The sequence below is a fragment of the Phyllostomus discolor genome, chromosome 10, assembly GCF_004126475.2.
Source record: "Phyllostomus discolor isolate MPI-MPIP mPhyDis1 chromosome 10, mPhyDis1.pri.v3, whole genome shotgun sequence".
Lineage (NCBI taxonomy): Eukaryota > Metazoa > Chordata > Mammalia > Chiroptera > Phyllostomidae > Phyllostomus > Phyllostomus discolor.
Window position 1 is genome coordinate 35240146 of NC_040912.2, and position 144179 is coordinate 35384324.

The 144179-nt window shown below is 39.4% G+C and overlaps 2 protein-coding genes and 2 long non-coding RNA genes across 7 annotated transcripts; 3 read left to right on the plus strand and 1 right to left on the minus strand.

Annotated features, from left to right (window-relative positions):
• The first annotated feature begins 8738 nt into the window (after window positions 1–8738).
• Window positions 8739–30384, plus strand: TMEM243 (transmembrane protein 243). 3 transcript variants are annotated; one of them, XM_028526169.2, is made up of 5 exons: window positions 8739–8958; window positions 9498–9785; window positions 27180–27230; window positions 28265–28369; window positions 29763–30384. In XM_028526169.2, exons 2-5 carry the CDS (start codon window positions 9708–9710, stop codon window positions 29883–29885), a joined length of 357 nt encoding a protein of 118 aa, XP_028381970.1. In that variant the 5' UTR covers window positions 8739–8958; window positions 9498–9707; the 3' UTR covers window positions 29886–30384. The 3 variants fall into 3 exon arrangements, with proteins under 3 accessions (XP_028381970.1, XP_035866562.1, XP_028381969.1); XM_036010669.1 differs by having other exon boundaries at window positions 8791–8870; XM_028526168.2 differs by lacking the exon at window positions 8739–8958 and having other exon boundaries at window positions 9345–9785.
• DMTF1 (cyclin D binding myb like transcription factor 1) lies at window positions 30318–61370 on the minus strand. The gene is given in 21 exon segments (XM_028526167.2): window positions 30318–31516; window positions 31743–31835; window positions 31838–31886; window positions 32420–32758; window positions 32760–32786; window positions 33460–33521; window positions 33524–33570; window positions 33572–33615; window positions 36515–36600; window positions 38130–38339; window positions 39878–40029; window positions 41240–41468; window positions 43442–43551; window positions 44458–44490; window positions 45540–45697; window positions 50085–50161; window positions 51402–51516; window positions 53193–53287; window positions 58076–58198; window positions 59989–60105; window positions 61250–61370. Coding segments are annotated over 20 exon segments (2268 nt in total). The 5' UTR covers window positions 60098–60105; window positions 61250–61370; the 3' UTR covers window positions 30318–31406.
• LOC118497077 lies at window positions 47936–50359 on the plus strand. The gene is made up of 2 exons (XR_004899631.1): window positions 47936–48319; window positions 50297–50359. It is a non-coding gene; the product is annotated as an uncharacterized LOC118497077 (long non-coding RNA).
• On the plus strand, window positions 59989–85518 carry LOC118497076. 2 transcript variants are annotated; one of them, XR_004899629.1, is made up of 3 exons: window positions 59989–60109; window positions 61254–63778; window positions 84530–85518. It is a non-coding gene; the product is annotated as an uncharacterized LOC118497076 (long non-coding RNA). The 2 variants fall into 2 exon arrangements; XR_004899630.1 differs by lacking the exon at window positions 84530–85518 and having other exon boundaries at window positions 61254–62389; window positions 63688–64892.
• The last annotated feature ends 58661 nt before the right edge of the window (window positions 85519–144179 follow it).

Below are 144179 nucleotides of genomic sequence, written 5' to 3' on the forward strand. Positions count from 1 at the left end.
AAGAAAACACAATACAACAACAAAACAACTTCCCCAAGACCCATTCTGTCATGTTATGTTTGTTTATTTAAAAAGTCACAAGTAAGAATGACAAATGTTAACTTTCTCATTCCTCGTGTGTGTGTGTGTATGTGTGTTTACTTTTCTGTATTTTCACAGCTGAAAGGGTAACTTGATAGATTTTCATAATTAACAACAGACATCATAGGTATATTGTTAAGCAATACTATTTGCTTCTTCAGATGTTTATTTTTCACTATGAGCCTCGATTTCCTGTCTAGTCTCCCTTAGAAACAATTAAAGTGACATTCTAAGAACAGAAGTGTGATTACCCCATTGTTATGTCTATTTAGAGAGCATCTTAAGTAGTATGGAAAGAGCAACCAGAGCCTGGCTCACAGGTTTGGGCTTGAGTGTGCATGGTCCTGGGCTTACAGAACTGAAAATATCTTATCACAGAGAAAACACCTTCGTGAAAAAGATCTTACCCCCTCCCCAAGGCCAAAATAGCCAATGTTTCTATATCAAAAGCTAATATAACTACACTGTTTCTATGAACTACATTTGCATTTATATTTTTCTTTTTCCCCTTTAACTTTAGGCCTCCCTCTCTTATGGCCGAAGAGTCACATTATTTTAGGGCCAGGGATCTTTAAAAAGCTATCTACCTATTCTTTCATTCTCATCCACAATGTGACAATGGAAACTCTTAGTGCTGAATGAGTACCTGAATGTGACACAGTAAGTGACAGGCCAAGGCTTAGTACATACCCCTCCTCAAGCTAAATGCCTGGATTTTAAACAATTTACTCAAAACCGTTCTCAGGAATATCCTACATCTTGAACAAAATGGTAACAACAACAACAACAACAAATAACAGATGTCATTTCCATCACTTTTTCCTAAGCTTGCTTAAGAAATGTATTGTGGTTTAAAACCTAAAAAATTTTCTACCTTGTCCTTGAATCTTTATTTTCATATTTAGAATTCAAGAAATTAATTAGATAAAAAGAATATGAACACACAAGATTTAAAACCCATAAGTTGCCCCGGCTGGTGTGGCTCAGTTGGTTGGAGTGTTGTCCCATAAACAGAAAGTCTGCAGGTTTCTCCCAGTTGGGGCACATGCCTGGGATGCAGGTTTGTCCTGGGCTGGGGCGTGTACGAGGGGCAGCTGATTGATATTTCTCTTTCACATTGATGTTTCCCTCCCTCTCTCTAAAAATTAGTAAGTATGTCCTCAGGTGAGGATTAAAAACAAAAACAATCAGAGTTTATTTCAGGAACTTCAGTAAATTGTTTACCTGCTCAAAAATCTCTTTGCTTCTATTTGAGAGGATTAGCTTAAATTGGTATCTATGTTTATCTGTGCAAATTTTGAACTTTCAAATTGAAAACAGCGTTTCAGCTGTGTGCAACAGACCATTGGTTCAGATTTTATTCATTTTAGTATCAATACTAAGTCTATTATTAAAACACCTAAAAATTACTGCTTATCAGTTGTGCCTCATTCTAATGCTTAACACTTCAGAATATAAAAATCAATTTCACCCGCCAGATCTCATTTAATTCTCACAACTCCGAGGAGGAATTTTTTTCCCTATTTTTTTTGTGCATATAAAACTGAGCCTCTGAGATTTGCTCAAGGTCACAGTTCTGTATTACATGTCAGCCTTATTTAAAATAAAGTATGCAGTTTAGTTAATAGTATAACAATGTTCATTCCTAAGGTTTGATAAATGTCCCATAGCTGTGCAGATGTTAACATTAGGAACATCTGGGTGAACGGTATATATATTGACTCTCTGTACTGTCTCTACAACTTTTCTATAAATCTGAAAGCATTTCAAAATAAAAAAGATTTAAAAAGAGATCCTCTATTTGTTCTCACAGTTTATATGCATTTTAGAACTGGCAGGATAGAATATAGTCTTTCCTTTCACAGCTGAGGATACTGGTGCCACGCTGACTTTCCTAAGCTCAGACCAGACCAGAGAGCCTCAATTACTTAGCTGTTTCTTTTGTAACACCTGCTCCAATTTGCAGGGAGTGTGCAGAAATCTCATCCTTCTATTAAAAAAAAATTGTCAGGAAGCCCACAGATCATATCTACTCTTGGGAGAACATTCAGACTGTATCCAATCTGTTTCAAGGCCTAAATTTCTTGCATTTGTGAACCAATTTTCCCATCTGGCCCATCTTGTAGGAAAATACCTTCTTCTTCCTTCTTCCTTTTCTTCCTCTTCCCCGCTCTTCCCCTCTCCCCGCTCCTTTCCTCTCTCCCCTCCTCTCCCGTCCTCCCCCCTCCTCCCCCCTCCTGCCCCACCTCCTTCTTTTTCTATCCTTACCTAAGGACATTTTTTTTTCATTGCTTTTAGAGAGAGATAGGAAGGGCAGGAGGAAGGGATAGACACAAACATTGATGGGAGAGAGAAACACGAGTTTGTTGCCTCCTGTATGCACCTGGACCTGGGATTGAACCTGCAACCCAGGTATGTGCCCTTCGGTTACAGGACAATGCTCCAACCAACTGACCAAACTGGCCCGGGCTCCCTTCTTGTTCTTCGGTTGCTTTTCTTTGGTACTGCCCCCTTCATTCCATCTTGCCTTGCTTCCCCCTGCCCCCGACTTTTTTCTTGAGTCTGCTGCATGAGGCTGTGAGGGTCATGCTCAAAACAGAATTGTGAGACGTGTGCTTCTCCCACCCCCATCCTTTGAGAGACATCGCAGTTCCTTAAGACTCGGGCACAGATTACCTGGTATGCTCACTTCTCATCCTTGTGTGCTGGCACCAGGGAGAAGCACATTTCTTCAAAATTCTGCTCTGTGACCCTTCCTAAATCCAGCTACTTGATATAATTCTGTATACCAGTGAAGGCTGCACGTGGATAATTACTTCATTCCTACTGTAATCTACCTCAGTGATGGGTATTGGATTGATTTTTCCCTTGTTCCCACTCCCTGGGGTGCCTTTGCATGCTGGCTCTCTCCCCACCCACTCCTGCCCTCTAGTTTCAGTCCCTTGGCTATTGAAGTATCACATGATGCCACTGTTGCTACTGAGCATATAGTAAGGGAAAAAAGGAAAAGAAAGAGGCACAAATGCATTATTATTGTCAGTTTTCCTAACTCCTTGCAAAGGCCTGGAACTTTGAGACCATTCAGGAAAAGAAAGATTGATTTTAAAAATCCTATTCTTAGATTTTACATGTTCCCTTCCAGTTTGGGCTTTATATTTAGTTTTTCCTTTTAACATTAAATCATGTTTTCTTTTTCCATTTTGCTACAGTCTTCATTTTAGTAGATTCACAATGTGCAGGATTTACAGTGTTAACTATGTGTCAGGTGTTTAACATATTTTATTTAATTCCCATGAAACACTATAGGCCAAGTATTGTTTTGCTCATTTCACAAGTGAAAACTGGGGCTCAGGAGGGCAAAGTAAGTTGCTCAAAACCATGCATCCTAGTGAGGGCTAAGCCAGGATTCAAACCAGGTTCTGCCCATTCCAAAGTCTTTGGTATTCACTCATCAGAGTATGGACTGAGGATCCACAAACCCTGGGCCCAGATTTATAGCTTAGTACCCTCCCCTGAACCAGGGTTCTCTGCTTGGCTGAGCACCAGAATCATGTGAGGAGCTTTAAAAAAAAATACTGCTCCCTGAGTCTCATCTCAGAGATTTTGATATAATTGTTCTGGGTTGTGGCCCCAGGCATCAGGATATTAAAAAATCTCCCCAAGTATTTTAATATCCAGCCAGAACTGAGAGTACTGTTCTCTATGATGGCTTTACTACAGAGATGACAAAAGAGGAGAAAAACAGTTAAATCCTACTGAAAATGAATGAGTTATTTAACTTCTAAGCAGCTTCTTCATAAGTTACAGGCCTCATGCCAGCTTGTAGACATCTATTCACATAGGTTTGGGAGTCATTAGCAGAGAGCAGTGATTTTCAACCACTGTGCCACAGAATATTTAAAACATGCAATACCCAGTTATTTAATCAGGGGCACTGACCTCTTTTCCCTTTGATTGTCATATTAAAAAATGACAACAGCCAGCCAACAGTAGCCATCTGGTGTGAATGAATTAAAACTATACCTATCTTTTTGGTCAGATCAGCAAAAATAACATATTTTTTGGTGTGCACAGAATTTCTGTGTGCCATGAGATGTAGGAGGTTGAAAATCACAGGCAGAGAGGTATAGATGGAAGTCACGGAGGCAGAGGAGCTGGCTCTGGCCGAGCATGCAGTGAGGAGGGAAAAAGGCTAAGGACAGAGCCCAGGGAGGTAACAGTGAAGACATGTGCAGAGGGAGAGCAGCGGAGCTCCAGCAAAGCTTTTCCCTGGATTTTAAAATACTGAGTACTACCGAGAGGCCATGCAGGAGGAAGTCTGAATAAACGTCCAATGGATTCAGCTATAAATCCTCACCGACCCTCATGGGAGAACATGGTAGAGCTGTGTGGTGTGGGCAAACCAGATTTCAGTGATTGAAAACACGTCTGATAGGAAAGAAAGTCGATAGAATCTATATGGACCTTTTAACACAAGGAGCAGCCCAGGTGGGTGGTTCACAGGTTTAGACTCTAGTTGGCTTCTCTGGGGATACCACCGGCCACCCCTTTGTGGTCATAAGACAGTAAAAACATCTCCAAATATCCTGTCCTCCTGTCCTCACAAGAACAAGGTCAAGAGGGATAGCTCTCCTCATGTGCTTCTCTCCTTTTTATTAGGGAGCAAACCTCCCTGAAAACTCCCAGCAGACACGCCCTGATGACGCCTTGGCTTTAACACTTACAGCTCTCTCCACCAGCTACAAGAGAGTTTCAGCAAGTGAACATCTGGCATTATTTCCCTTTATATTGGGAGGTAGGCTCTGCTTTCAAGGAAGAAGGGGAGGAGAAAGATGGTTATTTAGACAACCAAGAGTTCCACAGAGGGCATGGAGAAGGACAGTGTGGTAGCCAGAGGAAGACATGAGCTTAATCAAAGTTTTTTACTTTTTAAAAAAACATGGTTGAAACTGAGCATGTTTAAATGCTTTTTATAGAAAAAGTATCATCATAATAATGAGACCCCTGTGATTATGCGATGCAATGGGATATAAGATGTGAGAGATGGACTGGCATTTTTCCCATTCTAATTGAAGGGAAGGAGAGATGGAAGAGGGTGGTATAGATGAATGTGTAGGTTTGCCGGGGGGTGGGCAGCGGCAAGCGGTGAGGGAATTCTCATCTGATGGCTTCGGTTTCTTCCCTGTGAAGTAGGTGACTGAGTCACCTGCTGAGGGTAAGGGAGTGTTGCCCAGGCAACACAGGATTTCCAACTGGTTTTAAGGGCACAGTTGAGGTTGGCTGCCCTGAATTTAAAATTACTCTAATCAGGAGCCTTAATGATTTTTTCCCTCCATCTGCCCTAGACACCTGGTCACAGATGTTGAGAAGGCAGGCAGATTAATATCTCAGGGGACTTTCTGCACAGGTGTGATAAAATAAATAAAATGAGGAAACAGGATATGGAGATATATATACATACTCTTTTTTTTTAAGCAACTGCAGCCTTGCCTGATGTGGTTCAGTGATCGCAGCGTCGTCCCGTGACTGAAAAGTTGTGGGTTCCATTCCTGGTCAGGCCACATACCTAGGTTGCAGGTTTGATCCCCGGTCTGAGTGCTTGTGGGAGGCAACCAGTTGATTCTTCTCTCTCACATTAATGTATCTCTCTCTTCCTTCTTCTTTCTCTTAAATCAATGAGAAAATGTCATTAGGTGATGATTAAAAAAAAAAAAGCAATTGCTGTGATGGGACACAGAATCTAGGTTGGAAGAAAGCGAAAACAGGAGAGTAGATCCATAGAGAGAAAATCGAGCTACCAAAGGATCAGAGACACTGAAGTTGCCAAAGGACTGATGAGAGTGAGAATGAGAGTGGAAGGGGAGAGTGAGTGTGTGTGTGTGTGTATGTGGGAGGGAGGGGGAGAGAGAGAGAGAGAGAGAGAGAGAGAGAGAGAGAGAGAGAGAGAGAGAATGAAGATTGGAAGGATTGGAGGACAAAGCAAACCAAATGGTCTCCCTGGATTTATTTGCAACATGGTACAATTCTGGACGATGACAAAGTCCAGAATGTTGCATTGTAATGTGTGGCTGAAGCACAATAAGGGGAAAAAAGAGGAGCTATAGTATTTAGGAGACTCATCTGTATGGACTGTGGCTCAATTTTTAAAAACTGAGATGTATAAAAGAAGTGCTTTTCAAACTTCAAGGTGCTCACAAATCTCCTGGGGATCTTACTAAAATTCAAGTTTTGACTCAGCAGATATGGGGTGAGGACTGAAGCTCTGCATTTCTAACAAATTACTGGGCGATGACAATTCAGTGGTCTGGGAACCACACTTTGAGTGGCAACACACTGGATAACTCTATCATTGACTTCTATCCATACTCTGTTCTTTATTGAAATGTCCTCTACCATATTCTGGTGAAGGGGGTGAACCTTAAAAGAGATATGTTCTATCTGCTCCAATTTGGACAGGTTGGGGGAGGAGACACTGATACAAGTGGAAACCAATCCATAATCTGGGCTTAGCCAATCAAAATTTTTCATGAGAATCTGAACTAAAAAATTGCGATGGAACCTCTAAAGCAGTGGTGGACAGTAGAGCTACAAGACCCATTTTCCCTGAGTTTATCACCCCAAACAAGCTAAACCCTTATGTAAGTTGAAGTTTTAGGGAGCAGTAAATCATGATGAAGTTGGTTCTTAGGAAAAAGAATGGAGCAGAGGCACAACATTGATATGAGACAAGAGACTAGGCAGCTTTAGAGTGAGAAGGTCATTATCCCTGACACAACCTTTCAGATTAAATACGCCTGACACTAACATCTGGCCTCTCTGGCCAGCCTTCTTGATGCTCCTCCTCACCTTGACTAAATCACAGTCTTTTGTGTGTGTGTGTGTGTGTGTGTGTGTGTGTGTTGCGGGGTGGTTCTTGATTTACAAGGATCCTCCAGGAAGCGTCTCCTGCCACCTGAGGACATGGGTGCCCTCCCAAATACACCTATAGCATCCCATAGTGTCCAAATTGTAGCACTCACTCATCACCATTTATGACAACCACCATTTGGATGCTTATTTGCCAGGTGCCATATATTCCCTATTAAATACATACATATTTATTTAAAACCAGTTAAAGTTAGATATTCTAGTTACATTTATCGTTATCAATCTTCACTTTTTACATAAGAAGCTCAAAAGAGTTTAGATAACTCACCCAAGTTCACATAGCTTGTGGCACTGAGGTTTGAGGACACATGCATTTTGCTGTGTATAATGCGCACCCACCTTTTTGGCCCAAACTTTCAGGAAAAAAGTCTTTTAATTTTTAAATTCAATCATTTATTTATATTTAAAAACAAAACAGATTATTGTATTTGAGGGTATTATTTTGCATATGGATATCATTATTGCTTTTCTAGAGTTACACTTTTAATGCATAAACATAAATAAAAGAATTAAAAACATTTATATATAGAATTAGTTAACACCCATGTATAATGCGCATCCTTATTTTTCCCTCAAAAATTGGGGCAAAAAGTGCACATTATACACAGCAAAATATGGTACACAGTCAGCTTCACAGCTTGTGCTCTTAGATGTTGTGCCTGCTCCTTTCTCCAGACTGTAATCAGTTGCCTCCTCCAGCCTCCACACTATTACCTCGCCTATGTCTTGATCGCTGTATTACCCTGTCTGGTGATTGTTTGATACAGGTTTTTAAAGGTATTCATTCTCAAAAGTATTTGTTCAATGAATATGGCTGAACATGAGTAAGAAAAGCTATTTGTTGAGCCAATCAACTTTCTAGTAGAAATGGGTAAATGATTCTGGGTGAAAATTCCTTACGTATCAAAAAGTCCCGAACAAAGAGATCATTTATAAAATATATCTGGTAGATCAGATATGCACCATACCTGATTCTAATCAGTTTTACCAATTCCAAATCTATAGTTATGTGGTTTTTAGTCCATCCCTTATCCTAAACTGTTAAGGGGTCACTGGAATCTTTACTTGGACTCTTAAGAGTTCTGTAGCTACACGTGCGAAACACGGGCTCTCCCTGCATACAAATGTTGTTAGAGTCCTCCTCAATCTAGGAGCAGACGTGTCCAGGGAAACTAGCCTGGCTGTGTTTGTTTCGTATACTTATAAATAGCCCCAAATGCAGAGTAACGCTGTATTGCCTGTGAGGCCTGTCCACCTTCAGTTATCTGGGCTCTGAGATGCATAGATTGACAAGCGTTCCATGGGGCTGTAAATATGCTTGGTCAACACCAGCACTAGCAGGATTGAATGGACAAGTCGAAGAAGCACCTAGCACTCATTACCTCCTGACTGTTTCTGTAAACGACATAGGATCCCAATCACAGGCGTACTAAGAAAACCATATCCTCAATCAAATTGATCAATGACCCCATTCTGTCCAATTATGCAAAGACGGAGGTGGTTAACACAGGCTGCATGTTTATAAGATGCTTTCAACCAAACGCGAAGCTATCTTCAGAAATGTTCTGTGCTCACGTGGCTCTTGCAGACGCTAATTACTAAGAGGCTGAGAAACATGCAGCCGGGGAGCCAGTTCCACTGGGAATAAGCTGGCACCTCTAGAAATAAAGCACCGCAGCCAATGCGTCGCCTCGGCAGGTGGGATTGGCAGCCTCGGCCCTGACGTGGTCTGGGCGGGCCGAGTAGGTTTGCGACAGTGGCCACGGGTCCGGGCTAGAGCATCTGAGCGGCTGGGAGCCTGGACCTGCGCCCGCTCCCTGCCAGCGGAAAGATCTCTTTCTTGCTGGTACCCCCAAGCCTCAGTACCGATTTCGGCGCGGGTGTGGACCCGGGACCCGCGGTCCCCAGCGCAGCCAGGACTCCTTAGCGCAGGCGGCGGGGGACACCGAGGTTTGGCCTGTGGGCGTGGGGTTTCCCCGTGGGGTGGCCAGTTTGTGCCGGGCTCAGTGGGATGGTCTCTTCTGCCCGCTCGGGCAGCGGCTCGTGCAGAGAACGCAGGACGGCGTTGCCGAAGGCCCGCCGGCCCGCGGGTAGATGCAACAAATGAGGGGGGATCCAAGTTGCTGGGTTTACAGCCGCAGCGCTGCGGGAGGCGTCGTCCGCGGAGCTGTAGGGTCTGCTCCCGCTAGTAACTTCTCTTCTCCCGCCACTGGGGCATTGGGGGTGGGGTGGTGAAGAGGGGCTCACAGTGAGTTCTTCCTTGAAAACTTTTCCCCCCTGAGCCTGGCGGTCTGCGTGCCCGCCGGGGCTGGGGGGTAGGGTGGGGTGGGGATCACGTGTGGCCCGGGCCGAAGGGAAGCTGACTCGCTCCGCGAGCTTCTGTGCCCTGCGGACCGTGCGGCAGCGAGCCGCGGGCGGAGGCCGAGATTTGGGGAAGTGGGAGCTGCAGAGAGTTGGCCAAAGCTGTTTCCTTTCACTTCCTTCGGCAGCTACTCAAGATGAGGAGAAGAGTGGGGCTTGGGCGGAGCCGTCTGTTCCCCCGGGTCTGAGCGCCAGCCACCGCCGGGACGTCCGGGACGTACCTGGGGTTCGGCTATGTGTGCCCGGTGACCGGCGCGTGGGGAGCCCTGGACCTGGCACTTCGGGAGGGAATGCTGGCTTGTTTTGAGTGACTTTGGGGAGTGTGAAGAAGCCCCAAAATGGAGGACTTTTCTACCAGGACCTACGGCACCAGTGGGCTGGACAACAGACCGCTGTTCGGAGAGACGTCGGCCAAGGTGAGTGCGGACCGGGACTTCAGGCCTACGGGTGTGTGTGTGTGTCTGTCTGCCTTTTTGTCTGCTCTGCCGCCCAGAGTCCCGGCAGGTTCCTTCCGCGCGGCCCCTAAAGGCACTTGTAGGAAGAAAGAGCCGGTTCTTCAATCCTGCTTCACTCTCAAAATGTTTTGCCCTGCCCGTCCGCTCCTTGTTTGGGGCAGGGTTGGCCAAGAAGAGTCTTGAAGGCTGGGGATGGAGAAAAGTTCAGAAAATTCTGGGCCGTTGGAGTGCCCAGTGGAGTGCGGAAGCCCCTCTTCTGGAGGAAGAGAGGGTGTTTGCACACCCGTGTGAGTGCTAACCCTTGAGAGGCCTCATGTGCGCAAGAGGCTTCCTGTAAGAAAGGTGTTCTGATTACTGTTTATCGAGAGCCCATTAACGGTTTACTGCTGAGGCAGCCAAGCAAGAAGAGTAAAGACGAGAAATGAGAGTTTCTTGTTGGCATCCATTCCAGGAAATGAACAAAGTGTCTCTGGACCTAAACAAGCTGTGGTATGTTATTTTAGGCTTTTAAAAAGCAAGGTTTTTTTTTTGTTGTTTGTTTGTTTGTTTTTTTACAAGCCTAGCGTGTGATGTCCTGGGCCTGTAATTGACTAGAGCTTCTTTTCCTGTCTTCAGCATTTTTGAGTTGCCTAGCCAAGATTAGCCGGTGTTTTGATTCTTTTTTTTTTTTTCACCTAGAAAGTGGCATGGGTGATTTTTGACCCCCTGCCTGACAGATTGTTTTCAGCCTCAAGAAGTAGGGCACATGTACACGTCCAGAGCTCTTTGGATTTCTCAGCTTTGGCAGGGACCTGTGGCAGAAAGGACAGGGAACTTGGACACCTTGCAGTCTGGGGCAGAGCCCTGAGAAGCTGCCTGCCTGCGACAACACTACTACTTTATTTCACTAAAATTCCCTGTTGATTTTACTTTCTCTTACAATGTCTTAATAAGAAAATGTTTTAAGCTTAAACTCTAGGAAGATGCATCTTGTTTTCTCCTGGCTTTGCACTATATCTCTGCGCACAATGCTCCTAGTTTGAGAAGTATGCCTGCAGTCCAGTAGCCAACATTGGGCATTATGCAATAGGCCCTGGAGGGTGCAAGGAACCCAGAGGTGGAGGAAATATATAAACTAATGTGATGCAGTTGGATCTGTGCTATGATAGGGCATCCAGGGGGTACTCTGGGGTCAGAGGAGAAGCTGGTCACTTTTGTTTGGGAAGCATAGGGAAGACCCTGTGATAGTTTCTTCATTCAGTCTCTGGGCTCTTAGATCCTAATGCCTGTAAATTGGGGTTTCACTAGAAGAGGATTTGGGGCCTGGAGAGTAGTGGCAACTTGTTGCCTGAAGGGGTCCGACCCAGGGCATCTGGCTGCCCAGCTGTTTAGGGAGCTAAGAGGTTCAGTATCTCCCCCAGTGTGCTTTAGGGCACAGATTGGGAATCTGGGGGATGCAGACTTCTGACCTCATTGAGCCCGATAGCCCCTGAGTACTGAGGTAGATGACTTAGTAATAGATTTGTTCATTTATATAGACACTTAGAAATAATGATGTTTTCTGACTTGCTTGGGCCTAAAGAGTCAATGACTGTAGGTTTCCTATTGCCTGTGATCCATTTGAAGTCCACCCAAAAACTTTGGTATTCCAAATATGTCTGTTTATTGCATATTTATTTAGTCCAAGAGTATATAGCCCCAACCCTACTTTGGCAGCTTTAGGCATTTTTAACAGTAGTTTCAGCTACTCAGAGCTCCCTTGAGCCCCTCTGTGGGGCTGGCAGAATGATCGGATATAAAGACTTTGTACAGAATGGAGAAAAGAGAGAGACCTCTAGTCTGAGGATGTAGAAGACATCACGTTTCCTGTAGGTTGAGGTGCCGGATCTGAAGGAGAGGAATCCATTTTTAAAGGTAGCAGATGCTTTTATTTGAGGACCTGAAGTGGGCGAGGCACAGGAATGGGGCCTCAATAATGAAAGGCTAGGATACATCACAGTGGTGCCATTCCCACGGAGGACAGTCACTGCCAGAGCAGGAGGGATTCCTGGGGACCTTGGGAAAGCCTTCAGTGGCACTCACGTGCCGGTGTTCCCAATTTGCTGTCTTTCTGATGCCAGGAAGTTGGATACAACAGCCCCTTTAAGCGGAAACAATATTACTGAACTGCTACTTCTAAGGAGAAAAATCCATAAAAGGGAAAACTCACTTCTTATCATGGGGTGACAGATCTTCTGAGCACTTATATTTGCTGTATAACAACTGCCCATACAGATAGCCTCTTAATGTGATTATTTTTTATTTTTTAAATTTATTTTTCAACTATAGTTTACATTTAATATTGTTCTGTATTAGTTTCAGATGTACAGCAAAGTGGTTGGTAAATCATATACTTTATCATAAAGTTTACAGAGTGGTCCCTCTCACTGCTTCGAGTACCTGCCTGGCCCCATACCTATCTCGATGTTATTGACTGTATTCTCTATGTTGTGATCTACATCTCTGTGGCTATTCCACAACTACCAATTTGTACTGCTTAATCCCTCAGTTTTAAATTGAGAAAGGACTAGAGGCAAAGATGACTGAAGCCCACAGAGCAGAGAGGAGTCTGAGGGAAATTGTGTTTGCTTAGTGTCAGCCACATGCTAGGCATTCAGCTTTCCTTTGTTTGATCCTCAGATTCCTTTGTAAGATGAGCATTGTTATTCCTATTTTAGAACTGAGGAAGCTAAATGCAAAGCAGGTTACTTGTTCAGTCACACAACTAGTTCTCTCGTAAGGTTTCACCAACTTTTTTTCATGAGTTGACAGGGGTAGTATATTCTGCACCTGTGCTGCATACTTCTGAAAGCACTCGAGACATTCCATACCTATTGCCCCTCCACAGGAGATGGGTGAAGTGGTCACCCAAAGTCACAGTGCGAGTGAAAGAGAGTGGAATCTACTATAGAACAATACGTATGTAACCCAGTGGGCCTTCAGCAGCACCCTCCTGGGCAGTCCCTGAGAGAACTTGTCTCCTTCTGTACACGCTGCACAGAATGATTGCAGTCACTGAACTCCAGATGTATTCAACCTTTAGCGTGGTATTTAGGAAAAACTTGACAGCTAGAGTCATGGAACAAAAGGCAAAGGGCACCAGTTCTCTATCGTTATGTAAAGATCTAAGGCATAGTAGACGAAAAGGGAAACATGTTCAGTTTATCTAAGAAATATATTCTTCATTCCTTGATACCTTTGGGTTAACATATTGCTAGGTGGACTGTCTTATATATACATCCTGGTCAGAATGTCTAGATGCTTTTTTCACCTGTTTTTATCTGTCCCAAGTACCTCTCTTTCAGGAGAAAAACAAATGTGGCGCCAATACCACAATAACAAAATGTATCTGAGGTTTTTAAGCTTGTGCTTTAGCCTAGCATTTTCTAAAGAAGCACTATCCAGTAGAAATATAATGTGAGTCACATACGTGATTTTAAATATCCTAGTAGCCATGATGAACAGATGAAATTAATTTTAATTCCATACATCCAGAATATTGTCATTTTAGTATATAATCAAAATCCAGTCATTTCATTATGTCATCCATATAAAAAGTGGAGGTATTTTTACAGTTTTTTTTTTCACACTAAGCCTTTGAAATCCAGAATGTGTTTTTCACTTACAGCCTTTCTCAGTTTAGACTAGCCCCATTTCAGCTGCTCAGTAACCACGGGTAGCTAGAGTACTATCCTGTTGGGCAGCGCAGTTGTAAAGCAAGTGAATTATTAGTTGTGGTGGTTCCATAGCCCATGTTCTTTATCTTACCATGAGACTCCTCAGAGCATTTAATATGCTAATTTTCATTGGCACTCTAGTTGCAGAGGGTGGGAAAGTTGTGCTTTTTGTACTGTTTTGGTGACAAAGTCGTTTAGCACTGGCACGATGTCCTGCCCAGTTCTTTTACTCCCCCTCCCTACCAGGAACATTCATGAGACAAGTTTCTACACTACACTTGGTGGAAGGTAGTATAAACTGGTTGGTTTCCTGACCATTGTACTGATTTTCACTGATCACCAAATAAGTGAGTCATCCTTTAAGAAGGGAGGTAACAGTTTTTGTCCCTTTATTTCTTACTTGGATATGATGTAATAACAGTGAGTGACTTTGGAGGAAGGCACATAGATTGCACTCAGGATATTAGGGTGGGAGAAGCTCTGTGTAAGGGGTAAGGTTGTGGGCCCCGAGGCTCAGATCTTTGGTTCCAAGGCAAAAGTTCTACTACTGAAGGACTTCTCTTGCACTCTCCTTTTCCTGTGAAAAACAAAGGTGTAAAACAAGATCTTTTTCTGACCTGTAGTTCAATTCAGGCAATTCAAACTTGGGCATTTGCCTTCTGCTACTGCAAGAGTACTACTACTTGTTGTCTTTTGGAAAGCGGGGAGGGTATGGGGGTTACTGCTTTATAAGAACAAAGCCGTGGTTCCAGTTGTTGTGTCTGCCAGCCGCATATCCCAAAACCCCCAAAGGCTGTCCTCCCAGGAGTACGGGTTTCTAGCTTCTTTCCTTTGACAGCGCTTCTGGTGATCCCCAGAGAAGAGCTAGTCACCCAGAGGACCAGATCAGTTGTCCCCTTGCCTCTCATCCAGCCTGCCAAACCACTTTAGTGGTTGTTGTTCCTTGTGCTGGAGAAACAGTTCAGGCTGATAAGATGCCATGATTTTTTTTTTTCCTACTCTAGTAAATGCTTTGTCCTCACCCGCAGACCAAAGGACTAGGGAGGAGCTCTGGGAGTTGGGCGCAGGTATTTGTATTGTGTTGGCCACAAAAACTGTATGGCTTTTTCCATAAAATAAAAGATACATTTTTCATCTTCACCAATAACTTTATTGATTTGAATATTTTGAGTATGCCGGCTATCTCCTGTGTAGTATAACATTGATTGTTCTCAATTAATGTCTTGATTGGATCGCTGTCAACTTCAACTACCGGACTGTGGAGCATCATCCAATGAGAAATCTCTAGCATGAAACTTGACAAACCACTTTTGACACGTTTGATCAGTCACAATCACAGCATCTTCTCCATACACTATACAAATCTTTCTTTTGTGTCGAAGTTGTATTTTTACCTTCCTTGAAATAATAAAGCATAAAATGCTGAGAAAGTTGTGTTTTTCTGCCATCTTCAGTATTAAAATACAAACATTCATCAATTTTGATAAATTTTTTAAATTTTTAAAATTTTTATTGGTTGTTCTTAATTCTATCAGAATTATATTTCTTTTTAAAAATTGATTATGCTATTACAGTTGTCCCAATTTTTCCCCTTTTGCCCTCCTCCACCCAGCACCTACTACTCCCTCAGGCAGTCCCCCCACCATTGTTCACGTGCATGGGTCAGGCCTATAAGTTTTGTGGCTATTCCATTTCCTATACTGTAGGGTACATCCCCGTGGCTATTTTAAAACCACATATTTGCACTTCTTAATCCTCTTACCTCTCACCCAGTCCCCTATACCCCCTTCCCATCTGGCAACCATTAAAACACTATCCATATCCATGATTCCGTCTCTGTTCTTCTTGTTTGCTTACTTGTTTTTTAGATTTGATTGTTGATAGATATATATTTGTTGCCACTTTGTTGTTCATAGTTTTAATCTTTTTCTTAAATAAGTCCCTGTAACATTTCATATAATAATGGTTTGTTGATGATGAACTCCTTTAGTTTCTTCTTGTCTGGGAAGCTCTTTATCTGCCCTTTGATTCTAAATGACATGTTTACTGGGTAGAACAATCTTGGCTTTAGGTCCCTACTTTTCATGACTTTCAATGTTTCTTGCCAGTCCCTTTTAGCCTGCAAAGTTTCTTTTGAGAAAGAAAAAGCTGATAGTCTTATGGGAACTCCCCTGTAGGTAACTAATTGTTTTTCTCTGGCCACTTTTAGGATTCTCTGTCTTTAACCTTTGGCATTTTAACTATGATGTGTCTTGGAGTGGGCCTTTTTGTGTCCATCTTGTTTGGGACTCCTGTGCTTCCAGGATTTGAATGTTTGTTTCCTTCACCAAATTAGGGGAGTTTTCTTTCATTATTTTTTTCAAATAGATTTCCAGTTTCTTGCACCTTCTCTTCTTTTGGCACACCCTGTGGTGTGAATGTTGGACTTCTTGACATTATCCCAGAGGCTGCTTATATTTTCCTCATTTTTTTGGATTCTTTTTTCCTCTTATTGTTTTGCATGGCAGTTTTTTGCTTCCTTATGTTCCAAATCATTGATTTGATTCTTGGCTTCATCCACTCTTCTTTTGTTTACCTGTAAACTGTTCTTTGTTTCATTAATGTATCCTTTGTTTCTGACTGGATCTTTTTTATGCTGTTTGAGGTCCTCAGTAATTTCCTTAAGTATCCCAGTAGTCAGTGATTTGAAATCTAGATCTGAGAGATCACTTATCTCCATTTTGTTTAGTTCTTTCTCTGAAGTTTTGATCTGTTCTTTCATTTGGGCCACATTCCTTTGTCTCCTCATTTTGGCAGCCTCCCTGTGTTTGGCTCTATGTGCTAGGTAGAGCTGCTCTGACGCCCATGTCTCAGTGGTGTGGCCTAATGTAGTAGGTGTCCTGTAGTGTCCAGTGGCACAGCCTCCCCTATCACTGAAGCTGGGTACTCAAGGTGTACCTTTCATGTGGTCTGAGTACTCCCTCCTTGTGTAGTTGAGCCTTGGTTACTGTTGGCAGGTCAATGGGAGGCCAGGCCCATCAGCTGCAAGGACTGCCTGTGACCATTGACCCCCCAACCTCCACCCTCCATGGAGGATCAGCTGTGCAGGGGCAGGGTGGTCGTGCTCTGACATGGTCTGTAGCTGTCCACTGGGTGCACAGGCTCTGGGGTTTCCCTGGTAGTGCAGGCCAAGGTCACCCACCTGTGTTCTGCCTGGGGCCACCCTGCTTGAGCTATAAAGTAAATTGAGATGGCTGCTGCTTGTAGTGGCCTTGGAGATTCCCAGGGGAAGCCAAGTTGTGGGTCTAGGCTGGCTGCTGCTATTGCTGGGCTTGGGGTTCACTTAGCAAGAAGTACAAGGGCTGGGGGCTTACTGAGGCTGGCTGTTGCTTGTTTGGTAGGATTTGGGAAGTTGTGAAACCTGAGCCAAGACCAGCCATTCATATGGAAAAGTCACTTTTAACAGCTTGGGTGGTTCCATAAGTTGGGTGGGACAGAGTCTCAGGGGATCTCCAGGGCTGGGCAAACAATGTTAGCCAGGTTGATGGAGTCTCCGGTATGGCACCTGCCTGTCAGCTCTGTGGTTCTGTGAGGGGAGAGCTCAGAAAAGAACAGTGACCTCTGCCCACCTTTCTGTCTGGGAGAAAGCTGTCCCCCAGCTCTTGCCTTGATGCCAGACACTTCGTTTCTTCCCTCTATGTCACTGGTGCCTTTCAAGCTGCTACTCTGGTGCTGGAGCTCAGAGGGAATGAGTCTGATTATGTCCATGTGTGGGTTCTTTAAGGGGAACTGCTTGGGACTCTAGAAGTTTCTTCCTCCAAATTAATCCTCACTGTTTTTTTGCAGCCAGAAATTATGGGGACTTATTTTCTTGGCATTGGAACCCTGGGCTGGGGGGCCTGGTGTGGGGCTGGTGCTCCTTGCTCCTGAGATATCCCTCTGGAATTTGTATCTACCACACTCAGATAGGGGCCAGCCCATGTCGGCCCCTCCTAACAGTCTGGATGGATGTGGTTTCTTTAATTCCCTAGTTGTCGGACTTCTGTTCAAGTTAATTTCTGATGGTTCTGTATTTTAGTTGTAATTTTGATGTGGTTGCCTGCATTCTTTGGAGATCCTGAACCAGCAGTGACAGATGGGGGCCTGGTGTTCAGAAGCCTGGAATGCTGATACTGAAACAGGAGGTGGTGCTTCAGGCTCTCCTGCAGTTGAAGTCCTCACCCCCACTGCTGAGCTTCAGCATAAAGGCCAGGAGTAAATGCAATACAGTATTGTATAAAAACATTTAATCTGAGGCCTGCCTTTTCCTAAGTGGCTGGACTGCTGAGTTTTCTCTGTAGGCAGGGTTTTTGCAGGTCTGTGGTAATAGGCTGGGTCTAATGAATTGAGTCATTTTTTTCTTAGGGTCTCTCCATTGGCCATACATAGGTACAGTGACCATATTTTCTGAACTACCATAGGGACATGTGGGTTGACAAACTTGAGTGTTTTGTGGGAATATGGAATGCATATGAAATGAGGGCTGCCCTAGAAATTGGGGCCAGGGTACTCAGCTCCCACTCATCTCTGAGGAGCCTAATCTGTCATTGGTAAGATGCCCATTATATGTGGTAGAAGTAACACTAATACCATATTAGTAACTACTTACAGTCCTCTATTAAATGTCAAGTTAACTCTGTTCTGGGCACTTGATGTGTATTATCTCCTAATCCTTAACAGCAACCCTGCACATTCGACCGCTGTACAAATAGGGAAATTTAGGCTTAACAGTTAAGTGACTTTTGCAAAGTAGGCATGTGGTAGGAGGAACTTGACGTTAGGTTTGTCATACTCCTGACGCACGGCCCTTTAATGTACCTCTCATCTGAAGGTCAGCACATAGAAGTCTCCATTTGCTACGGGTACCACCTCCAGGGATCCTTTCCCCCTTCAACATTGGAGTAGGTGTGTTTTCTGTTTTTACTGTGATTTGATTTCCCTAAGTGGTGCTTCAGTGAAAAGGATATATTTCAAGTGCATGTATCTGTGAGAAGGAGAATCTGACAGAATGGATTTACAAAAACATTCACAACTGACAGCACTTCGAAATGTGAATCTGTGCTATAAGGGAAGCATTTAAAAATGTCCATGCACTACCTTTGTTTAGGTAGAAATGAGGGAAAACTTGGAGTTCAGGGCTCCAGGCGGCAGTGAAGGTCACGGTGCCCTCAGAGTTTGGGCGTGTGTGCCTGCATTCTTGTAAATCCTTTCTCAAGTGTCCTCTGGCACCACTCAGTCTGGTGTTTCTTTGGCAAGTCTTGGAACAGTCGCACCTGCGATCAGAGAAAAGGTGTCCTCTCACTGTCCACAAGGGATGTCCTGGTGACAGTGTGAGGGGAAGCTGCGGCTTAGGCAGAGCCGTGTATGTCTGGAGGAACTAGGTCCAACCCACTGGCAAGGCCTGAGGTTTCTGGCTGCAGCTGGGCCCAAACCTTCTCCTGCATTTCACATCCTCTCAGTAGGTTTCTTCCGAGAGGGCTGCCTATGAGCCATCTGACAAGTTTCCCCCTGTGATTTGGAAGGAGAAAAGGAAAGCCATTTCTGAGAATTGTCCTTTTATTCATGGTATGTGGGACCTGAGTTTGAGCGAGAAATACAGTATGTGTGATGCAAAATCGCAAACTTGTTGGATGTGGCTCAAGGGTCTGAGTCACTCTTTCCAGGTTAAGGGAAGGTTGTGCCCTTTGGACAGTCACACACGCTGAATAGATTACCCTGCCTCTCCCTCACAAGGGAAGACAGTCACTGTCTTCAAAGACCTGAAGAAGCATGGGTTAAGGATAATAAGTACTGAACATAAAAGTCCTTTCATGAGTCCTTTCATGAGAGGATGAGCCAAGTGCCTGGGGGTCTGAGAAAGGAAGTGAGTCTCTTGGAGACATCAGGATCAGAGGCCTTTTGAATCTTAAACCTAGAAGTAGGAGTAAGATTTTTGACAGGAGGAGGTGACGGGAACCCCAAGCAGGAGGTCCAGCTTGTGTCAAAGTGGTGGGAGCAGGAGAGTACAGGAAGTGGCGAGGGAATGCTAGTGTTCCATTGTGATTGGAGTCAGGAACTTGGGCAGCACTGTCCCAGGAGAGGCGGGGCTGGGTGAAGAGCTTTGAGTGCTGTGCTGAGCAGTATGATTCTCTTCTGGAGGCTGTAGGTTGTGGAGTGTGCATGTATTTTTTTAAATTCAATTATTAATCATGTGCATACTGTATCCCAGAAAAGGTGCCCTGTGCTGGATAGTGTATCTTCTCTCATGGAGCATATATGTACTGCAGGAAAGATAGAAGGGCATTAAACAGATCCCTGTTCTTCTTCCTTCTTTCCTTATTAAGCTTCAGCTACCCTGGCCACCGTTTTTTTCCTTCTAATTCCCAAGCTCACTTCTGCATCAGGGCCTTTGCCCTCGCTGTACTGGCTTGTTTGCAATACCCTTATCCTAGATCCTTGCATGTCTCATTTCTTTTTCTTATGAAGGCCCCTGCTCAAATGTTGCATTCCCAGAGGGGATTCTTTTGACTAAAACTAAGCCCCCCATCCCCACCCTGGTTACTCTTCTTTTACCTTGTTTTTTTTTTCTTCCTAACACTTAGCATGTAAAAGAGTAGAGAATGAACGCTTAACATCAAAGTTGGAAGCAGGATGAGTGGAAGAAGACTCTTCTAATGTTGGAGGGACTTGAGATTTTTGGTTCATAAAAACTCCATGGGGGAGAAATGCAACAGAGATGAGGATGGAAACAATTATCATATTTTTAGGACTATAAGATGCACTGGACCATAAGATACACCCAGGTTTTAGAGGAGAAAAATAGGAAAAAACTTTTTGAAGCAAAAACTGTGGTAAAATATTTAATAACCTGTGACCCCACTCCATTGCTGCCCTCCCCCCTGCCCATGAGCCAGGTAAGTTACATTCAGACTTTAAGATGCACCCCCATTTCCTCCCAGATTTGGTCGGAAAGTGTGTCTTATAGTCCAAGAAATATGGTAATCGAGCCAGGGAAAGGGTGCAACATTGGCAGAGAAGCTAGTCACCTTTTGATCCTCTTCAAGGTATAAGGAATGAAAATGTGGGAGGAGTTTTTTTCTTTTTTGTGCCCCCCCCCCCCCCCCCCCCCCCCCCCCCCAGCTAAGAATTCCTGCTAGTGCACAGTCTTCAGGAGTGGGGTTGGGAACCTGAGTTGAGGTGGAGCTTCTAACCGCTTTCTGGGGAGAAATGGGAACAGTCAACCCAAAATAATAGGCCATGGAAATATAGTGAAAGCCCAGCCAAAAACAGGAATTTATTGTAAACTCAGTTTGTTCTTTTGGCTAATATTTGAGCATCTGATCCATGTTGGGCACAGTGATAGGTAGAGGGAAGGAGCCACTGCCACTCCCCACCAATACAGTGATACCTTCATACAATCTCCACTCCAGGTAGTGGCAGCTCTCTCTGTCACATGGCTTGGTTTTGTCTGGATTAAAAAAATGTGCTCCAGCCCTGGCTGGTGTGGCTCTGAATTGAGCGCCAGCCTGTGAACTGAAAAATGTGTCTGCCTGTGGGTGGGTGCAGGCCCGTGCCGGGGTGCACAGCCTGGAGAGTGCAGCATTGAGCTGGATTCTAGCCACACAGCCATGTGCAGGGGCCCAGAATCCAACAGTGAACAAGGCAGACATGGCCTTTAGCCTCCTAGATGTCATAGTGCACAGGAGGAGACAGACAAGTAGATTGGCAATTAAGTGAGGACAGTTTAAACGGCTTCACAGTGAAACTTAGCACCAAACCAAACCAAAGAGCAGATGAACACATCCACCAGGAAGACTTCTGTGTGTTGCTGAAACTGCTGACTCCACCGTTGGAGACTGGTAGGGAGGCCCTCAGGTCAGAGATTGGGGTGATGTCAGTGGTTGCAGGCGAAGACCAGACTTGGGCGGTAGAGGAGAGGGTTGGAGGAAGAGGGATTTGGCAAAGCAGGTGTTGAGATAATCGAGGTAACTGAGAAGAGGAAGGGAAGAAGTTGACATGAGACAGCCTGGGGACATATGTTTCAGAATTTGAAGACAATCCTATTCCATCCCGGCTGTGCTAACAAAGTACAACAGACTGGCTGACTTAAACAATAAGCATCTCTTCCTAATGGTGCTGGAAGCCTGAGGTCGAGGTGCCAGTGTGATTGGGTGAGGTTCCTCTCCTGGGTTGAAAGTGGTTAGGGAACTCTCTCGAGCCTTTTTTATATGGGCACTAATCCCATTTATGTGGTCTCCTCCCTGATAGCCTAAGCACCTCCCGACACCCCACCTCCTAATACTGTCACATGGAGCTTTAGGATCTCAACATTCGAATTTAGGAGCGGGTACACAAACATTCACACCACAGCAGAGGATGTTACTGAAGTTGCCCTCTCAGGCTGGCCTGGGGAGCAGCAGGGAGTGCCTTGCCCCTGACTCCAGGCCCAGTGAATGTGGAATGAGACGTGGGCAGGAGGGGCTCTTCTGGGGAGAGTGTTCCGGGACCGAGGTCACACAGGTAGTGTGGTCCAGGAAGCAGTGCGCCGGCAGGGGGCAGGTTTCCAGCGTGGTGGCGAGGGGGGTTTGGCTGATGGGGCTTGCAGGTGTGGCGTGTGAAGATGACCCGATAGGACTGAGAGCGCCTGGGGAAGGGATGTGGGTTTATAGGGCTACCCGTGATGTTGCAGAGAAAGTTAGAAGTAAAACTAAAAGTGGGATTTTCGTTGTTAACCCAACCCCTGCCCTTACCTTCTCTCCAGAGTATGGAAGGGAACGTCTTTGTGGCTTTGACCATGCAAGGCTTTTCTTCTCTGCGAGGAGCTTTTTCAGTTTTGCTTTGCTTCTCCTTGGGAGTTCTTTAGCAGGAGTTGCTCTCGTGCCTCTGAAACCTGTGCTTGGTCCTGCTGCAGCAGAACACGAGTAACTGGGCTTGTACTCAGGCTGGGAAACCTGCCCCTGGATGTTCCCCGGGGTTCGCTATTAATATTTCTGTGGAATCCGTGGAGCTGAGCCTGGGAGACTCTGTTCGGATGTTGGGCCTTTGCAGTTGGCAGAAACATGACCTTCAGGATGGCAGGCCCAGGCCCTAGCTGCTGTGCTATTGGGTGACTGGTGTGGAGCAGCAAGGCCACCCGCTGTTCTGCCAGGAAGGTGAGAATTCTGACAAGCCAGGCACCAGGGGAGCAATGAGAGTAGCCTGTGTCAGTGAGAGGCACTGTAAGGAAAATGCTGTTGGCTACTTCTGTTTATGATTCTCTCATTTCACCAGGCATTGCAGGGCAAGTGCCAACAGTGTACCAGTCTGCCAGTCTCTAGGGAAAACAAGCAGGCTGTCTCCCCCATCCTCAAGGAACTGCCAGTCCTAATTAAAGAGGCAGGTCAAACATTTTATTTTGGTGCAAGAAAGGTAATGTGGGCAATGTGATCTTGAAGCCCTGAGACACAACACCTGTCATCCTGAGAGGAGGGTCCTGAGGCTGCTGGTGTCTAGAAAGTACTTGCCCTGGAAGTGAGGTCTGAGTTGTAGGATGAGCCATCCCATCGGGAGTGTGGCATGTCAGTCATTCCATCTCCATCCCACTCTCAGGAATATGCCTTCAGCTTTTCTATGGATCAATATAAGAAATGACTGTGTGTGAAGTAGCTGCATTTTCTGTTCCTGTGTTTGCACAGACCCATGCAATATACTCAGGAGACTCAGTTAGACTCAGGAGAAGTTTGCCTCTTCTCCATCCAGTGTGCTTATTTTTATTGGGAAGAACTTGTTAACTGTACTTCCTGCTTAGCTGCCAGGAGTCTTCATACTAGCATTTGAGCTTAAAGCAGAAGAGTTTTCTTTAGCGAACATTTTCCTGTAAAACCTTTCCATTTCCAAAACCCCCTTAGAAATAACTTCTTGCTTTTTTTATTGTTGCTTAAAGGGGTAAGGGCTTTACTGCAGTAGCACGTGTCCTCAGCTCTCAGCTGGGCCAGTGTCGCTGGCCCCCAGATCACCCTCTGTGTAGCAAGCAAGCACTTAGAAGAAGGGGCGTAAGAGTGGGAGGTCCACCAAAGAATCCTGCTGTTACTTTGGCCTGGATTCATGGTTACTTTGATAGTAGCAGGTCTGAATCCAAGGCTTTGACTTGGAGAAAGAAAACTTTGTGAGAAACCCTTCTGCCATATCCCAAATTTTGGGTTGGCCAAAAAGTTTCTTTAGTTTTTTTTCTGTATGATGTCTTGAGTGGTGCTCAGTTTTTAACTTCATTTGAAGCAATTTTGTTAGATTGTATTGTGACAGCTGTCCTATCTATCTGTGTGCATTTAAAAAAAAGTATTCAAAATTGGTGAATTTTTGTGCAGCCATTTTAATATTGAAGATGGAAGAAGACACCTGGCATTTTTGGTGTATTATGCTTTATTTCAAGAAAGGTAAAAGTGCAACTGAAACGTAAAAAAAGATTTGTGCGTGTATGGAGAAAGTGCTGTGACTAATCGTGTCAAAAGAGGTTTCCTAATAAGTTTCTTGGGGCTATTAACATTTTGGCCAAATGATTCTTTGCTGTGGGGCTATCTCATGCATTGGAAGATATTTAGCAGCACTTCTGGCGTCTACCCACTAGATGTTAATAGTGGGAGACAGCCAACATACTCAAAATACACAAATCAATGAAGTTATTTGTGAAAATGAAAAATGTGTCTCTTATTTTATGGAAAAAAACTAAATGGACTTTTTGGCTAACCCAATAGTTCATCCCATCTTGGGAGACCTAGAGAGATTGCATTATAACAATAAAGTAACTGATATTCATGCAGATGTCTTAGAATTCCATTTGGTGAACTTTCTAGAAGGCAAGCAGGACAGTAGTCATTAAAGTTTAGACAGATTTTCATGAGTGATTAAAACCAGTTGCCGTATTTTTTGGACCATAAGACACACCTAGGTTTTAGAGGAAAATAGGAAAAAAAAATTTTGAAGCAAAAAATGTGGTAAAATATTTAATAACATAAATAACTTATTTCACCAGTGTAAATGTAAACAGAACTCAACAAGAGCATTAACAACCATTATTCCTCCCAAATTTGGGGGTGGGGGGTGCGTCTTATAGTCAGAAAATATGGTAGGTTTTACATGGGTTAGTCCAACAATCTGGAAAAAAAAATCACGAGGAAATCTTCATTACTGGAAGGTAAACACTCCACTGAAGTACCTTGCTAACAGGTTTTGAGGTGTCACCTGCCACTTGGTATCTTTGTCCAGACCAGCAGTAGCATTCTAGGTTGCTCTTCCAGGGAGGAGTTTACATGGGATCTGCTCTATTGGCTTTGGCTGCTGCATCCTACCTCCATCCATCACTTAGTGCTACTGAGAACTTGGGTGAGTTTTCAACATTCCTGAGCCTCTTCTACTGTCTGCAAAGTAATTCATAATATCATTTCATCCCAGGATTTTTAAAGAAAAGACATGCAGTAACTTCTGGCATAGTTACTATCCCTTTACCATTATTACTTCTGCCGGCTTTGATCCTGGTTGGCAACTTGTTGTTCGGAGACTAGTAATTCTTGGCCACCTGTCACCTGAACATCTTCATTGGCTTCTTTCTGTTGGTAAGAGGACTTTTGGGATGCGTGCAGATTTTTGTAAATTTGCAAGTTCCTGGAGTTGATGGGAGCGGATATTCTTGACTTTCAGAATAGACCATAAGGGTTTAGTTAAACCTTTTTTACAAGGCAAAAAACAGTAGTAATAGATTGTGTACACATTTGTGTTAAATGCACACACATGTAAAATTGTCTTGTGTGGGATAATTTATGATCAGTGATTTGCCCATATCTCTCTCTAAAATGGTCATTTCAGTCCTGGCTGTGTGGGAATAATTATGATCAGTGATTTGCCCATATCTCTTCTCTAAAAATGGTCATAATTTCAGTCCTGGCTCAGTGCTTTGAGTGCTGGCCTGTGAACCAAAAAGTTGCTGGTTTGATTCCCAGTCAGGCACACACCTGGGTTGTGGGTCAGGTTCCCAGTTGCGGGCCTGTGAGAGGCAGCCAATTGACATTTCTCTCCCTTTCTTTCTCCCTTCACCTCTCTCTAAAAATATATTTTAAAGAATGATTGTAATTTTAGACTACTGTGTGCTGTGTAGGCTTCTATAGCTGAGGCAGTGATATGATTTGGTCTGAGCCTTCCTAGTTTATTAAAGGTGTGGCTGGTGTTCAGTTCTTTGTTCTCTGTATCATTTGAATTGCATGGCCTTGCTGTGAGAGGGAGGTTCGTTCAGGCATTCCCCATGTAGTACTTGACTTGCCTTCCTCTTTCCCTCTGTACCTTGCTTGTCTCTTAACTTTGGATTTCTTTAAATGCAGTTTGGAAATGTTCAGCAACATTGTTCAGTTGCTACTCTGTGTTTGTTCCTGTACTCTTGCCATCTCTGAGCTTTTATTCCGTATCTTGCCCTTTTCTGCTGAAACTTTACCAAAAAAATCTGTAAGACTACTGATTCACTACTCACTTTTGACTTCTCAGAGATAAGATACTTGGCCTAACAGTAGTGTTTGATACTTAGGTCTTAAACCCTTGTGACCTTATTCTGTAAGCTCTGTAAGTAACTGCTATCAACCATATATATATAATATATATATAATAGTAAAAACAGTATCATATTAGTAACATACAGGGATGGGCAAAGTAGATTTATAGTTCATTAGGAAAACAGTGATGTTTTGCGTACTAACAACTGTAAACCTTTTACCTCACCCTATATATATTTATAAACATATATATGTGATATATACACACATATATGTATATATACACACACACACATATATAAAATTTTCTCCTATATATAAACTTTTTAGTTCCTATATCTGAAACTAAACCTAACCGGTGACCCTGATTTAGGAATCCCATTTCAAAATTGCGTCTAACTTATTGTGTGTTTTAGGCAAATATTTAATCACAACTGGGACTAAATTTACCTTAACGTGTACACTTAAGATTGGATTAGAGCAGCTTTTTAAACCACTATGGAGCTTGTTGGGGCAGGGATGGGAATGACAAGGAAGTTCACTGGGTTGGACCACAGGCTCCTCATTCAATCATATGATTCTGCTTTTGTTTGTATGTGGACGACTTGCACTATTAAGCTGGGAAAACCCTGGACAAGGTGGTCTGAGAGCGCCCCAGCCTTGGCATTCTGCTACCTCCAGCAATAGGATCTCCTTTTTGCTTACACGAGACAAGGACACCTAAGCTGTATCACAAATAGGACCCAAACTCCTGATGGCACTCGACATCATCCCCAGTCTGGTTCTTTCCGCCAAAGATCTGGGCTGGCCTTCCCAGTGCACCTGTCTCTTCCTCTGCTCATGCTGTTCCACTGCAGCACGTGACTTTTTGTAAGCTTCCCTTCCCCATCCAGTCCTTCTCAATCTTCAAAAGACTCTAGTGTAAAAAACATCCTGTCCCATCAAGGAACTTTCCCCAGTTATTTGTCCATCTTCCCCAAGTACCCTTTTCCCACTCTGGTGGCTGAGTACACTTTGCCTTTCTGGCATTTGTATTTACGTGGGAAGAGAGGGGGCAGGATCTTTTGTTTCTTCATGCAATGCCTACGGTTGTACTTTTCTCAAAGTGCCATGGATCCACCATATGGCTCAAAAACTCTTTTCTCTTTCAGGATCGAATCATCAATTTAGTTGTTGGCAGCTTAACATCCTTATTGATTCTAGTAAGTATCTTTGTGTCTTACCCAGTCTCTTAGCCAAAGTTCTGAAAACTTTAGTATTATGGTTCAATTAACTCTCAAAAAACAAAAACAAAAAATACAAGGGGCCAGTGTAGCAGCATGGGAAGTATTCTAGTCATAGTTATATTTCTGCTTTCAATTTTATTACAAGTTAAAACTGCAGTTGGTAACCAGAGTAAATTTTCAGCCTTCATCCCCAGTTGAATATGTGAAAGTCAAGTAAGTTTTCTGAATTTGCCACCCATGGTAACATAAGTAACATGTCAGTTGCTACCAGCAACTCCCTTCTGTACCTAACCCACATCTCCCCCTTTTTTCTGTTAATATCTTAAGTTTATATCGTTTCTTAAAGCACATTCGTTATATTTTGGTTTTAAAAGATTTGGTCAGCATATAGTGATTTTTCACCCTGTATAATATAGCTTGGTGCTATCACAATAAAATAAAAAACAAAGCTCTATTTCCTATAGTCTGAGAATGACATTTCTGTGAAACATTTTCATTAAACGTAAGAAAATTTTAGGGAAGTCTGTTTCCATGACTACTTAAAAAGAATGGGTACATTGTTGTATCTATAGCAGAAACAACTCTGTAGCCCATTTGCATAATATTGAGCAAAACCAGTTTTGGTTTTTTTTTTTTGTTGGAGTATTCCAAATAACAAAAAGGTTAGAACTTTCCCTGATGTAATCATCAATCCTGGGAATGAGGTGGAAATGCTTTTAATCTTTGTTAATGAAGAGTTTATTTTGAGGCTAGCTGGCTTTACTGCACTTTTTTTTGTCTCCTTTCATAAAGAGGGAAAGGTTAGAAAGAGCAAGTACTAAAAGTAATGCAATCAAGCATATTTATAAGCAACTTTATTAAACATTGCACTAACATTCTGTAAGGCAGATCTGATGGTAAATATCATTTTACAGTGTGAAGCATTTTATAATGATTAACATTGCCTAGACTCCACTCTGACCAAGTTTTGGAATTACTCCTAAGGCCTGACATAATTTCTCTTCATACAGGTAACGCTGATCAGTGCTTTTGTTTTCCCTCAACCACCTCCAAAACCATTGAATGTATTTTTTGCTGTCTGCATCTCTTTGAGTAGTATTACTGCCTGCATACTTGTGAGTACTGTTTAGAATTTAAGTTGAGTATCCTTGAGGGCTGCAGGTTGCAGTGCCTAGGACAGATTCACAGACCTGAGTCTTATGAAAGGGTATCTCTGATTGCAACTCTCCCCAACCCTCCAAGGATGTCAAAATTCTCAATATTAATTGCAGTGTCTTCTCTCTTAATCTGAGTTTCTTTTCTCCTAAATCCCAAAGTTGTAACCCTAAAGGGAAGCTTCCCTTGATAGCTAAGAAATGGAAGGAAAGAAATAGTTAAAAAGACTCAGGTGGCCAAAGATTTGATGTAATTTACTTCTTTCAAGGACTACCTATAGGGCCCACCAGGCTTTAGGGAATGCTATTACTGTTCTTACGGGAAGAGATAAAGCACTAGCACTCTGGATTTATTTCTAATAATTACAAAATTAATCTATTTTAATCTCTGTGTTTATCTCCTCAAATGTATCCTTGTTGCAACAAGGTTCATTTTTACTACAAAGAAGCCTTTGTTTTAGGTGAAGCAAAGATGGTTGTAGATCCATCTTAAGTTAGGTTATTTGCCAAGTGTTCGTTAGTCATTCATTAGTTAGTTGGCTGTTGTTTCTTTGATGAGGCAGAATCAAAACAGTAAACCTTCAAAAGCAACTGTTTTGACTCACATAGGCTTGAACTGTAATAGCAATGTGCTTATATGAGTTAAAATTAAACGGGACCTCCAGCTTCTAATGCACTGATTCTGCTGTACTCCTATGACGTGAGGGAAGAATTCGGCAGTCCCACTTTGGGAGCCTTTGGAACAAAGCTACGGAGACACCCTCCCCCCACTCCCAGCCTAATGCCAAAAGTGACTAACAGTGATTTAGTTCAAAACGAATACATGCATACGTAAGCCCAATTCCGTATTGGCAGTTTGAATGTTATTTGAAATTAAAAGTTGTCCCTTCCACTATCTAAAAGAATTGTATCTTTTAAATAAATAGGGGTGGGCAAAAGTAGGCTTATCATTGTTCATATGGAAAAATATACACAAAAATAAATAATATATAAGAATAAACTCTTTCACATATTAACAACTGTAAACCTACTTTTGTTCAGCCTGTACTTAAAACTATGTCCAGATGACTCATATTCTTGGATGGTCCGCCAAAGGACTGATGTGGATGCTGTTGATCTGAACACAGAACAGCGTTAACTAGAGCAGACAGAAGCGTTATAACCTTGGATGTGGAAACTCAGTTGTTACTACTTGAATTATAAAGAATTACAATTAAATTTTGGCTGCATTAATTTTCAGGAATGTAGGTTAATATAAAGACTGTCTCATTTAGGGGAAAAAGAATTAGTTGTATTTTAAATACTTGACCCACTGGCTATTACTTAAACTTTTATTTAATTCTTCTTCTTTTAGATCTACTGGTATCGACAAGGAGACTTAGAACCGAAATTTAGAAATCTAATTTACTATATTTTATTTTCTATCATCATGTTATGTATATGTGCGAACCTGTACTTCCATGATGTGGGAAAGTGAGGCTACCAAGGAAAAAACACTTACCAGGTCTCTTCAAAGCTATGTATTAGGACTGTGAATAAGAGCTGGATGAGTATGCTGAAGAATCGACTGCAGAAGTCTGAACATGATTTTCATGCTAATTGTAAATCTAAATTCCCTTTTTTCAGGGGAGACATATCATAGATCACTTTGCTTTTTTTTCTCTTTAAAGAAGCTGATATGGCACTTACACATTCCAACCCTTAAAGCTCAAACAGCACAAGTAATTTTCACTTTTGAAATTAAAATTCTTTATAATGTAATTGCATGGCGAAAGGCTATGTAACAAACAATCTTGCATTTTAAGACAAATATTCTTTTATTTCTGTTAAACTGAATGTACAATTATTGTTCCCTAGGCAACCAACTCTTGCTTTTAACTACAATTTCATTTCATGTTAACAAAACACAGACGGTGAAAAGACAACTTTGATTGTGAAGATCTAATTACAATAATAAATAAAATAATTTATACAAGTTTTTTTGTGACTTTTCTATAGGAGTCATATGCGTTAAAGCTTTAAGAGGCTAGTTTTGGTTTAACCTTCTCTAGTATAGGAATGACTCAATTTATATTTCATTTCATTACAGAAGCAAATTGTGTTTTTTAAAATTGCCTGAGAGGGAGAAATTTTATCACACCCTCCCCAGCTAATGCACTAAGTGAACAGCAAACTCTGATACCCTCCTTAATTTTTTCTGGGTTAATTCTTATCACAAAACATGTAAGAAATAGTCACGGTATAGGATAGGGAACTTCCTTCCCATTTTGTTTTTCCTCAAAGTGCTAATTTTGTAAACTGATGACAGTGGGCTCTGAAGTGAAAACTCTGAGTTTTGACATTACTCTTATCCATATTCCCTTTAAAAGTAATAAAAAAAAAAACCTGTAGTGAATTTTCCTAACTCTTTTAATGCTTTCCTCTCTACCCAGTTTAAATCAGCTCTCACTGCCAGCAATCAGTAAGTAAACCCAAGGTAACTGCTGCACAATCACCTCCTAGGTCTTGTCCTTGTGTGCTGGTCAAGTCTCAAAGTAATGATTATCTTTTTGAGGAAGGTCACTGGTAAACTCTAGACCATGCTGTGACTTCTCTGAAATATAAACAGGCCTACTTGAGATCGGATAGAGACATCTGATCTTTAGAGGTGAATGTTACCGCTTTTGAAAGAGTAGTTAGGCTTTGGTGATTTTAAACTTTTCTCAGTGGCTAAGTGAATGGAATTCCCTGCTAACACAGGGATCTATGTAGTTAAAGACCCCTGCCCCCCCCGCCACAGACCCCACTCAAGTACATTTCTTTAAGACTAGACCTCAGATGACATTGGAAGGAGGTAAAAAGTCATAGCAGCAACACTGTATGCGGCTTACGCACTGTAGCTGTTGAAAAGCCAGAGGAATGGTAAGTTAAGCCTCTTGGGGGTTCCTCCTATTTCTTTGGAGATGTTGTAATTAACAGTGTGGCTTCTTTGCTTGAACTACCTGTTTCTAAGAATTACCTAATGACAGTTGACCAAATCTTCAACATCCTTTGAGTCTTCTGAAACAGGACTGCACAAAGATGACCCAATGATATTTGATTCTTCTCGATGATGTTGGAGTATGGGATCTGTAATGAGTTAAGTTTCAAGATACTGTTAAATGTATATAATGTACATATTCCCTAATCTACATCAAGAATTTAAAGTAAGTATTCTACCAAAGTGCAAAATTTAGCAGAAAGACTAATCTTTATTGCTGGTTCAAGAATGACTTAAACAACAGAATTAAATATGTAACTGCCTGATTTCCTCTTTAAGACTTAGCAAGCACACCATGGACTTGTACAACAGTACCTGTTAGTGTTGTCAAAGGCAAGACAGATTCCGTATCTATAACATCAGATGCTTGGATAAAGCCATGCGGTGAAGGAACAATAAGTATCGTTCATCATCAATTGTTTGATCAACTTGTTCTTCTATAGCAGAAGACTCTAAATCCTAAATAATAATTTTAAAAAATGAGATTCTGTCTCATACTCCTTATTAGTTTTCCTTAAGATCCCAAACACATTTAGGTTTGAAAGGACTTAACTTTCAAATATTATCCCATTTTAAAATTAAAATTTAAGAAACGAAAGGTCTTAAAATGGACAAAGTAGTAACTTTATACTTGAATAACAAAAAATTTAAAAGAACCAATTCAGTTATAGGTCCCCAGAATATAGAATAATGCTTTCCTGTAGCATGAGGTTCCTACGCTAAACCACAAAGATTATTAACCACCCTCAGGAAAATGCTTCCAACAAACATTTCCAAGGGAAAGCTTTTAGTGAGGACAGTGTGGTAGGACAGGGCAACGCTGCTGGTTGACTGACATTTGTGAGGTCAGAGGTGGGGTTTGCACTTTCTGTCTAAAGAAAAAACAAAGCACCGCAGGATATCACCCCATAAATTATTTCTAGGTTCTTTCCAAACTGCAGGTGGAAGCTCAAGGCAAGAACCCGGAGGCTTTTCTCTTAAGTGCAACTTACCTCAGTAACATAAGCACAGGCTAAATGAGAGGGTGATTCCTCCTCTTGTTTAAGGTCTTCTTCTGTTCTGACCATAACACTATTCATCAGTTCTGTGCTATTTTGGTCACTGAATTTGGATACATGAGCATCATTAAATGGCTCTACAGTCACCTTAGGTTGATGAATTTCATCTGGGAAAGTGTCTGCTTCTAGGGCATCTGGAGGCTCAGGAAAATCAGATGAGTGAATATCACTATCTACTGTCAGTTCTGCTTGGGATATGGAAGAAGTGATGTCCTCTGTGGCAACTGTCTGAATGATGACTCTTGGTGTGTGACACTGCACTGTAACATTGTCTGTCACTTGTGTTCAACAAATGCTCTGGCTATAAAATGTTAAAAAAAATGATCAATGGCAAAAATAAAAAAAATACCTACCATATTCAAATTATAGGCAACAAAGGACATTTATAGGTGCTAATATGGGCTACTGTTCCCCCCACCTCTCACCTCTGGAACTGCAGTGTTCTTATCACGATTTTTCTAGAAAACCTTTCTTTGCCTATGTGGGCCTTTGCTTTCCTAATGTCCCCATTCCCCTAATTTAAATCCATCACATGTAAGGAGACACAGGGAGTGAGCAGTCTACCCTAGTGAAGGCAGAATGGAAATGTAAAACATTACTCCTGGGACAACAGTAGTACAAAGAATTGTTAAATAAATGGATTGGATTAGTTTTGCCTCTTATATTTTATATCAACTAACCTTAGTCTTTAATAGGTGCTCAAATACTTGAACTGAGCTCATAACAGACCTTCCTGCTGTCCCTTGCCTGGTGCGCCCCCCCCCCCCCCCCCCCCACCCCCCCCCCCCCCCCCCCCCCCCCCCCCCCCCCCCCCCCCCCCCCCCCCCCCCCCGCCCCCCAGATAATGTTACTGAAGGCACATGGGTTCTATCACAGTACTGGAAAACTAGAAAAAACATGGTGATGCTGTCAGTAGCCAACCTTCTTTACAAAAAACTAGAAAAAAATAAAGCAATTTACGTAAGGTAACATACGGATACAGCATGAACAATGATCTGTTCAGGAGAAGCAGGAGCAGCAGCCGTCACGGTTACTGTGGACTAGCAGTCAGAGTGAGAGGCAGGCCTTGGCTTGAGCTTGTTTTGAAGGTAGGTAGGTACCTGAGTCCCAGTGGGCTGTAAATGGAAAGACTAAAAGAAAAAAGAACCAAGATCAACACCAGGTGCAACCCCATTAAATAAGTAATATTACCCGTTACTCATTAAGTCTAGCTTTATATCCAAAATGGGGACTGACTTTAATTTACTAACCAGTATGTCCTTACCATTGTGTAGGTGTGAACAAGTAATAAAATCAAGGATATGGTATCCTTGACTTTGTTTAAGTCATTACTTGGCCTGGTGAAAAACAGAGGCAAGGCCTTTGCGTGCTGTTCGCGCTCTGTGTTTTGTTGTCTGGGTCTTACTCCTTTCAGCCACGAAACATGGTCACATAAGCCCTGTTTCCGTGTGTAACCAGTACACTCAATCTGCCCTCATTATCCTTTCTCTGCAGCACATAAAAACTGGCAGTCTCCCGTTTAATAAGTGATCCATTTTTGAAAAGGCACTGCAGCAGTGTTACTAAACAGATTTTTTTTCAGTGTGCTTTTAACAAATATTTTTATATTAGGAGGAAACATACAGAAATAGCAATTAGCAGTGTTCTGCTTAAGGAAAAAGAAAATTCCTATTTGAAAAGCTGATAAACAGAAAAATACATTAGATTTTTGAGTACAGAAGTATAACTATAACTCAATACCCATACACCTTTCACACATAAACTTATATAATAATTTGAGTTCTAAGGAAAAGTATTGCGTGGCCAAAAAGTTAGTCATTTTTTCCCATAAGATGGCTCTAATAGTGCTTAGTTGTCTTAGCTATATTATGACAGCTGTCATATCAGTGTGCATTAAAAAAAAATCAAAATTGGTGAACTTTTGTGTTAGTCATTTAATATCGAAGAGGGAAGGAGATATACAATGTGTTCGGCATGTTATACTTTATTTCAAGAGAAGTAAAAACAACTGAAATGCAAAAAAAGGATTTGCACAGTGATGGCGAAGGTTGTGCTGTGCCTGAACAAGTCAAAATGTTTTGCTCTAATAAGTTTCTTGGTACTGCTGACATTTTGGCCAAATAATTCTTTGCCATGGGGCTGTCTCATGCATTGGAAGATGTTGAGCAGCACCCTGGCCTCTACCCACTGAAGCCAATAGTAGGAAAAGCCGACATACTCAAAATATCCAAATCAATAAAGTTATGGTGACAATGAAAAACGTGTCTTTTTTATGGGAAAAACTATAACAGGCTTTTTGGCCAACTCAGTATTGCCCTTAAAATAGAGTGGGAATCACAGAACCAGTTCTTTAGCGTGGTGTGGTTTTGTGGATGTAAGCCACACTGCCCTCCTGGGTAGAGATCACTGAAGTCGAGGTTTCCGCACTGCTGACGTGAGAAGTGCTCATGGCAAAGGCTTTGTGAGGATCAGAAATGATTACAATGGTGCCTGATACACAGCGGACACAGTGTATGGCGCTGTGTATGGCACTTGGTTGCTTTTTTTGTCTCCATAAAAGTGAAACCTGTTTCCCAATGGGGTGATTAGGCACGTGTGGCACACACTAAATGATAGGTACAGTACATAATACATATACAGAAATTACATTCAATGCTAACAATGGGTTGAGGTGGAGGCACTGTTATCATCCTCTGTGAATAAATCAGAAGGTCCAAATATTTGATTCTAACCTGGTAATTAAAAGCGTGAACCTCAAACATATGTTTATACATTGTTTATTTAGCCAGGGGAAGAGAAAGGTAGAAAGAAAGAAAAAGGATGTTCTGTTTTCTACTTATGAAAAATAGTTACCTTACACATCCCTATTTTGTAGACCACTGGATTAGGAAGCTGAGCCTTAAATACACTAGTAGAAGTCCCAAAGTCGCTCTCAAAGAGAACTTTTTGTTGTATTGGCCATCCTTGTGAGACTGGGCTGTGGAAAAGATAAACTGGCACTAATGCCCCTTATGTTCTTCATACCAAATCTTCACGTAATAAAAAAAAAAACCTATTTTATATTTATGAAAATTGAGCTAATTCTGGCTTTACCCTGTTTTAGAAAGCAGGGCAAGGACTGGGAATTTAAAAACAATTTCCATTACCCCCCAAAGAAACTCTTTCAAATTAGCAGCCACGCCCCTTTCTCTGTACCTCTTAGTATAGACCACAACTAATCTACCTTCTGTCTGAATAGGTTTGCCTATTTGGATGGTTCAAATAAATGGCAGTCCACGCTATACAGTATTTTGTGTCTAGTTTCTTAGTGTGTTTTCAAGGTTCAAACTGACTGTAGTATGTTATCAGTACTTCATTATTTTACTGCCAGATTTTCGTTTGTATGCCTCTGAAGGACATGTTAACTTACCCACTTATCAGTGGATGGACACGAGTTGTTTTCACTTTTTTGTTATTATGAATATGAACATGCATATATAAGTTTTTATGTGGACATGTTTCACTTAGGGGTATCTGGGATTAGAATTGGGTCATACGGTAGCTATATTTTTAACCTTTTCAGAGACTGCAAGATTGTTTTTTCAAGTGGCTATACCATTTAAAACTGGGACTTTTAAATTCTGTATCCCCAATGGCCAGTATAATGTTTCCTGAATGGATACTGTTAAATAATGTATTCCACAAACTTTTGCTCAAATAACCAATATGAACCCTTTGGTTTTATATTTGCTTATGACTCAATACAAACCTATAGCATGTATGTACCCTACTCATTTGCATTGTCATTTTCATATATAAAAAGAACATATTATTGATTTATATATAGATGAAGCAAAAGACTAAAAAATTATTTATAAAAGTGTAAGTCTGATTTATGTTGTCTTCTAACTAGCCTCAAAACCATGCACTTAATGCCAGTCATGTTTTTATATTTCATTTGCTTATACAGTGTGTGACATTTCTAAAACTGATACCAACTGATCTTATGCACACAGATGGCTGACATCTACTTTGTGAGGTATTACTCACTGGAAGAATCTCAAACGTTTGTAGAGTTCCACTGTTTAGTGTTATGGTTTCCGAGTCAACAGTAGCAGCAGGGGAGTCTGTTGAGGCTGTGGTAAGAACAAGGGCAACAACAAAATACGTTGTAAATTATTATGAAGGCAATCTCATACCGAATAATCTGCCTGGAACCCTGAATTCATTTAAATGTCTTATGAGATATTAAGAAATACAATGGATTTATCTGGGATGGAATAGATCAGAGATTGACAAACTATGGCCCACAGCCAAACACAGCCCACTACGAGGTTTTGTAAATGTCCGCACATGTTTGTTCATGTTCTATGGTTGCCTTTGCACTACAATGGCAAGAGCTGAGTAACTGTGACAGAGACAATATTTGCTAACCCCTGGTATGGATATAAAGTATTTCTAATGTTAGGAAGTAAGAGGAATACACTAAGGCTAACTTGTAAAGAGATAGGAACTTGGACATTCTGGGAAGCAGTACAGATGTCTAGAATGGTAGACATCCCCAAAACACTAGGTTTTAGGTTCTGGTGGCATTGCTTCCTAGCAATGTAAACCTGGACAAGTAGCTTACTTTAACTCAAACTAATGTTCAGAGCCTTTATCTGTCTTGTTTATCTCATATAGTTGTGAGGATCAAAAGCAAGAGACAAACAGAAGTTATATTTCAGAATCACCTCATGTGGGAGGCTGATCTCCACTTTAGAGATCAGATAGTATAATCTCTTTATAGGTGTCAACTGAGGCTCAGAATTCATCAGCGTCTGCTGAAGGTTACACAGAACTAAGACTTACTAGAAGAAATGTGATCTCTTTTGGTGCTTTCAGTTGCACCTGTAGGTAAATCCATCTGAAAAAATTATTTGGAATTGACTTTTCATGTGGAGTGTTTATTGTTAGTTTATTATATTCTGACTACAAAACTTTTAAGTTTGAAAGAAATGTAGCACCTTTACCAAGACAAATGGGCTTCATTTGTGTTATTTCTCTTATTATTTGATGCATTTATAACACCACGCCTAGAATATCTGATAAATATTTCAGATAAATAACCTAAATCAAGGGTAAGAAAACTCTGGCTGCAGACAAATGTGGCTTGAAGCTAGCTATGCTGTGACTGAATATTAAGTTATCATTTATAAAATGTTTGCTGTTTCCCCCAAAAGTACTGTCAACTCAACAGTCAATGAACATTATAGCAATCTCCATGTAGAATCCATCTATAGCCAACAGTAGCTCTCATATTTATGGTGGACCAGTAATTTCAGTTGCTTTGCAATTCTCAAGAGTATAAAAACAAGCAGTGCCAAAGAAAATTCTTCAGGCTTTATTACACTATAGAAAGCTAAAGCAATAACCCAAATTTAATTAGAATTTAAGAGTAAGACAGGCATGATTAATTTAAATGTCTGTAAGGTAACTTTGACAGTCATTACATATACAGATATGTAAATTATGTAGGTGGCCCAGTGATTTTCGAACGGGATCATAGGGTTCATTCATCAACTTGGATACATTTCTATCAACATTCTAGAACACTGAAAGGTGTTAGTCATTAACCAAATCATATAGGTCACATAGCAAGGAGACTTGAGGTCCAAACACTTACAGACATGGGTAATCTGGACTGGAATCTGCAAGGCTGTCATGGGGCTTGGAGAGATGGCTGTGTTGTCTTCCAAGCGGGCAACTCTGATCTGAACGTGCTGTACACTGGAATTGGAAGTACTGTTTGGAACTCCAGATCCTGATTTACTCTCCAGAAGTGTCGGGTTGTTTTTCTGATTCTCATGTACTGTTTTCAGACCCTTTATTAAGACTAAAGGGAGATAGGTGGACAAAAAGAACATTGATTCTCTGAAAGACCATCTATGCAGCAAGGGAGGTGGGAGGTAAGGAGATAAAGTATTTGGAATAAATAATTGTATGCTGTATGAGAAATCTTACCAAAATAATAAAACATATTTTAAAACTACAACTGTCTGGAAATTTTTGCTAATGTTCTCTATCAGAACAAAAAGACATCTCCATACAGATTAAAAATTTTATAACATGATATTATTGTTCTTGCCATCTAAGATGCACTGAAAAATAGCCATTGTCAGGGACATGGAAATAGGACATTTTCTGTGTTCTAGTGATTCTTCATAAAAACTTTTTAAAAAATTTGTTTTTAAAAAAATTTCATTTATTCATTTCTAGAGAGAGAGGAAGGGAGGGAGGAAGAGAGGGAGGGAAACATCAATGTGTGGTTGCCTCTTACGTACCCTCTTCTGGGACCTGGCTCACAACCCAGGCATTGTGCCCTGACTGGGAATCTATCCAGCGACCCTTTGGTTTGCAGGCCACTGCTCAATCCACTGAGCTGCACCAGCCAGGTTCATAAAAATTATTATTATTTAGGAAAGACATTGGTAATGCTAAGTAGCTTGTTTTCATTTTAAAAATGAATAGTGTACTTTCCCACCAAGGACTCAAGGGCTACTGACTTAACCATTGCAAGAACATAATCCATTGACTCTGAACCTAACTCACAACTCTAAAACAGCAGCTATCTTTTCCAAACAATATGCAACCGCCTTGAGTTCTTGTACAGGAAACCCAATTCTATACTTCCTCTCCTCTGCTAGTTGTGACAGACTACATCAATCCCCCGCAGGTGATGCTGCAATCTGGCTGGGTTCATGTTGTATTACTATTCACTCATTGTTTTGGTTTATCAGATTTATAATTTATAATGGTGTATTTAATTAAAAAAAATTTCATCAAGCCAGATTTTCTCAACATCTAATTTTCCTTTGGAAAAATGGGCACTGGAGAACACTGGACACTAAGTGGAATAAATCTGACTAAGTTAAGTAAACTGTACAACTTAGTTTAGTGCCTAATGCACAGCAGGCAAGTGAAAAGTATGCTATGTCTCACTTTTAAGCAATCCCACCTTAACATCTCTAGTTTATGTAACATGAAATTAGAAGTTTACAGAGCTTTTGTTCCACAAAATAAATTATGGCAGAATTTCTCTACGTTACAACTTAAGATATTTAAATTATTCAACTCATAAAAGTTGATTAAATGTCAGTTCAAAAATTTATCTTTGTACACTGAAAATGTATGTGTAAAATTTAGTTTCTTTTCATAGTTTGTGTGAAAGCAAGAATGCGTATATTTTTATTTTAGGTGCCCTGAAAATTACCAGTCACATCAAATCTTATTTCCAAAGAAACAGGGCTAAAGGTTTAAGTGAAAATCTATGACTCATATCTCTTTAGCTGAGACAAAGAACTTTTAACCTCTAGCTCCTGAGGAGTAAACATGGTTAAGACAAGGGAAGGACTTAAGCACATGTTACCTTACCAGGGAATGAAACATCTTTGTGGTTTGCAATTTGCCTTTTGATGGTCCACCATTTACTCCGAAGCCACTGTGGTGAACGGACACTGCTCCATCCCTCTGCTAATAGATCCCAGTTTATGTCATTTTCATCAGCTACATCAAGCTCTGCTATCCTACAGGTTACAAAATAAGCACCTGTTAGATGTTAATTTATTTCTCCATAAGAACCCTCCTCCGACTTCTCCTGATGGCTCTGGAGAGAAAGGAATGGCAGGGTTGTCATTGAGATGCTATTGTTATGTTGGGAAACAAGAGCATCTGTTGGGAAAGGATTGTAGGAGCTAAGAACTACGAAATATCACCAGCAACAGCCTTTCCTTAATGGTACAACCAATGGGCTGAATTATAAATGAAGCAGATGAAGCACTGGGAAGGAAAAGGAGTATCTAAAGGTTAGAATAGGTCAGAACAGGTTTAACTGTATAGTGTTTTACAGTGTCATACAGTAAGTTATTTCCAGGACCTGAGCTTTTCCATTTGTAAAGTTTAAAAAAAAATTTAGAAATGAGCTATTTATGAAGACTAGTTTTAAAAATCTATTAAAAACAAAACCCAAAACAAAATGGCAAGACAAAAACAATACTCCAGCAGCAACCAAGCCCCTCCCTGTCAAATTCCCAAAATAAAAACCCAACTAAATTTGGGATTTAGTTTCTTTCTTTTCTAGCTTTAACTGTCATGGCCAATTTTAATTTTCAGTAGGGAGCAGCTGCAGTGAAAGCTTCTATTAATTACTTCAATGTCTCAATATTTTCTTGCTGGTATTATTGCCTATTTGAGTCACTGGTCTTAATGGTTAAACCAACTAATTAAAAATAATAAACTTGGGATTACTATCTTAGTTATTTTTGATAGTATGAAATGGCAGTGTCTGCTCTAGCCCAGTGTGAAGGCGTGGGTAAACTTGCAGACTGGACCCCTTTCTTTGTGGTCCTAGCACAGCAGCCAAAGACCAAGGGCAAAGACACTGAACGGCCCTGCACCCGCAGTGTGCCCCTAGGCTAGGAATGAGGCACACTGCTGGGACAGTGGAAAAGCTGCACTGCTGCTGCCTGTGTCACACCTGTTCTGTGGATGCAGGGCTTCAATCTCCATGCCTTTAATCTGGTACTTTGCACAAGCAGTAAAACCACCAAAAAGGAACAAACACAAAGCAAAAAAAAGGGTGCAACATGAAATAGTTAGGATCTTAAACAGTGGCTTTCTAATGAAAAAGACACTTTTCAGACATTAGGCACCTAGGGAAACCAAAAGAGGACAATCAATCAAGACACCCAACAGTGATTAAGCAGCTTTTGCCTTGAAAAGATTTAGGATACAAACCTGAGGATGAGATTGATTTCATCTTCCTTGGTCCACTCAGTACCTCCACTCTGTTTCCAGTTCAGGTAGTTGAGCCATTTAGAACGACACTGCTTTTCTGAGCGGGTACCCACTCGCTCTGCCACCGCTGCCCAAGACACACCCTGTGTGACAATGTCACCTGGCTCAGTGCTTGTCAATTCATGAACCACCTCTGCAAGTCTCTTTTCTTCTTCTTCTGTCCACTTCCCTGCAAGAAGAAAATCATCCACAATACTACTGCTACGTTCTTTTTTTTCTTTAAAAATTAGACTCAGCCTTGTATTTCTAAGGACTGATGGGAAGTAGGCAGTAGTACTAACAGTATTTCTGAGTGACACTCAGGCAGGAAACTACATATAGGACAGTTGCATTTTACTAAACCAGTCAGGTTCTTAGTACAAAAGAAAATAGAGAATCCTATCAGAAAGCACAAACTGACTCTTTAAGAAAAACTATCTAAAACATTACTAGAAAGAATTATGTACTCTCAAGTTATATTAAGTCCTAAGTGGGAAGAGCTTCAGCAATAGCTTGATGGACACAGAAACTCTTACTTTTACCTTAGGCTCAGCTAAGTGTCCCTGCTCTGCAGAAGTGGCGCGGGCTGGTGAGGGGAAAGTGGAATAACACGTATGGGCTCCTGCCCATTTTGGTAAATATAAAGACGGGTTTATGCCATCTCCTTTCCCCACTATTCCAACTCCAAGCTACTGTGATGAAATGTAAGTGTGAGACTGGTATTCACACGTATTTTTAATTCAGGTTTTTCTGAACTCATAAACCTAATAAAAGGTAATGTTCCTTTTGGTCTTAACTAGCTTGAGTAGAAAAATGGGAAAAAACCTTCTGTTTCCATTTTGTTAATAGTAGCTAAAGACTTCTGGAAACACTTGCAAGTGTTAAGTGTTTGCTTCAAAGAATCATTTAATCAACAAATATTTACTGCCTGTATTATGTGCTAGGTCCAGTCTAGAAACCATGGATTCAAGACAATGACTCGCTCTCCTATTTTAGCATGGTAGGCAAGAAAGGGGAAACCCAGGCTGCTGTCTCATGGTGTGGTACAAAAGAGAACTCTTGATCAGAAACAATATGCAGCAATACAGAAAGTTAAGGTGCAGATCAATCCCTCAGGCTGGCTATCAAGGAAGCATGCCTGTCCATATTATGTTTATGAAGGGGGTTCTGCACTCACAGCACCTTACGTGGACCTCTGGGGTACATCCTACACCTGAAGTTCCCATTCTTGCCTCATTAAGTTGTCGTTAACCAGAGAATGAGAGTTGGTAGGATTTATGTCTTCGACACTTTGCAGCTAATAGTGCTGGTGGGGTGGTTAAACAGGAAATATTACTGATCCCACTTTAGTGGCGGGGTGGGGGGTGAGGAAAGAAATTTATTTCCTGGAAGCTCAAGCTTAACTTGAGAACTGTTTTTCTTATTACAAGATTGATGAGAGACTTCAGAGAACATTAGGGCTAAAAGGAAATTATGACGCTACCTATTCTAACCTCTTCATTTTACAGAGAAAACAGGCTCAAAAGGTTAAATGCAAGTTTAGTGGCAGAGCCTACATATTGTTGTTAGTCACAAAATTTACGTTTACCAGTGCTATCTATATGTACATATACATTAAGGGTTAAATAGGCATTTGTGATTTGGCCTAGGGACTGAAACACCAATTACAGGTTTTTTCAATGGAAAAATTTATTTTAAAATAAGCAAAATGCATAAAAACCATTAAACACAGCTTTTAAGCTGGGACTTGCTTGGAACCAAAGTTTTTCATAAAGATGAGTTGATAACCCGTTGTTAACAAAGTTCAACAAGATGATCTTAAATTAAAATTACTTCTGCCTTAAAAATACGTGTATATAATCCTTGAAAATAAATATCTTCCCAACTGGGGCAGTTCTGAATTGCTCCGAAGTGGAAACATGCTAGATTAAAACCTATGCAATTGAGACGCTGTTGTCTCGGTGAACAGTGTCACTTTTATGCAAAAGCACAAAAATAAGGAATTAGTTGGCTCTATTAAGCTTGATGAAAAACGAAGACTAGAAAATAAGATTTGAGCTGAAGTGAATGACAATTTTCTTTCCAGAACAGATGAGAAAGGTATCTGAAGGGGTAAGAAACTCAAATGTGACCAAAACCCCCCACCGGCAGCAGTCACAGTACCTGTGTTGCAAGTATCCTTCATCAGTCGGCACCGATCTTTGACGGAAGAGGCACTTCTTCCTAGCGCCGCCCCTATTGTTGCCCAGTCATTGCCATGCTTTATCCGGAGCCTAAAACAAGAGTCTGCCAATCAGCATTGGGTTCAACTGTTTTCTCCCTTTTAATTTCATCATTTATTCTTCATTCTTCTTCTTCCCATTTGACTGGTTTGCAAGTTGTGGGCAGCAATACTTTGAGAGCCAAAGTTTGAAAGTGTGGCCTTTTTTGGGGGTCCACAGTTGTCTGTGGGTGAAAAAAAGACAGGCAGCAATTGCCTTTTTCCTGGGTCAGAGAAGAAATAAGTAACTTGGATATGTGTTCAAAAAAGACCAAATTTCCCCTCAGGTTACTGATACAATCTCCCAGGCAATCCCCAGATTTTTCACTTTTGAATATTCCCAACAAGCTCTTCTCAGATATCTGAAAAAGTTTCATAAGTCCATATCATCATAAACAGGACCAACCTTCAACTTTTTTCATGATCCATACAACATTAATCCATACTTTATGGTCCTAACTCCATGAAGCAAAATTATGTCTCCTGTGAAACAGCCTTCAGAGGTAGCAATTAAGGGAAACAGCCCAGACGTTCAGTGAAACACTGCCAAGTCACTTTCCAAACTGAGCTATGCACAACCTTGGTTCTGATCCTGGTGTACAGGTTCCCCAGATTTAGGCTTATGGCCACCAAGGATGGCCATCTGATATCTTCTGTAACCCCCCAATAATGGTCTAAGGATACATTTGATTTGTTAACTGACAACAGGAGGAGACTAAATTTATGGGCATGGCTACTCTGCAGGTATAGAATAGTAAGTTCTTTTCATGGTCAATCATGCTTAACAGCAGGGTTAAGTTAGACCAGTCTACCAAAAATCTCTTGACATTTCAAAGTAAAATTTTAAAAATATATAAGACAAAATAATAATAATAGAACTCAACTGTCAGAATTAGTGAATAAAAAATTTTAAACTTACTCCTTGAGCCTTTCAATTTCTTCAGGTGTATATCTAGAAATTTAAAGAAAGTTTAAAAAAGGATCAATTAAAACAGAATGCTAAAAACTTAAATAAAAATCAGAATTTCAATTAAGGAGTCAAATGTTAAGTCACTTAACATACTGATAGTATTTTCAAAGTAACCAATTTCAAAGCAGATCAATAAAAAATAATGCTTCTATTTTTAAAAAACTAAGAATACTTTTAAGCTATAATAAAAGTGAGCACTTTCCAGTTTTCTCTAAAATTCACTATTTAAAACATATTTGCTCCTATGCTGTCTAACTGTTCCTATAAAAGTTTGGTTCAGGTATCTAATGTCATAGCAATTCTGAAAGACTTATTGATGACATTGTAAACCAGAGCTAGAAAGAAAATCTATGATAAATTCTCATAAGGCACTAAAAAATTCTCTTCATTTTCTCTACCCATGCATGGACAGCTGACATGCTCTAGCTCCAAAGTAGAGGCTCTTTGTTTTAGTGGGCAAGTATGCAATCTAGTCAATGCAATGCTCTTTTTAAAAAAAGAGTATCTAGTAAGCAAAACATTATACTAACACCTAAAATTCCCAGAGAAAATAAAAATATGTCAAAACACCATATAATCATTGCATTGAAAATATGATGCCTTCCCAAGTGATCTATAACAGAAATCCATGCACTGTATCCAGAAATTTAGTTATTTAAAAAAACAAGTCACTGAACTAGGAAAATGGTATACTGTTGATAGAAAAATGAATAGGAAAAATGTTAATGAATTTTATCGAGTTCACTTTCTAAATCTTTAATTACTATTAGTTTTTATAATGTTACTAGTAAGCTGACTTTGACAAACCTATATAAAGTTATTTAGATTTTAATTTCTAAAAGGGACCTTAATTATAAGGAGGTTTCACCACATCTACAACATGGACCTGGAGAAACAACCCAACAGTAATTCACAGTATAGCTGTCTCAATTAAGGCTGTGGTCATAACTCTATGTAAAAGAAAGAAAAGAGAATTCCTTAAATATTTCCCCTAATTACATGAAATCATGCAGCATTACAAGTTTTCATACTTTCCCACATGGTTTCTGTCATCATACATGCGAAGCACTCTTCTATAAACTGCAAACAAAGGCCGGTTCAGACCCCATGCTATAGTCCTGTAGAAATCTTTTCTTTCGTCTTTTGACATCTCAAAGATGATTTCTGTAGCATCTTTTATTCCGCGTGCCTAAATGGGTTACATTTCTTTGATTTAGGGTTTTCTGATAAAATGCATATAGATATACTATACTTTTTTATAGTATTTTTTAAAAGATCATCAATGGCATTTTGAAAAATAATGTACCACTAATTCATTAGTAAGTATAAACTTCAAAATGTTGCATGATAATTGACTTAAATGTTCCAAAAATAAATTGTACAAAATTCATTGAAGTCATGTTCTCTCAACTCCTTTTAAAATTATAAAAAGTTAAGATCTAAAGAAAGTAGAAGGAAGAAAACCATAAGAACAGTATCAACAGAATCAGGAATAAAAAATAGAAAGGATAAGCAATGCTAAAAACTGGTTCTCTGAAAAGATCCATTGAGACTAATAAAATACAAAAAGACAAAGTTATGGCAAAAGAAGAGAAAAAAGGACAAAACAATATTAGAAATAAAAAATGGGGCGTACAGAGACTAGACAATTGAACATTCTGAAAATTTTATGACAATAAATTTGAAAACTTACACAAAATGAATTCCTAGAAAAAGTCAACTTACCAAAACTGACTCAGGAAGAGAAAAGTATCTAATAAGCACAGACCATCAAGAAAATTTAATCAGTTATCAATAATGCAAACCACAGTGAGATCATGAAAATCCCAGGCCCAGATCAGTTTATAGGTAAATCCTATCAAACAATCAAGAGAAACATAATTCTGACTTTATTCCAGAGTAAAGAGAAAAGGGGGACACTTCCTGGTTCATTTTATTAGGCTAGCAAAGCCTTAATAGCAAAAGCAGACAAGGACAGTTTCAGAAAATAATTTTCAGCCTAAGCTCATTTATTAACACAGATTCCCCAAATCCTTAAAAGAGTTTTAGCGTGCTGAACCCAGCAATATATAAAAAATATATTACATCTATGGGAAAAGTGAGCTCATTCCAGTAATATAAGTTTGTGTTAATTTCAGAAAATTAGTATAATTAATTAATTAGTATAATTAATCACATGAACAGATTTATGGAAAAGAATGTAAAATCTCAAGTGTGAACAGAGCATTCACAAAATTCAATATTCATATGAGAATACTCCTAGCAAGTTAGAATTTGCTGATAGTCTGATAAAAGAAAAATACATTTGAAAGTATGAAGACTGGAAATGAGTCATTTACAGACTATATATATATATATATATATATATCCCCAAATCTATAAAACTTACTTGATTTTAAACAGTATTTAGCAAGGCTAGTGGTTACAAAGTCAATATACAGTCATTTGCATTTCTATATGAAGCTCATAAAAATCTTTAAAAGCTCTCATTTACAATAGCATGAAAATTAAAAGTATTAGGATTAAATCTTAGGTAAGTTAGGCAAGCCCTATGAAGGAAAACATAAAACTATCAAAAAAATTTAAAGAGGAGCTAGCTAAAATGGAAAGCTATACAATGTTCTTCAACAGGAAGATGGAATATTATAGATGCTAATTCCCCTGAAACTGACACACAGACTCAATGCAGTCCCAATAAAAACTCCAAAAGCTTCCCATTCTCTGCATGCTCACTCTAAATTTACAATGGAAGAACAAAGGACCAAGAATATCTACGAAGAGACTTGGACTTTTGAAGATAGTGCTGCACGGGTGCAGGTAGCAACAAACAGAACCTGGAACAAATTAGAAAACCTAGAAACAAATCTGTAGAAGCTTGACCTAGGACAGAATGGACATTGGAGATTGGGAAGAGAGAGAAGGAAAAAACAGGCCACTAAATTAGAATGAACTATCTGTAACACAACTGAAAAACCATTAGTATCTGGTATAGGTTGAGCACATCTAGAAAAAGAAAAAACTCATAGGAAAATTGGACAGGAATTTCAAAGAGGAAACACAAATGTCCAATAAACACATAAAAACATGTAATTCAGAAAAGTACAAACGAAAGTCATAGTAAAAATACCATCCACACCCACCAGATTTGTACGAATTAATAGCAAAAAACAATAAGAACTCATTGAGGGACTGGGTGAAAAAGATGAAGGGAGTAAGAATACAAATTGGTAGTTACATAATAGTCATGGGAATGTGAATACAACATAGGGACTATAGTCAATAATATTTTAATAACTATGTGTGGTGCTAGGTGGGTACTGGAAATACTGGGGGGAATCACTTCATAAGTTATATAAATACCTAATCGCTATGCTGTACACCTGAAATTCATACAAAATAATATTAATGTAAACTGTAATAGAAATAAATTTTAAAAACTTAAACCCCCCCCAAAACCTAAAAGACCATTAACTATGAAATGGGTGACCTATCGTATACATATCTTGCACAATAACAGACGGCTAAAGAAATCCAACAGGGCATTGATTTCAAAATAATAACATCTAACAAAAGAAGTTACATAATTCCTAGAGAATTCACCTATTTAGAAAAAAATTAAAAACAGGTATAATTATAATGATATATATTTTATATACTCTCTTGAATGTATAAAATCTGTACCAACTTAACTATAAAAAGTTTCTAAATTTTAGAATCTTTTTCTAAAATTCTTTTGTTTATGCAGTTTCAATTCTGTAAGGGATTAAACCTAAATATCTACTGGGCACTGTGTTGCAGGATAACCATCGAGGTGAGACAAAAAGACTCTTTGTTTTTACTTGTGGCAGTTTCATTTATCCTTTTACCCAAAATACGAAATATACGACATCTAAATACTTGGTTTTTAAAATGTCTCTACAAAGTCCTTAGAAGAGCACCACATAATAAAAACTATGGTCAAAAATCAAAGTCAAATAAGTTATCTTTTCTCACAGTCTCCCTGCCAATTCCATTTCTATCACAGTAGTTTGAAGTCCTTATTATTCTCATCCAATCAACTGAAATGGTCATCTAAAAAGTTGCAAATTTTAGTCATGTTCTTTCCCATGAATAATAAAGTTGGGAGGGTTTTTGGAGATCATCTATTCCAATCCCCTAGAAAGCAGCCAGCTGCTTAAATTCCCAAAGTTCAGTGTTCTTACCACTCATTACTTGTCTTATCTAAACCCATGCATTTTCTCCCAGTCTTAACTAAAATCTATGTGACCAGTGGTCAACTTAATACTCTTTTGGATATATTTTACTTTTTTTCTTTTTTTCCTTGGATAGATAGGTTTTTAACAGTCACTGTATTTCTGTTTCTCTTAAAACAATCTGCTTGATGGGAAAAGATCTTTGTTCATTGAGAAAGAAAAGTTTTTAACTGTTTATAGTTTACAAACCTTTGTTTGGGAAGGATGCAGCTTAAAATTAAGCTAAGAATGTGGTCTTTCCAGGCAGCAACCTATTTTTAGCCAACTAAGTATTAAATAGAATGACTACATAAATACTATACACTTACCATTCCCAAACGATGCTAATGGTCTACATTTCAAACATGCAGTACTTAAATCTAACTTAATTTTGGGAATGGTCAGCAAGTTTCTGGAGATTTCCCTGAGAAGAGCACAGACTTCCCTAATGATCTCTAACTTAACTAAGGTACCAGTCTTTCTCATTTCCCATAGGGCAGAGTTCTCTTTCTTCAGTCTGGACTTCAAAGCCCAGTTTCCAAAGGCTTATAATTCTGGTTCAAGTTAAAGAAGTTAATTTTACGTGGTCTGAATTTAATCTCTGACTTCTTGACACTCAGCATTTATGCATGCTATTCCCTTCATCCCTATTTTAGCCTAAGTTCTACACCCTCTTTAAAAAACTCAGCTTAAATCCTTGCTCTTCTGAACATTTTCCTTAGCAATCCTAGCCTTGAGAACCTAGCCTTCCTCCTCTGATCCCATGCAGAATTTACAACATGTAGCACTCACATGTAAAGCCTTGTATCATTCTTCACCTATTGTCAACATTCTCAAATGGACTGCTGGCTTTTCAAAATCAAACACTGTGTATTAAGGCAATTCATATCTCCAATGCCTCAAAAATTCTGTGTTAACAAAGAAGATGACTAAAGTAACAGAAGCCTGAATATGAAATTGAATTTTTATTTTTTTAAAGAAGGGAAGGGCTAGCATGCCATAAATTCATTCAAAAGAGATGCATATTTTATGCTTTAGACATAATAAACTAAAACTCTAATATATAAGCTGCTTTAAATGACAGGGCTCTTTGAGAGTCTGAGAGGCTATCAAGATTTTGTCTAAACTTCAGGGTGTTAACTAAAGCAATAAAACTAAGAATTCAAAAATTGTTAAAAAATATACTATAATTATACACCTTAGAATTATTAAGTTACAACATTAGCCAGTCATCCATTCCAAAAATTATAGAAAAGCTCTTATGTGTAACATGCTGTTTTGATATTTTTGCAATTGGCAATGAACAAATCAGTGAATCAAACAAAAAAAAATTGCTGTAAATACCTTCAGATAGCGTTCGATATTGTTCATCAAAATATCAATTTCTTCCTTGGACCACATCCCCTGCTTCCATTTATGTCCTTTAAAAGAAAACAAGAATGTTATAGAAAATGTTATTCCTTAAGAGGAATAAAATACTAAAGATTTGCTTTCTGATTAAATATATTGAATAAAATGTGGCTAATTTAATTTCTCATTCTTCTGAACCCTGAAAGATCCCCAGGTAAAGCTGCTTTTGAAACCTGATTTTTAAGGAATACATTTGACTCTACTAATGGTAAGTAAAAGATTAAAAAAAATGTTACTTCCTTTTAGTTATTTCTCTCACCCTTTCAGTAGTATAGAACAGCTAAAAAAAAGTTACAAGTATTAGAAGAGCCCAAATGTGATTAAAACCTTCTGAAAAATATCTCCAGTGAAAAATAAATTATATGGGCAAAATTACATATATGAAAGGTTCTAGGGCAAGGTAAACATAATGCACCAGATACCAAGTGAATGAGATATTCTAATTGAGTATTTACAGTGGTTAAAAACAATTTACTTACTTTTGCTTCCTTTCCTTACTTCAGAGTGGCATGTTCACAACCCCCACTGTCTTGTAGCAGCTTTCTAGCAATCCTTATGAGCATAGCAGCACTATAAACACCATGTGACAGTAAGCCTCTAAGCTATTTATCAGACCAAAGTAAGTAGATCTTTGAAAAGGCTTGAGTTCCTAGTCCCATAAACAGTAAACTATATTGTTTTTTAAATGCCACCACTATCCATTTGTTCAAAAATTAACAGGACAAAAATCTACTTCAAATCAGAAAAATGATCAATTATTAAAAAACAAATGTTAGTTTCATTCAGAGTCATTTAGTGCCAAATTTAACTCAATTAGAAAGGCTCAAATTTAATTCAACTAGAAATAAGTCAGTCAGAAAAAGCTAAGAACTGTATGCTTTCACTTGTATGTGGGCTATAAAACTGAAACTCAAGACACAGACAACAATATGGTGGTCACCAGATGGAGGGGGTCGGGGTTAGTAAAGGGCAAAGGGGGCCAAATATCTGGTGAAGAAAGACAATGTAACTGTGGATGGTGGGCACACAATGCAATATACAGATCATCTATCATAGAAATGTAGAGTCAAAACCTATAGGATTTTATTAACCAGTGTTACGCCAATACATTTAATATAAATACATAAATAAATAGCTCAATTACCATAACTAATCACAACTATGAAAGTCCGGCTCAGAATCCAAATAACTGTAAGCTCTTTTTATCTTCATTTTTTTCTAGGAGACGCTAAAATTCACAGTGTATCTTACCTTTGTTAGTCAGAGAATCCTTATCTTCTTTAGTAGTAAACCATGCTTGACTAACTGCTGAAACTTCCTCATTACCCAGTGGAGATATTTCATCTAGTTGCTCATTCTGTAGAATCTTGAAAAAGTACAAAAATACATTTGGATATTTATACATAAAATGAGCTCAGACGTACAATAAAAGAAATGCTGGGATTGGGTGTTATGATTGTGAATGTCCTTACAGGTAGTTTTCTTTCTAAAACACAGTCATCTTTAATGTAATCTCTTGTTAAATTTAAAGAGTTACCAAGGTAAAAGACATTATTGCAAAATCATTATCTGCTTACTGTTTACTAACGACTTTTTTTAACCAACCTCTAGAGCTGACTCCTACCCTCGTTAATGTGCCTCCTTCTCCAAGAATTATATGGTACTACTTTTATTATTATTATTGCAGCTACAGCATTATTTATTGAGAAATGTATAGTTAAAATGTAAGCTTTATCGAGATAATTCAAACACCATAAAATTCACCCCTTATATAATTCAGTGGCTTTCAGTATATTTATGCAATTATCACTGGGTACATTTTCAATTACATACATACCTAATCTATCAAATTCTGCAGGAATAAAGCCATTTTTACTTGGGCTAAAGAGAGGAAAATTTGACAACAGTACTGCCAGATGAGGTATGAGATTATCACAGACAGACCAGGATAAGGGAGTTACATGCCTAGTGATCAGTCAACTCAGTGCAGTCTCTGCAGTGGATCAATGACTAAGTTATGTCACTGGCTGAAGGTAAGTCCTAACCAAGATTGGACTATTTTTTTTTTAAAGATTGTATTCAATTATCTTTAGACAGAGGAGAAGGGAGAAAGAAAGAGAGAGAGAGAAACATCGATGTACGGTTGCCTTTCGCATACCCCCTTGCTGGGGACCTGGCCTGCACCCAGGCATGTGCCCTGACTGGGAATTGAACCAATGACCCTTTCGTTCACAGGCCCACGCTCAATCCACCAAGCCACACCAGACAGGGCGCTGACTATTCCGTGAATAAGGAAAAAATGAATTTCTATTTCAAGAGGGAATGAAATCCATCTCACTTGGAAAGAGAGAAGTTATCATTGAACCAGCAAAGCAAAATAAGGGGAAAAGCCACACCTCTGTTGTCACCTACTTTATTTTTATACCTGGTGATAATGAATACATTCCATTCATAAATGCAGTTTTTAAAAAAAACCATGGGCAAAAAGCTAGAAATCCCTGAACAAGTGTGAAAAGTTTTATAACTGTATTTCTGTGTCATATATCTTAGATTTTTTTTTCTTTGAAAGACCAAGAGTGCTGTATAAAGCTAAGAATTGAGAGAGACTAGATAGATAGTGTCTAAGGCCTCTTGTATACTGAGAAGATCACATTATATGAATCCGTTGGTTAAAAAGATAAAATCACCATTTAAAAACTTAAAACTACCTCAAAAAGCTTTATACCCCAATCAATTTCTTATGGTAAGATAAAGCCTAAAGTTACTTAACAGCTCAAGTGAAATCACTCCGTGTAGATAAAGAATACACATGCATCATGTTTCACCAGATGTGAACCACTCTACAGGGAATGAGTTTTAAAATTCTATCTCTGCTTACAATTCTAAGACTTACATGTGTAGGGACTTGAAAACATGAAGTAATTAAGTCTTATCTCAAATTTGTGGTTGCTACTTTGTCACACAAAATGTTTGCACTATTTTATCACCTACAATAGGTGTAAACGATAGTCCTCTTGCAGCTGGTGAAAAGACTTACTATACCTGGATCTGTGTCACAGTTCCCTCAGTGATATCATCATCTGTCACTTCTGTGGTTGCAGTCATGGTCACCTCAAAGCTCTGATCATTTTCTGAAACTTCAAGAAAAAGAACGGTTTAACTCTAGAATGACAGGTTCTAATTATTTTTAAAAATCCATGAAAAAAATGTGACCATCTAATTTCTTAACACATTCCTTGCTCATATATGTATGTGTTTAACCAATATTCATTGTGCACCTAATACATACTGGGTATTGCTCTGAGTTATGTGGAGATAGCAGTGAGCTAAAAAACACAAAAACCTTGTCTTTAAGGTGCTTATATTCTTGTGAGCTGAACACAAAATGAATACGATATTTATGTTGGGTGGTGATAAACAGTAAGAAGAAAAAATAAAGCAGGAAAGGGAATGTATTAGAAGAGATACATTTTTGAAATCTTAGATGGGAGACTAAGAAAAGTAACCAAGGCTTGGTACAAAGTGAGAGAGGGAGCTAGTCAGGTAGGTGTCTTGAGAAAGGGCACTTCAGGCAAAAGGAAAGCTGAGTGCAAAGGCTCTGAGATAGGGGTATGCCTGGATTTTCCTAAGAACGGCAAGGAGGGCAGTGTGGCCAAAACAGACTGAATGAGAACAGTAAGATACTATTTGGGAAATTGTCCAGGGGTGTCCAGCCTGAAGCCCTCAGGCTACATGTGGCCAGGATGGCTATGAATGTGGCCCATCACAAAATTGTAAATTTACTTAATATATTGAAATTTGTGATTGTATATCATAATGTATTTAATTTGTGGCCCAAGGCAATTCTTCTTCTTCCAGTGCAGAGATGCCAAAAGGTTGGACACCCCTGGGCATTATAAAGACATTGGCTTTAACTCTCAGATGGGAAACCAACAGAAGATTTAGAGAATTGATATAATCTTTTATTTTAACAGATCATCTGGCCAGTATAGGGAAAACAGTCTAAGTGGCAGCAAGGGCTGGAGTGAGATCAGTTAAGAAGCTAATTCAATAACGGTAAGATGCAGTGGCTACAGTGACAGCAAGTGAAGGTGATTAGAAGTAGTTCAAATTGTGGATATATTCTGATGGTAGAGCAAGTAGATTTTGTGGATAAAGCAAACATGAAAAAAATTGAAAAGTAAAAGATGATATTATAGTTTTTTTTTAATCTCAGGAAATGGAAAAAATGTACCTGCTATGAATGAGATGGGGAAGACTGTAGAAACAATTTCAAAATTTAGGAAGTATCAGGAATGCAGTTTTAAACATACTAGTTTGAGATATCTACTAAATCTCTAGAGTTAAAAGGAGAAGCCTGGCCCTGGCTGGGTGGCTCAGACGGTTGAAGTATTGTCCTGTATGCCAAAAACTGTTAGTTTGATTTCTGGTCAGAGACACACCTACGTTGTGGGCTGGATCCCCAGTCCACATGCACACAGGACACAACCAGTTGATGTTTCTCTCTTTCTTTCTCCCCCTACCCCCTTCCTCTCTCTCTAAAATCAATAAGCATACCCTCAAGTGAGGATTAAAAAAAGTCTGGACTGGAGTAAATCTGGGAGACATCACCAGAGATAGGATTTAACTCCCTATTCTAGGGAGTTAAAACAGAAAACAGAAGCAGTCTTAACAACTGAGTCCTGGGGTATGCCACATTTAGAGGCTGGAGAGATGTGGACAAGCTGTCAAAAACTGTGGATAGATCAATTAAGACAAAGACTGAAAAAAAAATTACCACTGAATTTAGCAACAAGGTGTCTGGAGATCTGGGAAGACCAGTTTTGGGGAAGTGAGAGAAGCAAAAGCCTGACTAGAGTGGGTTTAAGGAAGAATGGAAGGAGAAATGAAGGCAAGTACAGGCCATTTTTTTAAGGAATCCTGCTCTTAATGGAAAGGGAAATTGGATGGAAGCCAAAACTAGGCTAATGGGACTTTTTATTTTAAAGAAGAAATCACAGTATGCTTATAATGCCAATGGAAACAATCCAGGAGAGAAGGAAAAAGTGAAGATTCAGAAGAGAAAGAAAACTGCTGCAGCAATGTCTGTGAATAGGCAAAGGGAAGGGATCTAATAAATCGAAGGACTGGCTAAGAGAAATGATATAATATATGGACATAGGTACATGTGGATGTATATTTGTGGTAGTGAAAACTTAAGTAGGAAGCAAGGTTATTTGTTGAGAGTAAAAATGGCAGAGGAAATATCAGAGGTTTTGGTACGTATGAAATAGTCATCTCAGAGTGGGAGGGAGAAAGTATGGTGAAGTTTGTGTGATGTGACTGGCAGGCAACATCTTGATCCCATTTCAAGTTAATGATCAGCAATTTAAAGTGAGACCAATCAGTTTGCTTGTGCTGTTTTTTTTCCCGTTGGGTACAGACATAAATAGGCAGATTTAACCAACGTTGTGATTTCACAAAAGAACAAAGAAGAGAAGGAAAAAAGGACTTGGGTAACTTCAAGACGGTGATTATAATGATTAACTGTGAGGGAAGTAGAAACTGGATACAAAAAGAAAAAGTGATGAGATCAATGGATGCTAGTGAGGCAAAGATCACAGGAGTTTTAAGAGTATTAGAGGAAGTAAGCTGGAAGCATAGAAGTAGTGGTAGGAAACAAAATCTGGAATAGAAAACAAATGGACTCTACTTAATAGGTAATAACAAAGTGGTCACTAGTGGTGAGGCAGTGTGAAGAAAAGCAATAGGAGGCTAACGTACAGCAACAACCATCTAAATCAGTGAACACCAAGGGTTACAACTACAAATAGGGAATGGAGTGAATGCAGTGGTAGCTGACTGCAAAAACAAGCAGCCAGCAAGTGATCCAGACTGATTACCAGGAGAGTTAGGAGGACTTCTGGATTCAGACAGATAAATTTTATCAGTTTTATATAGCATGCAAAAAAAATCTGAATATCTTAAGTTAAATTTTTAAAAATTAATATTCACCTCCATGAAGTCTAACAAATGACTTGCCTATTGAATCAGTTCCAGATGATGGTGGATATAGGAGTTAATGCTTTTTTCTTTTTTTTTGCTCAGTTCCCCCACCCTAGGACTTCATGATTTTATGTGACTTTTTAAGTGTGGAAACTTTCCTAAGTTGATTTTACCAACATACTTTTTACAAATCCAGGGAACACACAAATATATCAAGTCTGCTTGTCATGAATTCAATTTCAGTGTAAATATAGGCTTCAGAATGCTCTCCATTAGTGATATACAATGACCCAACATCAAGCGGCTCATGTATTTTTGTCAACACATCCATATTATCTTAGTCATTTACATGAATGAGGATCAGACCAACACCATAAAATAGAACGAGTTATCAAATACAGTTTGAACCTACAACCATGATCAAGGCACTTAAACTATACTTTAAATGAATTAACTTGTCAAAAGTTAATTGTAACTTTTGGGATGTAACATACATCATGGTGACTACAGTTAACACTGTATTGTACATTTGAAAGTTATTACGAGAGTAGATGTTATAAGTTCTCAACACAAGAAAAAAGTTTGTAACTGTGTGGTGATAGATGGTAACTAGACTTACTGTGATCATTTCACAGCACATAAATATGGTGAATCATTATGTTGTACACTTGAAACTAATATGTTACCTATCAATTATAGCTGAATAAAAAAATTGTACCTTAGAAAATGGCCACCTGGAATTCATCTGTACAAACAGGCCAATCCAGTTTTAAAACTGAATCACAATATAATGACAATCAAATTAGGAAAAAGTTTTAAAAGATCATATGAATCATCATTAGGAGGAAAGATAATTTAATTAGCAATATTAGCAATAGGAACGTTAACACTATCTTTTAATAAAGTCTCACAGAAAACTGATATAAAAGGATTTCTTTCCTGTAAATTTAATAAGCATACAAAGTACATATGTATTTGTGAAAACGTGGTTTTCCACAATGAAAACCTAGTCTCAATTTTCCCCCCACTGGATTTTGCCTGATGTTGAGTACAGAATGAAAGTTCTCAGATGTGGCAAGACTCTTCTTTATCCAGAGTGACACCCAGAGCCTTGTATCCCAAATTCATTGCCATGACTACCTGCTCCAGCTTTGAGGGACAACACAGTTCAACAACATTCCGTATTTTTGCTAAACAAATCAGAAATACAATCTAATGTCACAGCTGTTGGGCTGTAGACTTTTGCCAACGGTATTCCACCTGAAATACTGTACCTCCTTAGAATCTAGTCTACTCTAAATGATCTTGGAATATAAACATGTTAAAACTTTCCTAGTGAGAATAAACTAATCAGACTCCTATCTAACTTCCATTTAGCTGTTTACCATATAACGAGGCACTACAGCACTGGAGTTAAGAATATGAATCATAAGAACCAGAATGGCTGGGTATTACACCTCAGACAAGTTATTGCACCTCTCTGTGCCTTAATAATCCCTACTCTACAGCATGCTTTCTCAATGAGGGCAAATATGCTTCTTGTGAGACGTGTGTTAAAAAATCATCTTCTCTTTATTAACTATGCAGGAATATACAGACAGTACATCTCAAAAAAGTACAATATATCCATGGTATTAACATTTCATGCGGGAGAGTTTGATCAAGGGAAAAAAATGTTTAAAGAGACTCCTGGGTAGGGGTTTGGGGGCAGTAATATAAAAAAGGTTGAGAAGATTAAATTCAACAATTTATGTAAAAGCATTTAGAACTACACTTGGAACATATATAAGCACACATTAAGTGTTAAAGAGAGGGTTTTTTTTTTGATGAAATGAAGAGAAAAAAGATGGGTTTAAGTCTACCTTCAAATGCCAATTAAATCTCTTGCAAGCTAAAATTTGACTTTCAAAGAAAACTGTTCTTAATACATAGTGACTTACGTGGAAGTGCAACAACTGATATGCAAGGAGCAGAATCGTCAATACTCTGATCATCCTCAGAAGACAAACAAAGCCTTTTATGTGGAGGTTCAGTACTATCTTCTGAGTCTATTTCATCAGCTTCTGATGAAACAAAAGAAAACAGAAATCTCAAAACATTCAAAACAGTGAGGAAAACACAAAATCTTTAAGTGATGACTGTAAAACAATCTTCTTACCAATTGGCTCACTTAATTAAACTCAGCCATAAAAGTGGGACTCCAAACAATATTTCCTTCTCTGTGTCTAGCATAGTACACCTCAGCTCTCATTCTTATGACAAGGAACTATGACAAACGTGGCACTTATGGGACATCTATTTTTGTCAACTGCCTGGCTGTCAACTACCTGGCTTTCCAAATATTTCACATGTAAAGACAAAGGCACGATATTTAATTCACTCACAAATTTACTGAATGCCTACTATGTGGTAGGTGCTGGGAAAAGAACAATGAGAGTCACCCTGACTGTCAAAGAACTCACTGAGATGACTAAATTAACAATTTTAAAATAGTATAATAAGAGCTATGAAGGTAGAATGAAGAGGCTGTTGTATGAGCAGAGAGGAAAGGCATTTTAATTTAGACTAGAGGTGAGGGAAGGTTTCCTAGAGAACATGTCTTCAGCTTGAAAGGGACACAGAGCCAGGGAGAGTGATTATCATTGTCAGTAGGAGTAATCTGTGCAGTGACAGTAAGGCATGAAAAGCTTAAGGTATGCTAGGAAAGTACAAATAAATAACCATGAACTAGTAGAACATAGATATGTGAAACATGGCAGGAAGTGAGGTAGAAGGAAAGCTGAGATGACGGGAGGCCTATGTGCCAAATGAAAGAGTCTGAATTATATCCTAAAAACCATGGTAAGCTTTAAAAAGTTTCTTACACTGTTGAATATCATAACCAATGTGTCTTCAAAGTTTGAAAGATGAATTAGAGATGAGAGACTGGTTAAAAAGCTATTAAAGCTACCAGGTGAGAAAATGAACTAAGAAAGGAGGACCTGAGACAGAGGAAGGAACTGATTCAAGAAACATTAATTCTATCAACATATCTTGATGATGGAATGAATGTGGGAGATGAGAGGATTTATTCCTACCAGTACTTATGATCTAGGATACTAAAAGTAATGAAATTCAGAAAGGAAAGGAGAGCTAGGTTTGAGAATTTTGTGAAAGAATTAAGTTTGGGACATGTGACATTAAAGGTGGTTCTAAGAAATGGAATTCAGAATAAAGACGGAAGTTTGAATCATTTTAATATGTAGGTGGTAGTTAAAACCACAAGTTTGAATGAGATAACCTAAGGATTAAGAATGGATTGAAAAGAGAAGACAAAATCCAGGTTAAGCAAAAGTGAATTTAAAGTAAAATAAACAAATTATAAATAAGAAATAGGTAGAGAAATGAAATTACAAGCTCCAAGGCCGCTAAATCTTAATTAATTACATATGATCATATAAAACCTTATTCAGATAGTCACTTAAAATTCTCTAACACAGGTGCTAGCAAAAAAAAAAAAGTTCATTTATTTGTATTGGCACAACACAACTATCTCTACATTTTGTAATATACCACATATACTCTGGTGAAGAAGTGTATTATATTTAATCCATCACCATTTTAGGAGACTCATCAGAGTGTATTTATAAAGTAGCTATTCATAAAAGGTTAAAATTTATGGTAAATTAAAAAATATATCAAAAGCTCTTAAAAATACAAAAATAAAAAATACAAATTATGATTAATTCATGATCTAAAGGGATAACCCCCTTTACTACTGTCCTAAACTGTCTATCTCCATAATAAAGGTCAAAGGTGACATAAAATTGAGAAATCCACAAAGATTCACAATTATGCCTGCGAGTTCTCTTACCATTCTGAGGGCAGTGAAGAATGAGGTTCCCGTCTGTATCTCGAGTCAAAGTTACAGAGTTCACAGTTTCTACTGTCACTGTGTCAGAATCCTCTTCAACTGTGCTCATACTCAAATCTGTGTGAGAACAGATTTCAGATTAGAATTTTAAAAATTATTTCCAAATAAGAACATTAAAGTGGCCTCTAATTTCCCCCACTTCTCTCCCCCTCCCCCGGCGAAAAATCCACGATTTGTATTTGCCTACAGTGTTTTTTATGTGAAATTGCAGTAACAGTTTAGATTTCAAGCAGTGGTTTTTAAAAGTTTATACTCATTATTTAGAATATAATCTATAAGAATTGACTGTTATTACTAACTAAAAACCTACAGTATTCACTTTTTTAAGAGTTGGTCTTTACCACATGCAACAAAAGCTGTCTGTCACCTCAGCAAGTCTCACCACTTTATTTTTTATTGGTAGCTCTGTGATACATTTAAATGTTTTAACTTCTGATTCTTTAGAAGATTCATCAAAGCTTTCATCTCAATCTAAGAACTGCTTCTCTAAAACACTCTTTACATTTAAGCTGTTATTATCTGACAGGTAGAAACACTAAATAATTCTTCTTAAAAAGTTTTTTTCATTAATATCAAGCAAGTTCATGCAGCCATCACTAACCAAACTGCTTTTCTCACAGAGATGGAGGTAGGCCTTCTTGTGAAAGAGAACTGTTTTTGTTTAAGCTATTTTCCACATGTAATATTTTTCCTTTTATTTAGACTGAATGATCAGTCATAGAATATAGTATTCATGGTTGACAGGGAGAAATTTATTGAATTACAATCCATGGCCTGGTTGAAGTCTTCAGGCTTACCTTACAATGTTCAATGAAGTTCTTGCTTCAATACTTAATTTTGGTCTTATCCACATAATTTTTTACCAATTACCATAATAAAAGACATAAGCCTTGATGTGTATTAATCACTCATTATTTATTTGGCTCCTATACACAAGATATTAGTGTGTTCATATACATGCCATTTACACAAATACATTTTCCTTACGCAGAAAAACTTAGAATCAATTAACATTTATATGGTGAAGACCCAGTGATTCACAAAAGTTTTACTGTACAAATTACTGTTTTAAAAGGATATCATTTATTTTACAATGATAAAGATGCCATTCCCAAATTAAATATAAATGGAAATCATGATCTGGTCATGATTAAAATGTATAAATCATGAGGAGAGGTCTTTAGAACAGAGGCAGGCTTACCTAGAAAACAGATGGATCAGCTATATCCCTTCCCACAGAAACAAGTCGCCTTCCCTTAGCCACCAGCATCACTTTCATGTTATCCGGACTGTTTCTGCCCCGTGCTCCTACTGCTGCAGCACTGAAAAAGTAACAGCATTACATAGTAAGGCTTGTAAGAACACGTGTATGCTAGCGGTATGCTGATTACACCCTAGATTCTGTGCTTTGTCAACCAGAGAAATGACAAAACCAGAATTCATAGGTTTACCTTTAGGAAATCAGCCTCTAAAAGCATTCCCAATGAAAAGCAGAAAGGATGAGATCCCTATACCCATTGAGTCAATTTCAAGGGCAGTTTCTCAACCCAGTTGCCCCTCATCAGACGGTCAAACATTTTTGCAAATAGGTTGAACTATGCTAGTGGTTCTATGAACTATAGACTTAGGTACACGTAACATGACCCAGGGGGTACATCAATACATTACCATAAATATTACCAGTATTTTTTCCTTCCTTCATTATTTACTAGAGGAGAAGGGAGGAAGAAAGAGAGGAAACATCCATTGGTTGCCTGTCTGGAAGTGTCCCCTGACTGGGAGCTGAACCTTTTCCTTTGTGGGATGACGCCTAACCAAGCAAGCCATATTGGACTGGGCACCATTATCTGTTCTTTGTAATAATTAACACCTGGGAGCAACTGACATCTTGCTCCTTCCATATGTCATCAATTTGGCTCAAATAAACTCTTATAAAAATTCAAAAAGAAAAAAACCAAAACACTGCTCTTTACATACCATATTGCATCTCAAAGTGTTAAAAATATGGTATCTGTGAACAACACTGACTAGGGATCTGTGTGGAGGGGGTGGGGGTCCCAAACAGGCTAGAAAAGGTCACTTACAAGCAAGCTTTTAAATGAAACATGGAACTTTTAAAGTCTGAAATGATTGGGTTTTGAAGGTTTCTTTTAACAACCTTCTCATCCTCATCCCAAAGAGTCAACCAAAAGTTCAAAAGCACACTCATTGAGATTTGAGGTTGAAGGATGTTTCAGCAGAAACTAAGGATTAAAATTCCAATTTTTGGAGTATTCTAATAACACCTCTCCAGGATGGTTATTATTTGAGAATTGCTGTACGTAAGTCTGCAGTGAAAAAGGTATAGGTCTTGCTGGAGAAACCTTCAGTCAGCTATTGTATTTCATGTTGTTCTTATTTGACCCATCGATTTTTTTAAAAAGCTGGTTTGTATATCTACGGCAGAAGACAGAAATTTAATGTTAAAAAAATACAAACCCTAAAATCATTTATAAATTTACCAAAACCAGAGTTCACCGTCTTTGGTGTATGGCTGTGAGAGAGACTATAGTGGATAAGCAATTTTATGTCCAGTTTTTTAGAATTCATTCATACTGAGATGTGTGAAGGAAACCAAGATGGATATTTAACTGAAATTTTCTGTATGGTTTAAAACTTACACTGCGCAAAAAAAAATGTAACATTATTTACCAGTTACTCTATCACTGGATATTTCCCAATTTTTCATTTCCTTAAAACATACTGAAACACTTATACACTCTATTTCCTTAAACAGTATCAGTGAAAGTTAGATCAAAGAACATGAAAATAAATGAAGTCTTAAGTCATATTACCATCTATTCTCCAGAAAGATGCATAAATTTATATCTCAATCACTGATGTGTAAACTCTACTCCTGGTAGCCTTGCCAGTATTTTTATTTAAGAAGACACTGCAAAGCAAAAAACAGCATGACTGCTCATTTGATAGGTGCAAAATGGTTACTGGTTTAGCATTTAATTAATGTCATCTTGGGACCCAAGCCAATCTAAAACTTTGGGGGGAATAATAAAGGTGGATCAGAGAAGACATGGTGAGAAAGTAGAACACGGAAAAAGGAATATGAAATAGCCAGATGAAAGAAAGTACAGTTGTTACCCTGCTATGTGCAAGTAGAGGGTTCCTATGCAACCTTTAGTAAGCTAAAGTGGTGTAAAAGCAGAAAAACAATTACCATTAATTTACATGAACATTCTTTTTAGCATTCCCAGACCCAGAAAATAACCACCAAATCATACCAAATACAGGCGTATCTTGTTTTATTATATTTCGTAGATACTGCTCTTAAAAAAAAACAAAAACAAAAGAAAACAAGGTTTGTGGTGACTATGTTGAGCAATTTGATCGGTGCCATTTTTGCCAACAGTAATATGTTTACTTCAGGTCAGTGTCGCATTGTGGTAATTCTTGAAATGTTTCAAACCTTTTCATTATTATATTTGTTATGGTGATCTGTAATCAGTGATCTCTAATGTTACTACTGAATTGTTTCTGGGGTGCCATCAAGTGTACCATGATAAGAGAGCAAACTTAATCGATAAATGTGTGTTCTGACTGTTCCACCACCTGGGTGTTCCCCCCCCTTTTCCCTCTCCTCAGGCCTCCCTATTCAGGGACACAATATTGAAATGAGGACAATTACTAACCTCTACAACGGCTGCTAAGTGTTCAAAGGAAAAAAGTGTAGCAGGTATGTCTCCATCTTTAAATCCAAAAAACTTAGAAATGACTAAGGTTAGTGAGGGTGGCATGTTGCAAGCTGAGAAAGGACAAAAGCTAGGCCTCTCCTACCAAAGTTAGCTAAGTTAGGAATGTAATGGGAAGGTTCTTGAAGGAAATTAAGAGTGCTGCTCCAATGAACACACAGATTATAAGAAAGCACAACAGCCTTATGGCTGATAGGGAAGTTTCACTGGTCTGAATAGAAGATCCAGCCACAGCTTCCCTTAAGCCAAAACTTAACCCAGAAACACTCTATAAAATCAAGGAAATACCCGAAACATGGTACAAAACATTTATAATGGAGTACTTATGCTCACATTTAAATGAGAAACAGTCTTCATTTATAGTGCTCAATGAACAAGATGACACTATTTAAATAACAAAAAGAACTCTTAGATGTTACTTAACACAGCATTTAATGCTAAGAAATTAATACTGCATCATTCACCATTCCTACTCCATTGATGTAAAGTCTTTATTCAGTGGATTATTTTAGACTGTATCTCCATCTACAGTAATTGTTCTGATTTCCTAGGCAATTAAGTAACAAAGGTCTAAAAACTAGAACCATGAAAAGTTGACATTTCTTCCTAATTATGGGACTACTTCTGTAGATAAATTAGTATCACTTCCCAAACACAATACTAGTACAAGGGTAGAGTCTGTTAGTCAAGATCATGAGAAGCACAGGCACGTTTGCTAATCCTAGATGCTTGGAATTGATTCTACACTGAAAGATGGGATGAAACTACATGCTGTGAAAAACACTCACTATTCTAAGATACTTTTATAAGGGAAATCACACAAGATACACAACATACAGTACCAGAATTTTATTGGATGGGTTAAGAATTGAGAACCACTAGTTAAGAGGCAAAGTTTCCAGAATAGTTCAACTAAGACAGTGAGAACACATTTAGTCTTCAGATGTCTTTTTTCTTGACCCAATATTATTATCAGAAAATTCATATTCCTCTGTAACTTTTTTGTGGTACCTCCCAAGTCTTTTTTTTTTTTTTTAAAGATTTTAGTTGTTATTAGGGAGGGAAGGGAGAAGAATATTGCTGAGAGAAACGTTGATTGGTTGCTTCTTGTACCATGTGACCAGGGACCAAAACCACAACCCAGGCACGTGCCCAGACCAGTGGCAGAACCAGCGACCTTTTGCTTTGCAGGTTAATGCCAAACCAATGGAGCCACACCCATCAGGACTCTCATCTTTTTTTCCCACGTATTAACATTTCTATTTTCAGTTGTTTTTACAATAATGAGATCCTATTGTCACATCTTTTACAACTGTTTTTGCACTTACTTTATTAAGAGGATTTTCTATACTTACTACCCACTCTTCCACAGCATTTTTAGTGGATACATAGCTAAATTTACCTAATCATTAACCTGTTACTGAACATTTTTGTTTGAGGGCTTGCTATAAAAACTCCATATTGACCATTATGCCTATCACTGCATATAATACCTTAGAAAGTGGTTGTAAGGGGATTTTCCTTAGTAACATATAATGAAAAAATCTAAAAAATGTTTTAGGATATTTTTATTTTTAAAGAATGAAACTCTTCACTAACCAGATAGATCCTGAAACTGGGTTACACAGAGGGATGCCAAAAAAACCCCAAAATAAACCCTGAATATTGATTTTATTCAAGATAGGAATGGGGGACATGTCATACTTGAAATTGAATGTTTTGGAATATGGTCCCAGGGGATTTTTTCTTCGGTATACTTTGTGGAAGTCTAAGAAGCAGAGCTATAAATGAACATAAAGCATACTGAATTAAGGTACCTAATTAATGATCATTATGACTTGGTTTTAAGATGGTAAACTACGACTGTACACCATGAAAAGTCAATAAAGATGTCAATGGAGTTTATTATAGATTTTAATTGCTTAAGGTGTTGATTTCAATTATCAACAATTGAAAATATCATTATTAGAGAGAATTACTTGGCAGTATTACAAGGAGTAGCATTTTATATCTGCTTGGCAATATAATCATATTGTTTATTAAAAACCAAGAATGTTATTTTTCACCCAGTAAATGGTTTGTGAACTTATAGTGTGTATAGTTGGCTACATTTTACAGTTTCACTAATTTAAAACTGAGCACTTTATGCAGAGCAGGATCAGATCTTTCAAGAAAATACATCAAATTATCACTATAGTCCTTTGATTTACACTGAAGTTGATTTTTAAAGTGCATTTACTTCTTCAACAGACATTAAAATACCCATAGGCAGTACATAAACCTAATGAGCATTTCTTTTGCTATTAACACCTGATGGTAGTTAAATAAAGATTAGCTTTGACAGCTTGGTGCTTCGAAGCATGGGTAGACAACACAACACCGTACATAACCAAAATGACAGGAAAAAATGGGGTGGCAGGGTGGGGGTAATGTTCCAAACAAAACCCACATCATTCATAAAGGGCTCTTCAGTGTCCTTTTTCCTGACTTATTTCTGGTATCCAGTCACAGGATGGGTTCTCTCTCCACCAACTTAAAAAAACATAGACTTGATAAACAAGTTTTTTCATTTCAATTTATTGTTTACCTTTATGGAATCAATCAAAGCAAAACAAAACCTATGTTTGATTTTTATTATAAGAATTCTCTTCACAAAAGGAAAAAACATGAAAAAGGGGGACAAATGATACGAAAGCAAACAAATGCCACTCTTTTTAACTATCTGTATTTTATAGTTAACACAGCAATAGGTTCATCATTTTCTCAGGTCATTTCATATCATTTGGGGATAGGAAGAGATTTGGAGCTGAAACTGCAAAGCATTCAGAATAATAGGGAATCCTTTTTTTATGGAAAAATAAAGTGCTAATGTGACAGTGATAAAATTGAGTATGAAAACTCCATTTTGAGAAGGGTGGCTAACAACTCCCAGTATAAAGTATTAAATAGGCAGCTTCTATATATTTAAAATGGAACTCTTCCTATACTTTATTGCTGTTCAAGAATTTTTAAGAGATTTATTTAGCCCTGGCTGGTGTAGCTCAGTGGATTGAGCGCAGGCTGCGAACCAAAGCATCGCAGATTTGATTCCCAGTCAGGGCACATGCCTGGGTTGTAGGCCACAGCCCCCAGCAACCGCACATTGATGTTTCTCTCTTTCTCCCTCCCTCCCTTCCCTCTCTAAAAATAAATAAATAGAGAGGGGAAGGGAGGAAGGGAGGGAAAGAAATATCAATGTGTGGTTGCCCCTCGCACCCCTTTCTGGGGACCTGGCTTGCAATCCAGGCATGTGCCCTAAACTGGGAATCAAAGAATCTGTGACCCTTCGGTTCAAGAGTTTGCACTCAATCCACTGAACCGCACCAGCAACGACTGTTCTGAAGTTTTGATGTCTTCACAACACACACTTTCTTTTTTTTTTTTTTTAAAGATTTTATTTATTTATTTTTAGAGAGGGAGGGGAGCGAGAAAGAGAGACAGGAACATCAATGTGTGGTTGCTGGGGGCCATGGCCTGCAACCCAGGCATGTGCCCTGACTAGGAATCGAACCTGCGACACTTTGGTTCACAGCTTGAGCTCAATCCACTGAGCTACGCCAGCTAGGAACACACACTTTCAAAAACATTTCCCAACCCCTTAATAGTTTAACATTTATGTGCCTGGCTGTGAATCCCTAAGGATATTTGTTTCACATTATCTTATTTATTTTCACAAGTGTTAAACCAATGTACTTAAAGGAGCATGACAAAAGCAACTGTTCAAAATGACAAGATGCTACTTTTAGGACAGATTCATTACAACATTAATAAAAACTGAGATCTGTAGATCTTGGAGAGATAAATGAAATGAGTATAAAGATAAGCATTACATGGGGGAAGGTAAGGACTAGTTTTGTTGTTCTTATTTCAATACTAGTAACATCTATGTAGCCTGACAAATATCCGCCTTGAAGTGAGATGAGGTAACCTTTCTCCATCTTAAACAGAGAACAACAACTTAAGTGGACACCTATTTTACTTTGATATAACTGTCTACCATTAACCATCTCCTAGCCATGCTCTCCCTTCAAAGCCCAACTCCTAACTCCAAAACCTTTTTGAATGCTTCCCCTCAGAATACTTGTAAAACCTGGACACCCAGAGAAAAATGTTTACATAGCATATATTTATTCATATAATTGCTTCAAGTATGGAGTTAAAGTTCTAAGTTATGTATGCAATGCCCAGTACTTACTGATTAACTGTTGATGAAGATAGTGCAAGCATTTTGACTCCACCATCTAGCTCAACTGCAATCAATTAAAGAGATTCACTCTGAATATGCAGGTCTAGATCAGTCGTCCACCCCCCCCCCCCCATCACATTTTGGGATGAGCCTATCAACTATAATAGTAAAAAATAAAATGAAATTTGTTTGGTGGCAAATAAAAGCACTTAATATATGGGAGTTAAAATGAGATAAAATAACTACAAAATATAAAATGCACTTTTCCCCAAAACTAATAATGCCTTTTCCAGAAAGGATCAAACTATTTTTTATCCCTTATGAATAAAGAAAAAAGTTTATTTTCATACCACACAGCCTATTTATTTTATTTTTTAAAAATGCAGTCTGACAGTTTTTGTAATGTTAAGAAATGTAACTTTAATTTTTCCCCTAAATCTTAACTAAATTTCCAAATCTTAACCTACTATAATAAAAAATCTTAACACTGCTACAACATAATAGTAAAAAGCTGAGTTTTTGATGTATGATCACCAGAGTCTATAACCATTAAAGTGGTGGCAAATTGCTCAAAGTACAAAATAATAACAATACAAAGTTATTTGAAACACAAATCTAAAACCAGCTCAAATAAGCTCAAGTAACGAAAAAAAATATGACAATCCATAACTGAAAACGAAAAACAGATTTTATTTGTAAAACACAACGAAGAGTATTTTCTTACTAGGACTGGATCTTAAAAGGTCTAAGTGGTTAATTGTATCACAAGAATTAAAGGTATAATCATTAGCAAAAAATAAAGAAAAATTACAAATGGAAAAAATTACAACGGGTATTATTCTAAGCTTTAACAATGATTAGAAAGTAATCCTACAGAATACGCACGTTGTCGGATGTCCCAACACGAAGCCTCGCCTACTGTCAGAAATGAGGTACTCGACGATGAATCAAGTTAGGAAAAAAACAACCATACATTGAAACCGAATTTCCAAATTCAATCAGGGAAAGGGAGTCCTGGATAATATTATCACCCTCTCCTTACCTACATCGATTATTTTTATTAAAAAACATATGCTGTATCATCATCCAACTGCACAGGAAGGCATTGGGACACTCTTTTCAAATCTATGCCGGAGCCTGGGCTAAAAACATTCTACGTCCCTAAGAGATATTTAAAGTCTGTTTTAAAGGACACAGATTTAAAAAATTTAAAAGCTTCCTCAGAACTTGGGCAGATCTTGACAATTATTATCTGTCAACGCATATTACGGTTCTCTGGTGGGTTAGGACTGTCTTCCCGCAACCAGCCCATGTCCCTCCTTTTTTCAAAAGAGACTCAGGCTGACAGAGACAGTTCGACCAGTAACCCCGAGTCCCTCTGCCTGGGCCGTGAACAGCCGAGCGACCGTGAATCTAAAATGATGGGAGAAGAATCTAAGACGCAAACAAGGGGGGAAAAAATCAAGGTGGGTGGGGCGAGACCCACCTCTTCTTCACTGAACCACATTATACAAACAAAAAGGTAACAAGAAGAAAAGAAAAAGAAAAAAGAGAACACCACAGGGAGCAAGGAAGGCTTCGTCACTTTCCGCATTCCCGGGCCCAATTCTCTACCGAAGATCCCGGCCCGGCCCACCCCACCCCCAGGGGTCCCGGCGCCATTTAGCTCCTCCAAAGCCGCCGCCATTTTCCGCCCCCGCAGGACTGCTCTGCATTGGCGGCCGCTCGTTACCCTACTCTGCAGCCCGAGCCAGCACCACAGGCCCAGCCCCGAGAGGGAGGCCCTGGCCTGAGCGTGCGGGGATGGCAGCTTCAGCGTCACGAAGGCCCAGCAGCGACCCCGCCCGCGGTGCCCGGGGGCCGGCAGCTAGCGCCGGCCGGTGGGAGCAGGCGGGCAGCAAGGGGGCCGGACAGACTCCACTGGGCGGAGCGGCCCTGGCGGCGGTTGGAACCTGAAGGTTCCATCGCACTTACTTCCTGTTTTGGGTCCGGGCACTTTGGAAGAACCAGGATGAAGGCTCCAAAAAATACCAGGATGGAGGAAGCAACCACGGGCAAGAGTGGCTGCAGCTAGAGTAAGCGGACGCGACAAGCCACCGGAAACAGAGCTACGGCCGCGCCCCGCCCCCAGCCCCCGCACGCTCCCCCTCCCGCTCTCCTCTCCTTTGGGACGGCCCTGCGAGCCAGATACTACATCACTTCCGTCCGAGTGGGAGCGCGAAAAAAGATCGCGGTTTGTTGCAGGAATAATGATCCCAAATTTTTGGAGCTTCAAGGCCAGGTCTTTGTAACGCTGGTTGTGGTCTGCTGTTGTCTTCCACTCCTTCTGCTAGGAAATTTCTATACGGATTATTCCGCTGCTGATGATAGATCATATATGTATATTTTGGCGCAACTGTTGTCCTTCTGGTTTTGGAGAAACCTGGGCTCCGCGCGCGACCGAGTTTCATAATTCCCCGGGGCTTGTAGTGGAGGGAGCGGCGGGTAGGAACTGCTTGAAAGCGGGGTCTGAATGCAGAAGAAAGCCTGGAATTGTGTGTGTGTCACTACACACTTGGTCTGCTTTGCCTGAGACGGTTAAAATCAGATGTAACCTGTTTGGGCGTGTGATGCAATGCAATTCTTGGGGAAATGCATCCTGAGTGTTGGAAGATGCTATTCTGTAGTGCACAGTCAGTCGTCTTAAACTACTTCTCTACGCTGGCTGGTTTTGTATCTGGGAAGATCTTAGAGAACACTAATAGTCGGACCCCACCCCCAGGCCAGCATTTAGGAAACTTCGTGAAACCCTGGCAAAGATTTTGTTTTTAGAGTTACAGGGCTTTGAAAATCAGAAGATTGAGTGGTCTGAACCCTGTTACAGCTCTATGATTCTGACCTCATTTTACTTGTTTATAAAACTAGACTTACTGTGCTCTGCTTTTGTCAACTGGGATGACAGGAGTTCAAAAGTTAGACTTCGCTAATACAAATTGCATCCAACAATTATGTGTAGATGCACGCACCCTACATTGTCACTATGGGAATGCAGTCACTATTTGTTTTAAAAGTCAGATGGAGGCTATCAAGAATGTGAATGCATACATCTAAATTGGTCTTAAATAACTAATGAAGTTAGTACTTGGTGACTTGTTTTCCTGTATTATTTTATCTTTTTTTTAATCTATGCAACCTGGTTTCCTTTGAATACGAAGTTTAGTTGAAAGAGTTGGTGAAAGCCCTGTCTGGTGTAGCTCAGTGAATTGAGCGTGGGCTGTGAACCAAAGGGTCATCGGGTTGGATTCTCAGTCAGGGCACATACCTGGGTTGTGGGCCAGGTCCCCAGTTGGGGGGGCCACGTGAGAGACAACTACATATCCATGTTTTTCTCCTCTTTCTCCCTCCCTTCCTCTCTTTCTAAAAATAAGTGAATAAAACCTTAGAAAAAGAAAGAAAAGCCTTCTTTGATCAGAAAAAAAAAAAAAGACTTGGTGGAAGTGAGACTAATTCATTAAAAAAACATTGGGATGGGGGGAGGAGCAAACTATATCCCGATACGGGATTAGAAAAATGTTTCGATTTTAAGACAGATGTACAGTTTCACCAGTAGTCTACATTACCCTTCTATTCCTTGGGGGTACGTTTCTCAATCATAAATGCATTTCAGAAAAAAATGCTTAGGCAACAATGAGATAGCATTATACAATTATTAAAATGCTAAAATTCAGAACAATGACACCACCAAGTGCTAGTGAGTACAGGAGTGCTCATTTGTTGGTAGTGGTAATGCAAAATGCTACAGCCACTTTGGAAGACGGTTTGGCAGTTTCTTATAAAACTAAACACGTTCTTACCATATAGTCCAGCAGTCACACTCCTAGGTATTTAGGCGAATGAGTTGAAAACTTATGTCTACGTAAAAACCTGAACATTGGCAACTATATTCATAATTGGCAAAGCTTGAGTGCAACAAAGACGTGCTTCAGGAGTTAAATGGATGAATTGTGGTGCATTTATAAATACAATGGAATACTAGCCAGTGCTTAAAAAAACAGACTATCAAGCCATGAAAAAACATGGAGGAAACTTAACTGCATATCACTAAGTGAAAGAAGTCATTCTGAAAAAGTTACTGTATAATTCTAACTATATGACATTCTGGAAAGGGCAAAACTAAGGAGACAGTGAAAAGATCAGTAGGTGCCAGGGTTTGGGGCTGGACAGAGAGAAACAGGTAGAGCACAGGATTTTTAAGGTTGTGAAATGATTCTGTATGATCCCTAATGGTAGATACAAACCATTATACATTTATCAAAACCCATAGAATGCACCAAACCAATAATGAACCCTATTGTAAACTATGGACTTGAGTGTTAATGATGTGTCAATGTTGGTTCACTATTTGTAACAAATATACCACTCTGGTGGGGATTGCTGATAATGGGGAGGCTGTGCATGTGTCTTGTGGCATGGGTAGGGGGTAAGTATATATAGAAAATACCTGTACCTTCCCTTGAACTTTGTAGTAAATCTTAAACTGCTCTAAAAAAAAGTCTATTTTTGAAACGAAGGGAAGTATGAACGAGCTTAAATAAGACTGAATTTGGACAATGTGAGGTCAACTAAGTGCTTTACATGTATTAAACTCATTAATGTTTGCAGTTGCCAAATGCATGAGTACAGTTATTACAAATGAATCCTGTTTTAGACAGGACCCAAAAAGAAGTGAAGGAATATGTCCGAGGGCACACAGCAAGTAAATGGAAGAGTCAGAATGGAAGCCTCAGCTCTAGAGCCTATGATCTGAACTTCTGCAGTTGATAAAATTCACTTTGGCAAATGGTCTTTGTAATGCAAGCAAAGTAATAGAACCAGTTTCCAGAGCCGAAACTGAAATGGAAGGTGCACATGTTTGACCAATTTTCAAAAATAATTCCCAGAAATAGCATTTGATTGCATCTAACTTTATTAACAATTTATGGTACTTTCTGTATCCTATTGTGGTTATGACATACATCATTCAATGTTTTAATGAGTATATAAGTAATATGTAAGCAAAACCACGGGACAGTGTTGTGGTATAGTTGTTGGAGTCAGACCCGAGTGTGAATCTTGACTTCATTGCTAGTAGTAAACATGGTGCTTCAACCTCTCTAAAGCATTATTTGCTTTTGAAAATGGGATAATAAAATTTATCTTCCAGAACAATGATTTCAACATGCTTTGTACAGAGCCTGACATGTGTTAAGCACAGAAAAATGGAAACTTCCTGACACAGAAAAGCAATTAAACTACTACAGAGAGCAGTTGTAATGAAATAATAATCCTATGTATGAAAGTATTATCATTAATGAGAAAGTGGTTCCTAACGACTGGAAAGTTAGCCACAGTTTGCATATAGCATAACCATATAGGATTCTTTTCACTATGGCTAATAGAGCAATATCTAAATTATCGTCCGGCCGCCCATTCTCTTCTGCAAAATCTTAGGTCAGCCTGCACACTGCAGTTAATTCCCTAAAAAAGTCATTTGCATTCTCATAATTCTCCCTTTCTAATGAGTATCATTACTACCTTTTCCCAAGGTCTGTTGGTATTTCCTTGGGGAGGACAATGTATTTTAACATTGATTTAATACATAATTTAAAAAAGTAAATTCAGCATCCTTTTATGATAAAAACTTAACTGAGTACAGAGGAAATGTACCTCAATTTAATAAAGGCCATATACAACAAGCCCACAGCTAACGTCATACTCAACGGTAAAAAGCTAAAAGCTTTTCTCTGAGTTCAGGAACAAGACAAGTATGCTCACTTTCACCACTTTTATTCACTATGGTGTTGGAAGTCCTGGCCAGAGAACAATTAGGCAAGAAAAAGAAATAAAAGGTATCCAAATTGGAAAGGAAGAAGTAAAACTATTTGCAGCTGGTACATATGTTCCCTAAAGGCTTCATCAAAAAGCAAAACTAATTAATGAATTATGTTGTGTTGCAGACTACAAAATACACAAAAATCTGGTGCTTTCTATACACTAATAAAAACAGAGAAGAAAACAATCCTATACACAATTGCATTAAAAAGCATAAAAATACTTGGAATAAAGTTAACCAAGGAAGTGAAAAACCTGTATATTGAAAAATATAAACCAATAATGAAAGAAATGGAAGAAAACACAAATAAATAGAAGATATTCTGCACTCATGAACCAAAAAAATCAATATTGTTGAAATGTTCATACATCCAAACAATATACAGATTTAATGGAATCTCTATAAAAATTCTAATGAACCCTGGCTAGTGTGGCTCAGTGGATTGAGTGCCAGCCTGCAAAATGAAAGGTTGCTGGTTCGATTCCCAGTCAGGGCACATGCCTGGGTTACAGGCCAGGTCCTAAGTTGGGGGGGTGAGAGAGGCAACCGATTGGATGTATCTCTCACACATTGCTGTTTCTCCCCCCTCTTTCTCCCTCGTCTCCCTCTCTCTAAAAGTAAATAAATAAAATCTTTAAAAAATTCTAATGATACTTTTCACAGAAATAGAACAAGCAATTCTAAGATTTGTATGGAACCTCAAAAGATCCCAAGTAGCCTAATCAATTTTTAGAAAAATGAACATAGCTATAGGCATTAGGTTCCTTGATTTCAGACTATATTACAAAGCTATAGCAATTCAAACAATATATTTGCATAAAAACATACACATAGATCTTTGGAATAGAAAACCTAGAAAGAATGCATATACAGTCAACTAATTTATTACAAAGGAGCCAAGAATATATGACTGGAAAAGGACAGTCTCTTTAATAAATGGTGTTGGGAAAATTGGGTAGTCAACATGCAAAAAAATGAAACTGGACTACTGCTTTAAACCACACACAATAATGAACTCAAAATGGATTAAAAACTTGAACATAAGACTTGAAACCATAAAACTCTGGGAAGGAAACATAGGCAGTAAGCTCCTTGACATAGGTCTTTGTGATGATTTTTGACACCAAAAGCAAAAACAACAGAAGCAAAATTGACAAGAGGGACTACCTCAAACTAAAAAAAACTGCACAGCAAAGGAAACCATTAACAAAATGAAAAGGCAGCCTACTGAATGTGGGAAAATATTTGCAAATCATATCTGATAAGGGGCTAATATCCAAAATATATAAAGAACTCATTCAACTCAGTAACAAACCTCCCCAAACAATCTAATTTTAAAATAGGCAGAAGATGTGAGTAGACATTTTTCCATATAAGACATATACAGATGGCCAACATGATGAAATGCATAACATCATTAATCATCAGAGAAATGCAAACCAAAACCACAATGAGATGTCAGCTCACACCTGTTAAAATGGCTGTAATAAAACAGACAAGAATTAACAACTGTTGGTGAGGATGTGGAGAAAATGAAACACTTGTGCTCTGTTGGTGGAATGTAAATTGGTGCAACCACTATGGAAAACAGTACAGTGGTTTCTCAAAAAATTAAAAGTAGAACTACCATAGGATCCAGCACTTCCACTTCTGAGTATTTAACGGGAAGAATACAAAACACTAACTCAAAATGATAACTGCTTTCATATATTCATTGCAACATTATTTACAATAGCTAAGATATGGAAATAATCTAAGTGTTTACCAGTGGATGAACAAATAAAGAAGATGTGGTATATATGTGGAATGGAATATTATTCAGCCATAAAAAGAATGAACTTGTGATTTGCTATAATATGGGTGGACTCAGAGGTTACTATATTAAGTGAAATAAGTCAGGCAGAGAAAGACGCATACTGTATGATCTCTCCTATCTGTGGAATCAAAAACAAAGAAACAAAAAACCAAGCTCGTAGACAGGACAGATTGGCGTTTGCCGATTTGTGGGTTTTTTTAATAATAAAAGAGAAAAATAAATCTATTTTTAATAACAGCTACATATCATAATTTGCATATCAATTTAAGATTATCCATAACATTTGAATCCTAGGGCAATTTTCTGCAGTTATACTTCTAGGTTATCCCTACCTCACTACTTAGTCACTAGGGAATGCATACAATTTTAAATATTTTCCTAGGATTTATTTAATTGGGAATTAAATATTATGTAAAAAAATCATGGGAATTTGTTCTATCCCAAATAGAAGTTATTATATATTAACAAAGTATTTATAGCAGAGTCATGATATTTGCTGCATTAGCTAGTTGTAATTAACTGTTGGATTCCAGATTTTTTATTACACTTTTATGAACTTCATTAGTGATAAAATATTGATGCAACTACCTTTATTTTATGAAAGAATGATATATTAATATAAAAAAATCTTACAAATACTGACAAGTAGGTTCTGTTGTTTCATGAGTGTCTCGTATCCTGGGTGGTGCGATTCAGAAAAAAGTGATGTTTGTAAAGGCTTTTGTTCAAAGTAAATGAAAAATACAGTTGCTGAGTAGTTAATTTTCTTTCTACACAGTCTCTGTATCCTGTTAATACAGATGACGGGTATACACTGGGAGGCCTTCCAGAACTTCCAGAGAGCTGATGGGGATCCCTATGCTGGTAGAGGAATGAACAAACTGTCTGGAGTTAGTCCCACACGCCGGGCTCTTCCAGGTCCTCTTCTGTCTCAAATTCCTTTTCTAGGCTTTTTTCTGGGATTTATGACACTCCCCCTTATAACACTTTTTCTGCTCTCCGTGTCTCATCTCCACACTTCTTTTAAATTTTCAGCCTGTTCATTATCTCTCCATACGCTCTTCACTTCTTTGTTTTTTGCAATGGAGCTTTACCGATACCTACTAATGAAACATTGTAAAAAATCAGTTCCTCTTCAGTTATGGGAGTAGAGAGCTAAAACCAGATAATCCCAGCAGATGAGGATCAAGTTTTCATTCTGTCCTTGAAATTTTTTTGTTGCAAAGCAATACAGTTGAATTACTTTACTAAAATTGGGAGTATGTCTGAACCTAGATTCAAAGGCCTATTCCTTTATATCCTGATGTAGAAGGGAGAGAGACAGTATATTAGTAAATCAATAAATAATTGCCAATTTTTGTATGTTCTAAGAAGGATACAAATTAAGTGCTATGGAAGTGAGTTTTACATAGGGAGTTGAGAACAGGGTTTTCTGAGAAGATGTTTGAGCACAGACTGGAAAGATGAGAAGAAATCTCCACAGTAGGGGCGAGAGATGGCAGGGCATTTTTTCAGCTAATATGGGAGTATATTTGCAGAAAGCAACTGGCCTATATAATATTTATAAAATGGTAAGGGTACAGTGTTGGTAAATGGTAGGCTCAGTCTCTCACAGGCATTGAGTTTAAGTCCACTCCTCTAAGGCTGGAGATTAGCACATGCCAGAGATGGCTGGGCCACCTGTCACCTCTGCCTTGTCTGATAGATTCAGTTTGCCAGCGTATGGCACAGTACTTTAACTTAGTAGACTCTTAAATGTTTAATGAGATCAAAGATAATTAAGTATCTTAAATCAGAAAACCAGGGAGCTAGCCATTTCCATTCTTTGGCAATAGTTACTGATTATAGGACAGCTTAGTTATTTTTTTCAAATAGCATCACTATTTGGGAAACCTTTTATTACTGCTCTAATGGAAGGAGATTACACAGTGTCACATGTTCTCTGTGTTACTCAAAACTTTATTGCCCAAATCTCTTTTTTTATCTAGATGTAGTATTTTAAGGATAGAAACACTGCATTTTAACCAGCAGATGTCCCTATTCAGCAAGATTTTTTTTTTTTTTTCTTTCCAGAGTTGTAGCTTCAATAGCAGATGGGAGTTCTGTGGCTTGAATTTGTTAGTGATATGCTATGGTAGACCAATGCCAAGCATCAACAATAATAAAACCAAAGAGATTATGCTTTGAAATGCAAGTATGAAAAGTCTGCTAGCATTTAAAGACTTGTCATTGATTAAGCCCCTTCTCTTTTATGTGATGAACATCTAATTCCCTTGAGAAGAATATGCTGTGACAAAGAATCAAGGAGCCTGTGTAATCTTTCTTGTTTCCTTAAGTTTGCACATTTGTGATACTCTTTCATTCCTTTTATTCAGAAGATCTTCCAGAGCATTATTCCAGAAACAGGGAATATGGCAGAGATCAAGAGAAACAAAGTCTCTGCCCTCAAGGTTCATTCTAGTGGAGAAGCGTACATTGGAATAGTGTTTTTCCATGTGTCTTTGTATAAAAAAGTCTTGGTTAAAGTAACAATTTACTAAGTTATTGAAATTGTCCATAAAAACTTGCTCATGATTAACAATCTAATAAGGGACTAAGACAAAATATGAATCAAATCACCTAATATCAGATTAATCTAAATTGCAAATATTAGGAATGATGGACCAATATTCATTAGTCTGGCTTAATCAAAGCAGTTTGAACAGTATATGACAAGTAGTAAGTGCTCAAAATATCAGATATATATCAGATATTATTTGTCTTTACCTATCATAACTACAAATAATGAAAAGCAGGAAAGAGACTTTCCTGTTACAGGTAAAATGGAGTCAGTCAGGCTCCCTCACCTGGATGTCCGGACAAACATAACTTAGCAGTGTTCATATAACCTTGAGTAGGGGCCTGCATTCATAGAATGAACCTCTGTTATATACCTGAAGGTCAGTATTGGCGCCTTGCTGGCTTTGTGTGCACTTAGTATATAAGTGAGCTGGGACCTCCCGAGGTGCAGCTCTCAGCTTGTGGTGCACATGGATTGCCCCACCCCAGAATAAAGGCATGTCAGATATCGCATCAGCTCCACGTATATTTTTCCATCTGCCTGAATCCCATGTGAAACTGCCTGCTCTTGAATGCTTGCAGGACACCTATATTATTTGACTTTTGAATAGGATTTGTAAGGGCAACAATTCTATTCCGTGAATTCTATTCAGTGAAGAGGATTGGATATAAACATTTTCTTTACTATGTTAAGATTTATATTTAAATAACAATAACTAACAGGTAGTCTGTTGATAGATTTTTAAAAACTTATTTTAAACTACCTTTCAAGGAGTTCTGGCCAAGAGGGAGGGATAGGTAAATACACTTTGCTTCCTCTGCACTTCCTCTGTGCAACCCAGGGTTCCAGTGTGGGGAAATAAATCCTCAGAACCTCTGGCTGTAAAAACCTGTGGAGGTTATGGTGGTGGAAGAAACTGCCAGTTTCTTGAAAGTGGGCAAGAGCTGAGCAAGTGGCATTGTTCCCTCACTGACCTCTCCCCCACATACAGTGTCACAACTCGACAAAGTGGATTGCCCTGCCTGGGGAATACCTAAGCCTCTGCTTCTTATAATGTAACAGGTGCACTGAGACAAAGAAATATGGCCCAAATGAAAGGACAGATTAGCACAGCCAAGATGGAGGCATAGGTAGATATGCTTCATTTCCTCACACAGCCAAAAGAAGGATAACAACTAATTAAAAAACAAAAAAACAACCAGAACTGCCAGAAAATCAAACTGTATGGAAGTCTGACAACCAAGGAGTTAAAGGAACATTCATCCAGACCTGTAGGAATGGTGGAGATGGGAAGCCGAGGAGGCAAGGACGGGTGACAAGGTGGCAGATGGTGGACCAGGATATCCCACATTTGCGTGCAGATAACCCAGGAGGAACAACTGGGAAGTGAACAGACTGCACAACCCAGGGTTCCAGCATGGGAAACTAAAGCCTCAAAACCTCTGGCTATAAAAATATGTGGAGGTTGTGGCAGCAGGAGAAACTCCTAGACTCACAGGAGAGTTTGTTGGGGGTGCTCAGAAGATCCCACAATGTACACAAGCCCTCCCATTTGGGAATCAGCACCTGAAAGGGCACAATCTGCTTGTGGGGAGTGGGGGAAGTGACTGAAAACTCGAGCAAGAGCCAAACAAGCGGCATCATTGCCTCTCTGGCCCCTTCCCCAGATACAGTGCAACAACCTAGTAAGGTGGGTTTCCCCACCTTGATGAATACCTAAGGCCCCTTACAGCATAACAGGTGTGCTGAGACAAAGAAATATGGCTCAAATGAAAGAGCAGATCAAAATCCCAGGAAAAGAACTAAGCAATGAGGAGATAGCCAACCTATCAGATGCAGTGTTCACAACACCTGTAATCAGGATCCTCACAGAAATAATTGAGTATGGCTGCAAAATAAAGGAAGAAGTGAAGGCAATACAAAGCAAAATAATGAAAAATATTCAGGGAACCAACAGTGAAGGGAAGGAAGCCAGGATTTAAATAAATGATTTGGAACAAAAGGAAGAAATAAACATTTGACCAGAACAGAATGAAGAAACAAGAATTCAGAAAATGAGAAGAGTCTTAAAAACCTCCAGGACAGCTTTAAATGTTCCAACATCCAAATCACAGGGGTGCCAGAAGAAGAGGAAGAGCAAGAAATTGAAAACTGATTTGGAAAAATAATAAGGGAGAACTCCCCCAATCTGGCAAAGAAAATAGACATACAAGTCCAGGAAGCCCAGAGAGTCCCAAAGAAGTTTGACCCAAAGAGGAACACACCAAGACACATCATAATTACATTAGCCAAGGTTGAAGATAAGGAGACAATCTTAAAAGTAGCAAGAGAAAAGGAGACAGTTACCTGCAAAGGAGTTCCCATTAGACTATCAGCTGATTTCTTAAAAGAAACTTTGCAGGCAAGAAGGGGCTGGAGAGAAGTATTCAAAGTCATGAAAAGCAGGGACCTCCATCCAAGATTACTCTATCCAGCAAAGCTATCATTTAGAATGAAAGGGCAGATAAAGTGCTTCCCAGATAAGGTCAAGTTAAAGGAGTTCATTATCACCAAGCCCTTATTATATGAAATGTTAAAAGGACTTACCTAAGAAAAAGAAGAGGATCAAAACTATGAAGATAAAAATGACAACAAGCTCACAACTATCAACAACTGAATCTTAAGAAACAAAAACAAACTAAGCAAACAACTAGACAGGAACAGAATCACAGAAATGGAGTCACATGGAGGGATATCAGTGGAGAGGGAGAGGGGGAGATTAGGGGAAAAGATACAGGGAAGAAGCATAACTGGTAGGCATAAAATAGACAGGGAGCCATAAAATAGAGAAGCCAAAGAACTTATGTGTATAACCCATGGACATGAACTAAGGGTGGGGGGGATGCTGGAGGGAATGTAGGTAAAAGGCTGTAGGGTAAGTGAAGGCATTCTGGCCTCCTTACCCAGGTGTCTGGGTAACTAAGGGAAGCAGTGTTCCCACAGCCTTGGAGGGGTCTGATAAATAGTGTTCTCACAGCCTTGAGACTGGATCTGGAAATTGTTCCCATAACAAGAAGTGGGATCACATGCGTGGTTATGCTATGTTATATAATTTTCTGGTTTGAAGTCGGTTTTGTTTGCCTCCAGTACTTAGGCCAGTAGGGACTCCATGCTGGGTGCCATGCTGGGGAGCAAGGGTCATGATGGGTGCCAGGCAGAGACATGGCAAAGCAGGGGGGCATGCAGCGTGCAGCGTGTGTGGTTCACCCACCTGTGAATAAAGGCATGTCAGACATCCCCACAGCTCTGTGAATATTCTTCTGTTTGCCCAAATACCATGAACCTGTTAGGCCTTGAATGGTTGCAACACACAGGTGGAGGGGGATAAAGGGGAAAAAAAAGAATGGGACAACTGTAATAGCATAATTAATAAAATATGCTTAAGCCCTGGCTGGTGTGGCTCAGTGGATTGAGTGCTGGCCTGCAAACCAAAAGGTCATGGGATTGACTCACAATCAGGGCACATGCCTGGGTTGCAGGCCTGGTCCTCAGGAGGGAGCATGAGAGAGGCAACCACACACTGATGTTTCTCTCTCTTTCTTTCTCCCTCCCTTCCCCTCTGTCTAAAAATAAATAAATAAAATCTTAAGAAAAATATACTTAAAAATTAAATAATAAAAATATAAACGCCTTTCAAAATGTTAGTCTATTCCTGATAGGTATAGAAAGAAATATAAGTTCCACTGTTTTTTAAGTTTTTTGTTTCTTTGTAACTCCTTCTTGGAAACTGGTCTGTTTTCGTTTTTCTGGGCAAAGTGTTTTATGGCCTAGAGCAGGGGCGTCAAGCTCATTTTCACCAAAGGCCACATCAGCCTTGTGGTTGCCTTCAAATGGCTGAATGTAATTTCAGCTCCTTAACAGTTAAGGAGTAGTTACGTTTATACAGTCCTAAAATTATTTCAGCCCTTTGAAGGCAACCGCAAGGCTGATACAGCCCCTGGTGAAAATGAGTTCAACACCGTGGCTTATATGGTGGTTGCTTTACTTGGTACCTGAGATGCCTTTTATGACTTATTTTCCACAGTCACACAACACCATTTCCTGCATCCTCTGTTGGTTAAAATAGCCACCACAGCTGTCAGGTTTCAAGAGGAGAGGTCCTATACCTCTAACCCTTGATGGGAGGAATGTCAAAGTTGTATGTATGAAGAGCACATTGGATGGAAAATACTGTTGCAGCCATCTTTGGAAAATACAATCCTCTGCACTGCAAGTCTTCCACATTTAAGCCAAGTGCCACACCCAATAGGGGATTTGAATAGTATAGTTGATTAGCAGAGTTATAAAGTTAGGAGTCATTAGCCTACAGCAGGGGTGTCAAATTCATTTTAACCAAGGGCCACATCAGCCTCACAGTTGCCTTCAAAGGGCTGAATGTAATTTTAGGACTGTAGAAATGTAACTACTCCTTAACTAGGGGCAAGGAGCTTGGTGTTGCCCCTGGGTAGAAACAAGGTGCCGGGTGGGATAAAACAAGGTGGAGGTCTGGATTCAGCCTGCGGGCCTTGTGTTTGTCACCTGTGATGTAAACAGTGTAGCTACATTCCTGCCAGAAAGCCCAAACTGGCCCATTCAGAAAACCACATGGACAGGCCTTGAGACCATAGGAAAAGAGAAGCATGGAGCATGGCTGGGGAGCTCCTGGCCTTGCACCCAGATTAGTTGTCCATTGCCATATAACAAATTACTTCAAAATGCAGTAGCTTAAAGCAGCAAGTACTCATTACCTCACAGTTTCTGTGGCTTAGGGATTCAAGAGTGGCTTAGTTGGATGATTGGTTTAGGGACTCTCCTGAAGTTTTCAATCAAGATGTGAGCTGGGGCTTCATCGTCCAAAGGCTTGACTGAGACTGGAAGATCTATTTCCAACATCTAGGACTCACCCACATGGCTGCTGGCACAAGGCTCTATCCCTGGCTGTTGGCTGGAGGCCTCAATTCCTACCATGTGAGACTTTTCATAGGGTTGCTTGCGTGTTCTCACAGTACAGCAACTGGCTTCCCAAAGAGCAAGTGATCCAACAATAAAAGAGGGAACAGCGCTGTCTTTTGTGACCTAGTTTTAGAGGTTATACATTGTTACTTTTATTCTATTTGTTAGACGTGAAACCCTAAGGCCAGCCCACACTCAAGGGCATTGGGCTTGGGCTGTGCATTTGGAATGGATTCGTGGACATCATCCATCCCTGGTTACAGCTCCAGCCATTATCTGCGAAGACATGCCAGACCAGCACATAGGCCTTTCCCCACATCCTGATCCACGGGAACTATGAACAATAATAAAATGACTGTTCATGTTTAAAGCCACTGTATTTTAGAATTATTTTTTTCAGCATTAGCTAAGCAGAACATGGAATCTTTTGGACTAAACCCTGGAAAGAAAGCACTCCCTTCTTCTTTGGGATCCCCACAGATTTATCTGGGGTTGCTATTCCTTTCTCTCCCCTGACCTGGGATTTTCACTGCAAGTAGGGAGTAGCATGCGGGAAGCCTTTCTCAGGTACCTACTAGCACTTGTTAGCTTGTCAAAATTTTTATTTCCTTTTGGTTGTGAAAACTGCTCTTATAGTATCAGCATTCTTCCTGTACTCTGGTTCATCACATAAACTCTGATCTAGGTGGTCAAGTCCCTTTTCTTAGATTTTAAATGAAAGGTTTTAGAATCTCCAAAACCTTTTTGTGTCCCCTCCATTGTTTCTGGCTGTTAAAGATAAAAAGTTCTGGATTTCAATATTATCACATATGAATGTATAAAAATCCATTAAAAATTTACTTTCTTATTCTATCAAAAGAGTATGTATGTTCTTCCTCTGAGGCAGTGGGTAGAAAACTATCAGCCCTGACTGGTGAGGCTCAGTTGCTTGAGCATCATTCTGCAAAGTGAAAGGTCATTGGTTCGATCTCCAGTCAAGGTACATGACTGGGTTGGGGGCCTGGCCCTGGCTGGAGCATGTGTGAGAGGCAGCCAATCAATTTTCTCTCCCTTTCTTCCACTCTCTCTAAAAATAAATAAATACAATCTTAAAAAAAAAGAGAAAGCTATCAAAGCTGCCTTTATGGTGGGGGAGAATGTGCTAGAAGGAACAGCAACCCATTAACAGCTTAAAAATGTTATACCAGAGGAATAATTGGCATATAACAGTTATAGTAAGTGGCACTTTATTTTCTGTAATTAGTACAAGTTTGCCCAAAGTATGTATATATGCTATAGTTCATTATCTTTCTCTTTTTTGTGTGTGTGATAGATTTTGGAATTTTGGAGACATAGAATGAATACCCAGGACTGGAATTCCAATTTACAATGTTGAACCATAGGTAATGGAAATTGGAGGAAACATGTATCCGGAAATTACCTGTTTTTCTAGGAAACAAGCACTCAGCAGAGTGCATTCCAAGACTACAGGGGTGCCTCTGGGCCCCAAAAGGCTGGAAGCGGAGTGTCTCTCTGAGTCTTTTGCAGTGATGGAAAGACAAGACAGCGTTAATAGGGGACCAAAGTGGTAATTGGCACAAATCAGAAATGTTGAGTCTTTTCACAGGATTCTAAAGGGATTAAAAAGATTATGATTTTGGAAAATATTTGTGATAGAATCTGAAAAAAATTGTCACATATTTCTTTCTACATATTTTAAAATATTACTGACAAAAGCACTTGCAAGCTATGGTGTGTGCAGAAAAGGAATGTTGTCTGAGTATAATAGACATTCCCATATTTATTATATTACTAATAATGTGAAATGTCCATAGAAATTACCGGAATTCTGCATGTTAGTAATTAGTAACATAGAGGTTACCTGAACATCTGGGCAGAAAATTGAAGTACCCACCAGTAATTCAAATAGGACAGAGTCCTGTTCTGCATTTCTTAGTTGACCAAACATTTTCAACTTTTGTTCTGTCACAGCTTACATAGCAAGGGCAGAACTAATTTGATCAACAAAGAATTTCTTCTAGGGGGGCCTTCTTGTGTTATACCTGGTTAACATCTGAACAATCATTTTCTGTGAAAAATGACAGCTGGAAGCTTACACAGAGTTCTCTCAGTGACTCTTGGTTTAGGTTTATTTGGTTCTACATAAACATTCCATGAGAGCTTCTACTAGTGATGAGGCCTATTCATCAATGAATTATTTTGTAATCAGGCATTTGCAATGTATCAGAAGTACACAGTTGTCCATCTGCTGTGCCATTTCCATTAACATTATAAACTGTAGTCCATTTGGACTCTCTTGAAGAAATTGGCCAGTTCATCCTGTTTCCCTTACTGATGATGTCTCAGTGTCAGTACATGAAATGTGACTGAGAAGGAATTTAGGTGAAATTCTTAAAATGTCTGATGGTTACATTTAGCCTACATTTGAGTTAAGAAAGTGATTCATACTTCATGTCTATTTTCAGTTGCTAAAACTAACACTATGTTAAGCTGAACTAAAAGCTCTCTCAAATTGCTAATTTTATGGATGCTATAAGTAGCATAATTAGAAACTCTACACTAATTTTTTTAAAAACCATGTTTTTTTTTTTAACTATGCATAATCCTGCTTCTAGCACACCCTCTCCCCCTTTTTTAAAATTGTGAATTTTAAAAGGAACTGCTGTGGTACTCAATGTCAGATAGGGCTTCCTAACTCCTGTCTCATGAACAATGTATGGTTGCCTGAAAGGCCCGATTCCAAAGTCCAGTCACGTTGAAAGCTTTCAATAGTCATCCTGACATTCTCAGGGTTTTACACTCTCATGATTTTCTCTTCCTTTAATTCTTGCATCCAGGTATACATTTTATTTTGCTTTAAAAAATCAAGTTTTTTTCCTTAGTTACCACAGAGCTTCACATTCCAAGAATGGAGGGGCTTTATAACAGAGTTAAAAATTTCAGAGGGGAGTCATAGCCTGCCGCCATTCTCTTGGCTCCTCTCGCTCCTCTCCTACTCTCTCTCTCTCACCTCTCAGGAGCAAAGCCAATGCCTCTTCTTGTTTATAAATAGTGCTTTTGTTCATATGGTTGATCTTACTCATGGGGGGGGGCTACTACTGTTTGCTATACTTGTTCTTTCCTCATTCTATAGTAATAGTAGAATATATGAGTGCCAAGAACATTTTATTAGCCTCCTGTGCAGCCAGGATACTTGTATGACTATCACTCTGGACAATGTGTTGCAAACAGAGCTGATGTGTCCTGCAATCTGGGTTTTGTTTTTTTTTTAAAGAAATGAGCCTGCCCTCCTTTTCATTTTTCCTTCTTCCTTCTGTCTGGAATGTGGATGTGGTGGTAACAAGTAATCTTGAACTATGCAGATAAGGGCAACAGGAATAGTGGAGCTACGAGATGGGCTGATACGATGGGATCCCTCTGCCTGTTCTTGACTGACTGTGCCCCAGATATTACATGCCATGGAGGGAATCTTTTATCTTCTTGCTGCATTATATTTTGGGTTTCTGTTTCTGCAGCTGATCCTAAGGCATGCAATGCACTCACCCTTCACACTAAGGCATTTCTTAAGAACAATATGCACTTCCTAGGAAGGGCTCTGGTGGACCAATTGTTCATATTTTATATATGAAACTTTCTGTGGGAGGGGAGGATGAGCAACATTTCCTTAAGCAGAGATGCGAGAGTAAAGGCACTTTAGACAGAGGAAAATTTCATGAGGAAACATTCAGGAAAGTGAAAGAATTTCTGGGGAATAAATAACAACAATAACAACAACTCCATGCAATTGAGGTGGCACATATGGGGGTTATGGAAGACAAAGGTGGAAAGGTGTCTTGGGTGAAGGAAGGTAATGGAGGGGTATATCAGTTCATCTTTGCTGCTTTGTTGTGTAGCAAAACACCTCAACCTTTAGGATCTTAAAACAATTTTTTGTTCACTACTTAATGGGTTGGCAGTTGGGGCTGGCAGCGGTTGGTCAGTTCTTCTGTTGTTTCACCTGAGATTACTCAAGCAGCTGACAGTCAGATAGAAAGTCACTTAGGATCAGACAGCCTCATCCACATGTCTAGGTGATAGGTTCATGGCTGGTGTGGCTCCGTTCTCCTCTATGTTGTCACTACAGCTGTTTGGCTCTGGCTTGTTCATATGGCAGCAGTGTTCCGAGTACAGCAAAGAAGGCAAGACTCAATGCTCGAGTACTTTCGAAACCTGTAGTTGTTTCACATTAGCAAGTCATTAACCAAGACCACATCTGAGTTGAGAGAAGATTTTACCTCTTTATAGGAAGAATTGTAAATTATCAGAGACAATATTTTGCAATCTTCTAGGTCCCTGGATACTAAACTAGGAAATTTATACTTTTCATTGGTAGACAGTGGGGAAGGAAAGACATAGACCTAGAGACCGATCCTAAATATAGCCAAAAACTGTCTTTAAAAAAATAGACTTTATTTTTTAGAACAGATTTAAATTTAAAGAAAAATTAAGAAGATGGTACAATGTGAATTAAGTTGCCCAGGGAGAAGCAACTGGTAAGTAACAGAAGGTAGCATTTAGTACCCCTTGTTATTAACATTTTATATTAACATGTCATATTTGTTAAAATTAGTGAATTAACATTGATATAGTATTATTAGCTAAAGTCCAGACTTTATTTAGATTTCTTTAGTGTTGACTTAATATACTGTTCTAGGATCCCATGAGGATACCATATTACATTTAATTTTCTTGTCTCCTTAGAATCCTCTTGGTTGTGACATTTTTTCATTCCCCTTATTTATGACAACTGGGACTGTTTTGTGGAGTACTAGTCAGATATTTTGTAGGGTGTACTCTATTGGAATTGGGTGTTTTTCTTATGATTAAACTTAAGTTATGGGTTTTTGGAAGGAAGACCACAGTGAGGTGCCTGTTCTATCGTATCATATCAAAGGTACGTGCTTTCCACATGAATTCCCACAGTTAAGGGGAATCTTGGTTTTCTGGCTGAGGTAGTTTTTGTCAGGTTTCTCCACTCTGTTACCTTCCTGCCCACACTCCCACCCACACCCGCAACGTGCCCTTTGGGAGGAAGTCACTATGGTCAGCCCATGCTTAAGGAGTGGAGGGTGTAGTGTGGAGTATTTACATAAATTATATGGATAACTGCATGGGAGAGTAAATTAATAAATTTCTTCTTCCCCATTTATTAATTTAGTCAATGATTTATTTGTGCTAGTATGGATTTGTGGGCATTTATCATATACTTTTGGTTATAAGCCAATACTGCTTTTTTATTTGGTCACTCAAGTTTCCCAACTTTGGTGACTAGAAGCTATTTCAATTGGCTCTTGGACACCTGTGATATACCCCCATCAATCACAGGTCAAAGCAGCCTAGAAATCCAGGCCACGTGAGTGTAAGCAGTAGATGGCATGAGGCATGGGAAATGAAAAGGGGAAGATGCATGAGGACAACTAAAGGGCAGTTGGAAATAAGAAAAGGCTTAACCCTTTTTTAATATGAACTGTAAAAAAATAAGAATTATTATCTCATTACAGCAGATTTCATGGTTGAAGATATCATCAGGGGAAAACAAGATGCTGACTATTTTATTATCTCTGAAAGAATGCTTTCAGAAAAGTTCGAGGGTGCAGAGTTTTTACAATTGAACAGAGATGCAACAGAATGAAAGTAGCTAGTAAAGTGTTCAGCAGAGATAGAGAATGGTGGAAGAGGTGGGGAGAAAAGTGGAGATTTAGCTTTGTGTATCGAAAGTGTACTTATGTTAAATTATCTCAGTATGAGCCCCTGACTAGAGATTTGGTAGTTAAATGAATGAAGAAAAATACCTTCTGACAAATGGCAAATTAGTAACTAATACATGCTTACTCAAATAATTATTTAGAACAAGAATGAATGAAGAGCATATGGTTCTTGTTCAAGCTACTAGTACTTAGGCGAGTTGTTGACAATAATGAAAGAATTTTAAATTAGAGCCACAATCTTGCAGAATATGTTCAGGGAACACTGAAAACCCTGGAACTTTAAATATTAATGGAAAAGTCATAATGCAACTGACTTCTTACAATACATTAAAAAATTGCATAATGATATATGGGTTGTATCATTAGATACTCTTTGGTTGGGGAGAAGGAAATATAATGGTTCTTTCTCCCACAATACACTTTGCATTCCCAAAATATTTTGCAATTGAATGTGAAAATATTTTGCAAAAAAACCCCTCACTTTGGGTTTTTATCTGGGGAGAAATGGAGGGTGGGGAGAATGTTCTGAAAAGCATTTATTTTTTTATTCTTGTTTATGCTACTACAGTTGTCACAATTTTCCCCCTCTACCCAGCCCAACCCCCTGTCCCACAGTCATCCCTACACCATTGTCCATGTCCACAGGTAACTCATAAATGTCCTTTGACTAGTCTCTTCCCCTTCTTTCCACCATTTCCCCACTCTTCACCTCTGGCAGCTGTCAGTCTGTTCCATATTTCCATGTCTCTTGTTCTGTTTTCCTCTTTAGTTTATTTTGTTCATTAGATTCCTTTTATAATTGAGATCATATGGTATTTGTCTTTCACTGACTGGCTTATTTCACTTAACATAATAGTCTTCAGTTCCATCCATGCTGTCTCAAAAGGTAAGAATTCCTTCTTCCTTTCTGCTGAGTATTATTCCATTGTGTAAAAGTATTCCCTTTTCTCCACCTTCCTGCCAACACTTGCTGTTTATTGATTTGTTAATGATGGTATTCTGACAGGTGTGAAGTGATACCTCATTGTGATTTTTAACTTGCATCTCTCTGATGGTTAGTGACGCTCAGCACTTTTTCATATGGCTATGGGCCCTCTGTATGTCCTCCTTGGAAAGGTGTCTATTCAGGTCCTTTGCCCATTTTTTAATTGGACTGTTTGTCTTTCTGTTTTGAGTTATATGAGTTCTTTATATATTTTGGAGATAAAACCTTTGTCCAATATATCATCGGCAAATACGTTCTCCTATACAGACAGTCAGTTCACTTTTCATTTTGATGATAGTTTCTTTAGCTGTAGGGAAACTTTTTGATTAGATGCAGTCACATTTGTTTACTTTTTCCTTTATTTCCATTGCCCTAGGAAATATATCAGCAAAAATATTGCTATGTGAGATATCTGAAATTTTACTACCTATGTTTTCCACTAGGACTTTTATGGTATCACAACTTATATTTAAGTATTTTATCCATTTTGTGTTTATTCTGGTGTATGGTGTAAGTTGGTGACCTATTTTCATTTTTTTTCATGTACCAGTCCAGTTCTCTCAATACCATTTAGTGAAGAGACTATTTTTTTCTCCATTGTATGCTTGTATCCCCTTCATCAAATATTAATTGACCACAGAGACATGGATTTATTTCTGAGTTCTCTATTCTGTTCCATTGATCTATCTGTTTGTTCTCATTCTAGTACTAGACTGTTTTGATTACAGTGGACTTGTAGTATAGTTTAATATCAGGTATGTGATCCCTCCAACTTTGTTCTTCTTTCTCAGGATTGCTGAGGATATTCAGGGTGTTTTTCTGGTTCCATATACAGTTTTGAAATATTTGTTCTAGATCTGTGAAATACGACATTGGTATTTTCTTTTTAAGATTTTATTTATTTATTTTTTAGGCGGGAAGGGAGGGGGAGAGAGAGAGAGAGAAAGAGAAACATCAATGTGCGGTTGCTAGGGGTTATGGCCTGCAACCCAGGAATGTACCCTGGCTGGGAATCAAACCTGGGACACTTTGGTTCCCAGCCTGCGCTCAATCCACTGAGCTACGCCAGCCAGGTCCGACATTGGTATTTTAATAGGAATTATACTAAATCTATAGATTGCTTGGGGTAGTATGAACATTTTAATGATTTTAATTCTTCCAATCCATGAACAGAGTATATGCTTCCATTTATTTGTATTTGTATCTTCCTCAATTTCTTTCTTCATTATTCTATAGTTTTCTGAGTAGAGGTCTTTTACCTTCCTGGTTAAATTGAGGTACTTCCTGGTTAAAGTACCTTTATTCCTAGGTACTTTATTATTTTTGTTGTTGTTATTACTGTAGTAAGTAGGTTTTTTTCTTATTTTCTCTTTCTGTTAGTTCATTGTTGGTGTACAAAAATGCCATTGATTTCTGTTTTACAATTTTTAATATATTTTATTGATTATGCTATTACAGTTGTCCCATCCCCCCCACCCCACCCCTATATTCCCCTCTGCAAGGGGGAAGATTTATTCCTCCAAACCTTTTTGTCTGAAAGGTCTCTTTTGGGAAATCAGCTGATAGCCTTATGGGCACTCCTTTGTAGGTAACTGTCTCCCTTTCTCTTGCTGTTTTTAAGATTCTCTCCTTATCTTTAATCTTGGCTAATGTAATTATGATGTGCCTTGGTGTGTTCCTCCTTGGATCCAACTTCTTTGGGACTCTCTGAACTTCCTGGACTTCCTGGAAGTCTATTTCCTTCACCAGATTGGGGAAGTTCTCCCTCATTATGTTTCCAAATACATTTACAATTTCTTGTTCTTCCTATTCTCCTTCTGGTACCCCTATGATTCGGATGTTGGAGTGTTTAGAGTTGTCCTGGAGGTTCTTAAGCCTCTCCACATTTTTTTTTTTTTGAATTCTTGTTTCTTAATTCTGTTCTGGTTGAATGTTTCTTTCTTCTTTCTGGTCCACACTGTTGATTTGAGTCCCGGTTTCCTTCCCATTGCTGTTGGTTCCTTGTACATGTTCCTTTATTTCACTTAGCATACACTTCATTTTCTTATCTAATTTGTGACCATATTCAACCAATTCTGTGAGCATCCTGATTACCAGTGTTTTGAACTGTGCATCTGATGGGCTGGCGATCTCTTTGTTGCTTAGTTGTATTATTTCTGGAGCTTTGATCTGTTCTTTTGTTTGGGCCATTTTTTCTTGTTTTGGTGTGCCTGTTACATAGTACAGGGCAGAGCCTTAGGTGTTCACCAGGGAGGGCCAACCCACATCGCTGTGTTGTGATGCTGTATGTGGGCGAGGCGTCTGAGAGGGAACAATGGTGCTTGCTCTGCTCTCTGCTGGTTTTCAGTCACTTCCCCTGCTTCCCACAATCAAATTGGGCCCTTCTGGTGCTGATTTCCTGGTGGGTGGGCTTGTATATGTTCTAGGACCCTGTTGGTCTCTCCAGTGAACTTTCCTATGAGGCTGGTAGTTTCTCCCACTGCCACCTCAACCCCCACAGGTGTTTTCAGTCAGAGATTTAAGGCTTTATTTCCCAGTGCTGGAACCATGTGCTGCTCCATCTATCTCACTCCCCTGTTGTTCCTCCTGTTTTATCTGCATGCAAATGTGGCACCACCCAGTGTGCAATCCACTGTCTCACCAGGACCACCAGCTGCAGCCTTGCCACGAGTCCTCTCTGCCCAGCTGCCTGTCTCTGCCCCTCCTACTGGTCTGGATGAATGTTTCTTCTTTAACTCCTTGGTTGTTGGACTTCCATATAGTTCAATTTTCTGGCAGTTCTGGTTGTTTTTGTTTCGAAATTTGTTGTTGTCCTTCTTTTGGTTGTAAGTGGAGGCACAGTGTGTCTACCCACGCCTCCATCTTGGCCAGAAGTCAGCTATTGATTTCTGAATATTGACTTTGTATCTTGCTACTTTGCTGAATTCACTTACTAGTTTGAGTAATTTTTTTGGTGGAGCCTATAGGGTTTTCTATGTACACTATTGTGTTGTCTGCATAAATAATGACAGCTTTTCGTCCTCCTTTCCAATTTGGGTGCTTTTTATTTCTTCTTCTTGCCTGATTGCTGTGGCTAGGACCTCCAGTACTGTGTTAAATAAGAGTGGTGGAAGAGGACACACTTGTCTAATTCCTCATTTTAAGGGAAATGCTTTTAGCTTTTGCCGAGTGAGTGTGATATTGGCTGTGGGTTTCTTGTATATGTCCTTTATTATGTTGAGATATGCTCCTTCTATTCCCACTTGGCTGACTGTTATCATAAGTCAGTGCTGGATTTTGTCAAATGCTTTTTTTTGCATCTGCTGACATGATCATGTGATTTTTGTCTTTCATTTTATGTGATGCATTACATTTATTGATTTGCAGATAATGTACCATTCTCGCATCCCTGGAATAAATCCCAATTAATCATGATGTAGATTCTTTTTAATGTATTGCTGGATCAAGTTTGCTAGTATTTTATTGAGGATTTTTGCATCTATGTTTACCAGGGATATTGACCTGTAATATTCTTTCTTTGTTGCGTCTTTACCTGATTTTGGGATTAGGATAATACTGACCTTGTAAAAACAGTTTGGAAGTCTTCCCTTTTCTTGAATTTTTAGAATAGTTGGAGAAGGATAGGTATTCTTTGAATGTTTGGTAAAATTCATCTGTGAAGCCATCTGGTCCAGGGCTTTCATGTGCTGGTAGTTTTTTTTATTACTGCTTCAATTTCGTAGTTATTAGCTGTCTATTCAGGTTTTCTGCTTCTGCCTGATTTGGTTTTGGAAGATTATATATTTCTAGAAATTTATGCATTTCACCCAGATTGTCCAATTTCTTGGCATATTGGTTGTCATAATAATTTCTTACAATCCTTTGTATTTCTGTGGTATCAGTTGTTATTTCTCCTCTTTCATTTTTATTTTATTTATTTGGGTCCTCTTTCTTTTTTCCATGATGAGTTTGGTTTAAGGTTTGACAATTTTGTTTATGATTTCAAAGAATCGGCTGCTGGATTCACTGATTCTTTGATTGTTTTTTTAGTCTCCTTGTCATTTAATTCTGCTTTGATCTTGATTATTTCCTTCCTTCTTCTTGCTCTGGGCTTTGTTTATTGTTGTTTATCCTCCAGTTATTTTAGATGTAGGGTTAGGTTGTTTATTTGAGATTTTTCTATCTTTTCTTAGGTAGGCCTATATTGCTATGAATTTCTCTCTCAGGACTGCCTTCGCTGTGCCCCATAGGTTTTGGGTTATTGTGTATTCCTTTTCATTTGATTCCATGTACTTTTTGATTTCTTCCTTGATCTCATTGTTAACCCATTCATTATTTAATAACATGTTATTCACCTCCATATATCTGAATGTTTTTGAATTTTTTCCTTGAGTTTAGTTTTTAATTTCAAGCCATTGTGATCAGAAAAGATGCTTGATATGATTTTAATTTCTTTGAATTTGTTAAGGCTATTTTTGTGTCCTACCATGGGATCTATCTTTGAGAATAATCCATGTGCATTTGAGAAGAATGTATATTTTCTTCTTTGGGGTGAAATGTTTTGTAAATATAAATTAAATCCATTTGATCTAGAGCTGGGGTGTCAAACTCATTTTCACCGGGGGCCATATCAGCCTTGTGGTTGTCTTCAAAGGGTGAAATGTAATTTTAGGACTGTATAAATGTAACTACTCCTTAACTAGGAACAAGGAGCTCAGTACTGCTGCTAGGTAGAAACAAAGTGCTGGGCAGTATAAAACAAGGTGGAGGGCCAAATTCAGCCTGCAGGTCAGGTGATTGTCACCTTGTTGGGAACTGCCCTGCCTGGTTTCAGAAGCTGTAACCCCCTCAAGGCTAAGGCTGAGGGAGCAACCTTCTGACAGTAAGCCACTAAGGAGACAAAGCTTATCTCCCTGGCAGGAGCGCTGGTTCTGCTCCTTTTACTTCATCCATAACTGGCCCCCAATGCTTGGTTGGTTAGCCAATGATGGGGAAGATTCCCAAAAGGGGGCAATGACCTAAGACAGGCATGATCATGTGGGAGGCCCCCAAGGAAGGACTTGGGGGGCTAAAGCAAAAGGGGTGATGGATCCTCTCCCCTTGGCTTTGACAAAGCCTGAGTTCTCATCCTGTCTGTGAGAAGTCTCCTAATCTCTTGGCTGCCTTACTTCCCCTGCCTGACTTTAGCCTGAAACAATGACAGAGGTTAGTGCAGCCCTGTATTGAAAAGGGTGGGTTCCTTGGGCAATCAGGCCTAAGAAAGAATGTGTAAAATCCTGTGAAAACTGCTTTGTTTAGAATGCTCTCAATTAAATGATAAGGGTCCAAGCAAGAAGTGAGTTTGTTCCTCAAAAGTTTTATTGCTCTTTATCTATCAGACCCTGGCTCAGAATAGGTCCTCAGAGTTCTTTATCTATTGTTTGATCCTTACTGCCTGACAATGATTAATGAGCTTTACCTGTATTCTTGTGCAAATGAACCCAATAAAAGCCCATTGAGGGAAAGGCTCTTGGCCCTTCTCCTTTGAGAGATCGGCCACCTTTCCTCCCCAAGCAGATCAGGTCTTGGTAGACTTATTCTCATCTGTGGTGGCCAGGGTGGCCCTGCGGGCAGAGCCCCCTTCCCCCACACCACCTGTGATCTAGAGTGTCATTCAATGCTGCAATATTTTTTGATTTTTTGTGGAAGATCTATTCATTATTGACAGTGGCATGCTAAAATCTCCTAAACTGAGTGAAAAGAGAGTATCTTCCTTTAATTCATCTCTCACAACCCCTCACCCGAACCATGCCACCTCCAGACTCTCCCTAGTGTCACTGGAGAACTGGATTTGGACAACATAAATCCAAAGAGATCAAAGATCTCCATGAATCTCCTTTGAGTAACACAAAGAGAATAGAATCAGAAACTAGATTCAGACTCAACTTTGGAAACAGAAACATCCGAAATTTTTGAGATGAAGAACTGGACAATTGAAAATGACCCAAAATAATGTAATAGGATTGTCTCCTGCAGGGAAAAATCTGGGTCGGAAGTTTGCATCTGTGATTTAATGTTGCCTTCTGTTACTTACTAGTTACCTGTCCTTAGACAGATTAATTCACACTAGAAAATTTCTTTATTCATAGGATTCTGAAGACTTAAATATACCATGTATATAGGTTTTTCTTTATAGTTTTGTTTTATTTTAACTTAAAATAGAATGAACTTTAAATTTAGAGAAAAGTTGCAAGTATAACATAATTAACTTTCTTTTCATAAACCATTTGAGAGTAAGTTGCTGACATGAAGCACCATACCTATGAATACTTCCATGTTTATTTCCTATAATGGCATTTCCTACATAATCATAATCAATATATTACTATTATCTAATCTTCAGACCTCATTTAAATTTCACCAGTTGCCTCTATATGTCCTTTACAGGAAAAGAATCCAGTCCAGAATCAAATGTTGCATTTAATTGTCATCTTTCTTTAGTCTCCTTCAATATGGAAGAGTTCCTTGGTCTTTAATTGACTTTCATGACCTTGATATTAATTAAGATAACAGATTATTTTATCAAATATCCCACCATTTGTGTTCTTCTAATGTGTCCTTATGACTAAATCTAGGTTTTATGTCTTTGTCAGAAACACCACAGAAATAATGCCGAATTCCTCTCATTGCATCCTATTAGGTGGCACAAAATTTGGATTCATCTCATTGTATTACCACAAATTTAGTGCATTAAAACCACATAAGTTTATCTTAACTTCTGGAGATCAGAAACCTGATCTGGGTTCACCAGGTTAAAATGAATGCAAGACTGCATTTCTTCTGCAGGCTATAGGGGAGAATCCGGTAGTTTCTCTTTTTGAGCTTTTAGAGGCTGCCTGCATTCCTCAGCACATGGCTCTCTCTTATCTCCAAAACCAGTAACCACATCACTCTGAACTCTGCTTTCATCATATCTCCTTCTCTGACTCCTTTTTCTGTCTCCCTTTTCCACTTCAAAGTATCCTTGTCATTATATTGGATATACCTGGATAAACCAGGATACTCTCCCCATCACAAGACCCTTAACCACATCTGCAAAATCCCTTTCCTATCTAAGGTAACATATTCATAGGTTTTGGGAATCAGGATGTGGACATCTTGTATGGGGAGCATTATCCTAACTGCCATAGCAATTTTTGGTAATGTTCACTTTAATCACTCGATAAAGGTTTTTAAGTTTTTCCATTGTGAAGTTACTTTTTCTCTCACTATAACTAGTAACTTTAATGGATGAAATTCTTTGGGACTGTCAATACTGCATGTTCATCAACTTTCTTTCCTTTTTCTCCCTTCCTTCCTTCCTTCCTTCCTTCCTTCCTTCCTTCCTTCCTTCCTTCCTTCTTTCCTTCCTCCCTTCCTCCCTTCCTTCCTTCCTTCCTTCCTTCCTTCCTTCCTTCCTTCCTTCCCTCCTTCCTTCTTTTCTGCCTCTCTCTCTCTTTCTCCCTTTCTTTCTTTCCTTATTGATCTTTATGGATTCTAAAATATATTTTTAAATTGTTATTTATAAAGTAAGTAAATAAGCAAATAAACAAACCTGTTATTCCAATCTCATCTTGTATTTTTTAACCCCATTCTTTGAATCAGTCATTTCCCCAAGAAGCTCTGGTTCCCTTTTAGTGGAGAGTGGTATTTAGAAATCAAGTATTGGGTACTAGGTGTGGTTATTACTATGGGAATTTTACTGTTATCAGGCCTCTCAGTGGACAAAAATTTATACACGTCTTCACAGATAGACTTGTACAAGAAGAGTTATGCAGCTTTATTCATAAAAGCTCAAAGCTGGAAATAATACAAGAGAGTACATGAACATAGTGGTATATTCATACATTGGAATACTGCTTAGCAAAATTTAAAAATATAGAAGAGTCTCTGGCTGGGTAGCTCAGTCAGAGAGCTACCTAGCTCTGGCTGGGTTAGAGTCTCATCCTGAAATGCCAGGGTTGTGGGTTCAATCCCCGGTCAGGGCACATGTAAGAATAAACTAATGGCTTTTTCCAGTGGTGATGACCTCCCCACAACAAAGTGCTTCTTGCAAAGGATTTCTTTCATCCTCTCCAGAAGAGAAGAGGAACCACAAGAAGAAGCACCTGGTACACAGAACTAGTTCCTACTCCATGGGTGTGAAATGCCCAGGATGCTGTATAATCACCGCTATTTAGCCATGCACAGATGGTAGTTTTGTGTGTTGACTGTACCACTGTGCTCTGTCAGCCTACAGGAGGAAAAGCAAGGCTTCAAGAAGGATGCTTCTGCAGAGGGAAGCAGCACTAAAAGCACTCTGAATCAAGATGAGTGGGGAACTATCCTAATAAACACACTTTGCATACAAAAAAGAGTCAACCAATGAATGCATAAATGAATGGAACACAAATTGATCTCTTTCTCTCTCTCTCCTCCCCTTCCTTTCTCTTTCTCTAAAATCAGTAGTAAAAATTTTTTTAAAAATAGAAGAAAGAACAAATGACATATGCAGTTATGGAGTGTACCCATTGAATTGTACATGTAAGATTAGTACATTTCATTGTATAGTAGTTTTAACTCAATTTAAAAAATAAGCTCTGCAGAGAGGCTTGTAAGCCTTATCTTGCCCTTTCTTTCTGGCAGACATTATGTAACATTGAGTATGGAAGTCTTGAGATAAGGATTGCAGAATAAACAGAGTGTAAATTCCTCACAACTTTGTAGGACCACATATCGTTCCTGAAATTGTATATCTCTAGAAGTGTGTGTGTGTGTGTGTGTCTGTGTGTGTGAGAGAGAGAGCGAGAGAGAGAGAGAGAGAGAGAGAGAGAGGAAAAGACAAGAGAAAGGAGAAAGAGGTTAAAATCTTAATGGCTTTGAGCCATTATAGTTGAGCCTTGGTTGTAGCAGCCCAAACCATTTCCCAACTGATACACTTACCCTGATCTCATTCTCTTTCATCTCGTTTAGTTAGGAGTAGTATTTCTAAACCTAAATGTTTAGAGAAATTCTCAGTCCTGAGGGAGAATTAAGTAGTTATTTCACATGGCAATAATTGCTTATTCATAAGGCATATTCCACAGAATATTAAGGTTATAAAATAATTTTACCTTTAAATAAACTACATTCGTTTTTATATATAACTGATTATAAATTATTGAGAACTGTAAATTCCCAGTATGGGAATACACTGTACTCATTTCTCAACTATCTTTTGGCCACCAAGGCTTTTTTCAATTGCGCATCAGAATGAATCAGAATATAATATTGGAGCCAGCATCCTAGGTCAAGTGTGAAACTTGGAATGAAATCTTAACTGTAAATGACACTTTCTGTTGGGATTTACCCTCTTCCCCACCCACCTCAGTTCAGCAGGGTATGTAACTTGCTTCAATCTGTTGCCATAGACCAGTCACTTATATCTTACATTGGCAGAAATAGAGAAATGCTTGCCAAGACAGATAGTATTTGGATGTTTAGAGTCATTTTTAGTGCACTTGTAACAGGGTCCAGAACTTGGGGTATGTTAGAATATAGGATAGTAGGCCTTGCTGGGTGATGGGCCTCATGGAGCAGGGCCATTGAGAGTTATTTAGAAGGCCAGCTGCATACTTGGTATACAAAAATGGTTTATTTGTATATCAATAATAGCAGACTAGTTTTTCAGCCAGAATGGAGCCAGAAGGTGCATAACATGGACCCATGACATAACTGGGAAGCAGCTCCGCTTGGTTATAGTGCCTGCATGAGAGCTTGGAGATGGTTCACTACACGCCATGGGGCCACCCCTGCCGGGACTAACTATGGCAGCCCAGAAAGGCTGAAAACTGTGGGAGTGGTGGCAGGTGTAGCCGATTGTGGGAGGAGTCGGAAATGGGTTACGGGGGAGGCTCCAGGCTGGGATTTAAACTAAAGGTGGGCTGCCTGGAGGGATGAGAGAGATGGTGCAGGACTAGGGATGGGGGATAACTGAGGACAATGACAGAGGACAATGTGAGACCTTGTGGGGAAGGAAAGGGGTGAAAGGACTTCCTGGTGGGCCATGAGAAGTTGCCACATGGTTTTGGATTAAGAACTGGAGATCCCGGTGACACAGCTGATGGTGCTGGAGACTGAGGAAAACCCACCCAGCTGAGCATGGGTGACAGAGGAACCAGGAGAAGTGAGCCTCGGACTTCTGTTCTTTTTCTTGTGGAGGATGGTACTTCTGATGGGCGTGTTCTGAGACTGGCCTGACTGGGCAAAGGGGGAAGGCAGGACTGTATGTGTTTGTGTGTGTTTTAAGGGACTTTGGGATTTTAATGGCAACATTCTGCCATTACTCTAAACCTGTATGAGTTCTGAATAGTTCCTTTCCTTTTACCAAACCCTGGCACTGAGACCCACAGTTCCTAAGGGCAGCGGGCGAAGAACCCAGAGTGACAAAAAGACCCTGGGGAAGGGGGCTTGTTTCGATAACATATCTGCCACCACTTCACCCCCACCCCCACCCAGTGGGTCCATTCTGTAACACAGTGGCCTTCCATCTTCTGTCCTGCCAGTTTTGCCCTTCCCTTTTTAGTCCCTTATTCTTGACAGCCTGGGCCTCTGATGTTCTTCTCAAGTCCAGGGCCTCTGTGAACTCTGTGCATGTGCATGTCAACCCCCAGCAGGTGTCATTCACTTATACAGTGATGTGAAAGGTGCCTCCTGGAATATCCAGTGGGTCAACTGTAGTCCTACTCTGACTTTTTGGCTTCCTGCCTGCACCCATTTCCCAACAGACTCTATGTTCTAGGTTTCACTATTCATGAATTGTGACTTATTTCACTTTTCTAGTTTCTAACTCTTCTTGGTTTTCTCTATTTTTTAAATTTAAAAAAATATATTTACTTACTGATTTGAGAGAGAAAGAGTTGATTCTTGTATGTGCGCTGACTGGGGATTGAACCCACAACCTTGGCATATTGGAATGACTCTCTAACCAAGTGAGCCACCCAGTCAGGGCCCTCTTCTTGATTTTCTTATCCTTATTTTCATCTTTTGTTTGTGAGCATCTGACATATTGTTCCGGAAAGTGACTAGGGCTAAAATAAACTGGTATCCCACATTCAAGTACTAACACCCCTCAATTATCTCCCTTTCCTTTACAAATGCTCTACTGCTTAAAATAGTTTTTTACCTAGATGCTACTTTGGAGACATGTGAAAGAAGGTGTGTGTGTGTGGGGGGGGGTCCGCCCACAGGGCTCCCTGATCCTCTGGCCACCTTGGATGAGAATAGCTTTACCAAGACATGATCTGCTTGGGGAGGAAGGGTGGCCAGTCTCTCAAAGGAGGAGGGCCAAGAGCCTGTTCCTCAATGGACTTATATTGGGTTCATTTTGCACAGGAATACAGGTAAAGCTCATTAATCATTGTCAGGCAGTAAGGATCAAACAATAGATAGCATACAAAGAACTATGAGGGCTTGTTCTGAGTCAGGGTCTGTTAGCTAAAGGACTACAAAACTTTGGGAAACTAACTCATTTCCAGCTCTGACCCATATCATTTAATTGAGGACATTCTTAGCAAAGCAGGTTTTACAGGATTTTACACATTCTTTCTTAGCCCTGATTGCCCTGGGGAACCCGCCCTTTACAGCACAGGGCTGCACCACCCTCTGTCATTGTTTCAGGCTTAAGTCAGGCAGGGGAAGTAAGGCAGCCAAGAGATTAGGAGACTTCTGGAAGACAGAATGAGGACTCAGGCTTTGTCAAAGCCGAGGGGCAAGGATCCATCACCCCTCTTGCTTTAGCCCCCCATGTCCTTCCCTGGGGTCCCCGTGATTGTGCCTGTGTTAGGTATGATCCTTCCTTAAGATTCCTTCCTTGAGGAATCTTACCCGTCATTGGCTAACCAATCATGCACTGGGGGCTAGGCAGGGTGAAGTAAAAGGGGCAGAGGCGGCACCCCTACCAGGGAGATAAGCTTTGTCTCCTTAGTGGCTTATAGTTTGAGGGTTGCTCACTCAGCCTTAGCCTTGGGGGTTTACAGCTTCTGAAACCAGGCAGGGAGGTTCCCAACAGGAAGGCTAAAAAGGGAGGAATGTTTGAAATTCAAGATTACTATGTGTTGTGAATATTTGGGGTTGAGGTGAGCTTCCTTTCTTCTCAGTACTTTAGATTCCCTTTTGAGATTTAAAGTTTTTAAAGGATCACAAGACAAAATAGTAAAAGAATGGTTGTCCAGCAGGTAACCTGAAACTGTAACCTGACTGAATATATTTAATAGCTGAAGAAAGAACATGTCAGTCAGATGGTGTTGAGGGTTGTCTGGCCCTGAAGTTTTAGAAGAAGAAAGTCTACAAAGATTCACTGTGCCTAGGGACATGAGACCTTGGCCTAGAGAGAGCATAGAACGGACACCAACCATTCTAAGTTTATAATCCCCAGGAAATCTTTGGATTCTGAGTTTACTTCCCACACTGTGTTCTTATAGGTAAAGAATGCATGGGCCATAGCAATGAGCAGCAGTGAACACTTTCTTTTGCAAATTAATATACTTGAATTTGACTTTATATGATCAATCTTTGTAAGCTAGATCAGTGGGATGCTACACTGTGTATGAGCAAATCAGGTTCATGAGCTTTCAAGGACAACAGCCAACCATGTGAGGAATTTACCAAGGTAATGCCACCCTGCTGGTAGCTGAAGGAGTAGCTAGTCACTCTTTGCTAGTCATTTTTCTTCCCACCACTGCTGTGCCTGTGAGCACATTTTCTTCAGATTTCTAGTCCGTGTGACTCAGGTTAATCAGGTGTGTAAGCACTGGTGGCACACCAGTATCCCTTCACATTCACAGTCTGCTTCCTGCTTCCATTTTGGGGTGAATATATCAGCAGGAAACAGAGGGATATTATGACCGCACATGGGAAATTGGATAAAGGAAAGGACTTCCTAACAGGTGTGCATTGTAAGTTTTGTTTCTTTTTAATTTTTATTTAATGTAGTTTAATGAATTGATTTTAGGAAAAGAGTTCAGATATTGATTTGCCTGAAATACTTTTTTTTTTCCTGGAAAAAAAGAGAGGAGGTTCTGATGGTCCCACTCTGTTTCATCCAGCCCACGGATACTACATTTTATTGTTCCTATTGAGATTAAAAGTATTATTCTGAGCAAAGATTCTGCCAGTCACTATTTAGGTTTGAGGCTTAGGTTTCCTTCACAACGGAGAGGTGAGAAAATAGGAAATTGATGTGTTTATTTACTTATTTAGGTAACTTCCCCTGAGTTTTGCTGGTTCCATATTGACAAGACAAACCTAGGTAATTTCCTTTTATTCCAGACTTTCTCCATGGAAACCTCTGAATCAACATGCACAGCTGTTCAATCACAGTGATGTAGATTCCCACCCAGCCTCTTCAGCGCCATAATCTGTACTGTTTGTAGATGGCCAAAATAACTAGCTTGGCTGTGGGGCCATACTATTCAGTGACATTTTATGACCATAATTAAGTTGTGGAGGCTTCAGTTTTTCATAGTAAAAGTGCAAAATAGAGTATTTGATGGATTGACTTATTGGTGATTATAGCATTATTTGAATTTTTGAAAGGATCACACTCTCCAACTCATGAGAGAATACTCTGTGGTTTAGTGTCAGAATTGTGTGGAATGAAACTCTTTAAAAAATATTTATGTTTAGAGGGGGGTGGGGGAGAGAGAAAGAGAGGAAGAGAAATATCATTTGGTTGCTTCTTGCAAACCCCCAACTGGGAACCTGGCCTACAACCCAGGCACGTGCCCTGATTGGAAATTGCACCCAGAGTGTTTTGGCTCAAAGGCCAGTGGCTCAACCACCTGACCCACACCAGCCAGATCTGAAATTCTTAAACACAACATGAGAGAATGAAGTCCATGTGGATGGCTGCAAGAATAGGTCTCCTTCTAGTTTTGTTTATGTTGAGAAAGCAAAATTTCCCATGCTGAGTAACATTCGTTCAGTGGTAACAAATGCTCACAAATTATATATCTTTAATACGAGGATTGAGAAAGTTTACTAGGGCAGAAATGAGACTGGGGCCTGCCCACTGCATCATTTTGGTCTGCCCCCAGAGGCATGCAATTTCCCCTGAGCTGTGTTAGCTCAGATTCCAAGCTGACTATATTCTGATTCAGAGGAAATTTAAGGGGAATAGACAGTCACTCAAATATTAATGTTGTGTAGTTTTCCTCAAATCCCAGTAATTTACAAGCAAATTCCTTCCAAAGAAATCAATTCCTGTGGATCCCCTAGTGATGACAAATATTACTATGCAAATACAACCATAAAACCAGATTTAAGGTCCTTATGCACATAGATCTTGTACATTCATAATCCCCAGTAAGTTTACAAGTTAAATATAAAAGTAAATAAAACCAAATCAGTTCGTATAAACAAGACTTAAGGAGAATGAGGCCATTCTTTAACTAAAAGTAAATTATTGGCAACATAAATACGGTACTGACCCATATAATACAAATTCTTTTGAATTTAGTATGCCTATCATTTGGTCACTCAGTTCTTCTACTTTTCTCAATTAGAGTCACCTTGAAGCCTCAGAGAACATTTCTGCTCGTCTCCATGAGCTGCCTGATGGTTGTGACCCCCAACTCTCATTCCAGAGGGGTCAGATTTCCTGGTAATCATACCTTTCTCAGGCTAGGGTTGCTACACTTTCCCATTCATAGTCACGACTGGGAAAGAGAGAAACCAAGAGGCACCCAAGTGGATACCCTGCAATTGACACTTACTCCTCCATGCTGTGATTGTTCACAGAGCCCTATGTCTCCTGATTATCATGGTCCCTTATCCATCATGACACCAGGGCTTCTCTCCTTGTCTGATACTCACTGGACACAAGGAGCCCAAAGAGTCCAGGTAGCATTGTGGCTTTTAGTTTAATAGGATCCTTGCTATTTCACCAGAGCCCAGAGTTGAGAGAGTGGGCAGCTCAAAGCCCCCCAGTGTGTCACTGGGAGTGATAGAAAGTAGGGACACTCCTGCTTCCACACTAGGTTCCTGAACCCATGTATTCTCCTTATTGAAAGCACAGAACCATGTAAATGTCTCTGATTCAAAACACATATTGCCTCCTAGAAAAGTGGTGCCTCATTCTGACAGAATATTGGCTCCAAGCTGGCGCTTCAGCTGAGTCTTTAGAAGACCATTCTATTACCCTGTCAGATGACAACTTCTGAGTGGTGAAGCGTGTGACATACCCAGTGTATCCCATGCTCACGGGCCCTCTCTTGTGTTTCCTTTGCTGTGAAGCGCGTTATCTAATCAGACACTGTGTTGTGTGAGATTCCATGCCTATAGATCAGGCATAATAGTGAGGACTGAGTCCTGAAGGGCAGGAAAAAAAAATCCATGCTAATAACAGGTATCTATTCCTATGAGAAAAAAATGTTGGCCCTTTCAGTTTGCTCCTCAAGTGACCAGTTGGTTTCCTGAAAGACTAGTGTCATGCTCTGGGCACAGCCTTGGTCTCTGTTGCTGGCTGGTAAGGCATTCAGAGGCAGTAGTGGGAGTCTGTGCTGTAGATACTCATGCGTAGCCCCCATCGCTGCTGCCTTGACTGCTTCACTGTTGTATCTGTTGGCCAGCACTGGGGTGGCTGCTGACAAAGTCTGACTAACATTGCCAATCAGTTGATTTTGTCTAAGTTGTTTAGTGCCCCTTCCATATGGTTGCTTGCTGGTGGTGTTGATATGTGCCTCAAATATTTTCGCTCTTCATATTCACTCCTGTTTATCTATTCATGTATGCTTTTTAAAAATTCTCACCCAAGGACATTTTTTCATTGCTTTCAGAGAGAGAGAGAGGGAGAGAGGAAGGGGGAGGAGGAGGAGGGGAAGGAGGAGGAGAGAAACATCAGTGTGAGAAAGAAACATCAGTTGGTTGCCTTCTTGTATGCACCCCAACTGGGGAATCAAACCCACAACCTGGGTATGTGCCCTGACCAGAAATCAAACCTGTGACCCCTCAATCTATGGGACAATACTCCAATGAACTGAGCTATACTAGCCAGGGGTCACACATGCTTTCTTGCAAAACTTCTGGTACAAAATGTTTGGTTACCCAAGAAGCCGATGCTGAGATGGAGTTAAAAGTTTAAACAGTTTGTTGAGGAGTAACATCTGTGAATGAAAAGTGGAAGAAGCAGGATTGGGAAGGCAGAGCCATTAGACCATGATGCAGTGTTGGCAAAGTCTCTGTCAGCCCTGTGCGTAGTTGTGGAACAAAGATGATCTGTTAGAGGGGACTTGCATTGTGTGGACATGGTTGAGCCTTTGTGCCACCACCTTTATCCATCTTCATTGCCTTGGGGCCATTCTAAGAACAGTATGACTTTATCTTGAAACCTGAGATGGACCGTGGTGGAACCAACAGTCAAAGGCTGTCAGCCCACCACATTCTCTGGAGCTGGAAGGCTAGTCATTTTTGAGGGGTGTGACTCTCAAAATGGGTGTGACCATTGTTCCTCAGTGTCTGCTACAAGTAGGCAGTTGGATAGCTGGACCTGGGGCTTAGATGACTCTCTAGGCCAAAGATACAGATTTGTGATCTATCTGCACAGCCAGGGTTGACACAATAGGGAATAATCTAACCACTGTGTGCATGTGAAACTTCCTAGGAAGGAAGTGAGTAGTGTCCAGGGTTAATATGGAGGGGACTCCAACATTTAGTGGCCAGGTAGAAGAGGAAAACCTGCAATGAAGGTACAAGATGGAGTAGTTAGGTACAGGACCCCAGGAGAGTGCAGAGTCAAAAAATTCAAGGAAAGAGAGTATAATTGGTCCAACTGTTGAAGGCCTTGAGAGATAAAGTAATATGATTCAAGGACTGAAAGATACCAGTTGAATTTAATGATATGGAGCTCACTGGTGGTGATAATGATGGTGCAGAAGCCAAATTCTAGGGGGTTGAAAACATGGGGGGGGATGAGGACGTGGAGATAGGAAGTATAAATAAATCTTTTCAGAAATACAGGTCTTAAAGATATATTTTAATGATGTATTATGAAAATAAAATTCAAATATATTTGTGACTTTAGATATGCAACCAAAAGTGTGAACAGGAATAGCAATTACACTATTACTCTTAAGGGACTTGCGTTTCTTTCACATTCTATTCTATACTATCTTAGTTCCTTTGAAAATTACCTATCCCAGAACATTAAATTTTAACTCAGATATTTACCTAGTGGATATAAATCAATAGATAAAATAGATGATAAAAACACTAAAGAAAAGGCATTCTATTTCAGCAACGTGTACATGTCAGTAAGTGTACCATTGTCTGTATGTAGCCTCCTTTTTCAGAATATAAGGTAAATAAATGTGACCTTTCTGGAAACAGACAAATCAATTTGTAGCCATTTAATAGTTCAACATTAAGTAAGACAAGTACATTGAAATTAGAGCATTTAGTATGGATTGGCCAAAAAGTTCATTTGTTTTTTCCTGCAAGATTGCTCTTGTGGCTTTTGGTTGTCATTAACTTCATTCAAAACAATTTCGTTAGGTTGTATTGTGACAGCTGTCATATCAGCATGCATTTAAAAAAAATAAAAATTATTAACTTTTTGTGTAGCCACTTTAATATTGAAGATGACAGAAAATAACATTTTTGACATATTATGCTTTATTATTTCAATAAAGGTAAAAACACAACTGAAACACACAAAAAAGATTTGTGCAGTGTACGGAGAAGGTGCTGTGACTGATTGAATGTATCGAAAGTGGTTTGAGAAGTTTTGTGCTGGAGATTTCTTGTTGGGTAATGCTCCATGGTTGAGTAGACCAGTTGAAGTTGATAGCAATCAAATTGAGACACTAAATAAGAACAATCAACATTCTACCATGAGAGAGACAGCTGACATACTCAAAATAACCAAGTCAATAAAGTTATTGGTGAAAATGAAAAATGTGTCTTTTATTTTACAGAAAAAATTAAATGGACTTCTTGGCCAACCCAATACATTAGAACAATTAGTATATTAGAAAGATTCTATCTGGGTAGGACAGATTATTTAGAAAGAAGCTGCATATAATGAAGAAGTCATAAGTAGGATACATTTTTATTGGCCTTATCTGTTACTTTATGTTTTTTTGAGAAAATGGTAAGAATTAATTTCAGATCTTTTGGAGTATAAAAATGATTTATCACTATAATGATTTAGGAATATCCAGCTGATGAAATGGTAGTCTGTAATAAAAGAGCATACTTCCAGGAAAAGAATTTCATAAGAATTTTTTCATCACCTATCATGAGAGAGAGACATGATTCCAATTCTCAAACATGTAAAATAGGAGACAGTATGACTCTACAAGCCATCATCACTTCCAGTATAAGCTGGATTTATTTGTGATGATCCACTGTTGGTTGCTGCATCTCATTTTGGGCCCACAGCACGTGCTGGGCCAAAACAAGTAAAGTGTGCAGCTTTACTCATTTTTGAACATGGCAGAAACATTTTTACCTGGCACATTGGGACTGGTAGTTGGTTAGCTAATCAGCAATGTGGCTAAAACCTAGAATCTTTTTTTCAAATTTTTTCTTTTTCTTTTTCTCACAGACTCTTTAAAAATCAATATTTTAAATATGTAACTAAAATTTAAAACATAAATGTATGTTTATTCATCAAACTTTTGGAAGAGAGTCATGGCATTTTTTTTTTTTTTTTGGCATATGGGTCTCATGATTGGAGTTTTGTAATCTCTCTCAGGTGTACACACAGTAGTCACCACTTATGTCTTTCAGTTTTGTTTTCTTGAAATAGACTGAAAAGTTAAAAACACTTGTGAAGCGAGGTGAGAGAAAGCTCTTACGTTATGAAAAAGTTCCACCTATATTTTGCAGTGCCTGGCTAACATCTAATTCAATAATTCTTAGTGATTCACCTTTATTGAGTCACTAAAATGAATGGACAGTATGATTTGATTTTTTTCTTATTTTTCTTTTTTAATTTTAATTGTTGTTCAAGTACAGTTTTCTGCCCTTTACCCCCATCCCAGCCCACCCTCCCACCCCTCCCCATCTCCCTCCTGTCTCCATCCCCCCTTGTTATTGTCCATGTGTCCTTTATACTAGTTCCTTCAATGATATGATTTTATTACCTAGCATTTCTAAAACACTTAAGTTAATTTTTATTGAAACAACTTTTTTATGTATATTTCATTGACTTTTGTGATATTTATTTGAATCACGTATTTACAATGATAAGACCAATTTGAACAAACAGGTTTGAGCAAACCCAGCTGGCTTGATGACAGTATAATTCAACCACTGGGAACAGAAGTGTGTGGGCACAAAGGAGAAGACTGTTAGCCATGATTGTGACGTGTGGCAAGGACCTTAGTAAGCATGTTTTATAGAAGAAATAGCATTACTTTTCTAGCAGGGCTGTTAGGTGTATGATGCAAGATATTGCTACACACGTCTGTTGGGTAGATTCACTATATATCTATGCCATTGTAATCTTGAAACTTTGTCATGTAATGTTGTAATGGAAGAATTGAGGAGCCATTCCACGCATAGGACTCCAGGGCTCTTTATTCATCAGCGATGCTCTTGGCTTTTCCTTTCTCCATGTCTCTGCTTAATCTTTAGGCTCACTTTCTTTGTGGTAGCAATTCTAGGGCTCACATTCACACACCCCACTAATTAGAAGAATCATGAGTATCCTTCCATATAGCTTCAGCAGGAGAACAAGGAAGCTCTCTTCTCTAAGCCTTCCAACAAACATCTCTTGTTTCATTAACCTGAATTGGATCATGTTTCCTTTCCTGAATTAATTACTATCACCAGGTAATGTGGCGGGCTGTTTGGCTTAAACCCATCAATGAATATCCATGAAATGCATGGAATGAATGGAAGAAGAACAATATTGTAATAAAAATTGTGTTAAGTCCTTTGACACGTTGACTAATTTAATCAACTATAATCCTTGCAACTATAGGTATTATTTTTTAAAGTAGTGGAAACTCATCTAAAATATTTTTCCTATTATTGTTATTATTATAGCATTCGTAGTGGAGTGGAAGTAAATATGCACATTGCATGGAATAGTGGGAAGATATTACTTTATTTAGTGTGAGAAGAGCATGGCTTGATGACTAAGGCCATGGGCTCCAGAGACTCTTCCTGGATTCAAATCCAGAAACTTGTACAGCTCTAGGGTGTGTACCTAGCTCATAATCTTAGACAAGTTTCATAACCTAAGACCTCAATTTCTTCATCTACAAAGTATAAAGCATCACACAGTTGTGGGGATTAAATAAAATAGTCCATGTAAAAAAGTACAGTTTCTGGATGTACTTAATAAATGTTAGTTAGTATCATCAGGATGCGATCACAGTGAGTTGCACTTATTACCATCTCACTACCCTGAAGGCTCCTGGAGCTCTGGAATCAAACTTTATGTCACAGCTTTGAAAGAACTTTCTATAACTTGAAAACGCATCCTGTATATTTCTCTAAGTGATACATTCATCAGTTATTTTTCTTGCTCACAATGTAAACATAAGAGTGAAAGGAACTATAACTACATAAAACAACATAAGTTAAGCTAAAGACACTGGGCAGAGAAAAGTAGATATGATGTGATTCCATTTAGGTAAAGCCAGTATGGGCAAAACCAATGTATGGTGTTAGAAGACAAGATACTGATTAGTGTTGGAGGGTATGGGTTAAGTGACTGAAAGGGACATGAGAAGAGACTTCTGGGCTAGTGGTCAAGTTCTGTACCTTGAGTTGGATACTGGTTTACCTAATGAAATTTATTTAGCTGTACACTAATGATTTATTTTTTTCTGCCTTTGTTACACTTATTAAAAGGTTGAAAGCAAGCATGCCTGACTCTCTTTGGGTCAAGAGATACAGATCCTCAACTTTTGTTTAGAGTACAAATTAGTTATAGAAAGATAAACCAATAGAAACCTATTTCTTTGGAGGAAATATGGCCTTACAAGGTCAGTCTCTCCTATGAGCCTTTGGTATGGAGAGCTGGGTGCTGAAATGGGTAATTCACACAGCAGAACAGATGCATTCTGGGAGAGGAGCAATTGAAATAGCAAAGCTTCTCTTATGAGGTCCAATGTTATTAGAACCTCTTTAATTACATTGAGTTACATCGGTCCTAATGGAGGATAGTTGTCACAAGGTCCTCAAAGTCTCCCATAGGGTTACTAAACATTGTGGAAGGAAGATAGGGTCTGATGATTGAGGACTGGAGATTTATGAATGTTGAGCTGAGTATATCACACATCTGTGCCAGAACATGTGGCCCATGCTGACGTGAGCGAACTTACATATCCCATCTTCTTGACCACAGTGATTTTTCCAGACGTGGGGGCATAACTGGATCAGAACAATGAAATTTAAGGTAGATATCATTGCTGAACTGTTGTTAAAAGAAAAGTAAAGAAAAAATTCAGTTGTGGAAATGGCAGAGAAGACATCCTTGTTCTAGATGTTGAGGTATAAGATGTAAAGTGGGTTCTATTGTAGCCATATTGCCACCACCGGACAGAAACCCTGAAGCTTCCCAGGAAATGCAGTACCTAGAGTCCTGCGGATAAAGCCTGTGTTATGCCAGGCAGAGTGGAGAGGTGGAGAAAAACTGCGTCTTTGATGACATAGATTCGTTTGCTGTTAAAGGCAGTTTGAGTCAGGTTTTCTTTCACATGTAATGATTGTTAATGGATTCAACAATTCATTTTTTACAATGTAGATAATATAGTTTTACCTGATTTCATCTGTATATAGATGTTGCCATGGGAAGGAGTCACACAGAATGACTGGTCTGAGTTCCTGAACCTTCACCTGCAGTTCTGCTCTCATATCTCTCTAACTTCTGCCTCTTTGTCCTGCTTGCCAGTTCTGAAGGACTTCCTGAGGTTATTGAGTTCTTACATCTAACTTGTTCTCATGTGGGTTCTACTGTACTACCTTCATGGGGAACCAAGGCAAAAATTTGGTCAGTAAAATTTGTTGAATAACCATTATTTACTTTAAAGTAGACCTTAGATTTTCTTATTAATTACAGCAAGAGATAACTTCTAATAATAATTTCTTAAGTATCCATACTTGGAAATCTGTCATCCCTAGATTCTAACTATATCAACGGAGACCATGAGAAATGATTTCTGCTGAGATGCATGAAAGTCATTAACAGTTTGGCTTGTCTCCATTTTTTGGTCTACACTCTCATACCCTCCCTCATTCTATTTCCAGTATGTTCATGTTTTCCCAGAATAGCTATGAAATCATGTATTTAGCTTCCAATCAGCAATGCTGACACAGCCATTGGCATTAAGTACAGAAAAATTGATCAACTTTTTTAAAAGAAAACTTTCCAAAGGACTCAGGTCGGCTTCCTAATGCCATGAAGAGTCTGATCTGTCTATTAATACTATGCTTCTGTCACTGCAACATGAAATGGCTACTGTAAACTGTCCCTATACTGCCTCTGAAAGTGCCTACTACCAAATGCAGTAAACACCCATTGGACCAGATTTCTGCACATGAACCATGGTTTGCCTACCATGAGGCCAAAAGGTTGCATCTAGATAGGTTGAAAAGCCATAAAATTTACATATTTAAAGAGAAAATGTAATCAATAGTCAGGTAGGTGGCATATGGGGGTAACAGTGTGTTGCCACTCAAGAAATTTTAAAACAAGGGTAATTGGGTTTTCATTTAAGGTTTAACCTATAAAGTCAATATATAATGGATGGGTTAGACATATACAATAGTACTCAGTAAGACAAGAAGACTCAGAGTTAAAGGTAAGACATGTGACCTAATTGGTGGGGTGTATGTATGCATTTGTGAGTATGTGCAATGTAAAGTGAGCCAATCCAATTTTCTCATCTGAAAAATGCAAATAGTAATAGTACCTACTTGAAAATTGTGAGGATTAAAATGGAGTGAAGCCTGTAAAGTATTTAGCACATTGCCTGCTGCATAGTCAGAGCTTAGAGCAGACTGAGAAGGAAGGAGCAGAGACAGGAGCACAGGAGCAGTCTGATCCACTTCCTTCTGTGCTGAGGTCTTCCCAGGATCCGCTCAGTGTGCTTTATATGTTTTAACTCTCTCAGTCCTCACAGCAGGCTCTTTTAAGTACCTTCAAGTAAGGCACTGATATCTTCACTTCACAAATTAAAAAACTAACACCAACAAGTTACTTAAGGTTACTTAAGGTCTTCACACAAGGTTGGAGAGTTGGCAAGTGCTGGAGCCAGGCGGGACCTCAGTCAGTCTGTGCTGTCGGCGCCGTGGTGTGTGAGGAGCAGAGCCCACTGCCAGGTTCTGGTGGTCCATATGCCTTCTACTTTTTGCCCAGAGGCTTTCTTATCCGAGATGAGTCACCTCAGGGTTCTTAGTTTGTGAAAATGCTGATGAAATAAAATAAATTTGCATAATTATAGATTTACAGGAGACCTCTACATTCTTTAATCTTTCCACTTGATTCCAGGCATCTGGCGACTGCAGTTTCTCTTAAGAGCTATTTACGGTAGTAGATTTTCTTGGTTCTTTGTATATGCCTAGTAATTTTAGATTTTATCTTGAACATTTTGAAAATTATGTTATGAGCCTCTGAGTCCTATAAAAATCCACTGGAAATGGTTGATTTTTGTTGTTGCTGTTTTAACAGGCAGTCAGCCTGGTTAGGTTCAGACTACAAATACTGATTGTCTTCTGTGGGTGGTGGTTCAGTTTTCAAAGTCTTTATAGAAATGTGTCCCACTAGGTACCATTCTGGCACCCAGGTGGGGGTCTGCACTATAGTTCAGTTCTAAAGCCTTTGCTGTGCTGGTGTGGGTCTCTTGTGCATGCATCTCTCGGGGGTGCCTGAGACTTGTATGCATTTCTACAGAGATACAGGGATTGAAAGACTTCTTCAGCTTTCTCCCCTGTGAATTTCCCAGCCTCCAAGAACCTCTTATTCCAGTCCCCTGACTAGATATCTGCAATTTCTCTTTAGTTTTAGCTTCTCTACACTATTGTGCACTTCACATAACTCGGGCACAGGAGCAAGAGAAAAAAGAAGAAATACCCTGGATTCCCACCATGTCTTTTGGGCTAGGAGACAGGCCCTTTCTCATGTTTTCTGGGTGGGAGATAGGAGCTGTCTCTCAGGGTTTTAGGAGCCTGTTCGACTATAACCATCATCACTTTCCTCACACTGGGGTTTGCTTTGGGGAAGGCTGGGATAGAGAAAAAGAAAAAAACCCCAACAATACACAATAGAGATTTCTCCCACTCTCTTAGGCATGCTGCTACTTCGTCCTCTGATCAGAAAGAGAACATTTCTCTTGGAGATTTTATGTCCATACCTGCTGCACGGTTACAGGATTTGTGCTACCCTCAAGTTGAAGCTAGGAAACTACTGTACAGATTGTTCTTTGAGTTTGATTTTCTTCCCCAATATGTCTACTCTTATTTATTTTCAGAGTCCTCAGGTATTACTTTTTGTATTTTGTTGCAGGAGTTTTAGTTGTAATCACCATGAAAGTTAGGGTGTAATGAGGTTATACCATCTTAAATTGAATGAGAGACTCTTTAGTTATCTTTAAAACTGATATATCCCATTCCTGTATAATCTGATAAATTCAGTATGCATTGTTATATAAGGGACCTTAGTCCATTAGAGTTATTTATTTATTGATGTATTTATTGACTAAATACTTGAATGTTTACTATGTTCCACACTATGAAAAATGTGTTGGGATACATGTGTAAATAAGTCCCAATTTCTAACTAAATTTCTCAAAATCTAGTACAGAAGACAGATAAACAAACAATTGTGGCACAGAATAGGTGCTATAGTGGATCAGTCTTGGATTTTAGTTTATGTTTTATAAACCCCAAGTACGGGACTTTCTCAAAGGCTAAGCTCTTCAGAACACATCTCTTTCTGGTTTATATTTTTCTCTGATAGGTCTCCATTTTCTTCTCTGATTAAAAAATATAGTCTAGAACAGGTAGTTCCAAGGTACAACTAAGTGTTTCTACTTACAAAGAAATTTCAATGCATCTGTTTTGAGCAAAATTAGAAGTCAATTCTCACTTTACTGGGTTACTTGTGAGGGATTTACCCCTTGATCTTTAGATCTTATCCCTTGTCTGAGAACCAATCCTCTGAGCTGCACGCTTCACAGATATGTTTCTCCATCGTTGAGCCAATGCAAAACCATAACTGGCAGCCCTATTTTAGCTCCTCTGTAGAACTTCAAACCACCCCTGGTTTTAGTTATCTACCATTCCCAACAAATTAGCCCTAAAAGATAGAGTCTTAAAAAATCTATTATCTCACATTTTCTGTGAGTCAGAGATACTAGATATCTTGGTTTTGAGTCTCTTGTGATGTTGTAGTGAAGCTATCAGATGGGGCTGCAGTCTCATCGGAGGCTTGACTAAGGAAGGATGCACTTCCAAGTTCACTCACGTGGTTCTTGGCAGAATTCAGTTCCTTTTGGGATGTTGGACTGAGGGCTTCTATTCTTTGCTGGCTGTTGGTCAGTTCCTTGCTACCTTATCTCCAGTTCCTCGCTCTGTATGTCAGGGAGGCTTCTCTTAACATGGTCGATGACTTCCCTCAGACTGGAAGTGTGAGGGAGTGAGAGAGGGCATCCAAGACAGAAACCATGATCTTTATGTAACCTAATCTCAGATGATAAGCTACACTTTTATCATATTTTATTTGTTATAAGCAAATCATTAATTCAGCCCCACACCCAACGGGAAGGATTACAAACCTTGACTGGCTGGATCAGTGCACTTCTTACTTGCTATACACAGGACTTCTCTGTCCTAAGTCATGGGCTATCATAGCCTTTGCATGCTGGCTCAAAGCATCTAAAATTCTGCAGATATCTAACTCTGTCTTTTTAATTTTATTTATTGATCTTAGCTTTGAATTATGTCTTTTCCAATAGGTTAGATTCAATCAAATTAGATCTCACTTTTGAAATATCCTCCAGGAAGTCATAATATACATGTGTATGTTAATAAAAATAACCACCTTCCTAAAAAGTCTCTACTGTATTTCAAAAGTATGTAAAATGTTTGACTTCATATTTGATTACATGATGCCTCGACTTGATTAAGATATTTTGGTTGTTGCTTCTCATTTCCCAGTTACTTTGGGGAGAGAGAGGACATTTTGTCACAGTTAAAAATCTTTAATTGTTCAGTGTTACTGGGTAAAAATTTTCAGGTCATGTGATTCTTTCTGGGAGAACTATAAATTAAACATTATATTGTTGTTTGTGTATTAATGCATTTCATGGCAGCAATGCCATAAAAATATACATATTCCATTTCTACCAAGTGATCTGCATCAATAGGATTATCTCTAATAGATGAGAATTAACAATTTGAACATTTAGCATTGCATAAATCAGAATGGGAGTTCCACATATAATCTTCACTTATTTGTGTCCCTGTCAGATGTTAATAAGCATATCTCATATCCTACAAAATATATTGTTTTCCTTTTCATATGATATAATTTCCCCCAACTGTTGAAAGATTTCAGTTTAACAACACTAAATTTGGAGTGTCCTATTTGATTTGTTGAGGCAATAATCTGCTTGTTTTTAAAGATAACAGCATTACTGGTCGTATTATTATCACAGTTCTGCAGAAGCACATGGCACTTATGTTGAGAGGCATGTGAAATAATGGTGTGAACATTTTGTGCTGAGGGTTGTAAGAGTCCAGAGATAGAATCTAAAGACAAGAAAATTGAAATATAATTACTGTACATAGATAATGTGGAAGTGCAAAAATCAATGTCACTTAAGTCCTAGAACCAGATGTACAGGGTCTGGCACAAATAGCACCCCTTTTTTTTTTTATTACAAACTCTTTTATTACAAAATCATAAGCATGTAATTCTGTAACATAACAATATCAGACTCAAGCACCATATGATATTTTAGGTGAAATGTTCAAATTAAAATGATAAATTATTACACCCATATTATTACCCTACCAACCACACTCAAGCAGACCTTACTTCTGCTGGACCCTGTATATTTCATTATCCTTTGTCAAAATGTTTATTTGTTGAACAAAATATATTAAATCCTTTGTGTGCCAGTTCTGAGCTGAGAATTGTCACTTCCTTTAGAGCTTGTAGTATGATAAAGAAAACAGGAGTAAATGCTAGAAATAGCACCATACCCTTTTTTAAAAAATAAGCTTTTTAAGAAAAAGATTTTTGTTATCACACATTACATATATAAAAACTTTGGATATTTACCAAATTTTTGTTGTTAAAGAAAATATTTAGGGTAAATGGTGTAACTATATGAAAACTCTTTAAAATTCTCTCACCAAGGATATTAACCAATCATTTTAATCCTTTCCAAACATTATCCACAGTCCTGGGTCTCTGAACCTGTTACTCCCAGATCAAAGACCTTCAGTAGCTCCTCTTTATTCATAGAATATACCCTAAATCAAAAGTATAAAGCCTTGTGGCCTTAGGCAACTTATCTAACCCCATTGTTCATCACTTTATTGCTTTCAGGCTTTGACTTTTGTAATAAATAATTTTACAAGACTATGTCAACCAAATGGTTCTCATGCCCTATGCTAATTGTCTCCATGCCTTCACACCTGCCATTTCTTTCACCTGGATCTGTAACTGGTTGTTAACCAGTGGCAATTTTGCCTTCCCCCTCCTCCCCTGACCAAGACCATCTGGCATTGTCTGGAGACTTTGGTTGTCACAACAGGTGAGTGGTACCAGCATCTAGTGGATGAAGTCCAGGGATGGTGCTAAATATCCTACAATGCACAGGGCAGCCTCACCCATGACAAAGAATTATCTCCTCCAAAACCTGAGAATCATCTTCTCTGCCAAGCTTGACCTAGATAACCCTTTCCTTTGCTATTTGTTCAGATTCTAACCATTCGTAATGGCCTCTTTTAATGACTACCTCCTCCATGAAAGCTGCTCTTGGTCTTTGTATCCAAATAATCACTTCTTTGACTTTGAGTTTTCCTAGGCGAAGTATTTTTGGTACTTAGTACTTTTATGTATTTATTTATTTAGCTAAGATGATTTTTAGGTTCAGAGAAAAATTAAGAGGAAGGAATAGAAATTTCCCTTATCCCCACTGCCCCCCAAAATGCCCAATTACTCTCATTATCCACATTCCCCACTAGAGCAGTATATTTGTTACAATCAATGAACCTCCACTGACACATCTTAACCATCTGAAGGCCATGGTTTGTTAGGGTTCACTCTTCATGTTGTACATTCTATGGGTTTGGACAAAAGTATAATGAAATGTACCCATCATTATAATATTATAGAAAGTGTTTTCACTGCCCTAAAAATTCCTTTGCCCATCACCTCTGATTGTTTTACTCTCTCCAGCTTTGTCTTTTCCAAAATGTCATATGGATGGAGTCATACAACTATAAGTTACTTAATCTTTTAAATTGGCTTCTTTTGGTTAGTAATGTGCATTTAAGTTTTCTCTATGTCTTTTCATGACTTGATAGCTCATTTCTGTTTAACACTAAATAATATTCAATTGTCTGGGTATTCTACAATTTATTTATCTACTTCTCGAAGGACATCTTGGTTGCTTCCAGACTTTGGTAATTGTGAATGAAGCTGCTATAAATGCCTGGGTGCAGGATTTTGTTTAAACATGTTTTCAGCTCAACTTGGGTAAATGTCAAGGAGTGCAATGGCTGGATCTTATGGTGAGAGTATTTGGTTTTTCCCATCTCTTTCATATATTCCCATCTATTCTCTCCATCCCTTAAAGTGAAGCTTATAGTATATCTTCTTCAGGAAGTCTTTCAGATCATTCCTGCTCACAGAATTCTCTCATTCTTTTCAAGTTATTTTGTAAAGAGAGTATGGGAGAGAGCAGTGGTTCTCAAACTAGAGCAGGCATCAGAATCCTGGTGAGGAGGGCTTGTTAAAATGCTGATTCCTGGACCCCATTCTTAGAGTTTCTGATTCAGTAGGTTTGGTGGGACCCAAGAATTTGTATTTCTCACAAATTCCCAGGTGATGCTGATGCTGTTGTCTGGGGACCACACTTTGAGAACCACTGCCATTGAACTGGAGATGACTGTCCTTGGGGCCAGACAGATCTGAATTTGTATCTCATTTTCTCTACTTCCAAGTGATCTGACACTTGAACTAGTTATTTTACCTTTCCAAATCTCAGTTTTGTAAACTGTAAAAGAAAAACAATAATAATAACTACCTCTCAGATTCTTTTATTAAGGTTTAACAAAATAAAACACATAAATATTATATCGGGTGGGCCAAATAATCTGTTTAGTTTTTTCCGTAAAGGACACATTTTTAATTTTAACCAATAACTTTATTGACTTGGATGTTTTGAGTATGTTGGCTATGTCCCATGTGGTATAGCATTGATTTTTCTCAATTATTACCTCAATTTGATCACTATCAACTTCAACTGGTCTGCCCGACTGTGGAGCATCATCCAGTGAGAAATCTTCAGCATGAAAATTCACAAACCATTTTAGACACATTTAATCCATCACACCACCTTTTTCATACACTACACAAATCTTTTTTGTGTTTCAGTTGTGTTTTTACCTGTCTTGAAATAATAAAGCATAATATCTTGCATATTTTCTTCCATCTTCAATATTAAAATGGCTACACAAAAATTCACCAATTTTGATACTTTTTAAAAAATGCATGTTGATATATGACAGCTGTCACAATAGTATTTGACAAAATTATTTCAAACGAAGTTAAAGACAATTAAGTACTACTAGAGCCATCTTATGAAAAAAACCAAGTGACCTTTTTGGCCACTCTAATAGAATACAGTTTTCTTTGGTATTTTTTTATGGTAAAAACTAAAACATACCAGATATTATTTTTGCTGCTGGAAAATAAGAGTTTAGAGATATTTATATATTTGTTTACATTCATAGGCCAAACCCAGATAATAGCTAGCACTTAAAATTCACATGCAAGCAAGCTATTTGCAGAAACAGAGCACTTGTTTACCATACAATGGTTGCGATGGCCCAGTCTGTGTGCATATTCCTTCATCCTTAATCAGAGAAAGAGAGAGGGTTGATACATTACTGTCTGATACAGTACATCCCTTTCTAATGTTCAGCTGCCATGTCTGCTTTTAGTGTAGATGAGAATACCTGGTCCAATCCACTGTGGTCAAAATGGCTTGGCTGTACTTGGTATACATGCATAAGTCCCAGCACAGATGGCAGGAAGCTGCTTTCCTCACCACAGCACAATGGGAATGGCAAATAGGACCTCTGCATGTGCCATGCTGACAGGTATTTTCATCCACAATTCTTGGCTGGACTTAGCTGAGTGGCTCTGCTCTCTAGGTCCTGTCTCTAGGTTGAAGAGGTTTTAGAGAAAGCTCTATTCATGACTATGGCAGGGGTGCACTAGAACAAGCAGAAACATGCAAGGCATATTGAGCCCTAGGCTTAGAACTAGCATTCTGTCACATCGGTCCCCTTTTTTTTTGGCCAAAGCAAGTCACATGAAGTTGGGAGAGGGAGTCAGCCTCTATAATGCCATTAATGCAATCAGTTGACCAAAAAATTAACAAACCAAATGAAGGCTCTACATGAATAAAACTATATCATTTTCAACATAACATCAAGGTCTGAACAAACTGAGAGGCATACTATGTTCTTGGATGAGAGGATTTAATTATGAAAAGGCTAACTATTTCCAAAGCAATTTATACATTTCATACTATTCCAATTTAAATACCACCTTGGATTTTTTTGGGAGCTGGATGCAATCACCTTGTACTTGAGTTGGAAGAGAAAAAGAATCTTAAAAATAACAAAGAAATGTACCCAAAAGAATAGTGAGGGTACTTCCAAGATATCAGGACATAGTATAAAGCCATTAAAACCAAAGTAACATGGAATTGGCATAAGAATAGACAAATTATCCATTCAGGCATAGAACAGGAAACATGAAAATTTAATATATGACAAGTGTATTTCATTTCTGAAAGAAAAGATTTATTTAATAACCAGTGTTAGCACAACTAATTGTCCATTTATAAGAAAATAAAATTGCATACCAACATTATATATATATATATATATAAATAAAAGTTGAAAAGTTTACATATAAAAATTAAAATGTTAAAAATTTTAGAAAACTAGGAGACAATGTACACAATCTGGGGTGAGACAAAGACTGTATAATAACTTAAAAAGAATCCTATGAGTTATTTTGAAAAATTGATATATCTGAGGAAATAAATATTAAAATTTCTGTATGCAAAATAAAATCTAAGCAATTCCTGCAGCCAATCATTAGTTTTGGGAGACATATTTGCAAAGCAGGTGATGAACTTAGCAAGGGCCAATAACTATAATACATAGAGAGTGATTTGATATCTGATATGGGGGTTATGGTTGCTGTTGGCGTTAGGGATGTGGATGGGGGGCAGGGGGTGGTCCCAAAAGGGCAGTTTGACAAAAAAGACAACTCAACAGAAAATAAACAAAGGACATGAATATGCATTTCACAAGAGCAAAGCCAAACAGCTCATAAATATATTAAAAGATGCTTTAATGCACTGGTAGTCATAAAAATGCAAACTAAGTTAACATTGACATATTGCTTTAGACCTTCCATGCCGACAAATATTAAAATAAATAAAACAAAAAAGTAAAACAGCTATTAGAAGGGAGGATACAGTAATCTAAACTGCAGTTATCATGTTGGTAGAAGTGAATTTTCATAGTTCACCTTTTTGATACCCAATGTCACATTTTTTTCTATTTATATACTTTTTAAATAAAATAACAAATTATTGGTTCTCAGCACAATCATATGCAATGATTAAGTAGGAACAGGAAAAACTGTAATATAAACCTCCCTTTGGAAAGAGGCTGAGTGAAAACCACCTGGCTGTTACTGGCCCACAGCAAATAATCACCCCGACCATCAGGAGTGGCAGGGACTCTCCGTGGTATCAGGAAATTGCTGCCAATAGCAGAACCTGTTTCTGTTTTCTGGTGAATCTTTCTGTAGATCCATTCCACAGCTTCTGATAATTACAGGGGTGGGAGTACAGAATCTTCCTTGTCCATTACATTTCAACTCCCTGGTTTTTATAATAGCTCACTTCTAGCTGGTGAGTTTGAAGGGCCTGAGGATGGGTCTAGAGGCTGACCAATATTGGGATTGTGGTTGGAGTTGGGGGTAGGGAGGAGTAGGGAGTGGACCCAGAAGGGTGAGGGAGAATTGATCTGTTGGCTCCTTGTTGTGTCTCTCCTCTCCGACGATGTAACCTCCTCCATACTTGTGAGATGTGTTTATCTGGTGCCTCTTCTGGGGAACCCAGATTTCCTGGCTCTTCTTTTGAGCTGGGGTGGTGGGAAGAGCCAGAGCCTCAGGGGTTCCCTGCACATCTGGGTGGGACACAGGAACTGCAGGGGCTCCATTATGGGAAGCACTGAGTCAGCGAGAGGTGTTAGGAGACACTGCCAATGGTGTGGATAAGTCGGGATGCCAGTCATCACTGTCGCCTGTCAGGGAGGCACAGGATGCTGGAGCAGATCCAGTACAATCCCCTCTGTTGATAGAGGGGCTGGCTGGATCTCACATACTTCCCACTCATTTCATGCATATGCAAATTCTAAAAATGGCTGTAATCATGTACTTAATCTTCAATATTTATACAACTGACTTGTTAATTATTTATGCAGGAGCTTACATTTACCTCTGCTAATTTTCATTTTGTTAATTTAAGAACTTGGTGAGATAGAAGGAAACCACCTACTCTGTAGTTCAGGCAGAAGTGGAAAATGTGAGGGAGCAAGTCCCTTTTTATTAGGGCTTGTGTAGCCAGGAATTGGGTTACACTGGACAAATTGGGTTACACTGGACAAATATTCCTTGGTGGTTTTCAACCTTGGGTATGTATCAGAATCACCTGGCAGCTTTGTATAAGACGAAAATGTTCAGGTCTTATCCTACTGCAGTGAGCCTCTGTGTTCTTTAAACTTCCAGGTAGTTTTGATATGCACCAAAGTGTCAGTTCTCCCTGATTTAACTCATTACATCTGAGGTGGGTATCATTTCTCTCTTTACAGAAACCCAAGTTAGGATTTAGAGAGATTAAGTAATTGGTTCAAATTGGGCTGAAATAGAGGGAGGAACTCAAGAAAAGAATTTCTGCCTGAATTGGTGGGGAGTTTAGAATTTTGCAGCTTGGAGATCTTAGTTAATGTTACCATGACATTGTTCTTACTCACATGTAGAGGGATGATACCACAGGTATGTTTTTAAAAAGTATTGCACAGTAAACAAAGAAACAAACAAAAATTCTCAGTATTAGCTTGCTGCCTTACATTCTTAGCCCATTTTCCCATTAAGAATTATAAATATAGCTATGCAGTTAAAAAATAAAACAGTGAAGAGAACGTTTCTTCCTCAATATTTCTAATACACCCTGTGGGGGGCGGGGCGTGAGTGGGGAGTATTTACACCCTTTTTAAGGTACGTGAGACTTTTGGGTCACCTCCCTCCCCCACACCCAATCCCAGCTTCATTGGTTTCCCACTACATATGAAATAAGATGTACACTGCTGTACACAACCTAAAGGCTTTTCATGGTCTGGCCCAGTGTGCTGCTTCAGCTTTTTCTGCCATTGCCTGCTGACCTGTCTCACCACACTGGCTTCGTGCTGCGCTGCTGCCTGGGGGTCCCGCAGTGGCTGGCAGTCAGATCTCATCTCAGCCTATCTTATGTGCTTTGCCCATCAGTCTTGTTTTTTCTGTAGTGCTGGCAGCCATCTGTAAGTTTCTTATTTATCTGTGTGCTGTTTTTCTCCTCCATTCACAAATGAGTGCCATGAGAATAAGGACTTTCTCTTGTTCCTCTACATTTCCATACTGTCTAGAAAAGAACAGTGCCTAGCATAGAAGAGGGAATAATACATACTTGTTGAATGAATAACTAAACCCTCCTAAGGACACGCATACAAACACACATACATGCATACACTTTAAGAAACTTATATCAATGGGACCATTCTGTCCTGTTTAAAACAATTAATTATGTGTCTTGGAGATATCCCCCTCTCCCTGAAAAGAGATCTACCTAATGATTTTTATGGCTTAAATATTTAAGCCATATAAAATTTAGATAAAGGTAAAAACAAAGAGGGCAGAATTAATAATATTTTGTGGGTATACTAGATATTTTCATTGACTCCAGGAGCTTTCCATTTCAGAAATGAAGCAACAATGAATATAATCACACAGGTGCCTTAGAATACTTTTGTTTCTCTATCACTTTAAAAGTTTAAATTTTAGATGCATTCATATTTGAACAATGTTTTATCAGAATCACAATATTGTGTGACTGTTATTGTTGGTGGGAAGGAGGTATTATTCATTAAAATTAGTACCTAAGGGTTTTCAAAGGTCAGTAGGATGATTATTAGGGAGAAAACATTGTCTTTTTTCCTTTAGCTCCAGATTTAATGTAAGTGGTATTATTATATGTGAGATGCCAATTTTTAAATGGATTTCCTGGAGAAGAAAGAAGTGTTTTCCTTAATACTCTCAATTTTTAAATAAATTCAAGAGTTGTTAACTTCTCAAGAGTAAAATTCAGCAAAGCCCATGCCTCCTGACCCATGAGGAATTTCAAAAGGCTGGCTAATGCATTATCGATTGTACTTTTTTCTAATCAGTTCTAGGAAGTGGGCAGTCCTTGGGTTGAGGTAGAGGGTACAGGGCCTGGGTCAGGTCATATTGTGTCCCCTTTTCTGCTCTACTGGTCTTGTTAATCTAGTGCTATCAGGCCATGAGGAACACAGACAGCCTTGGTGGGAAGAGTTTCTGAGAGGGCTACAGCCTGAGGATGGTGCAGAGAAGTGAGAGAGAGGCAATGCCTCCAGCTGAGCTTTGTAGCTAGGAATAAGGTGCACTTTTTAAAAAAAATTCTCACCCAAGCATATGTTTACTGATGTTGAGAGAGAGAGAGAGAGAGAAAGAAATCAGTTGCTCTCCTATATTACTTGACTGGGATCAAACTCACAGCCTGTTTGGTGTATGGGCCAATGTTCCATCCAACTGAGCCCCCTGGCCAGGACTAAGGTGCATTGTCTTTTAATCCTCACCTGGGTACATGCTTATTGATTTTAGAGAAAGAAGAAGGGAGGGAGAGAGAGAGGAAGAGAAACTTCGATGTGAGAGAGAAACATCTATCGGTCACCTCTCCCACACGCCCCCACTGGACCAAACCATCAAGTAGGCATGTGTCCTGACTGGGAATTGAACCTGTAACCTTTCAGTTTATGCATCAACCCTCCAAACAACTGAGCCATACTGGCAGTGGCTAAGGTGCACTTTTATACGTGTTGCTATGTGAGTATGTAAGACTCAGGTCTAATTAGCCAGCAGAAGCAACTCCTTCCTCACCAAAGGGCTGCTTCCATGAATTACAAATCATCTTTCAGCAAGAGGAGAGGAGGCGAAGGGCAGTTGGTCCAGGTCAATTTATCTGATACATATATCCTATATCAGTACTTCTCAAAGGGTTACCTTTGTACCCTAATTTATCAGTGATTATTTTAAAAGCATTCATATAAGCCGAAGCAGGGACTCCCACCTATGGCTCCCAACACCAATCAGATCTTGTTGTGTCCCCACCCTCTGGGCAGCCACGAGTTACAAAGTGAGAAGCAATGAACAACTCCCTGAGATCCAGCAAAACCTGCCTTTCTTTGGTGGCAATGCCATGTCTATTTACACACCCAGCCCTGAGAAGAAAGAAGGCCAAGAGAGAATGTGTGTGTGTTCCTTAGGCACTTTAAATGCACAGTGAATTCATGTACTTTTAAGTGTGGCCAAATGAATATTTTGAGTCTTATCAATCTGCTAACAATTCCTCTTTCCTTGGGGAGAAGAAGAGAAGGGTTGGCCTAAAGTAGGGAGAGCAGCAGATGTGTTTTCTCTTCTATATCTGGATTAAGTTTAAAAAGAGGTGTTTTCAAGTAGAAATGCTAGAACTCTATTTAAGCAACAAAAGTCTGAAGATAGAGAATATTTGGGTGCACTGGCTGGTGTGGTTCAGTGGATTGAATGCAGGCCTGTGAAACAAAGGGTCACCAGTTCAATTCCCAGTCAGGGGACATGCCTGGGTTACAAGCCAGGTCCCCAGTTGGGGGTGCACAAGAGGCAACCACACATTGATGTTTCTCTCCCTCTCTTTCTCCCTCCCTTCCCCTCTCTCTAAAAATAAATACAATCTTTTTTTTTAAAGGTGTTATTTCAGACCCACCTTGTTTGTGTTCCTTTCCTTTTGTCTTTGTGTATTGCTTATATATATATATATATATATATATATATATATATATATATATCCTTGAGTCTATCGCCTATAGATATATATATTCAAGGCTATTTCTAGAGTCTGGCTGCAGATGTCCCATCAGAAATAATGTAAATGAGCAGACATGAGTACTGTACATAGTGAACAGATGTCTTCTCTGTAGGAATAAAATATTACATCAAAGACATTTTCATGCTTAAATTTTGGTTCTATGCTCTATTTCAAAGCTTTAAAGTGACTCTAAAATTACATTTGACCAAGAGGATTAAAAGACAAATTGTGTTTCAGAAGGTTGGAGTCAAAGAGTTTGACAGGCACTGGGCAATCACTGCCGATGATCATGAATGATCCCAAATCTCCATCACAGTATTCCTACACTGTGACCAGCCTAGACTGAGAAGTGGTGGCATAACGGAGGGGTGGGGGGAACAGGTATTGTAACACTCTGCAAGGAAATGATGATGATGGGAAGGAAGATTACTTTAAGAGGAAACATTTCATTCTCCTATCCTGAAAATACCAGAGGTTGCTTTCTAGAGAATTTGAAAACAATGATTTGAAGGATGACAACATTAAGACTTCAATGGTAACAAAGTTTAGTACACTTCCCTGAAAAAAATGAATGATACTAAGTATGACTAGAGATTTCTCAAGCTTTGCCTTTATTTCTGCCATTCTCTTTTGCTCAGCTTTGGGTCAATGTTATTTAAGACTCAAGTTATTTACCCCTTGAGTTAATTATCGTGAGTTACAGAGACACAAGTTCTGCTATCTGTTGCACATCATTAAGTGGTTTCATTAAAACACTAAATTATATCAGGGTGAAAAACATTTCTGAATGCTGCTCATTTATAAACCATCCTTGAAATCTCTCTTCATGAAAAACCATCTGTGCAAAGATATTGATGAAGTAAGAGAAGACAAACCTATAGATTATACACTCTGTTAAAACACAGTTGAAGAACTCTACTGTCATTGTTGGCTCACAGTGACTCCCTGTAGTACTCAGATATAGTTTGGGGGAGATTATGACCAGAGCTAGTGTTGACCTTTAAGAAAACTATGCTCACTTGGGCAAGGGACATATACTAGTTTCCTATTAAGAACATGCATGTTCCAGCATCTTTGTTAGGAAGTTACTGACTCAGCAGGAGTATCACTGCAAAGGGCCCCAAATGAATACTCTAGGTAACTGGAAGGCAGGCAGGCAGTTTCTGTGACTGGCAGAAAAGCATGGAAGTGAGGACTGTTGGAGGGTCTTCTGTGTAGTGGTTTGACCCTGGCCAGGCTGGCATTACCATGGTGTGACAGAGCCCCAGAGTTAGGTCGAAGATCTGTGTCCATAATGCAATAGAGCCGCTGATGCTGGAGACATCTGGTTGTAAATCCTGGGTCTGCCACTCCCTGGATGTGTGAGCTGTACTTTCCATCCCCATGACTATTTTGGAACTACTAATTTGTACTTCTTAATCCCTTCTCCTTTTTACCCACCCCAACTCCTCTCGCTACCAAAATCTTCTCTTAGTATGGTCATAGTTTAATTTTTGTGATTATATTTTAAGACATTTAGAGTTCATGTTGGTGCAAAGGTCCTGATAATTCTTCCTGTTCCTTTCTTCCTAATCCTTTTACTGTTGACCTCTTTTGGACCCTTGCAGGATTGTAGCCATCTGCTAGTTAGTATTCTTGTTCTTAAAAAAATTAAAAAATATATTATTCATGTGACACCTTGGGAAAAAAAACATTCTAAACACTGTCCATTGTTAGGGAGAAAAATAGCCCTCAGAACCTTCTTGCCAATCCTATTTCTCTAATGTTACTCATTCTTACCTCTTTGCGGGAGCCTTTTACCCAAGATGGACTGTAATAATCATTGGCTCCCAAACACATATGCTTGCCTCTCTGTGTGGTTCTTTCTTTATGAAATGCCCAGCCCAAGCCCAAGCCATTCTTAAAGTACCTGCACGAAATCATTTCTGGAGCACACTGTTCATAGAGCCCCCCCCTGCTTTTGAAACTTTTATATTACTTGTGCATTTGGTTCCTAGTTGTTTGCTGACTGGCTTTGTTGTTTAACTTTCTACTTGTATATTTAAAGTAATAGATTTAAGGGGTTCAGAATTGGGAGAAACTCAGATTATTTGTCACCTAATGTGTTATCTGACATTGAAAACCATCTGCAATATTTTTGCTAAATAGTCATTTAGCTTTTGCTTGATTACTGCTAATAATAAAAAACATTAGAGTCCATGATTTTCCATGGCATTCTCAGTCTCATCCTAATGATTAGAAATATTTTTCTTATTATAAGCCCTCAAACCTGTCTTCTTGTGTCTTTTGGTCTCAGAGGGAGTGTGGAAAGCACAGGAAATGCAGGGTTTGGTAAAATTAGTTTCCAATCTTGACTTCACTTGCTAACAGTTTTGTGATCTTGGGCAAAATGCTCTATTTCTGTTGGGCTTCAGTTTCCTCATGTGTAAAATAGGGATCATACCTACCTCATAATATTGTGGTGAGAATAACATTAAATGAGAATAAAAGTAATTGAATGAGGACATATATGGAAGTCCCTGGAGTAGATCTTAGCACAAGAGAATATTCAATAAATTTTTGTTGAATTAGAATTTATCTTCTGGAACCATGCAGATAAAATAAAACCCTATAGACTAGTAGTATATATACTTTGCTTTAGTCTTTTCTTCTCACATCAAATATTTCCAATTATTTGAATTATTTTCTGTTATCATAAGAAATCATGATATCAGAAAATAACTCTCTGGTCACTGTCTGGTCATTCTTTTCTCAACATAATCACTTTCTCAGTGCCTCCCTAAAAAGATAGGATGCTCAACTCTGGCAGACCCCCAAAGTCACCTAACCAGAATCTGCTCATTCTGTATTCAATCACAGAAGCTTTCAAACCTGGATGTATATTAGAAACACCTGGGAAGCTTTTACAATGCACTGGTGGCATTTGCAGTCTTTCTGTTTTAAAAGATCCCAGTGAGAGCTGAGCACTGAAATGTTTTAACAGCTGATCAGGGGACTCCAACGCACATAGGTCTGCAAGGTCCTTGGGAACAGATTTGCAATCGCTATTTGAGATGCTTGGAGTCAGAAGTATTTTAGAATCAGATTGTTTTTCTTCTACCTTTTGGAAAGGTAAAAGGGCACATGTCTGATTAATATGAAATAGCCTCAGAGGGTCTGAACTTCATCATGTAGCTAAATACATAAACCTTTTGGCAGTGAAAGACATAAACATTCTGGTGGAAACAATAAAGACTATAAATACCCTCATCTTAGTTGAAATCCAGTTTTGTAGCCAAATGAATTTTGGGATGAAATTCTTTTTTTTAATCTTCACCTGAGGAAATGGTTTTATTGATTTGAGAGAGAGAGAGAAACATTGATGCAAGAAAGAACATTGATTGGTTGTCTCTTGTATGCACCCTGGCCCAGGATCGAAACTGCAACCTAAGTATGTGACCTGACCGGAATCAAACCTGCAGCCTTTTGGAGTAAGGGATGACACCTCAACCAACTGGGCTGCCTGGCCGGGGCTTTAGTGGTATCTTTCGAGCACTTAGCCTAGTATACTGCCCAGATCTTTTGAGTTTAACATGTTTGTTAAATGAATGAATGAATGAGACAAACTTTTCTATGTAGTATCTATAAAGGTATTGATGTATTTCCTAGAGTTTTTCCACTTCAGCATAGTGCCTTTGGACTATAAAACTGGGAATAAGTTAATTAAAAAAGCAGAAGGGACAGGAACAAGTATAAAGGACACATGGACAAAAACTAGGGGGGGGATGGAAATGGGAGGGAGGTGGGGAGGGCTGTGGGAGGTGGGCTGGGATGGGAGTAAAAGACAGAAAACTGTACATGAACAACAATTAAAATAAAATAAAATTAAAAAAGAAAAAAGAAAAACACACTGAAGGATAATAAAAATCAATTTGTTCTCTTTTTTTGGTCATCTCAGGATTTCTATCTTACAAATAAATACATATCAAATTACTGAAAACAAAAGGAGACATTTTCTCTATTGTGTGCAAGGTATTATATCATATTCTATGGTAGTGAGAAAAGGATTAAAGCACCGCTGAAAAAAATCTAAATTTAACTGAGAATCACAATGAGGGAATCTGAGGAGGAATACAGACAGTCCTCGACTTCTGATGGTTTGACTTTATGAGGGTGCGAAAGCAATACACACTCAGTAGACACTGTACTTTGGATTTTTGAGTTTTGCTCCTTCCCCAGGCGAGTGGTATGTGGCACTGGGCCGTGACAGCGAGCTGCAGCTCTGAGCCAGGCATGTGATCAGGAGGGTAAACAAGCGATCCTCCGCAGTGTACTGTGCTGCCAGCATTTTCTGGATGTTGAATTCTGAGCATAGTTCATGTAGGCTAGGCAAACTGTGATGTTCTGTAGGTCAGATGTATTAAGTGCATTTTGGACTTCATATTTTCAATTTATGATGGGTTTATCAGGCCGTAATCCCATTGTAAGTCAAGGAGCATCTGTGTTCTGATTTTCAATAACCAAAGTTGTAAATCCAAGTTTCATAGACATTAAATAAGACAGAATTGAAGGAATTTACACATATAAACAGAATTCAATTGTCAGAATCAGCACACAACAACAAAACAATCAAATAAATCTCCAGCTCTGTTTGTTTTCAAAGTGGCAAGTCTCTGAAGAAATGAGAGCTATGTAGGTGTTTAGCACAGGCTGGGGTATACTCAGTCATTTAGGAAGTGGAATTTAAGGGCCATTTAGAGGGGGGAGGTGTATGTGTATGTGTAGACTTATTACATATAAAGATATTTATTATAAGGATTTGGCTCATGTGATTATGGAGACTGGCAAGTCCAAAATCTAGAGAGCCCTTGGGGCAGGTGAAGTTCAAATGCAGTCTGCTGGAAGATTCCACCTTGCTTGGGATGCCATTCTTTCTGTTCTATTCAGGCCTTCAGTTGAATAGGATGGGGAGGCCCATTCACATTGTGGAGGGCAATCTGCTTCGCTCAAAGCCCACTAATTTAAGCATTGATCACTTCCAAAAACTTTCTTCAAGTTGACACATAAAATAAACCATCACAGCTATTAATTCAAAACAACATTCCCCCCTTCATCTCAATATTTGACTTTAATTGATTATAGATTTTTTCAAGAGTCCTTAAGGAATGTTTCTTTATTTCATAGGTTAGTTTTTTTCTGAGCTGCATGTGTCTAACTAACAGGCTCCCAGGCAATGCCAGTACTGCTGGCCTGGGGACCACACTTTGTGTCCCAAGGTACTAGTTTATGTTCCTGCCTTCCAGGCAAAGACTGTATAGCTGAGCCAAAGAAATCTTCCTGTCTTTTGAGTTTCAAAGGTTTAGGTCTTTGGGAAAACAGGGAAGAACTTAGTAATAAATTTGAAGATTGGAGAGAAGTTGTGAGGTAAGGAAAATATCCTGTGGACTGGGTTGCAAAGAAAATCAGAGGGGGATCAAGGAGAGCTTTGATGTAGGCTCTGACTCTGTGCCAGGCTGTCAGGGCAGGAGGTAGCTCAGAAGGGAGGAGCAAGAGGAGAGAGGCCTGGGTGTGACCTGATACTTGCCCCTGCCCCAGTGAACAGCAGCTGGGTTGGGTGGGCCTCACAATGGGCAGAGGGTCCTGCCCAGAGGGTCAGCCTGATGCTGTGGTCAGACCCCTGGGGAAAGCTTCCAGCCCAACCCCACAGCCCCTTGCTCCTGAGGGCTCCAGAGCCCAGCCCTGGATCCCCTTCTCCAGGTGAAGAATTCTCCACACCCCCTGGGCTTTTCTTCCTTTCTTGCTTGGCCAGGGTGTGGCAGACAAGGCTGGGTATTGGGGAGCCTCTGAATTTTAAGTCTTTGCCTGACTTGCTTGGAGCCTGAGGTCAAATCCACTGGCTGTTTTTTACCCCAGTTGAACTGACCAGTTGTTTGTAGTAAATGAAGAAAAGATGTTAGCAGTTAAAAAAAAAAAGAACTTGATGCTACTGTGTCCCCAAGGAGATCCCTTCCTATTACCATCTTTCCTGTTGGGAGAATCAAAACTCCAAGAGAAATATGTGGAGTTTGTGGAGAGTAATGAGAATCATTTATTGGATAGGTGAGGATTTAGAAAGAAAATTAATCAGCTGGTATAACATGTGTCAAATAAGCTTTTTAAAAAAATGGTGATGATGGTCTGTGTTGTGCTTACTCAGTGACAGACAAGGGCTGGCCAAGTGCTACATGTGTTTTCTTATTTCATTTTCAGAACAATCCCTACAAGCCACGGGCAAATACTTCTATCATTGCCATTTTAAGCTGAGATTCAGTGAGGTGAGGGGGTTCATGCCTGTCCCAGAGTTAGTAAGGAGGGGACTCAGGATTTCTGCTGAGCTTTCCGGGTAGATTAAGTGAATATTTGTAATATAAAACAGTGCCTAAAACATAGTAAATACTATATAAATGTTATCAAGTATTACTATGATCCTTTGATTTTAGATCCTCTTCTAATTCTTTCTCTTCTGCTCACAGAGCTACAGTTCACTCCTCTTTCTACTTCTATTTCTAAGGGCACCAACAGACCCTGAGAGCTGGCACTCCTTCCCTGTCAGAGCTGACTTGGCCCAGGGGGAGAAAAGCTAGTGTATCCAATAAGTTTATAAGGAATAAGAAGAAAAGGGAGGCATCTTTTCAGAATATGAAGGGAAGCGGTGCCACCAGTAGGGTGAAGGGATAAGAGGGGAAGGCTGCAGTAATTAGTGGAGAGAAGGAGAGGACCTGGGAAGGCAGCCCTGTGCTTGGCCCCAGGTGGGTTCAAGGCTTCTCTCTCCCATGCAGTGCCAAGGAATGAAATAGTTGCATTGAAGGCTCTGTGACCAATCCCATACCCCCACTTCTTTGTCCTCTACAATTGGCACTTGTTACTTGAACCACTGAATAAAGAACTGCTTAACCATTCTGAGGGTCCAGTTGGTGTATGCTTTGTTTGAGCACAGGTGAAAGAGGAGGTAACTGGAGCAGAGAAGATGAGAGATCCTTTTTATGAAGGGCTGCCTGGAATCAACAGCAGTGCAGAACAATGAGAAAGAGCTTTTCATCGTATCTCCCTACCACTGAATAACTGAATATAGATATACCTGATAGATACACATTGACTGATTTGCACATACTAACAAATTCTATTTTTTTGTGTAAGCCAGTTTGAGTAAGGTTATTAGTATTTACACATATTTAAAGCTCAAAATATAAAGGCTGAATTAGAACTAAGGATCAGAACTCCTTGTTTACCCTCCCAGAGGTCTGCCTCTAGTGAGAAAAAGTACTGTTCCTATTGACTTCAGGCATTCTGGTTCTATGACAATCACGCTTTTAGTGTATAATACTAAGTTAGCATTTGGTTTTTAATGCCTCAGTCTCCTGAGTTGGTTAACATGAGTCCACCCTTGGGAAATAGCAATGTACCAGTTACTTAGGTATTATTATTTCACTACAAATTAACCCTTGTCTATTCTGCTCAGTGATGATGTAGCTGATACTTTCCAAACTACATTTCCCAGAATTCTTTGCCTGTTAAGTTTAGCCTTACCTGCCTGTACCCCTTATAAAAAAGTTGAAAGTTAGGAGAAGAGAAGGGATTTTAATCCTGTTTGCTTGTTATTCCTGTTAGTAAGGCACACAGGCATTTTCTTCTGAGCTCTGACTTCTTTTGGTATTTTGCTCCTTTGTCTCCTCAGATGTACCTAGAGCAGCCGCTTGTCCATCCTCGGAGCTTCTAGCCTCTGATAATCTAAACCCTTCTTTGAATTCCTCTGGCCTAAGGGGTGGTAGCTGCACTTATTATCTCTGGGTTTTCTCAGCATTTCTATTTTGCTCTTTCATCTCACCTACACCTGTGTAACCAATTCCTTGTATTTAATTCCCTCTTGAAATATTTTCTTTGGTGTTCATTTTCCTGACTAGATCCTAACATGTGGTGATAGGAGAAATCCCAGGAAACATTCTAAATGACAGAATTCTGGAATTAGTTTAATTATGTTCTTGGCCTTGAATACACTACTTAACCTCTTGACAATAAAAAATGAGTTACTCGGACTTCCGGCAAAATGGAGGAATAGGTGGTCGCACCGTACCTCCTCGTACAACCAAGATTAGAAAACCAATAATTTACAACAATAATTTACTATCAGAATAACACCCAGAGCCAGCAGAGGATTTATCTGAATGGAAGTCGGGCAGCCAAGAAGTTGAAGTAGACGCGTTCATCTGAACTGGTAGGAGAAGACCAGCCAGGCGGGCGTGGGGCTGGCTCCGGTCAGCGGCGCGCGGAGGTCGGGGGAAGGTTTGGCGCGAAATCGGCGCAAAAGCCATCCGGCGCGCAAGAAGGCAGCGGCGATCACTGAGTACGCAAGCTGCGGCTGGCAGACCCAGAGGGGTAGCGATTGTGGACCAGGGCAGAACTCGAGGCCCAGAAGCCCAGACAAGGGTCTGAGTCCAGGAGAATGGAACTACCGCCATTGTTTTCTCTCGCCCGGCTCCGCTCACGCCCCGCCCCCACATATAACGTCACAATCTAGCGACTGGGGTGCCCAGCACCGGTGAGCACCTAAGGCTCCACCCCCCACCGTAACAAGAGCAACCAGACCGGAAAAAAAAAAAAGGAGAGACAGGGGGAAAAAAAACCATGTTTTCAACAGAGCAGATCAGTCCCCCAGGACTCATCCTTTTGAGCGACCAAGAATTAGCCAGTCTATCAGATGCGCAGTTCAAAACACTGGTGATCAGAAAGCTCACAGAACTGGTTGATTTTGGACGAAATTTAGATGAAAGAATGCAGACTACCATAAAACAGATGCAGGAAGACACGCAGAGGAGAGCCAATAGTGAAAGGAAGGAATATGAGTCTCAAAACAATACAGTGGACCAGAAGGAAGATAGAATCAACCAAGCAGGAAAGCAGGATGAAATAAGAATTCAAAAAATTGGGACTTCCGGCAAGATGGAGGAATAGGTGGACGCACCGTGCCTCCTCGTACAACCAAGATTAGAAAACCAATAATTTACAACAATAATTTACTATCAGAATAACACCCAGATCTGGCAGAGGATTTATCTGAATGGAAGTCGGGCAGCCAAGAAGTTGAAGTAGACGCGTTCATCTGAACTGGTAGGAGAAGACGAGCCGGCGGGCATGGGGCTGGCTCGGGTCGGCGGCGCGCGGAGGTCGGGGGAAGGTTTGGCGCGAAATCGGCGCAAAAGCCATCTGGCGCGCAAGAAGGCAGCGGCGATCCCTGAGTACGCAAGCTGTGGCTGGCAGACCCAGAGGGGTAGCGATTGTGGACCAGGGCAGAACTCGCGGCCCAGAAGCCCAGACAAGGGTCTGAGTCCAGGGGAACGGAACTACCGCCATTGTTTTCTCCCACCCCGCTCCTGCCCCGCCGCCACATATAACGTCACAATCTAGCGACTGGGGTGCCCAGCCCCGGCGAGCACCTAAGGCTCCGCCCCCCACTGTAACAAGAGCAACCAGACCGAAAAAAAAAAAAAAAGGAGAGACGGGGAAAAACAAACAAACAAACAAAAAACTATGTTTTCAACAGAGCAGATCAGTCCCCCAGGACTCATCCTTTTGAGCGACCAAGAACTAGCCAATCTATCAGATGCGCAGTTCAAAACACTGGTGATCAGAAAGCTCACGGAACTGGTGGATTTTGGACGAAATTTAGATGAAAGAATGCAGACTACCATAAAACAGATGCAGGAAGACACGCAGAGGAGAGCCAATAGTGAAAGGAAGGAATATGAGTCTCAAAACAATACAGTGGACCAGAAGGAAGATAGAATCGACCAAGCAGGAAAGCATGATGAAATAAGAATTCAAAAAATTGAGGAAAAGATTAAGAGCATCCAAGACACCTTTAAACGTTCCAATATCCGAATTATAGGGGTACCAGAATCGGAAGGGGAAAAGCAACAGATTGAGCACATATTTGAACAAATAATAAAGGAGAACTTCCCCAATCTGGCAAAGGGAACAGTCTTCCAAGAAATCCAAGAAGCTCAGAGAGCCCCAAAGAAGTTGGACCCAAGAAGAAACACACCAAGGCACATCATAATTACATTAGCCAAGGTAAAAATGAAGGAGAGAATCCTAGAAGCAGCAAGAGGTAAGAGGACAGTAACCTACAAAGGAGTTCCCATCAGACTGTCAGCTGATTTCTCCAAAGAGACCTTACAGGCAAGAAGGGGCTGGAAAGTCATGAAAGACAAGGACCTACATCCCAGATTGCTCTATCCAGCAAAGCTCTCATTTAGAATGGAAGGGCAGATAAAGTGCTTCTCAGATAAGGTCAAGTTAAAGGAGTTCATCATCACCAAGCCCTTATTTTATGAAATGCTAAAGGGACTTATCTAAGAAAAGAAGATAAAGAAAAGACATGTATAGTAAAAGGACAGCAAACTCACAAATACTAACAACCACACCTAAAGCAAAACCAAAAGAAACTAAGTAAACAATTAGAACAGGAACAGAACCACAGAAATGGAGGGTACATGGAGGGTTAGCAGCAGGGGGGTGGGAGGAGGAGAGAGGGGGAAAAGGTATAGAGAATAAGTAGCATAGAATGTAGGTTGAAAATAGATAGGGGGAGGGCAAGAATAGTACGGGAAATGTAGAAGCTAAAGAACTCATAAGTATGACACATGGACATGAACTAAAGGGGGAAATGTGGGTGGGAGGGGGGTACAGGGTGGAGGGGGGAGAAGGGGGGAAATGGGACAACTGTAATAGCATAATCAATAAAATATATATTTAAAAAAAATGAGTTACTGATAATCCATGCCATGCACTGATATCATGATTAGTCAAACAATCTCTTGTATTTGTGATGACTAAAGTCTTGCCCGAAGCATATGTCTTGGAGACCAAGTGGCTGTCATACATATCTTTGTTGGTAATAATAAAAACTACAGAAAGTAGAAGGCAGAGTATCTGCTTTTCATTGCACTGGTGAGTTTACTGTGTAAAAATGACAAATTCAGGCCTTAAACTCTCACCTAAAGCTACTGCTGGAGAATCAGTTTCCAGCAAACCTAAAAGAATCTCTTATTTTCTGTAGCCACTGAGCTGACCTTGCTGCAGATCAGTCCATAATTTAATTGTATAGCATGCAGAATTACAATATATATGGTTTGTAACTTGCCAATCCCCTATGTGAAAGTCAGGACATTGGCTGAGAAGGAGTATGACCTGGACTGGAGTTTCTGTGTGGCAGGAGATAGCATAGGAGGAATCCTGAGGCTGCTCTGCTGTTGCTGGCCAGCACCTGTGACCCAGCAGTCCCGAGCCTGGTTTGATAGGGCTGCCAGGCATTCTGAACAACAAGTGAAACTACAGTGGTGTAGGGGAGGTGGGAAGCCATTGAAAGTGTCTGTGTGTCACCTCTGCTAGCTAGAAAAAGGAAAACCTGACTGTGTATTTACCCCACGGCCTAGAAGGGAGAAGGGAAGGGGGACTCCAGTGCCCAAAACAAAAAGCCCATAAACAACCTTGGTTAATTGCCTGCTTCCTGTCATGTACACAGAGTGTGAAGCAAGGTAAGGATTAGGGCTAACAGACCTCATGCACACCTACGTTTAGGCAGTCATATCCCCCACGGAAAGCTGGCACCACCTTTACCTGTCAATCAAGATGTAACTCCCTCACCCCCATTCCGCCAACTATATAAGTCCTCAGAACAGAGGACTCACTGTCTTCTCTTGGCTCATAGCTGTCTTGCCACATGGGGGGGGGATCTGGCTACTTGACCTCAGGCCAGGGGCCTCTGTCCATCAGGCCCCTGGCTACCCCTTTTTGGCTACCCGGCCTCTGGCCACCTGACCTCTGGCCATCTTGGGTGCTGGCCACCTGGGCCTTGGCCACCCTTGCTTTTGCCACCCTTGCCCTAGCCACGCTTGCTTTTGCTCTCCCATTCACTGATAAACTTTGCTTGCATGCTAAATGGGCTCTCTGAGCTGTAATCTTTTATTACATCGGCGGGAAGAACCAGAGTTCCTCTGGTAACATCTGTGTCAACTCAGACAAAATTGAGACTTGAATTCCTGAGTTTTTCTGAGCCCCTTTTGCCAGTAGAATCAAATCCTCCTGCTATATCTGCGGAAACCAGGGACCTTTCCATTACTCCAAGGTCCTATAGTAGGTCCACTTAAGGCAGTTGCCTTAAAATGGATGCATGGCCTTGTCAGGACTCACTAGCTCCACCTCTCCTGGCCTGTATAACTTAGGTCAGAACAAGTACAAAGTATTACTCAGATGGGTATAGATATACTCAAAAGAATTGTGAAATTTTGCTGTTATATGTTGGCAAAAATCTGGTGAATTTCTGTGGGAATGTATTTTCTGGATGTTAGATTAAGGTAGATGAAATATAATAACATTGGATTAGGCTAAATTCATTGATATGAATTCACAGAGAGTCTAGACTTAATGTATATTAGCTCAAGCAGCTGGAAGTGGCTGTAACAGTTGCTTGTTTGATTGAAACTTGAACTCAATGGTTGTTTACATTCAATGAGGTTGAGATGTTAGAATTTGGGCAAAATGTAGAAAGAATTTAATGGTTTAGGGTGGAGGGAACTTTGGAACAGATTAATCATATACACTCTCACATTGCCCCACCCCCTCCACTATAATACTAGAAAAGGCCTAGCCATTAATCTGCTCACTAAGGCATTGAGAAATATATTAGTGAGAGGAGCTCCATCATCCATAAAAATAACTGTGGCTGTGATGGCTGTCATCTGGAGATTTGGGATGATGGAATCATAATGTTTTGACCCACTTTACACAGGAAGATACTTAGGCCCCCAAAATTAAGTTTGTTGAGAGCAGAGGTAGAACCAGAACCCCAATCTCTTGACTTCTGGCCTGAGACTCTTTCATTAAAACTCATTTAGGCTGAAAGCCTTCAGATTGTTCTAGTGTGTACTTAAGACTCAAGGCAACTTTGATTTTACACATTTATATTCATGCATACTTGTTCTCTTTCATATACATATGGCTCAGGGGTAGAAAACAATGAGACAATCCTACAACATGGAAAATCAAAAACTGCAGTCCATCCCAGTAACTGCTGCATGCACGTGCATGATCATTTTGAGCTACAAAGCCTAAAGTGTTTGCTCTCTGGAAAAAGTTTGCCTACCCCTGCTCTAAAATTAAAACATCGCAGATACAGCTTAAATTCCTTGTGGTGACCTCTTTTGTCAGTATAAATTCAATAGTAATGTGTTTCCATATTGGTGGATTATTTACAGACTTAAATAAATCTATGGTTTCTCTGGTGGGAAAGATGGGCAAATTTCCCAGAAGGCAGAGCAGACTGACTGTCTCCTAAATAAAGTGGGTGACGTGGTCTCCCTTTTCATAAATGTATTTTATTTTGAATCATTTAAAAAATCATTTCTATTTTAAGATCATATTTATTTTTAATTACAGTTGACATACATTATTATATAGTTTCAGGTGTACACTCCAGTGATTAGACATTGTATAACTTACTAAAGGATCATCCCTATAAATCTCTCACTCGTCTGATCATAAATGCATTTTAAAAAGTATAACTACTACAGAGAACTTTTACAGATTACTGAAAAAATGCAAATTTGCTTCCTGATAATTAAGAGGTAACTTTACCTTTTCAATTGTTCACATTCACTCTACTAAAAAAACAAAACACCTCTTTCCTCTAATTTTTTAAGAAAAATTTATTTACTTATTTTTAGACAGGGGAAGGGAATGAAAAAGAGAGGGAGAGAAACATCAATGTGTGGTTGCCCCTCCTACACTGCCTACTGGGGACCCGGTCTGCAACCTGGACATGTGCCTTGACTGGGAATTGAACCAGCCAACCAAATACACTTAATTCACTGAGCCACTGAGTCCTCACTGACTTTTTCAAGGTTTACTAATTTGTCAAATTTTAAAGTGACATACATATATTATATAGAATGGGAAAACTATAAAACAGGAGAAAGAAAATAAATAACTGTCTAGACCAACCACTTAAAGACAATTATTGTTAAAAATTTGTTTTTTTAACATTAATTTTAATTCAAAAAAGCTACATAAATACAAAGAAAATTGATGCATTCATTTCCCCCTTTTTTAATAAAATTGTTTATTTGAGCCAAATGACATATGCAGGGAGTAACCTCTCAAAATATCCCTGATGTATTCATTATTTTCTGATTGTTTCTAGTTTAGCCTCAAATGTAATATTTATAGAATATTTAGTCAATAAATAATTAGGTGTCACCTGCATCTTTTTTTTCTTATGAGATGTAAGATTGAATGTATTTTCCAAATGTCAAGAAACATATCTAGGACAGGCCATTATTTTTTAAATTACTGAAGTCATCCTGGAGAAGAAGTTTTGAGATGATTGATTGTTTTTATTATCCTGCCAGCCTGAATACTTACCGCAGTGTTCCTTTTTCATCAGTCGCTTTTTAAAAGTCTCTCAGGGACAGAGAAACATAGAAAGCTCTTAGGAAACCTCCATTCCATGCCTCTTGTCCTCCCTGTGGAGCTCCTCCGTGGCTTCTCAGTCCTAGTTGTCTTCTGGAGAGACTCGATATTGGGGTGCTTCCTGATGGAGGAGCCCATGATAATTTGTCCATCTGAAGACCTACTTCAAACACCTCTTCTTGTGATTAAACAAATATACTGATGTATTCAGCCTTGTTTCCCTCCCCTAAGATTATGTTCAAAAGGAAACCTTCAGCGAACACTGTATTAGTTTCCTATTGCTGCTGAAACAAATTACCTCACATTTAGTGGCTTAAAGCAACAGAAATCTGTTATCTCATAGTTCTGGAAGTCAGATGTTCTCAATAGTTCTCTCTAGACTAGACCAAAATCAAGGTGTTGGCAGTGCTGTGATCCTTTCTGGAGGCTGTGGAAACATCTGTTTTCTTGCTTTTTCATTTCCAGGCATCCCCCTCCCATCTTGGAAGCCAGCAATGGCCTGTCTAGTCTTTCTTACAGGAATCCCTCTGACACTGACACTCCTGCCTCCCCCACATTTAAGGTCCCTCAGGATTATAATGGCTCACTCTGGACCATCCCACATAGTCTACTGGGTCCAGATCATTAACTTAGGCATGCCTGCTAAGTCCCTTTTGGCATGTAAGGTAACACTTTCACAGATATGGGGGATAGGATGTGGGCCTTCTTCTGGTGAGGTGTTTCATTCTGTTTGTTTACCACAATTACTTTAACTCAAAAGAGCAGATAATAATTGAAATGGGACAGAATCACTGGAAAGATACTGTTTTTGTTTCACTAGTTTTCAATTGTACTACTTTTATTACTTCAGCTGTTCTCATGTAAAGTACCTTTTAGGAGTAAAATTACTATTCTTGCTTGCCTTTTTTTCAAGGCTGGCCCAAGAAAAATTGTGAAGCAGTTTGTTTGGCCTGTCAATTTTTTTTTCCCTCCAGTCCTGTTTCTTCTTCTCTTGTTCCCAGTCTTAGGCTAATCCTGATAAGGTATTTTAAAATAGGAGCTAAATAAATGACAATTCTGAGGATATTTTCACGTTATCAAAAGATTCTGAAAATTAGAAGACTCAAAGATACAGAGTGGAGCTGTGAGTTTCAAAATGATTGATAACAGACCTATAGCAAATTCCACTCAAATACAGGATCTGGCACAAATAATATTGCAAAATCTTTTATTACCAAATCATAAGCATGTAATTCTGTAACATACCAGTATCACACTCAAGCACACCACATGACATTTTAGGTGAAGTGTTCAAATCAAGACTACATTATTACACCCATATTATTACCCTACCAACTACACTGAAGCAGGCGTGACTTCTGCTGGATGCTGTATTTATTCACTATATGCTATGCTAGTCACTGTGGGGATTCAAAGACAAGTAAAGCTCAGTTGCCACTCTTAAGGAGTTGACAGTCTGATCCATTTAAAATTTATATTACTGGATCAGAGTAAAACCTACCCAGGTAGGTTTTAGGCCTTTGTAGTTATATTATTATTCACAGTATTAAGGTTTAAAAACTAGACTTTTTCTTATGAAATTGCCATAAACCTATATTTTCCAGTGGTTGTAAATTTACTAATACAGGTACCAACAAGATGTGGCCTTAAGGTTCCTTATACCTTCTGATAGCAGAAGTGGGGGAGGAAGGAATGAGACACACAAACTTTAAATTTGCCAGTGTACAATATCTTCTGGCTTAATCTCTTTGGAGTGACTCAGATTCTCAGACTTTAAATTTATTTCCCCTTCTCTATACTTTTAAAAAATAGTATCTGAGTGTATTTGGGATGAAACTTATGGGACCACATGATCACAGCAGGACACAGGGGCTTCTGGATTTTAGCTGGTCTTGGCTGTGGAATAGCCATTTTGTTTTTTTTTTCCTAGACTAGTGTCATAGAAATGTCTGTGTGATCATTTGGGTACTATGCTGGCATGTACCCTGGTGCCAGACATATACTCTATTTCTAAATATGAAATCTCCACATCTTGAGGCCTCACAATCTCAACCTCAGGCTTTTTCTGGCCCTTCAACTTTTTTTGGAGACTTGTACCCATTTATCAAGGTATGTAGGAACATCTGGGTTGCTTGTATCCCTCTGCAGGCCATAGGAGGACAGAATTGCTACTTCAGGCTCATCTGTCCTTCACTAAGGCAACATTATTGCTTCTGTATCATTCTGGATTAGGCTGTATGTGGCACTCCATCTAGGGGCATAAAGTCTTCCACTCTGTGCTTGGGTGTGGCTAATAAGATTGCCAGGAGACAGACTCCAAGAGGGATATTTGCACATGAAAGTTTTATTAAGAAGGACTTCCAGAATCTACACCTTTGGAGGAATGATGAAAGCAGGAGTGAACTGTGATGGAATGTAGCAAAGGCTCAGCGGGTCCTATGGAGAAGCTCTGAAGCTGGAATAAATCATAAAGTTATCCTGAATTAAGGCAAAGGTGCTGGGCCTATTAATCCTGTATTGACCAGTCATTGAATGAGAGTTGCTCTATTCCCAGCTCCTCAGGGGGAATTCCTCTGAGCAATGAGACCCTCTTTAGCTGACAGCAGTTCCCTGAGAAATACTTAGCTGTGAACTGTCAGGCATCAACACACTCATCATTTGGGGAAATAAGTGCTTCAGTGTTAATGAAGGGAGGAATGAGGGACCATACCACAGCATCCACTGTCCTGGGGGAGCAGCCATTAGCCTCTCCTGACTCCCAGTTTACATTCTTGGGATTCTCCCTTACCTACCTGGATATTTCTACTGGGTCTCCATTTAGTTGACTGTCTAGGCATTCCACTTTGAGGGGGATAGGAGGAGGCACAGCCATTTGATCTCATTCCTGTGTTTCCTCATCATTTTAGTTTCCTACACTCTTCCTGTACAGTAAGGTGTGGGCTTCCTCTGTCTTCTTCCTCTCTGGAGTGGAATTTTACTCTATTTGTCAGGGATTGTCATGAGTCTGAGATTTTACACTGCTTTCAAGGTACCAAGTTAGCCTGCTACAGCTTCAAGGGTGCTGGTGGAAGACTTGAGATGCCTGAGTCAGAGACTGAGGGCTTTATTACTCATCGCACAGCACACAGCATGAGCTTCATGTTAGTGCCCATTTTCCATTTTCCCCATATTTTTTTCAATGGGTGCCATCCATTTGGCCAGCTGAATAGCAAAGAGTGTTGAGGACCATATGGAATGTTTTAGTGGTCAGTTGAAAAGTAAGATATACCACCACCCATATGTAGTTCTCCAACTCTTGTTCATGTCCTGACCTAGATGCAAAGGATGGGGAAAGGT

Bases quoted from the DNA above. Each gene is read 5' to 3' on its own strand.
- TMEM243 (XM_028526169.2), top strand. From the start codon at position 9,708: ATGGAGGACTTTTCTACCAGGACCTACGGCACCAGTGGGCTGGACAAC. The intron at 27,231-28,264 runs GTAAGTATCTTT...CTCTTCATACAG, and splicing joins TAACATCCTTATTGATTCTA to GTAACGCTGATCAGTGCTTT. The intron at 28,370-29,762 runs GTGAGTACTGTT...TTCTTCTTTTAG, and splicing joins GTATTACTGCCTGCATACTT to ATCTACTGGTATCGACAAGG.